General features: G+C 41.0%; 3 protein-coding genes across 9 annotated transcripts; 1 reads left to right on the top strand and 2 right to left on the bottom strand.

Annotated features, from left to right (window-relative positions):
• Positions 1-2,183: 2,183 nt before the first annotated feature.
• LOC117390215 (peroxidasin) lies at positions 2,184-29,903 on the bottom strand. 2 transcript variants are annotated; one of them, XM_033987890.2, is made up of 23 exons: positions 29,628-29,903; positions 20,852-20,923; positions 19,860-19,931; positions 17,971-18,042; positions 16,761-16,832; positions 16,389-16,460; positions 15,805-15,974; positions 14,032-14,149; positions 13,558-13,727; positions 13,206-13,478; positions 12,542-12,817; positions 11,154-11,266; positions 10,776-10,932; positions 9,754-9,862; positions 9,236-9,393; positions 7,888-8,894; positions 6,897-7,393; positions 6,691-6,825; positions 6,326-6,534; positions 5,293-5,389; positions 5,075-5,207; positions 4,855-4,968; positions 2,184-4,414 (listed from the first exon to the last, which is right to left on the bottom strand). In XM_033987890.2, the coding sequence occupies exons 1-23, from the start codon at positions 29,816-29,818 to the stop codon at positions 4,295-4,297; spliced, it is 4,407 nt and encodes a 1,468-aa protein (XP_033843781.1). In that variant the 5' UTR covers positions 29,819-29,903; the 3' UTR covers positions 2,184-4,294. The 2 variants fall into 2 exon arrangements, with proteins under 2 accessions (XP_033843781.1, XP_055087013.1); XM_055231038.1 differs by lacking the exon at positions 17,971-18,042.
• Positions 29,904-30,045: 142 nt separating this feature from the next.
• LOC129457354 (zinc finger CCCH domain-containing protein 13) lies at positions 30,046-31,137 on the top strand (the record flags this gene model as incomplete). Its single annotated transcript, XM_055231267.1, is given in 2 exon segments — positions 30,046-30,474; positions 31,090-31,137. Coding segments are annotated over 2 exon segments (477 nt in total), but the record flags the coding sequence as incomplete, so codon positions are not given.
• A 2,150-nt stretch (positions 31,138-33,287) lies between these two features.
• Positions 33,288-82,482, bottom strand: myt1lb (myelin transcription factor 1-like, b). 6 transcript variants are annotated; one of them, XM_033988390.2, is made up of 21 exons: positions 82,415-82,482; positions 77,299-77,344; positions 76,108-76,141; positions 55,538-55,965; positions 51,151-52,329; positions 49,263-49,397; positions 46,521-46,611; positions 45,307-45,414; positions 44,529-44,689; positions 44,167-44,444; positions 41,643-41,873; positions 40,227-40,348; positions 39,030-39,098; positions 38,687-38,749; positions 38,380-38,463; positions 37,468-37,689; positions 37,276-37,370; positions 36,708-36,814; positions 36,478-36,621; positions 35,913-35,969; positions 33,288-35,826 (listed from the first exon to the last, which is right to left on the bottom strand). In XM_033988390.2, the coding sequence occupies exons 2-21, from the start codon at positions 77,342-77,344 to the stop codon at positions 35,686-35,688; spliced, it is 3,795 nt and encodes a 1,264-aa protein (XP_033844281.1). In that variant the 5' UTR covers positions 82,415-82,482; the 3' UTR covers positions 33,288-35,685. The 6 variants fall into 6 exon arrangements, with proteins under 6 accessions (XP_033844281.1, XP_033844279.1, XP_055087141.1 ...); XM_033988388.2 differs by having other exon boundaries at positions 35,472-35,826; positions 36,711-36,814; positions 44,529-44,755; XM_055231166.1 differs by having other exon boundaries at positions 35,472-35,826; positions 36,574-36,621.
• Between the last annotated feature and the right edge of the window lie 25,025 nt (positions 82,483-107,507).

The following is a 107,507-nucleotide window of genomic DNA, read 5'->3' as shown; positions in this document are numbered from 1 at the left end:
GTTCCCCCTCGACTATTTCTGTTGTGAACATGTTTGAGCTGCTCCAGGTGCCACCCTGATTTTCCTATAAATATATAATGAACATTAAGGTATTTAGAAAACATTATCTTCTTTTTTCTAGTATTAACAGTTTATTTTGATAGCTCAGTCTTTTACCCAACAGCAACAACATAAACGCTATCACTGTTAAGAATTTATTTGGGTCTGTATGGCTATGACTACAGACACTGTATGTAGTTATGCACTAGCCCAATCTAGTCAGTTTATTGTGGATACAGTAAAGGTTAACAAATGGTCACATACAGCCACATGCGTCACCAATTCATGACAAAAAGGCTAAAGACTGTGCTGATTAATTTATTTTGCTGGGTCAGGTTGTAGAGTCCAATGAGGAATGCAGCCAAATGAGTTGGAGTCTAGCAGTCAGCCAGCTCAGCCACGCTATCATAGGCTAATTGTCAACATAGTCAGCTTATTTGTATGTGTAACTTATTTCATCTGGGCAAAGAAATGAACTATGGGAAAATAGTTTTGGTATTCCCAAATGGAAGAAAAATACCCTTAAGTTAGGACGAGGTCAAATGCAACTCGGATTTGGTGCTGAGTTAAAGCAGTAAATCTAATTAGTGTAACTGAAGCACTGTGAGTTTGAGACAACAAAAGCTGAGAACTGCACCAGGGAGCACAGCTGTGGAGTAGCTCAGGAGGGATGTCATCCATTAACAGCTGAGGGCCATGCATGTATGAGAACTTCTTATAGTGAGTGACAACACAGCAGAAGTGAGTAAGTGCCACACAGATTAAACTGACAAGGGTGTTACTTCAACTTTGCTTTAGAAACAACTGTTTGGGATTAGTAACCACTTTACAAGGCACGAGTCAAAAAATGCTATCTTTTTTTAATGTAATAAAATTATGTGACCTAAGCCTAGAAGACACAGCCAAACCTTGGAGTGGTCTGTTTATGTGAGTATAAGGATTAAGGAACCACATTATACAATGAGGTTTACCACTGTGGTTTCACACATGTATTACTAACCTCCTTGGGCTGCTTTATGTACCATAACTGAATTTAAGTATAGCTTGAGGAATAAAGTGTGCGTAAATCCACTGATATTAGTAATCTCATGAATCTCCCACTCAAAGGGGATGATACATCTCTGTGGTCCTTCAAGTCTTGGGACGCTAAACCCATATGTCCCAAAGGAAGCCACTTCTCAATCTTTCATCCAACCCACTTCTGAAATGAGAGGGATGTTCCATCAGTGAAGGGAAAGAATTCCCCACTTTGGCCAATAAAGGTACAACACATTGAGCCAATTGCCTCAATGAAATTTCAGTATGTGATGAGTGTGAGGAGGCCTGCCTCAGTGCCAAGTTGTGCAGCTGCAAACCCCTGCTCTATACTAAATGAAATCACTACTACTTGTCTAAACTTTATTTCAGAAGTTATTGTATTTTTTGTAGTTATTGCAATTTCCAAATGCTGCTTTTGAGCATTCAGTTTAATTGGGGTGTATGTGCTTTTTTTTCACCCTCCAAAAGTTGATGTTCCATTTAATATACAAACTAAAGTGACCTTGAGCTACTGCTATGGAAGAAGGAAACTTTGCAATTCAACAAATATAGGAAATATTTGTGTATGTCATTCTTGAGCCAAAGGGAAGTGTTATTTGTGTTCATGTCATATACCCTTACTGCTAGTCCCTTGTCAGTGTGATAATGTCTTTTCCTGGCTGGCCCAGAGAAGGGCGCACTTTTATCTATGCAACCAAACCACTGGAAACCTCATTTCCTGTTCCAGTTTTCTTTCCTGAGCCTCCGTCCCTTTTGTAGCTCAGCTGCCAAACCAGTCTACAGGGGGAGATATACCGGGGCTGAGAGGGAGAACAGGTCTAAGGCTGCAGACAAATAAATCCAGTAAGCATTGATGCTCTGTGGGTCATTTGTGCTAACGTTTGTTATTTACAAAATTAAGCTGCACATTGTGGAGTGCAGTTCCCAGGGCTCTATAGAAACCATGCCTAGATTAGTCTTGGACAACCACATAACAAATCTAACCATGCTGATTAGCTCTGATAAGGTAATGACAACTAATGGACAGAGAACATCTGTTAGCAATCAGATCAGTTGACCTTGTGTTATCCTAACCTTTTGACTAAACAGGGACAGCAGTAGAGGACTTTATAGTGAGCCATGGCTTATTTATTTTTTATTACTGTTGAGAGACTTTACAGTGCAATCCATTCTTTGGCAAACAAACAATACAAAAGATAGGTAATTTCATATCCTCGTTGACCGCTTGTTCTGGGACAGTGTGAGTAAAGCATGTTCAGTCTTGCAAGGCAGTGCATTCCATTAACACATACTACAGAGATAATCCAGAGGAGGGGTGGGTAAGGAAAATAAAAAAGCTAATTCAACAAAAATAGGTTTTGACAGCAAGTGACAAAGACATCTCACAGTGCTTTTGTAACCAGAACATGGAAAACTCAGTTCAAATGGATTTAACCTAGAGATGACATTCTCATACAGGCCTAAGCAAAACACTGTCATACTAGGACATGTGATGGACGATGTTTGAAGAGTACATTAGGAACATATATAATCTTGCTAGTTTTGCAGTCTGTTAAGAGTTAAGAGTGGAAAATTAACCAGAGACTTGTTGTGGGTATGTGAACTTGCACAGGACATGACCACATAATGAAAACAATGGAACAGAAGTGATGCAGCCATTTCACAACAATTTGAAGGTAATAAATGTGTGTTGTGTTACATGAGGTAAACCAGTGCATGAATGTATAAAATGTACATCAACAGAAGTGGCTGACAGGAGGTAGTGCTCCATTCAAAGTGTGTCTAGCCTTGTTTTAATTTGACAATCCCAATCATTGTTCCTCCCCCAACATCACCCTCGCTTCCCCTTTCATATGGCTTCCATTACAGCGGAATGAAGGTCAGAGGGCTGCGCTCCACACATGCCTGGATACATGACGTCACCTGGGTTTAAAAAGTATAACATGCAAAGAAATTATGTTGTGGGCTGAGCATTCCTAAACTATATCGACACTGCAGATGTCCCTGCAAGAGGAAAGTGACTAAACACACGTGTGAAAATATTTAAAAGCAATACACCATATGAAGGCGTAGGAAAGGAAAGCATGAAGTAGTCCTGCTAAACCGATACTGCAAGTCTTCACAGAATGGATGAGTCAATAAGAGAATGAAATGTTCCTGATACAGCCAGAAAATACTGCTGTGGTAAAGTTAGCAACAGCAAAGGCTAACCCTGACCCTATTGCAACATTCATGTTGTTTTATAGATACACGACACATGTGCTTTTTGAACTAAACGTTTGGCTTTAAGTGGTCACATCATTTTGTTCTACACCATTTTAATAAAATAATCTACAATGAGGATGACAGTGCAAGAACTGGTGTCCTTCAGACAGGGGGCGCCACATGGTCCACCTCAGTCAAACCAGGACAGACCAGCACACATAACAACTAAACTGACATGTGGTCTATGAAGTACAGAACAAGCATCAGTAGACTTTTTGCATTTTTGTAGGGCTTCACATTACTTCATACACAAATATTTTGTACAAAATGGGAGGCAACACATGTGGCAAATCACATGTTTTAAAGCACCTTTGATAAAAAGTTAAAGTAACTCTTTTCAGAAAATATCCTGAAGATAAAATAAACAGTCCTTTTCTCTTGCAAAAAGGCATATGCGGCATGTAAATATAATGTGGCTTGTACACAAAAATACTTAAGGTATGCATTATGAATAAAATGATTAGAAAATGGTAAAATAGCACCAGTTTTCTGCATCTCTGACCTGAGAAGATTTTGAGAGTCAACAAAATGGTGGCCTCGTCATCTTTTTCCCTTTCCTGTGAACGGCGACTGGCCTCTGCGTTGTGGGGAATGTTGAGCAAACACAGTGGCTGTTTGTTTCACTTCAGAAGCCTCAGGGGACTCGAAGAGAAGAGGTTTGTCTCTGGGGTTTACAATTTGCCCAGTCATCCATCCAGCCATCAGTTCAGAGATAAATCCTTTTAGCCATGGTTGGCTTGTTGCCAGCAGATCCAAACCAGGCTCCAGGCTGCTGGCCCTGGAGGGGGCCACAACAGACCCTCTCGAACCAAAGAGAGTAATGCATAATGAAAACAAGTGAGGCTATTGGGTCAATCAAGGCTGTGGCATTAGAGCACACCTTGGAGTCTGTATCTCACTGGACGTCTGCGATTGACTGTCAGTCACTAAACTGGACGAAGGTGTCCTCATTTCAAATGTGCCTGTTGTCTTCCTGTTGAAGGCACATGGGGCAACAGGCCCCTTTGAGCTTCACAGGATGTTTGCATTGAGCTGGTGGGCAGGACTGTACAGTGCAGGTCACTTGAGCATCCTGCAGGACACACAGCAGTACAGCAGAGTTAGATCAAAGTACATTTGAGGCCTACAGTGAACAAAAGAGCAAACTGTTGCTCTATTTCTGGTTAACAGAATCAAATGAGCAAATACTTCTCATGAGCACTAAGAAAAGCACACATTAATACAGCATTGCAACTAAAAGTGGAACAGAATGAATGTTGCACCAGATAATTTAGTGGCAACCAGTTTGTGTCAAGCTAGTGACAGTCTCTATATTGGTACCAGGGGCATGGTATTGCCAAGGGATGAAACGCAACCTCACAGGCCCAAATTGGAGCATTTAACTGTACAAGTAATAGTTACACTAAGAATTTGCGTAAGTTTTAAGTACCAAGCCATTCTTGTTGTGTACATAATAGTTGAAACATCTTGGGTATTAGACACATGTAGTTGATGGGCATATGCTTGACGTACTGTGCATTCACAGGTGGTGCAGGGATCCTGTTTCCACTGTTCTCCATCTGCTCGCTCTCGCCCCTCACTGTCAGTGCAGTCAGTCCTCCTCAGACGGGCTTCAAGTCGCTTTATCTGCAAAGATTCAACCAATGTTCTTTTTTATGGCTCACTAGATTGTTCATGTTTCTCATAGTTAAAAGGCATACAAGAGTAAAAAAAACAAGGTTGATGCCCACACCTGCTTTCGTAAACTTGTAATAGTCTTCTGCATTTCGGAGACAAAGTCTTGGAAATCAGTAACAGTAGGTTGAGTTGTTTTTTGTGCTTTCGCAGTAACATTTTCAGCACTCTCTAGTGATGACCCCACTGGGCTGGAGAGAAACATTAAATACATTAAACATACAACAATAAAACAGAATACAAAATGCTTGCCATTGTCATATGGCCATGTGGTACCTGTCAACAGGCTTGTCCTCATTGTAGCTATGCTCTGCTGATCTGCGTCCCCTAAAGTGGTACGAAAGGGCATTAAACTGGCCCTTGGTCCTGCAGTCTGAAAGTTAAATGTGGCACATACATTACATATTAATAAGAGAAAAATAATGAAGCATCACACAACTCAACACAGATCAGAAGGTTGACATTTATTGTAATACCAGACAGTGTATACATCTCTGTGCCCACATCAAAGTGAGTGACAGACACAACACAAACCTGCTCATGCTTGACTTCTCATCTGGGACATGTGCTAAAGGTTCCATATAAAAGAAGGCACATAATGCTGTAGATGTAGTTTACTGGCCTGGTGCATCTAAAATGACTTTTGTTTTGCACATTTTAAGCTGCTCAGCTGGGTTATGAAACAAAACTCTTTAGATCCAACTCTATGTCCATACAAGCTACTAACATGTTTGCTTTTTAGTGATGGCAGAGATAAATCTGAAAACGGCTGAGTCTTGACGTTCTTAACTGCCCACAATCTGCCCTGTCAGCAACAACCTCAGGTGAAACTTCCCGAGCTTAGTCACAAATGCCATCTCTAGTCTCTACAATTAGAATGAGCCACACTTGTAAAGAGACTCTTCATTATGTCATAAGAGTTTCAAAGTGCAGCACAGTGCTGTTTTGCTACAGTCACTCTCCACAAGAATGCAGCATGTCCTTTATGTTAAGCTTAGTGTTAAGTTTAGTGTTATAGCTGTAACTTGCCTTGAGTCATTTATAAATACACAACTATCTAATACTATTAATTACTGCAGACTTGCAGACACAAGACATTTTAAACATTTTAAATTTGTTTTTAATAGTGTTTTAATCTTGTACAGCACTTTGGGCAGCTTTGGTTGTTGAAAGGTGCTATAGAAATAAAGTTTGATTGATTGATTGATAAACAAAGGCAGCAGTGTGTTAGCAACCATGACCAAACTAATACAAAAAGTACTGTTTTGACTATTGTGATAATATATATATGAATTGTGTAAGACTTGACCTTCACAGCAGTCTTGCCACATTCGCAGGTCGATATGAGGAATGTCCTCACAGCTGCCGAAACCATGAGGGAGCTCAGCCACGCTGAAGACGTCCTGTTGGACGCGCGTGATGTTGTCTCCATTGTCACACAGCACTCGGGCCAGAGAGGCCTGTTTCAGCTGAGTCAGCTGTGCAGGGGTGAACACACCGGGGTTTTCATACCAGAACCTACACATAAGGCCATGCAAAAGGGGATCAAGGCAAATGGCTACATTTGTTTTTGTTAGGGATGTTTTTAACATTAGACAATATAAAGCTTTCACCATCAGTTGGCGAGAAAGGTAACTATTATTAATAGTTAGATGTGCTTTACCAATGTTTTACCTGTCACCATCTCGTACTCGTTTAAACTGCGTCACAAGCAGACACATGAGGGTCGGCCCCAGTCTGCTGCCTGGAACTAGGTCCTCTGCCATCAGCGCCGGGAACAAGTCGATATTAAGAGGGGTGCCATACAATCTGTAATATGTACACACACTTTTTAGCTTTTATACATTATATGGTGCATTAAATAGCTGTGTGAGTGTTACCTTTGCAGCTTTTCTCTCACAGTAGGATTCTTGATCTCATTTCTAAGATCTTCAAATGTCTGTGCTGATGACAGGTTACAGAATGTTCTGAAGTCATTGTAAGGAGATATGCCATGGTCTCTCCCTCTCTGGATGTTCATAGCAGCGAGATCCAAGGCCACCGCATGAGCCATGGAGAACAACTTCTCAGTCAGCTCTGTGTTCAGTAACTGTGTGGTGACCCTCATTTTACCAGCGACTCCAAAGAGGCCGCGCAGGAGGGGATCGATGCCCCCCTCGTTCACAATACGAAAGGGTGAAAAGAAGGCCCGGTGCAGAGAGAGGTGACCCTGTGGGATAGGCTGGAAGTCCTCATCTAGCCTGTACAGGATCGGGTTGATGAGCGTGTGCCCAAAGCGAAATGCGGCAGTAGCAAAAGCACTGAAGATGCCAGCGTTAATATTTGGGTTATAACCAGTGTACTGTCCCATCATCCTCATACCAGCTTCTCCAAATATCTGAAATAATAAGAAATCAATAATAAATCAATAATAAGAAGAAATGTATTGTTATTAAACTGGACATACTGCGCTAAATCAACTTCACTGAGCTTTTAACATGGGTATATCCTTGGTTTATATACATGGGTATATCATTAGTTTATATACATGGTTATATCATTATATCATTTTCTTAAATAATATTATTTGATTAAAAAAAAGTAGCAATCTGCTGCTGCTTGGTATGGTTAACATATCAGCTCATCTGCAGTTCTGAACAGAAAGTCAATAGACCTGTTTCTATAAAGCCATTTTAGGCCAATATTGTGGTTTACAATGAAAATGAAAAAATAATAATAACAAAATAAAATTATAGTCTTCTACTTACGCTATAGTTCAATACTAAATACTCCAATGTGTCTTCTTTAAATATGCATATTCAATTAAAGATATATGGAATATAATAGCACATTAGAGATATTTCATGGATATCACATAAACAGTAGAATTACCTTTGGCAGCCAGTGGTTATAGGTGATATGCTGCATTTGGGCCCCCACGATCTTCCTGGCCTCATGGTAAATGGTGTCCCCATCCCAGTGTGGGTTGAGTCTTAGCAGCTCTGTGGCAATTCGGTTGTGCTCCCTAAACCACACTGTGTGCATGGCAGTCAGGCCGAGCTGCTCATTGGCCCGATGGTCCCCAGCCAAGAAACACGGGATTGGGCTTTCATTTTCATCCCTCATACACTCAGTGGGAGGTCCAGTGGCAAAGGGCAGCAGAGGTTTCCCTGTTCTTTGGATAATCCCTTGGCGCAGCAACCCCCTGTGGCTGGCCAGATCGCGGACCTCCTCAGACTCATGGCGAGAGCTCCCGTAGACATTGGAGGCGTCGATGTAAGATGTGAGCTGATTGGTTTGCTCTCGGGGGTACACACTGTTCATGAGGAGCGAGGTCATGCCACTGCCACACACAGGGCTGGAGCGCACAAAGAACATGCAGCGGGCACCACTGCGGATCTGGCGCGGGTCATTGGGAGGAAATTGGATGGGGAAACATGGAGGGTCATTTGTGCAGACTTGTGCGCACAGCTGTCCATCCGAAAAGCGGGACTGGCTCAGAGATGCAACTGTGGCGTCCAAGTCATGGTCGAGGAATTGCCCCCACTGCATGAGCATGTGGGTGTAGCGGTCGTCAGGGGTAATCGTCTCTGTGCCAATCATAGTGGTAGAGACCAGCCTGGGCAGAGGTAACCTGTATCCATTGTGCGGGCGCTCCATGGCTCCTCTGGGTAAGTTGAAGCCATTGTCATAGACCGGTTTAAGGAGACGCTCAAAAGCAGTAAGAGAGGCACCCCACATGGGGTGCTGAAGGTTGTTGCAGGTCCCATCATGGCTGCGATACTTCTGATGAAAACAAATGTCAGAACAGTTGTTCAGACGGCGATGGGCTGTGCAGCCAGACAGGTTAGCGATCATATCCAGGAACCGAGGGGACACCAAGTCATTGTAGCGAAAGGCTGTAGAATAGAACAAAAACAACTATATAATAGTCTGTATATAAAATTATGTATTCATCCTAATGTCAGTATTATAGTCCTGATTCTAAATGGGAAAAATCTTCTCAAAGGCACACGTAAAACCTGTCCTAACTTGTTTTCTTTCACTTTGCTGTTAAATAGCAATGTGGACAAGATTGATGTGTGTAATAACTCAACAATGCACTGTTTATGTTACAGATATATTGCCAAGCCCACCCACCAGCAAATATGCATGACTGCATATGTTTATTGGATTTTTTCTTTTTTTTTCTCCCATTATCCAGAATAAATAGAGACATTTGTTTTGTACATTGCCTTACCTGTGCCATTGGTATCCACCATAAGGCCCTGGTTGACATGGTTCTGGATTAACAGCAGGGTTTGCTCAAAGATTTCTCCGGCTCGGGCCTGCTCCACAGTGTAGGGGTCACGAGGATACCGGAACAGAGCGAGGATCTCCCCTGGAGTGCGAGGTTGACTGCAGAGATGACACATGGAACAGTATGACTACACTACCAATAAAAACCTTGCACTCTCATAAATACCAATCATAATTAATAATTTTATTTATTTATTTTTATATTTGTGAGTCAAATAAAAATATTATGATGGTATAAAATATTACAAAAGCAGCCTAGCGGTACATGAAGAAAGGGGCTTGAGAATGACCATACTTTATTTCTGAAAGCTCTGACTCAGGCTGGGAATATGCAGGTCCAGCGCCAGGATAGATTTCAGGCAAAGTATTTGTGTTGTAACTCACATCACATGAGAGTGTATATCTTTGCAATCTAAAGTGGATTTTTTATTTTGATTGACTGAATCAAAAATTTCTTACCCATCAAAAAGGCGTCTTCTTGTGGACTCAATGGCACTGTCCACATTTCTTATGGCCTGCTGAATTGAAGTGCTAACAAATGTATCTCCCTCTCTGCTTACAGGGGGAACTGAAAGGAGAGAACATTAAAGTTAGCATACACTGTATACTATATTTACATGAAATTACAACTGTGCCATTTTGAGTTCCTTCCTCTAGTTGGAGCAAACATTCTGGCACGCTGACATGTAATAAAGCCATAGAAAATAGTGATCGTGTGACACGAGACAGAGGAGACTCCAACAACAACTGAGTCTGTTAATGTGGTTTATGGTTTAGCAGCAGAGCGCTGTTATCTCACCCAAGAATTCACAGCATGATCACCAACATTTTGAGAGGAAAGCTAAAAGAAATTTTAAGGAAATGAGGCAATGTGTGAGTAAAATCCCTGCATGAAATCTTGGATGATGTGAAAATAATACAGTCTTGTTCACACATTATCTTTTATTATTATTATTTGCAGTGGGTAAGGGGTGTTAAAATTGTATTCCAAGCAAGTTTTAATAATAGCACAATAAACTTAATAGCCATTTTATTGTGTATGGCACTTCTAAATAAAATAGCAAAGCAAAAACTTATGAGATGGATCTGTTGACCTACTTGTTTATACCAAGTAGAGATATGTAGGGCTGATTTAGATTATTTTCCCCAAATTATATGATGTGAAATGACTACAAGCTCATCCACAAACCCATTGTACCACAAAGTGGATATGAGAGCTATGTAGTCACGTTTTGTGCAGTGTCCTCTTCAAAACAAAGCATTATGCACATTCTTTAGGCACATCGCTGGTCCAAATAAAATATTGGCCTCTGCAAGAGATTTAAGGCCAATAACTGATATGCTAAACAGTGCAAATATCAGCTCAAGAAAAAATTATAAAAAAGGTAAAAACGGTATTCCTCCTACAAAGTATTTCCAAGCTTTAACTAACAATATTGCTTGCCGACATGTCCAGTAATGGTGTAGAAAGCCAAACTTACCTATGACAGTTAGCACCATGCTGGCCACCTGGTAGCCAATAGAGTTGCGAGCTATGCATTCATAGCGTCCAGCATCAGCGGTGCCCACATCTTTAACCTCGAGATAACCATCTAAGCTGATGTGAAACTTTCCACTTTCTGTCACTTGTACACCGTCCTGCAAAACAAGAGAATCACATCTATCAGAGTTAGTGGATTCAGAAAAGTTAAAGATGACTGCACATAAAATATAGATAACATTGTATGAAATATTGTGAAAAGATTTTTATTGTATTTGTTGGTAAAATTGTCATTTAAATATGTCACAAACTTGTTAATATAGTGAAAACAGTATAGCAGTAATATAAATAGGTCATTTGAATGGGGTTATTTTCCAACCTTGTTCCATGTGAGCACAGGTTGTGGCTGGCCTTGAGCGCTGCAGGGGATCTGGACATCCTGGCCAGACTCCACCGTCAGATCCCTTGGAGCATTTGTGAAAACAGGCGTTACTGAATGAGTTAAAACATACACACAAGTTAATGGTTATGCAAAAAGAGCAAGAAGCACTAAAATAATATACAAATACCTACTTCTAATCAAATACAATAAACATCTGTTTTTATGGAGATATTAATCTAATTAAGTCTAATTTCAGTTTGTACAGTGACCAAAACTGACACATCACTGCCTTGTACTGTCTACAGTGATGACACAACTCCACAGAGGAAAGGGGAGAGGCACACAGCTGCCTCCCACAAACCACCATCAAATTCCACTCAGCTTCCCATGCAGATGCCAGACGGCACACACCTGGCCTTGGGAAAATCCCACACATTTAGAATACAAACAGAATGTAGCTCATTATGAGGTCTGACTCAAAATCAAACCTGAGTTTTTGTAGCTAAAGTGCCTTTATCTATAAAACACAGTGCTGTAATAGCATGCCCCACTGTTCTGTGAATTCTACAACAAAACCCACAAGAATTTTGTGTACATGTCTAATTACTTCCATAATTAGCTGTGGCTTTAGCTCATTAAGAAGAGAAACCCCCTCTTTATGAAGAACAAACATATTACATTGTGTCAGTGGGCGGCTTCGACTTAGTGTGTACTTTAAATCATGTTAACAGTCATTACTATATGGAAAAACATGGTGTCATCTCAGGATTACAGGCTGCCATGCTTTCCTGTGCTGTGCCAAGCCTGTAATTTTAGGTACACGCAGGCACACAAGCACAACCACAATACAACCCCATGTGCCATGTGTCTTTACTTCTGTAAATGTCCAGATGCACAAACTACGCCTTCACACTCACAATAACACACAACTCTGTGTATGCGAGTCTAGATTACAAAGAGAGGCTTATAGAAATGACAAATTACTATAAATGGCGGGAACACCTCCACTCCCACCCTCTTAACTTTTACCACCTAACACCGCCTCCCTCCTCAAACAAAACATACACTGTTTGAAAATGGGTTGTAATAACCAGGCTAACACCCACATTATGCTGCATTATATGTTTAGAAGACCAATACTTCTTTTTCTAGGCCAAAATGTATCTCTACAAATCATCAGAAAACTACAAGCTAAAAAAGACATAGATTAATATGTGCATTAGAAGTCATACCATTTTAAAAATACAAAAAAGCGTGCTTGCTTGCAAGTTCCTATCTGAAATGACGCACAGTCTAAGCGCTGCAAATCTGTCCAGTAAAAACATGAAATGAAAGACTATCTCTCACATCTGTCATCTATTTATTTGGAGGATTGTGATTCTTACCTCTCTGTTGAATGCTGAGCTGCACTGCGGTGCGAACAGTTCCCACAGGGCTGACAGCCTGACACTCGTACTGGCCCTCGTCATGAGCGGCCACACGAGTGATGCGCAGAGTGCCTGTGGATAGCACCGTGTGGCGTCGGTCAATGGGTAAGGGACTGCCTCCTCTCGTCCAGGCAACAACAGGCTGAGGGTAACCTGTGGCTTCACAGGGAAAGTCCACTGTGTGGCCCTCCAACACAGACTGGTCCTGTGGTGTCACCGAGAACTGTGGGATGGCTAAGGAGGGGAAAATGGACTATAAGAACAGAGTATTTTATGATTGATGTAATCTGGAGAATCATTACTTTTTACCTATTCAATACTAGGGATAACAATTTGGTATGATACCAGTAATTGTAATCATTGTGATTATATATTTCACTGTTATTTTTCCATGATGTCAATAATCATGAATAATTGTAACATAGTAATGGTTCTTCTCACAATAATCATAAAAATAAAAACTTTATATTGTGACAAGCCTATATCTTCTTGTCACACATTCTACACATTCTACTCATTCCTGTCTCAGACAAAAGAAAGTAAAAGGGGATGCTGCAGTAGTATTTTAGTCATCCTAATTGTTAGCAGATAAACTATGGTTCAAAGCATTAAAAAGTTGTACCTTGAACAATGATGTAGGCAGTGGCGTGTATAGTGTCCACGTTATTAGAGGCGAAGCAGGTATACTGGCCCCCATCAGCCTGCACCACGTTCTGAATAAACAGGCCTCCAGATGGGGTGATGTTGATTCGGGTGTCACTGGGTATGGGTGTCCTGTCTCCCTTGGTCCAGGTGACACGAGGCTGAGGCTGTCCTGTGGCACTGCATTCAAGAGTGACGCTCTCTCCAACCAGCACCTCTGTGTTCTGAGGCTGGATCACAAAACTAGGTCGGGCTAAGAAAAAAGAAAGAGAGAATGTTGAGAATGTACATAATTTAATACATGTTTTCATCTGTTTTCTGCCAGCACTTACAAGGAGCTCCAAAATATCTCAGTGTGACTTGGGACGTCTTGACCTCCCCTGCCACATTTTTGGCCATGCACTGATAGACTCCCTGGTCAGTCTCTCTGGTGTCCTGGATCATGAGAGTCCCATCTTCAAGCAAATTCAGACGATGGTCCTCACGCATGTTTAGAGCATTACTGGAGAAAGAAAATTAATTATGAATGGCCTAGAGTGTAATCACTATCATTTATTTAATTTATTTATTTTTTACAATTGAGTACAATTTGAAAAAGTAATTAAAAAATTAAAAAGTAATTTGTATCATGGATCCTTATCTTTACACAAATAAATTAATTGTTCAATAAATATTATGTTATTTAGTTCTTGACTGTATTATTACAATATTAAAATTTCAAATCTTAGTAATAAATCTGTCAGTAATAAGAAAAAGCCTTGATACTTATTGGTTACCTCATATGGTGAAAATAAAAATAACCTCACTTGTTCCTGAGCCAGATGATTTGCGGTTTTGGGTTGCCTTCGGCCCGACAGGTGAAGTAGACGGTGTTCCCTGATGTAACATCAACATCCTGTGGCTCTGATGTGATCCTGGGTACCTCTGCAAGAAAAGGAAATCCCCCACTAAATTGTTTGGACCGCAAGTTTGGCATATTAAAGGTGCACTGTGTAATTTTTCTGAGAGAGGGTATGACCACCTGCTGTGTTACTGTCTGTTTGTGTTACTGCTTGTTTTTATATGTTGAGTACTGCAGAATTAATTTCCCCTACTGGGACAATAAAGAAGTTGAACCACGTGTCTCTATGGATATCTTTCTGTTTTGCCTAGAACATTCTACAGTATGGCATTAAACTTTATCCAACCATCTCCATGGAGACAAGCAGTCTCTGGAGACACCACCAGGCCAAGTTACAAGTCAACTTTCTGGACGGAGAACCCGCTCATATTAAGAATACATGTTTTTCCAAGTATTTCTGAGCAATAAAATCAGCTGTGAAGTAAATGCTACATAAATATGCTTAATGTCATACTGTGAAACATTACAGGCAAGGGATTAATATCTTTATGGAGACAGTTACGCTGTGTTCCTTCAAAACATATGGGAAGTTGAAATTGTTTTTTTTCTCCACAGAAAATACAAAAGATAAGAAGATAAGCAGGGAGATACTGGAGTGATTTTGATGAGTTAAAAAGAGGGGGGTGGTGGTGTTTAAACAGCTGTACAACCAGACACATATTGCTACTCACAGAAGAGCCACAAGAAAGAAAACACAAGGAGAAAAGGCTAAACAGTAGACACTTCCTTGGGCTACAGACAAATGAAGCAGTGGGGTTATAGTGAACAGGAATAGACAAGTTGGTCCATCAAATTATATGTTAAATGTTCTCCCCAATGCAGTATTTTCCGATCTTACAACACCATACATATAAAGCTTGTTGATACAGAACAAGTGCTTCTTAGTTTGGGTGTATCACTATCAAATAAATTACAATGAAAACACAAAATGAAGCCTTCAAAAACAGCAGCCTAAAATATAGCAGATGCAGTTTAAACAAAGAGGATACTCGATACATACAATGACATATAAATAAACTTCACACGACACCGACAAACAAACACTGACACCGTTTCAATGCATAACACAACTGACTGGGCCCCATTGTCACAATATCACTAATTCATGTCCTGTATTGAACTAATAGACAGGAAGCAGCAAAAACAGCTGGTGGTCTCAATTCAAAATATATTTTTACAGGATTGAGACACATCTGGTAATTTTGACATGCAACAAAGAGAGGATACAGCTTTGTTGTAGATGTGTGTAAATAGAAGAACTTTTTAGAACAGTATAAAGTTTACATTGATATAGCTCTCCATAGATCTGACAAGTAATTTAGCCTAAAGTTGTCAGCTGCTTGTCTCCATAAAGATAGAATACTTCAATGTTATACTGTGAAACATTTCAGGAAAAACAATAACAGTCCGATGAAGACAAGCAGGTGACTGACCTACCATCAGAAAAGTTACATAGTGCACCTTTAAATCAAGCTAACATTTGTATTTATCACTTGTTCATAACCAACTATTGATAAATTACTACTACTTTTATAAGTGTCCCTTTACTTTTATCTTATCTTTCCATAATTTGGCCTGTCTTTTCCTTTCCTATTTTTTTTAATCATTTATAAATAAGTAGAGCATCAAATTTAATTTCAGTGAGCAAAACAGAGTAAGAGTAAGCTTCTTTCCATACCACAGTTGAGCTCCTCTGCGGTGAGAGTAGCGACCGATCGGCCCTGCAGTCGACTGGGGTAGTCACAGGTGGCAGCAGCCTGTGCATTTCCTGATTCAGCGTATTGTTTGAGCAGATCGGCTAACCATAGCAGCTCACAGTCACAGTTTAAGGCATTGGAGTCCAGTCGTCTGATCGCCATGGAAACAACATAATGAAACAGAGTAGATTAAAAGCAGGCTTTTTGTGTGTCGTAATATTAACTATGTGGCCTTGTGTGACAGAAATAAATAAATACAAGTGTTGTGGGGTAAAGTTATATCTGCATTTGTTTGGGTGTAGTTGACCTTGAGCAACTAAATCCAAACATTGCAGTCTGCTGGACCATTTTCAAAGGGGTTTAGTGTGGGAATGTGCATGGGTCGCTAGTTGGATACTGATCAAACTGTCAGTTGTAATCATTATCTATGTGGCATATATTAATTTTAAAAGCATTTTAAAATGAGAGATATCACATGTGCATTCATTCATTGTGCTTGGAAGTCACGCACAGGACGGAGTGTCACAAAATCCAAAAAAGAAAAAGTTCAAAGATTTCAACTTACAGTCTCTTCATGGCTTGGAGATGAGAAAATGTCCCTGGAACCAGCTGGGTAATTCTGTTGTTGTGTAAAAATCTATTGACAGAGAATCTGTGTCACTGCAAATTCAGAACATGGTCACACTGATTACAATTGGAAAGCCATTGGTGAATACAAGTAAGCTCTATCAACACATCCCACAGATACAATGTAGGGAGATTTTCTCAAATTACCCAATATAATGTATTTTGGGGAACTCTTCTCATATCATCAAGTACACTATCATAACAAGGTCTAAGTTTGAATAGGTCTAAGGACAACAGACCACACCGTGTCATAGAAAAGGAAGTATTTTATCTTTATAAATGGGTGGTTACATGTGTAATATAGACTTACAGGCGCTCCAGCTTTGGCAGGTGAGCAAAGGATTCTGGCTCCAAAGATTCAATGTTGTTGAAATGCAGGTATCTGGAAAAGTATGAATCAAGAAGGTTAGATTGTCCAGGGTAGATATAAACATACAATTAAAGTAGTAGCAGCAGTAATAATAATAATAATAATAATAATAATAATAATAATAATAATAATAATAATAATAATAATAATAATAATAATAATATTGTTATTATCATTATTATGTTTTCAGACTTGGTCACTAACATCATATCTTAAATATACGCTGTTAAAAATTACTTCAAGCAGGTCTATAACAAAACAGGACAGCACAACAATAGGGACTAAAAAAAATACAAAACACTAAGAGGGAAAACAAGACATTACTCATAAAATCTCCAAATACAACAAAATAGCACAATACTGTATCTATGCAACCTTTACCATTTAAAACCTAAAAATCATTAGCTGCAGTCACATATCATAAAGTCCTCCTTGTTGACAAAGAACCAACTCATGCACAAATAGGCATAGACAATTCAACGTAACATAATGCAGAGCAGATGCAAGGCATGCGATCAGAAGTCAGACCTAATCCAACAGATGTCTATCTGGATTATATTAAATGTAAAGATGCTCAACAACAATACAGGCATATACATTGACTCGTAGCATGTCATGTATCTGTATATGTTGGAATGACTGTTAAATAATAGCAGCTGGGCATAAATGTTTATAACACTGGTTTGGTCGTAATGCATAACAACAGAAGTACAATCTTTAGCTCGTTGATGGTAGCCAACAAATACACAAATGCTTTATACTTTTATGTATGGGAGGTTTGCTGCAGTTCCCTGACCACAAGACATGCGACTCATGCAGACGGTCAAATGGCACAGCACAGCGTATACAAAGGGCACAGATGACATGCACGGTGACAGAGAAGGAGAGAGGGGTTCCCAGAGGGGGGCAGGAGAGCACCCAAATGAAATAATATTATGGGGCATGCATTAGCCTGCACAGCCACGTCAGTAATGCTTTTAACCATTACATCATAGCCCTCTGTGTTAACGATAAATGCCATTGTAAAATCAAAACCTTTAAGCTTGGCCAGGCGCCATGCATTGTTCATAGTCTCTGGAGCAGCAGATTAAAGGGCTAAGAAGCCAGAGGTGTGGAGACAAAAAGTGAAGGAAGAAAGTTGGTCACTTACAGTTGCTCAAGAGAGACAAGCCCCTTAAATGCCTGTCTGTCAATTGATTGGATTTCATTCTTGTACAGATAGCTGAAAGAAGAGATAATCAGTACCATTAGTACACACACTCACACCAGATAGCATACACTGAACCACTGCCTATGAGAGGAATAGTCTGAATGATCTGGAAATGAAATGTTAAATGTTACACAGCAGATGAAACCACAACCCCTTAGTATAAACAGTAGCCTATATAGTATTCAGAAGAAGAACGGAGTTTACACATCACACACACATTTTATAGGGCAATAGCAAAAGCAAACAAAAAAATGCAAGATTATCAATAATTCCTACATTCCCGTGTCTCAGAATCTTCCAGGTATCTGGAGTTTGTATCACTTGCACCATTACAGTGATAAGGAAAGATACAGATCACACACCACATGTTATGCACTTGTGGGAACGTGTGTCTTTCCTTTGTTGTCCTTCCAATTCATGTGTAAACAAAAATTAAATGCTCACTGCTCAACAAGAGAAATCACATCTAAGATCTGTGCACATTTTCTTGAGTGTCTGTGTACCATTATATTGGAGTAGAGGCTGCTCTTTCAAACATTTGTCAGTTAGCAACACTCTCAGCATATTATAATCTTAAACTAAACTACTTGACCATATTTTGTGATACATGTAAATACAGCTGAGTAATTGATAAGATATGCAGCAGTGGTGTAAGGCAAACAAAGCGTGTCCTCTGCTTGACTTGTTTATGGTGGCGGTCGTGGGAGAGGTGGGAGATGTGGTAAGAGTAGAAGACATGGGAGATGACAGAGAGTGGGCTGCTCTAGGTCCAGAGGAAGTGAGGAGGTGACACACACAGATACAATCTCGCCCCAGGCCACAGAGCACAGAATCAGCTAATCACAAAGTCCAAAGAATAGAGCTGAAAGACCACTCTGTAATTAAGCCCATGGATAACAGCTAGTGTAGTAGTAAGTCAGAAGAAACTGCTGAGTAAAGTAATTCAGAAATATAGTTGAAAACAATAGTCAAATCCATATTTTCTGCTGGTAAAGTTGCACAATTCATCTGGAAAGTACATTCAACAGCATCTGATCTGGAAGTGTTTCATTTGATGCATCTCACCACCTCCATATTGCTGCAACTAAACACAGTCTTGTCACTAAGAAAAAAGCTCCATACTTTAGTCGAATCTCATTTTGACCACAATGATAATAAATAGAAACACTCTTTTTGTAAATTTTCAACACAAGATAATAGTTTTTATCATCTTCTACTAGTTCTGATATAAAGATCACTCTAAAACATTTCATTTCCCTTCAGTATTAACAGCTTCTTAAATGAGTATCAAGTTTTAGTATCGATTAGTATATGGGTAATGGTAATTTTGACAACACTAATACAGTATCACAGTTTTCTATTTTGTTGTCAAGACAATACAATTTGAAACAAAGTCAAACTTGTACCTATGGCCTTTAATGTCTACAAATTGACAAAGTAAAGATCATGTGGCAAATTTTGTATGACCTCAGCTAAAATGAATGATGCTCAAGCCACATATGAAGCCTTTATGACTAACAACCCATTATCCCAAGAGAACCCTTTGAGCAATGCATGGCTCCAACCACTTGTACCAATGATGTCCCCTGTCAGCACAACCAGACACAGGTTCAAAGGAGCAGACTTTCTATAAACATCAATGACACATTTTGCTGAATCAGAACGTCTAGCAATGCATCATTTCATTTACAGCCAATGTCTTCTGCAGCTAAGACAACACACCAGCCACTTTATACTGTAACTATGAATACATATGTGTGTCCTGAGTCCTGGCACGCAGCCTTATTTAACTCAGACTAAAATCGAAATGTAAGAAGGGGATTACTCACAGATATTTGAGATTTTCCAGGTCTTCAAATGCTCCTCTTGGGATTCTTCGTATATGGTTGTTGTTAAGGAGGCTGAAGCAGAAATCATAGGTTATTTTGGGTTATAATGGTTGAATCAAGGATAGTCTGAGATAAGAGACAGAATGTACAGTGGATTGTTTGTATAACTATTCCTGACCTTAGGATGTGAAAATATGACATGAATCCGGACTTCCTAAGGAGAACTCAATTTTCCCCTGATAAAAAGTAGGCCAAGATATCACATGTAATAGTGAATCCAATTAGTTTGTTTGATAGACAAAGTTGCCCTGTTATGTTCTAAAATACTTACTACAAAAATGAACACACCAAATTGTTATTTTTTCTATATTTTGTGGCAATTTATTAGAAATGTGCTAAAATCGGGATGTGCCTGGGAATGTCTTGCAGGTCAAATTACACACAAAACGTAATGAACTGTCAAATTAAATAAACCTTACATACCCTATTTGTTTTTGTAGTCTTTTTTTTAAGTTTTAATTACAGATGATATACTCTATATTCTAATTTTGACAAAACAACAATTCAGAAGTGATTGGTAACAATTTCAGTATAATACAAAATTAAAAATTGTACTTTCAAATAACAAAAATTGGGGCAGGCATTTAACTAAAATTTTATTTACTTATGCAACGAGCAAATAATCAGTTGCAATTATGCTTGTTTGGCTTGACTTTTAATTCTAGATTTAATTGACTCAAAGGAACACATGTTAGTAACAGCACATCAACAAACACAGAAATAAATAATGCTGACGAAGGCTGGATGCATGAGAAGTATTAAATGCTTTATGGTTCTCTTATGATAGTCCAATAGTCCAACATAATGGTTGGAGAGGTCATTTACACAGATTCCTGATCAGCAGAAGCATTATCACAACAGCATTACTGATCAAATGTAATATTTGATAGCCGTAAGCCATTTCTATGAAGTAAGAAAAGTCATTTACTTACAGGGTGTTGAGGTTTTTGAGGCGTCTGAAGGAACCTGGTTGCAGATCTTTGATTTTGTTGAATCTTAAATCTCTGCAAAGAAAAAAAAAATGCTGAGTGAGCAAAAATTATACAAGGGAACTGTCAGCAGACATCATAGTACAATGCTAATGTCTGTATCAGTAAGAAATAAAACCAATACCAATCACTTCATTTGCACTGATGCCAGTAAAATCATATTTATGGCCTAGTCTGATGTGAACAAGCAGGTCCACTATCCAAGGCTTTCAGAGTGACGAAAAACTAAGACTATTGCCATGATAATTAATAATTCAAAACAAAATCTCTCAGATGGTCTTACTTATCTTCTTACTTATTTGATCAATTAGACCCCTCCACTTCATGCATATGTTAAGTGCCCCTTTCACCAAGAAGGACCTATTAACTATGAAACCTGAGGTGCTTTTGAAGCTTTTGATTCTCTCTCGACTGAGATTGTGAAAGTGCAGATATTTCCAAGAGAGCAGACCTGCACCCAGAGGACCCTACCCCACACACCTCCACCAGGATGCACCTCCACAGACATGTCCCTCGCCTTTTCATTAGTTTACTTTTTATGAGCAAATTAATTACATTTTTTTCCTCACTTCACAATTATATGTTATTAAAAGCTAATTTCAATTTTTGCACTTTTTAGCACTTCAAAGATAGTACATTTAATACTCAGTACATTTCTAAAACTGTCCTAATTTGAAAGTATCTTTGCATTGCCTCTTCTCTCTATTCTTCTTGCATAGGAAAGTTAGCAGTTTAAAACATGTTGTTACAAATATAAAACGTTTAATTGTTCCTTTGTAGCCTAAAATACAAATGCAAATGACATACCTATTTTGTCTGCCAATATGTTGCTGTAGGCCCTGTGTCTGGTTAAGATTAGGCACAAGTCTTTCATGGTTAATGTTAGGAAAAGGGGTTGGGCTTACCTTTAGTGTAAAACAATGTCAACTTTAGTAATGTTGCATTGAAAACAGCGGTCAGAAAACAATGGACTTTGGTGGTCTTTTGGCCTGGCTGCTGTTTGTTTACTTTTAAGGACCTATGGATGGAGGTAAGTCTCATGAAGGTCCTTTGCTATTTGATGCTGATGCTATTTATCATTCCTACTAAAGAAACTCTGAAAATTCAAGAAATTTTGCAACCCTAGTCATAGCCGGTAATTCATCAGAAAAGTCTTCACATATGGGTCCTATCAGAGTGAGTCAGTCATTTTATTATATGCACTCTTCCTTTGTATAGGCAGTAAATGTGAGATAGAAATCTACTGCATTATTCAGTCATAAAAAAGTGCCAGATGTGATTGTGTGAAGTGTTGACAACATAGTTTACAGCATAGTCCACGAAAGAGTTTTAGTTTAGTTTTGGTTAAGAGTTGCCTTTGTCGAACATCTGCCCTAAACCAGTTTAGTACAAATTTAAAGTGCATATGACAGATTTCATGCAACTTTGTTTTGTTTTCCTGGGATCCAGAATATACACTGCTCCAAAACTTAACAATGACGTGAGTCTGGTCACTGTTGAATCTCCTGTTGAAACTGTTAAATTCAGATGGATGTTATTCATAGGTGGATTAGCCAATCAGGAAAACAAATGTTCCGTCTGTATCAAAACAAATATGGCTGCTTACAAGGGAAAAAAAGCAAAAAAACACATCACAGAGGACTGAAAAACATAAAATCTTTCTGCAGAATCAATGAGCAATGCATTAAACTGTGTTAATCTGAGGTGAGAGAAAGAGAAATAGTTTTATTCAATGAGTTCCTTTGTTTTACGTGCGTCACTAAAAAACAAACTGATTGCACAATTGTGGCTTGAGGTGCAACAGAGAGAGTAGGGACCAGACTGTTATTCCTCTGTATGAAAAAATACAAAGATGATAGTACCTCTGCTGGGAGTGGATGATATTGGCAAAAATGAATATCTCAAGATTTTTTTGCATGTCCTGATGACAATAATCAGATCCAACTGAAATGTATTCAAATAAATACTGAATGTAATTATGTTATTTATGTTCTAATGAAATGTGTATTCTAATCTGGCATATACAGTGTTTTTTTCTTTTCTGTTTCTCCCTTGATTAGATTGGATTAATTTGATTTAATTCTGGGTCTGTCCTTGGTTTAATTCTAGTTAGTTTTAGTTTAGTCCTTAACAGATGGTTCCCCAAATGTCAAATATTTTCCGAGTTGCTTTCTCCTGTGTGATCATCATTTTGGGGGAGGGAGGGTCTCCAGGTGGAGGAGGAGGGCAGCCTTCTGACAACACTTCTCTGACACTGGGAGGTGGAGGGATGACAGCAGTGCCCAGACATGTTCTGATACTCGCCTGAAGCTCTGTCGAGAAGTCAGAGGGAGGCACTAAAGATATAGTACTGATTACACCAGACTAGAACACACTACATCATAAGGAGTGTAATCAACATGCAGTATTTATTGGATTATTGCAGAACCTGATTTCCAGATCAAAATCTCAGCCCACCCATGGGAACTAAAGACAACCAGCAATCTATACTCAAATTTCTGTGTGCTACAAGTCCAATGATTTGTCCTGGGTGAAGAAAATAAGCCATTGCCATTTGTACCAGTGAATACTATACTTTAACTATGCATACTTTAACAGCTATTGTCCCATCATACACATTCCTTCCATGTCCAACCTAATCTCATCGCCATTATAATAGTCCCCAAGGTGCTTCTTATCATTTGAAACAATAGCCTGAACCATAACAGAGTCTTTTGGTGCCAGAAATAAAGATGGTCTTTTATTGTTGCTTTGTGCTGCCTCAGGAAGCTTGAGGGATGGGGAGTGGAGTGACTCAGTCCACACGGAAAAGAATGGAGGAAGCTGTACTGTGCATGTTTAGTAAACAATACCTTTTCTGAGGGGAGATTAGGTTTGGATGAAGTCAGCAAATGTGAAGTTAAGGAGATTTTCCAGGACTTGTTAAAAGAGTCAATTAATGTGTTCTCAAGGCACAGAAAGAGGGAGTCATAAAACAGCCTGGAGCCCTGCACAGGCTGGCTGCTCATACTGCACAAAGAACAAGAAACACCACTGCTTTCTGTTAGAGAAGGACAACTCAAACGGTCAACAACTCAAATTTCTCATTTTACACTCCACTACACAGCAAGAAATATGAAGAAATTTAGAAAATAATTTATATTTGGGAGTCACATGACGTGCTTGGTAAGTATGGCTACTTAGAAGCAATCTGCTCCTCTCCCCGCATCCTATTTGACACCTAAATGCAACAAAGAACAGACATTTGGCATAATACAGCTTGCTGGTAACAAACTGAACACCACAAGAAGACCAAACCCAGCAAGTGTATGATCACGGGAAGTTTTTTGTGGGTTGCGGGGGGCTGTTAGTGAGTGGATGCCAATACAGGTTTATTTACGGCAACACTTAATAATAATTTGAGTCTAATGAGCTGGAATGTCAAGGGTCTTAACGTCAATTAAGAAAAGGAAAATTGTATCATTTATTAAATCTAAAAAATGTGACGTCGTCTTCAAGACACATATTTGCCCCTACAGGAATCTCAGAGGATCTGTTTTGGCTGGGTGGGTTTGTGGGTGTTGCAAAGTTAGTTAATAAAAACTTACAATTTAAATTCCTGAAACAGAGCAAAGACAAGGCAGGAAGAATGTTACTGCACAAATATTATTTGGCAAATGTCTATGCTCCAAATATTTACAATCTGCCTTTTTTGGGCAACTAGAAAAGAAACGTACTGATCTGGGGGATTACCCAGTCATATTGGAAGGTGATTTTAATGAGGTGATGGACTTGATGTTAGACCAAAGCACAAGTTTATGATGCACGTCAAAGGCAGACACAGCACTTAGAGCTATGTCTGAAGACTGCTCTTGTAGATGTTTGGTGGATACAAAATCCTTTGGAAGAAACTATACTTTTTACTCTTCCAACATGGATCTTTTTCAAGAATAGGTAAAAAAAAATATTCCCAAACTCTAATGCCAGCTGTTGCCACAAGCAGTGTTAGTAACATATTACTACTATCGTATCATACCCCAATTTATGTCTGCTTGATCACTTTTAATCACTAAAAGTCCTAGATGAAGATTGAACTCTAGCCTTTTGTTGGATGATACTTTCAGACACTTTCTTAGGTAACACATTAATTTATATATGGAGACTAACATTAATTCTGCCCCTTCAGCTGGGGTGAGAAGCACTGGAAACTTTTCTGAGGAGGTATATAATACAATATGCCTCGTTTAAAAATAATGAAAACTTTAACAGAGTTTCCAATCTCAAAAACCAAATTGTATTAAAAAATAAATAAAAAAGAATATGTCTTCATTTAATTTGGCCAATTTAACAAAACTGAAAAAAGAATACAACACAATAATGATGCAAAAAGCTGAATTCTTTTTCAAGCCAGAAAAAAATACTTTGAGGAAGGGCGTCAATGCGGGGTGACTAATACCCAGGTATATTAAACAAAGACGGGTTATGAGCACCATCTCTGCTATTAAGGAAGTAAGTGGTCAGTTCCTTTCAAAACCCAAGAAAATGAATGCTGCATTCAGTGACTTCTATGCGCATCTCTATAGCTCAGGGTCTCAGGCCTCCAAGGAAGACATTACCATTTTTTTGCCGAGTTTAAATCTTCCCAAGGTAACTCAGGACCAGTTTGAGGCCGAAGACTCACCCATTACTGTTGAAGTAATTGGTGTTATTAAAGAATAATTGGATCATATGCTCCTAAACAGTTACAATGAGTCATTCCGGAAACAAATTCTGCCACCGATTCACCAATTATTATTCTCATATTTATACAAAAAAGATAAAGATCCCTCTGACTGCCGAAATTTGTTTAACATCTTATGATAGTGAAGAAAAAAAAAATGTAAATCTAAAATTTTGGTGAATCATTTAGATGTTGAAACTACTTTGATCCACTTCTGTTCTTCAGCTGATAACATCTGAAGGCTGGTGGACATTATGTGGGCAGTTCAGGATAGTCAGACCCCTATAGCCGTGATTTCATTAGATGCCAAAAAGCCATTGGACAGGACTGAATGGCAGTATTTTTTCACAACTTTGGAATGCTTTGGCTTTAGCAGCTATTTCATTAATTGGTTACAGCTTATATATACACACCCAGAAGCTTCTGTTCTTACAAATGGTAGCCTATCATTTGAACTAGAAAGAGGCACTAGACAGGGGGACCCACTGCCCCCCCTTCTTTTCGCCATTGCCCTTGAACTGCTGGCAGTTGCTATTCGAACAGAAGCTAAATTTCCAGGTTTCTCAATAGGACACAGTTGTCACAAGCTAATGTTTTCTGATATTTTGGGATATACAGTTAATTGGACAAAATCGGAGGCCCTGCCACTTACTGCTCATTGCCCTAAAACAGTTTTCTCCTGGTCCCTTCAGTCCTATCTTTTGCCCATTGAGTTACTTCTCTCGGTCAACTCTAGAGAGATTATCTGATAGACTTTTGAATAGAGTAAATGATTATAGCAGCAAATGGGCACTTTACTGGTCATATATTCAGTCAATGACGTCTCCAGATCAAGGGAGTACCTCAGGTGCCTGAATTTACTTGTAATGCTGTAGTTATTTTACTTTTTATTGTACGGCATCCACGGATTGTTATAATAATGTTGCTTGTTTGTGATCTCAGTGTGACCTTATGTAGAACTGTTGTATTTAGTTTATTTGAAAATAAAAAGTTAAAATCATAAAAAAGGAAAGCAATTTATATTTTTTGTCTGTGTAATCCCTCAGTCGTCCAGGTCTGATCCATAGTATTATTATGGTGTGCTAATACAAAATACATTTTTATTTATCTACAAAGGTTGAAGCTGCAATGTATAGATAAAATTGTTTTAATTTTAGCTTTTTCACTGCATAACATAATTGCAAAAAAACAAAACAAAACAAAAAACGGCATGGTCATCACATGCAATTCTCTGATGTACTTTTTTCTATAGGAATGATTCAACTGTACTCAAAAATCTAAATCCAAACTAAATACATGATGGTAAATTGACTTAATGTAGGCAATAGCTGCGAGGAGCATTTTAAAAGGTTTCAGTGCATTCTTGTGTGAGCCAAGATGACGAGAGCTCCTGGCTCTGACCCAGTCCATCTGAGGCCCATGTGTGGACCCTCTGCTCCTCTGAAGTGGGGCAAGTCATTTGGACAGTCACATGTGGACGTGCCAAGGCCATGCTGCGTGAGTCATACACAGCTAAACATGGACAGATTATCATTACACACGAAGGACAGTTATTGTGTGAATGTTAGCTGCAGAAAACCCCTTCGAAGATTTAATGTTTCAGCTATGTCAGGATTCATTTTCACTAATTAACCAAAGTTTAAGAAAGCTGGTCAGCTGGATAACATCAGAGATTCTCATGTTTGGCATTTATTCTTTAGAAGTAAAATTAAATCAAAGACGTGGGTATAGTTGATATGTATAAGATGTTTATAAACATGTAAACATCACCCTCCAAGTCCAACCAAGACATATTTCACCTTAATGCACACACTACTCATGGGCTGAGAATAATGTAGTAATGTGAACTTTTTAATGTAAGCAAAACTTTGTATAAAAAATACAAAATTGTTTTTCAGCCAGGTACTTGCACCATCTAGCATGAAACATGATCCCAGTCAGTCCCATTCTCACAGCTGTCCTGAGTTGGAGGGCATAGGAGAGAGGCCGGCAGAGCTCCTCTCAACAACTATCTTGGGCCCAATCTCCCTGTGCAAATGAGCAAAGCTTCAGGGATTTTTGCCTTTACATTCCATAGAGCTGCAGAGACGGAGGCCTCCCACAGCCCGACTGCAGCAAATTCCAACAATGAGTTGCACTTTCTCTGCCACAGTTCATCCCCGAAGACAATGACCAACAACAGCCGAGATACTAAAATATTTTAGTGTGAAAATCATAGGGTTAAATTAATAGCCTGCACTACTGATACCACCCCCAACTGACACGTTTAACGGATTTCACACAAATATAAAAAAGACATTAGCCTATAGTGATATCAATTTAGGTCTGCCTTGGATTATCAATGATCAAGACAATCAAAATGACCTGCTTTCTGTTACTGTCTGTAATACCTGACACAATACCAGCGGTTGATAAAAGGTATCTTTGCTTTTTCACAAAAACATTTAATCATTGTCCCAGAAACCCAGAGAAGATAAGCAGCCTCCCTATTATTGTAGAGGAAAAGTAATTTACCATCATCCGTTATACAGACAGCCCTTAGAGAGAACAGCTGAGAAACAAATGTCAGACAGAAAGAACTAAAAAATCTGGGGAAGAAAGTCCATGCATCTTTATCCAACTATAAGAAGAAAAAACCCATGGCAACAAGCCCGTATATGTACCACATCCAAGTACAAGTATTCTCAACTGATGGAGCCAGTATGACACTTCATCTGCACATCTGATTCATATTAATTATAACTGGACATCAGCATAGTTAGGTAAGAGAGCCCGTATTTGTCCCACAATAGGGAAATTCCAGTTATTCAGTTATTAAACCTCTTGGCTAAGATCTGATACATTCCACATCATTTTAATATACTGTTTGGTTTACCCATACTAACAACTATAAAGGAGCTATTTGTAATAACTTTATGAAGCCTTTGAGTTTAGGGTGGCTTTGGGTAGCGTAATCACCTTTTACTACCACAGAAGAAGCTTGCAAGTCTAGTCTTGACAGCCCAAGCAATAGCCATAAGAACCCGTAGCTTCAAAGCGTAGGACGTGAAGGTTACTGCGCTGTGCTTAGGTCTAAACCAGAATGAAAGACTAAATACTTTTTTATTGAGTTGTATCTTGCTTTGGGGAAATGGGTCACGTTATAGCATACATTTTCTTACAGGGTGTGAGTGCTCCGAGGCTGATTTCTGCAGCAGTGGTCTAAGCTCAGATGCCCCCTTTGTGCTCCGGTTTACCCTTTCAATAGGTCTATTTATATGCTTTTACATTTTGGGGCCGATTAAAGACAAAGGGTGCCACACTCTGACCAGGAACATACAAAGTTTCAAGTGCTCCTGACATGTAGGGCCCATTCACAAGTGCCTGTCAAGTGAGAGGTATTTCCTTGCTTTTATCAAGAGTGGAAAGGCAAATATGGACTGGAGTTTAACCTCTGCATGGGCTTGTTGACAAAGAAAGCGACTTCACTGTTCACAATAGCATATAGCAGTAACTTAAGAGTGATCGAGTTCAATGTGAAGCAAATGATAACTACAGTAGCTCCTTACAATGTGTCTTCAAATTTTGGATTAATACATTTTATCCACATTTTAATTAGTTTTCTACAATTTGCATGATATAGTAGACTATTTGCTTTGCCTAAGACACTTCATGCTCAACTTACTGCTGACTTTACCCTCTCTGTTGCCCTAAAACTCTACCCATTAACCTCTACGGCCAACAGCTGAACTCACTGGCAGGTGTCTCTCCACTTTAAACCAGTTTACTTCCAAGGACCATTGTGTTAAGTCATACATAAACTATTTACTGCCATTGCCTTGACCTAACCTACGGACTGTGCGCAATCAAAGAGCCCAACAACTCTGATTTGAAGTATTTAAATGGAATAAAAATGTCTTGGAAGTTGGCACGACTCCAGCAGACTAACAAATGGAGCTCCAAACTTTCAGTGCATTCCTTGGTCGAAGTTCCTGGAGAGTTAGTTCCCGTTAGATGTAAGCGGTGCAGGGAGCTACTTACAGAATGGTGGTCTGCGGAGACACGGCTGGCACGGTTTCCAGGTTCAAATGCATACATCTCACGGTTGTCCGAAAACACAAGCAGCGACTGGGGCATGATCGAGCCAACTGCGGTCCGCCTGCGAGCAACAGCACTGCCACCGCGAGCAGACACCGAGGGGCGAAGGAGAAGTGGCCAGCCCGCAGCGCCATTGCTTAGCAGTGAGCTGGAGCCGAGCAACAGAGCGCCAGCTGCCACACACACACAGACAGAGTGAGCGCAAAGAGAGAGAAAGAGAGAGGCACGCACACACACACAGCCAGAGTGAGCGCAAAGAGAGAGAAAGAGAGAGGCACGCACACACACACAGCCAGAGTGAGCGCAAAGAGAGAGAAAGAGAGAGGCACGCACACACACACAGCCAGAGTGAGCGCAAAGAGAGAGAAAGAGAGAGGCACGCACACACACACAGCCAGAGTGAGCGCAAAGAGAGAGAAAGAGAGAGGCACGCACACACACACAGCCAGAGTGAGCGCAAAGAGAGAGAAAGAGAGAGGCACGCACACACACACAGCCAGAGTGAGCGCAAAGAGAGAGAAAGAGAGAGGCACGCACACACACACAGCCAGAGTGAGCGCAAAGAGAGAGAAAGAGAGAGGCACGCACACACACACAGCCAGAGTGAGCGCAAAGAGAGAGAAAGAGAGAGGCACACACACACACACAGACAGAGTGAGCGCAAAGAGAGAGAAAGAGAGAGGCACGCACACACACACACACACACACACACACACACACACAGCCAGAGTGAGCGCAAAGAGAGAGAAAGAGAGAGGCACGCACACACACACAGCCAGAGTGAGCGCAAAGAGAGAGAAAGAGAGAGGCACGCACACACACACAGACAGAGTGAGCGCAAAGAGAGAGAAAGAGAGAGGCACGCACACGCACACACATAGCCAGAGTGAGCGCAAAGAGAGAGAAAGAGAGAGGCACGCACACACACACACATAGCCAGAGTGAGCGCAAAGAGAGAGAAAGAGAGAGGCACACACACAGCCAGAGTGAACGCGAAGAGAGAGAAAGAGAGAGGCACGCACACACACACAGCCAGAGTGAACGCAAAGAGAGAGAAAGAGAGAGGCACACACACACACAGCCAGAGTGAGCGCAAAGAGAGAGAAAGAGAGAAGCACACACACACAGCCAGAGTGAGCGCAAAGAGAGAGAAAGAGAGAGGCACACACACACACACAGCCAGAGTGAGCGCAAAGAGAGAGAAAGAGAGAGGCACGCACACACACACAGCCAGAGTGAGCGCAAAGAGAGAGAAAGAGAGAGGCACGCACACACACACAGCCAGAGTGAGCGCAAAGAGAGAGAAAGAGAGAGGCACGCACACACACACACACAGCCAGAGTGAGCGCAAAGAGAGAGAAAGAGAGAGGCACGCACACACACACAGACAGAGTGAGCGCAAAGAGAGAGAAAGAGAGAGGCACGCACACACACACAGCCAGAGTGAGCGCAAAGAGAGAGAAAGAGAGAGGCACGCACACACACACACACACACAGCCAGAGTGAGCGCAAAGAGAGAGAAAGAGAGAGGCACGCACACACACAGCCAGAGTGAGCGCAAAGAGAGAGAAAGAGAGAGGCACACACACAGACAGAGTGAGCGCAAAGAGAGAGAAAGAGAGAGGCACGCACACACACAGCCAGAGTGAGCGCAAAGAGAGAGAAAGAGAGAGGCACGCACACACACACACACACACACACACAGCCAGAGTGAGCGCAAAGAGAGAGAAAGAGAGAGGCACACACACAGCCAGAGTGAGCGCAAAGAGAGAGAAAGAGAGAGGCGCACGCACACACACACAGCCAGAGTGAGCGCAAAGAGAGAGAAAGAGAGAGGCACGCACACACACACACACACACACAGCCAGAGTGAGCGCAAAGAGAGAGAAAGAGAGAGGCACACACACAGCCAGAGTGAGCGCAAAGAGAGAGAAAGAGAGAGGCACGCACACACACACAGCCAGAGTGAGCGCAAAGAGAGAGAAAGAGAGAGGCACGCACACACACACAGCCAGAGTGAGCGCAAAGAGAGAGAAAGAGAGAGGCACGCACACACACACAGCCAGAGTGAACGCAAAGAGAGAGAAAGAGAGAGGCACACACACACAGCCAGAGTGAGCGCAAAGAGAGAGAAAGAGAGAAGCACACACACACAGCCAGAGTGAGCGCAAAGAGAGAGAAAGAAAGAGAGAAAGAGAGAGGCACGCACACACACACACACAGCCAGAGTGAGCGCAAAGAGAGAGAAAGAGAGAGGCACGCACACACACACACACACACAGCCAGAGTGAGTGCAAAGAGAGAGAAAGAGAGAGGCACACACACAGCCAGAGTGAGTGCAAAGAGAGAGAAAGAGAGAGGCACACACACACACACAGCCAGAGTGAGCACAAAGAGAGAGAAAGAGAGAGGCACGCACACACACACAGCCAGAGTGAGCACAAAGAGAGAGAAAGAGAGAGGCACACACACACACAGCCAGAGTGAGCGCAAAGAGAGAGAAAGAGAGAGGCACGCGCACACACACACACACACAGCCAGAGTGAGTGCAAAGAGAGAGAAAGAGAGAGGCACGCACACACACACACACAGCCAGAGTGAGCGCAAAGAGAGAGAGAGAAATAGACAGAGAGAAAGAGACAGAGAAAGAGTGAGAGAGAGAGGGAAGAGACAGAGAGAGAAAGATAGAGGGGAAAAGAGAGAGGGAAGACAGAGAGAGAGAGAGAGAAGGAGAGAGAGAAAGAGAGCGAGCCAAACTCCTCCATTAACTCCCTGGCGCCGGGTTTGAACGTTCCTGCACGTAGATTCATTCACAAGGTTGGTGCGTAATACACAGTAGTACACAACTTTGCACAACTTTACACAACTTTACACACGACATGTATCAAATATTCAAATACAGGAATTTCGGGCGAGTCTACAGAATTCACTTTTAGGCCGCACTATCTATCTATTTTTCAGTAACTTTTTTCATAGTATGCCCTTTGACATGTAAGAAATGTTATTTGGATAAGAATATCATTCAATGTCGTGCACAAATTCACAAATCCAAATCTACTGCACAAGTGTATTGGGTTGAATGTGCTGCCATCTGCTGGGCAGACATGGTGACACGTCTGCTAACGTGAATCAAAATGCACTTTTAACGCTTGTTTTTTATTGTCAGTGGAAGTAATTGTCCTCATTGTCTTAGACTAATAAGTCTATGCGTTCAACCCAAATATGAAAGCTTTTATAATAGTGCAAATACTGGACAGTTAAAAAAATAAATAAAAAAAATCAATGTATATCAGAGCTTATTGCCTTCCTAAAGTGGCCCACAGGATTGCCTTGGCTGAAACACAAATAAACCTGGCTGCGTCCTTTATTCAGTAGCCCATTAGATAAAGACATCTCATTATACAGTGCATTAATGCAGTCTACTTTAATCGCATTCTATTGCCTATTTGTATTGACTGTAAATACACACTTGTAATGTACACATTTGGCAATAGCTACACTTCTAGATGAGCTTGTTAATCCGTGGCTAATAATTAACAGTTGACTGCCCCCTAGTGGTAATGAAGTATTTTTAAGAAAACGAGACAAGGAAGAACTATTGTACAGGTCTCTGGCAACACATTTTCCTTTATTTAGAGTAAGATGTGTCAACATCCAGCATGACAAAATTGTACAAAGTTCACAATTTATAAATGAAATATCACAGCAACTTGTGATCTCACACATTTATAGCAAAATTAAAATGTCAACAAATCCATGCTGTGTAGTACAAAAATAAATCAAACCTCAGTTCCACAGAGCACAATAGTTTATACAAAATCCTGTCCTTGTTATGGTCACTGAAATCAACCTCCAAATCAGTTGGCTCAAATAAAATATTAAACTCTGATGGATAAATTCACAATTATTTGAAAAGTCAGCATTCTAAATAAGTGACGACCTTTTGTATTCCCTATAGATAGTCACAGATAACTCTTTTAGGATTGTTATTTATGTACCAACATTAGATGAGCAGCCAGTTTGTGCTTTATAATCCCTTTTCCATTTCATTGACAATGAGAATTAATTCAAAAACTGGTACTAGCTATTACTCTACTGAAGCATTACTATACTGGCAGAAGCTGCAGACACAATGCAGTGGAAAAGGCATATGCAGTCAATGAATGGTGGGTATTTGAGTCCTGAAAGAGGACAGTAAAGTACAATAGATGAGATTGAGTCAGGTGAAAGACAAGCACCTTTTGCTTTAGCTCTCAAAAAGGCAAATTTTGGAGATGACGTCTAACAACTACGACAGGATGAAGGGGTGCATACAGTCAGGCATACAGGCATGATGCTGGATTGTATAACCCCTATAAGGACTCACTTCTCCTGCATCAGGGAAGAGAGCCCTAGTTTAATTCAGATTTTTAAAAAACCTTGAATTGATTGACTATTTAATCCTTTGTACAGTGATTAGATATAAAGTGCTGCTGGGGGATAACTTTATCTTCCTAAAACATAGCAAGAATGAATGTTTTTACACTCGATTATAGCCTACAGTATAGGTGCTATGGATATAAACATCCTACTCTCTGATTCAAAGTCCCTGTTTCTCTCAGTGGTACTAATTCCACACCTAAAGTGGCTCCAAGCAGTGGGTTGCTCCAATCGTGTGCCAAAGAGGTCACATGGAAAATTGCACACCGCCGTACATAAGGATAATATCTTCAAGGACAAGTGCAAATAGTCTACTGGCACATAAGTGGGGACAGTGACCCTGTAAGTCCCGCTGTCATACTTTATAAATACTCTTTACAAAACCCTCGGGTACTGCGGCAAGTTTCTGTAACAACATCAAAACATGGAAACGAAGGTGTCCCTGTGCAAAATCGTACAGAAAAAAGGGGAACTCATAGATTTTTGCTTTTAAACTCAGTGTCCAGGTTTGCTCCTCTCTTTTTTTAAAAAGACTTTTTGTATTAAAAGATTTGTATAAAAATCAATAATTTACATAGGTTATATTAAAAAGATTCACATAACCCCACTATGCTTATAAACATGAAATTGCATATACCCATCCATTTTTCTTTGTGGATTGCATCCCGTACCTACAATAAACAAATGATTCATTATTATAATATTGCTGAGACATGTCTTGATCCTCATGGGACTCGAAATAGAGCAGATTTCTCACTAAAGACTAAAACGTGTCTCTAAAGGTCATTGTCTTTACACATTTTTCAGTTTGAGATCAGAAAGAGCATGTGTTCATGCATGCACCATGTGACTCTCTCCGAGATACTGGGATTGCCACCATCGGGTTTCCGTGTAATGATGTTTACAATAGCACTGTTCACATACATTCATACAAACATCAGGTCAGTTTCCTCTTCAGAATCATCTACAGCACCTGTTAAAAAGCCCCCACCTAGCTACACTTCTTTTATCAAAACAAAACACAAACATTTCTCAAGCATTGTCGGAAAAGAAGATTGGCAAATCAGTTCTTGCTTTAAACAATCTACAAGCAAGAAGGAAAACACCTAAAAGTCAAAATCATCCATGAGGAGAAACTAAAATGCTTCCTCCTGCTTTAGTTTTTTTTATTCACTTTCAACTTTTTTGATCTAAAATGCTTGTTGTTAAGCAATAAAAAGAACTTGCGTTCCAATATCATTAGCTTCCTGTTCAGAAATATACACTAAAAATGTGCATACATGAGCAGCTATAAACATTACATGACACTATGTCAGCTCATATGAAAACGTACAAAATGTGAATGTCTTCAAAAACTATTTTGCAGTTGATTTTTTAATGTTCTTCCTTAAAGCAAGACCCAAAAGAAAAAAAAACAAACAATATTGAGGCGTTTTTAAGCATAATACCTCTTTTTTTTAAATAATAGTAAATATATAACACTGTAGAAGTTACCGCACCGAATGAAGGATCAAACTGCCTTGATGTCTGTGGATTTGAGAGCAGCTGCCCCCTGCAGGAGGATAAGTGTCTCTGCACACGGTTAGACTTGGATCCCTTGAACAGCTTGTTTGATATTTTCCAACAGGACTTTGTTTTCTGGAGTATGGTACTGATCTTGGTTTGCGTACATGTCTGTTAGTGTGGTCACATATGCATCAAAGTTCTGCTCTGTTAGTGCCTCCTGTTGGACACAAAAAAAAAAAAACACATATTAAGAAACCATGAATAGAGAAAACACAATTCTATGTATTTAAGCCATTGTTGTACCTGCTGCATCTGTAGACAGCTAGGCCTTAAAGGAGGCTCTTTGTGCGCCAGTGGTTTCTGTAAAACACATGGAAACACATGACATATTACTTATTCTTGAAAATAATGACAACAAAACACATTACATCCAACTATTTTAGTTTTACACACAAACACACACATGCACACATACTGGTTTGGTGAAAAGCATGATTTGAAGCACACATATACGAAACATTAAACATTTCAGTGAAGTCACAGTTAGGCTAGAATAGAAACAGAATAGAAAGTAAAATAAAATAAATAAGAATATCAATAGGCTACATTGGCATGGCATGTCATACCTCGCAAATTCGAAATCTAAAGACAATATGTAAAGACAAGTAAGATTAACTTAAATTGCAGCATTGTGCATTAAAATGTATTACTCTCTCCCTCACATTTTGGAAAGACAAGCAATGTGCCACATCTTGCACTAAGCATGCACAATAGCCTGTGGTCAGTTACAAAAGATGAATAAGCTGCTGTAATGCTACATTAGCTATGATTTGCAACTTGCCGGCTTGCTGTTCCTGGTGGCCCTTACCATATGAGGGAGCTGGACATTAGCTAAACTGTTAATCAGTGACTGGCTGAGGTTGGCCAGCTCATGCAGGAGAGATTCATTTTGCTGTTCAATCACCTTGTTTTCCTCCTCTATGCACTTCAGGTTTGACTCCATTGTAGTGATCTGAAAGATGCAGTAGTGAGCAGTACTGTAAAACACTGTGCAATTAAGCATCAATGCTCACGCAAGTCATGGCCAGAGATACTTACTACCTGTGTTCGGAGTTTAATCATATCTGTCTCCACTTGTGAATTTGATTCACTTAAATCTTTGATTTCTTCATCCAGCTGTTTAATCTCATCTTCATGCTCCAGCCCTACAGAATATGTAGACGGAACATTAAAGCAACAGGACAAAAATATGATATGTCATAATATCATCACAGTGTGAAAGATTATTTTAGCCAGTTAAGACCAAAACTGCTCACAGATGTGTGATATGTGCCATATCTTTTATGTACAGAAGAAGTCCTGCAGTCCAGGCTCCAGTGTGTGAGAAACAGATGGAGTATAAAGCCACAATCTCAGCCTGATTTTGATGTTTGATTACTGCCAAGTAAACCAGCTCTGTTCTTCCAGATTGGAGCCACTCTAGGACTATTTACAGCCCACCCTTGAATGGCAGTTTATTTCCAATTTAGGCCTTACCACACTGCGTCCTGATTGGTTTATTATCTGAAATTGGAACTGTGTTCACTAAATCATCCCACATCAGTGTTGCTGATTGACTACATTGTGTGGTTGAGTGGTGGTGCAGTGGTAGTGCAGTTGTAGTTACCGTTGCTGATGCGCTGTTGTTTTATGGTAAGCATTTCCACTCCAGAAAGCCTGGCTTTCCTCATGGCAGATGTAGCACGTGGACAACCTGACAAACTAGATCACACAATAATGTTTGGTTAATAGGAGTAATCTCAGTTTAGCATCACTTTTAGCACATCTTAAGAATACACCTTTGTTCAGTTGAACTAACCTACGATGCGTGAGGAAGCTGCCGCTGACATGCCCCGAGCCATCACAGCCTGGAGTGGGACACGACATACCCTCTGTCTTGCCAGATTTCCATGTGAACTGAATCCCATTTAAGTAACCATCTTTCTGCCGCTTGGCTGCTATGGGACACCCCGACGCACTCCTGTGGGATGCATACTTCCCTGTTACATGGCCCTGCCCATCACATCCAGGGACTGGACACCTGAGATCACAGAGAAATGTTTTTTTGTGTGTGTTAAATTCGGATTACATAAAACAAAATAAAGTCCAAATGACCAAAAACAAATGACACGATTTTTATAGCTAGGTCATACCTGAAGCTTCACAGTATTGTATACATTTAATTATACACATTGCCATAGATTTAATAGCACTTCTCATCAATACCAACACATCATACCATGAGAGAAACTTGTGCCAAGCTGCCCTCCAAATTCAAGCGAATGACAAGATCGAATGAAGCACGGCCAAAGTGTGCTGTTTGTGCTCTGCACCACTAGAGAAATCAATGAGGCTGCAGGGCTGAGGCAGAGGAGCCCTCTGTGGGATTTAGGTAGAGTCCAATCAATCTGTGTGTGCCTGTATCTCTGCCTCTCCTGTGCCCTACCTGAGCTCCGCTTCACCAGCAACTGCACACTCTGTGCTCAAACTGCTGCAGCCCTGTGCTCCCAAAGTTTCCCTGCTCCACAACATTTCGGTGAAAACTCACGGCACAATTGTCTTGTTGAAGCTGAATTATTCTTGAGCATCGTTACATGTAAAGAAGACAGGAAAATTGAAGCTTTTGCCACTGATATTTCGGCAATAGTCTGCATGGCATAAAATGTGAGCAGGTGACTCAGAGGTGTAGTCTGAAAGAGGAGGACAGGAAGGATGGTGTCCGTTACTGTACCTGATAGGCTCCTGGTCCTCCTTGTTCTCTTTGCTGTGGATGATCTTTATCCCACTTTTTCTGGCCCGTGGACACCCTGAGAGACTGCAGACAAATTGCACAGGTACAGAGCTGAAGCATGGGCACTGTATGTACTCCAAGAGAAGATCAGAGTAAACTTTTTAAATCTATGCCAGACAAATGTGCGCTGCCTTAGCTAATGAGGTAGCAAAAGTAAGTCTTGTTACAAAATACAAATGTATGTCTTAAGCATTGAATCTTTACTTTAAAATCTACCATGTACCAACCAATAATTATGCAGGATTACCTTCTGTGAGATGCGTAGTTGCCAGTGATATGTCCCGAACCATCGCACCCTGGTGTCGGGCACCTGGGGACGAGGAAACAGATTGGCCTCAGGGTCTACAGTGACAGACTTAGAATGGATTTTTACTCCTTTTTATTTAGTTGTGATTATTAGAATGGCATGAATATTCAGTATACCATGTGAAGGTTACAACAGGTTACAGTAGTAAATAGCAAGCAAATTAGCAAATAAAGCACTCTATCACTCCTCAATGAACAATGGCTTCAACATGAACCTCTCCCAGTAAAACTAGATGATTTATACATATGAACAACATAATAACATGACTTGTCCAAGGCCTTACTTGAGCTCTTGTGCGTTGTTGGCCAGCATACTTCGAATGCTTTTATCGGCTAAAGGACAACCTGAGAGACTGAAAGATACACCAGGTCATGTTAGTTTCACATTAATAGCAGGAAAATCTGCTGTAGGCTGATAATCCACACATGCTAGCACACAACATTCAAAAACAAATGAAAGTAACCATGATGCCAATGCAGGGAAGTGACTCAAGACTGTTACCCTCTGAGTATTTGTTCTGTTTTAAAACCTCTGCCCTGGCTATTAAAATGAAATGGCAGTGTTACCACATACAATGTAACATATTTCTTGAGGCCTAATTAAATCATAACAGGGGAAATCTTGTAAGTCCATGTCGGCTTTACCAGGAAATATGATTCAGTTGTAGCAGACACCTCACATTGCAACACTCAGCAATTCTACTTTAAGCCTTTATGTTGTGAATGGCAAACGCTTAGCTTGCAATGCACAGTGGGAAAGGCCTGCAGGACAGAATAACATCAGCTTCCACGGTTTTACACACAATCCACTGAGTAATACTCTGTTCTGTCAGTAAGAATATATATAAATTCAACAGTAATTAGCTTAGTAAATATGCATGTTTGTGTGATTTGATTCATATTTGGGTTTGGACTTGCAAATAGTCAAAGGGCAACCGAACAAAGAGAGAGACATTGTGCCTACAGAAGTCTGACAGCATAGTCGAGGTAAGCTGAAAACAATAAAGAGAAATAGACTTAGAATCCATCAGGAGAACAGGAAGTCACACCTTCGATGTGAGGCGAAATTGCTCGTCAAGTGACCACTTCCATCACACCCCGGTGTGGGACATCTGCCACCGGAAAAATAGACACATTCATTCAGCCCATAGGGAAGGACAAGAGAATGTGACAGGAAAGGGGTTCTTTAGATTTTGTTCTCATTGTTTCCAGTTTAGCTTCACTGTCTGTGTTTAATATCGAACTACATATAATAGTAGATCCATTCGGTAATAAATAAAAAAATCTATCTTGAAGGTCATGTGGACAAATGGGTTCTTTAATGAAATCATACAGCAAGCCACCACCAGCAGAAGGAGACGGTATGTTGTTTTTGGAGGAGAAATGGAAGATATGAACAGAGTGTAGATGAAGGGAGGGCAGGGCATGAGAAGAGCAGGTAGAAGTAGAAAGGCATTGGGGGATTAGGTGAATGAGCTTACGTTATCAGGTCCTTCTTGCTCTCCTTGCACTGGGCGTACTTGGGCTTGGGGCTGGGCATATTAACATCTGTAGTGAAGGAGCTATCGTCCAGAAGGTCATGGAAAGGGTCCAGGTCGTCAGGCTGAGGAGAGCACAGGGAGGAGGGGGTAAAGGGAAGGAGAGACAGAATACTTTCACTTCTATTGAAATAAATCAAATCACAGAAATTCCATCCAAACCCTTCCTCATTTACCAAATTGTATATCAGCTAATATTGTATACTTTATATAATGATGAATGTATTATTTTGTATAACACACTATTAAAATAGAGACATCTGTACTCATTGGCACTGTCTCTATACATCACTATAGTGTCCTTAATACAAAACTGGCAAACGACTGAGCATATTTGATGTGCAAGTTAGGGCAGAGTCACTAGATGGCACTGTGGTGTAGCATGATGGCATTGCTCTGTGAGTGGAGCGTGCTTTGTCTGCAGTGCATGGAGCCAGGGCACAAAGGCTGTTGATGCAAATCCTTTTTCCTTTCTTCATGCTTGCAGTGGATGTACAGTAATGCCCATGAAAAAACAGGTCCAGATACAGCCCAAATTACCCAGTGTTCAAGCTGTCTGTGTGTGATGCTGGGTCAGCCAGGAAGCTTCTCCAATTAGGCAGAGCGCGAGCAGAGCAGCAGACAGGAGCAGAGTGTGGCTGAGAGGCAGACAGGAGGCAGTGCGACACATGCATACATACAGAAAGTAGGCTACACATGGAAGTTGCTTATACAGGCATGTGTGCAGGCAGACTCCCAGAGAGACACGCTACAGACACTGGCATGAATATTCACATCCTCTCACACACATGCCAACAGAGGCACAAGTACTGTACATGCATGCGCCTGCACACCGACTGGCGCACCCAGCAGTGCTGCATTGATTTCCAGCAGTTCTTTGATGAGATGAGCTATTCCGATTCCCTCCCAAGGTGCTACTTTGCATAATTCATTTTGGAGGGGAGCAAAATGTAAAAACAGAAAGCCAGCATGCGGGAAGCATGATACAAACAGAGCAACTACCTCTGTGCATGGCAACGCTGACATCAATTAACATGCAGATTCATTAGGTTTTCCTCAATATCTCTAATATGACTTTATAATGGTTCCAAATTTGGGTGTGAGTTAGATGAGAATCTTAGAAACCTTGAAGACAATCAGACATCAATGCAAATATTTGACTTGGGCACATAGCGTTCGATCAGCTGCATAGAGGGAATCATTTGGACTCAGGCTTATGGAACCGTGAAGCATGCTAGCTATATGCTTAACTGTATGCTTTTGTATTTCTTAATTCATTTAAGACCACCTCTAGACAGTGGCAGTCAGATGAATGTGGTAACACTTGAGTCTGCCTAATAGTTCTTTATCTCCTTTTACCTCTTTATCGTCCTCGTCTATGTGTTTGATCTTGGTGTAGTCTACAGGCAGGTCCCAGCAGTCGGCAGGGTCCCCCATGCTGTAGCAGCGTGAGCCCAGCAGGGCAGCCTGCCGCTGGGGGGACATGGGCTCTAGAGGGGTGAGCACCGAGTCCCCATCAGCACCAGCGCACAGATGCTTGCTCATACTCAGGTCCAACGTACCGTTCTCATCAACATCTAGGCTGGGGCTCTGGAGTTTTGTGTGTGAGGTGTGTGTCATGTGGGAAAGATGAACATAAAGACGTAGGGATGGAGAGAAAGGGATAAAAGAGAGAGAGTTTCTGATTAAATAGCAGTCAAACATTCATTGTCTAAGATCAGAGCTGGGCAAAACAGGAGCTGATTACAATGTGCACACAGAAGCCGGACATAAAAAGTATTTGAGATTTCTGTTCTTTTACTGATCGCTCACTTTTGAACATTTTCCACATCTGCAAAGATAGATCAAGCACACCTGCAGTTCAAATATCTGAAACAATAGTCTATGTTGTTTTGTTGCTCCAGTCGCTTTGGGATGAAACATTACACTGTTGCGGCACAACATCAGTGTGTGACGCCCAAGAGGTGAACTGTAGAAGAGGTCAGCAGTGCTCAAGGACGAGTGCATCCCCCTGTGAACCCCTCCTTCTCTCTCTGTCTCTCTTCATCCCTCCATCCAGACTCCTCTGTGCAGGCAGGAGAGAGTCTGCATGACTTTGTGTTCTGCATGCGTGTGTGCATGAGCCTAATCTGAGTGGACATCAGAGGGGTGCATGGGCAGAGGGCGAGGGGTGGGGCTTTGCCTGCTGCAAAACCCAAAAATAGAGCCACAACTTCACTGGCACAAAATGAACCAAATCTAGCTCACACGGAACACACTCTGCCTTGGTCAGTGTCAACCATATCGGCATGCATATCCTTTAATCTAAATCGGACAAATGTGCACCAATACCTCTCTCATGGGGGATATTTTTGAGTCCTTAATTTGGATCCTTCCCATTTCTTTCTCTCTCACCTATGATCTCCATGCTTTCTTTCACAAGTCAAAAGTGTCCGTGCTAATAATACAGTGTTCCTAAGGAGGGAATCCCCCCTGTCTACACCCTGTCTACATGAACTCCAAAACACCACACTAACAAAAAGGCAAAACATGTAATTAAAAATTGAAGAGTATAGTGTAAATATTGTAGACTTGAAAAGCCTAGAACAGAGATGTGTTCTACCCACTCCTTGTCAGCCATTGCATTTTATGTCACAGTCTCATCAACATGGCCCACCCCATCATGTCACATACATAAGGGTCTTACTTGGAAGTTTGCCCCACCTCCATCATTAGTACCTGTTCTGACCTCTCTGTAACCTTTGACCTCTGCTGCTGAGAGGAGGCCTCTGTCCACTTCTTCCAGTTGCAAAAAATTAATCCATGTATTGTGTCCTGCTTTTGCCTCTTTCATTTTGTTACAGTAACATATTTTGGGTTACATTTGATTTTTTTACAATGTATCTACCTCATTAATCAATGTATTACAATGTAACACCATAATAACACTGTAAATGGACTGTAAGAGTATAGAGTCATATTTCAAAATGCCAATTGATGTATTTAGAGCAAGTCTTATAATTAATATGAAAACAGATGTGTTCAGAGAGTGGAACAGTGTGCTATGAGGTGAGGTGCTGAGATGAAAGAGAAAGAAGCAGAGAAGACATTGCTCAGAAGTCTCCCGACTCTCCATCCGGCCCTGAATGCATCGTGACTGTCTGGCCCTGGAGCATCGGGAGGACAGACAATGAAATGAGGTAGGACCAGAGGAAGTCCTGGTGCTTTAGGCATTTGTTATTCCATTCCACTTTGCTTCAGAAGTCTGTTGCTTCAGGGTTTTTCTCCTGCTCTATCATCCCTTTCTCTGCTCCTCACTCTTTTCTCGCCTTCTCCGATTCTGAATCCCCCTCTCCTGCACTGTGACATTTATACCTCCCACCAACCGGCTTTCTTTGCTCTTTTTCTTTGTTTTCAATTCTTTCACCATGGCTCTGATTCTCTGCCAGTGTCTGCTGTCAACATTAGCATTAAGCCAGCATTAGCGCTCTGCTGTGCACTCTCTTTCTGCCCCCCATTTCCCAGCTCAGCATCTGGCCACAGATAATACAGGAACACTGTTACCTTATCTCCTCTAAAATGACACACTGGGCTCACGCCGTGTCAAACGGCGCTTCGTCCTGTTCCTATCTGATTCCCAGATGAAAAATAAAAAACTGGCCTGCTGAGCCCTGAGTGTAAGACAGAACGTGTGTGAGTGGTGTTGAGCCACAAAGCTCACTATCTTTGTCACTTTTCACGGTCAGCATTAGTATAATGAAGGGAGCCACAGTGACCATCTCTGCTGGACTGTTTTGGACTGCAGCAGAGGTCCACAGACTGACAATAGTGCAGTGACTGCTGAGTTCTTTGAGAGTGACATCACATGAAGTATTATTACTAAGCTCAGAAAAGTAGGACATACTTGTGAGCACAGGTCTGGAGGCTTGCCCCCCATGCCGTGTGGCATCTCTCTGCAGCGTGTGGACAGGTTGAGGATAGCAGTGGCAGCCATGTGTGCAGCCTCCATATCGTGACTGTAGTCAAAGCTGCTCTTGCTGCAGGTACTGCTGGCACTGCTCCCCCCTCCCCCACCGGCACCCCCTGCAGGTCCTCCACAGCTGAGGCTGCTGCTGCTGCTGCTGGGGCCGTATGTGCTGGTGGTGCTACTCGCAGAGCTGGAGTTTTTGCAGTAACGTTTGGCTGTGAGATTTGGTATAACAGTTAAAATGGTAAACAATAAGCGCATTAATTTATTTATTTGATAAAGTTTCTGCTCGACCTTACCATCATATCCTTTGGGGGAGGTATCCCTATGTCCATGAACTTTGGGTGCGATGGCCCGTTTCCCATACACCTGGTGGCTGTTGCTCCCATCGAAGGCGCTGTAGTCAAAGCTGGTCTTGGAGTATTTCTCCAGCTCCTTGGCCAAATTGGAGCGTGGCGTGCTGGTGGAAACATTGTTCTTGTAACCATACTGTGGATAGTCCAGTTGTTTGACAAAGCACATAGGCCTGGAAAATAAATGACGAGGGGGTGGAAGTTGGACCGAGGCACTGAACATTGCCCAGGGGGAGATTAGGGAACTTGGATTATATCAAATAAAGGGGTAGATGGAAGGGAGGGTTATAATGGTGATATTCAAGATTACTGTGGGGTCAAGAAGGATGATGGTGCACATGGGTGAGAAAATATCTCATATATTCCCCCTTTTTACAGTCTTTCTTTTCATATGACTATATTTTTAAACAGGAGGCCCTTTTACTTTTTTGTTAAAAGTACACATGAAATGTACTTCTGTGTTTTTTTAATCAGTACAGCCTCATCACTATCAAAGATTGCTTTGTGATAAATAAGGCCAATTATTCTTAAATCTAATAAAAAAAAATTTGCCTCAGTAGTGTTCCCAGGGGACGAATAAGATAAAAAATGGAAGATTTTAGCTTCAATCATAATTGAAAAAGCAAAGGGGAAAAACAAATATGAGATATTATGGCTGAATGAAAACTGAAATACTCAAACGCATATGTATGTTTAAAACACAATTCACCTGTAAAGTATTTACCTTAGGACACGGTCAGAGGCCTGGTTTGACTTGGAGCCATCACAGCCCTGGTGCTTCTCCTGGGCTTTGGCCAGTTTTTCAGCTGCAGCAATGGGACATCCTGACAGACTGAAACAAGACAGATGTACTTCAGAATAAAGGTAGTGCTACAGCTCAAACTGAGGGTGAAAATGCTACAATCAATGGACTTTGTGCGAAACACTGGCTTTGTTACTGTCTGCCTATCTGCCACCCAGACCCATTGTCAGTTACATACTTGACACTCAAAGTATTTTCTATAAGTTTAGTTGAGCATTTTGTAGCATTTATTTCCCCCACAAACTTGCTGACAAGGCACACACATGTGCATACTACACCTACAACATGTTCAAGTTAAATTTAGTGCAACAAAACTTACTCCTGACAACTAACTGACCAAATGTGACAAAAGTTCATGTTGTTATCCTTAACCCCCATTATTCTCCATCCAGGCTGTCAGCTGCAGTGTGTCGGGCTGCAGTGGAAAAATGAACTTTGACAATGGCCTGAAGCCAGTGTACAGTGGCACTCATGAGCACCTGTCAGGAGACGTGCATGGCTGTGTGCATGTCTGTGTGCATGTCTATGCGCATGCTGGGGCAGGGCTGACACTGGTGTGAGTTAGCAGGGTGCCAGGTGCTATGAGGAAGGTTTATGGGGAAAGTGAAAGTTTATGGTTTGTGTCCATGTGCCTCTTTTGCACTGAGCCCAGCATGGGCCTGCTGGTCGTCCCAGGTCTGTACTCTCCTGTCAGCAGCTGAGTGGCAGAAAGGTGCTAATGGCTGCTGCTCTGGCTGACTCCCTGAGCATCTGCTGTGGGTGACACTCTTCTTTCACTGTCACCTCACCCGTCTGACAGCCTCGGCGAGAGCTCCCTGCTATTTCTGTGCCTCCTACCAAACCTGTGCCATTTTGGAGGGGGACTGATAAATGATTTATGCTGCTGAAGGTGTGAATTACTGCATTCTGAACAGCCCAACAGTTTAAAAAGTAAGCAGAAGTTAAACTATGTATGTATCTTTGTTGATTAGAAGATGCTACAGACTTCATCATTGCTTAAGGATTACACATAATAAACAAATAAAAAAATAATAAAATAAATGAAGCATAATGAAAAGGCTACCTTGTGACAGGAAAACCAAAATGAAACATGAGACATGGATGGTGCCTTTATAATTTGGCACACTCTGACTCACCTTCGATGGGAATTTCTGTTGCTATTGACATGGCCACGTCCCGTGCAGCCAGGCGTAGGACACTTAAGAACATTCTCATACATAGCCACAACTTGGTACAGACATGAGATAGGAGTGAAAGACAGGGAAGGTTAGAAGCTCCGTACAATCAACCAAAAGCTCTATTAGTGTGTGAGAGGCTTGGCATTATAAACATCATTAAGAAATGTGTCCATGTGAACCCAAATGACCTCTTCTTCATTTTAATGAACACTAGTTTGAAAGGGCAGTGGAGGTTTCCCACCATACTGCCTCCACTTATCCAGCTCTTTCAAATTAGTATTCATGGAATAGGGACAGCCATGAATAAAAAGATGTCATTTAAGTTTAACAGGACAAAGCTGGTGAGAGATAGAAATGGGAGGAAATTTTGGGCATGCAGAGAGCAGAGCTACCAACAGCTAGCAATCATGCAAAACACAAGCCTTGAAATCAACGGGAAATGCAGACAGATGGAATACAGCTCCGATAGAGTGTGCTTTGTTATCATCTGCACATTGTTAGGGAGGAGAGTGCAGTCTTCAATACCATTTACCATTAAAACAGTCCATAACTGTCTTAGATCCCCTTGGCAACCAGCCAATTAGATTAATGATCTATGGATGTCCAAGAGGAGCTGTCGGAGGAGTGGGTGGGGGCGCGGGAAGGGTCGTCTCGACACCAGCAGTGAGCAAGGCCAAACCCCATCGGCATGAGCTTCATCATTATCACCCCCTTAAACTTTAACCCCTCATCATCCTCCTTCCTTACATACTAATTGGTGCACGGTGCAGGTAATTGGACAAAGCCTGCCACCTCGACGTGCCACAAGCTAATACATTATGCATGTCCAAGTTTTGCCCTGTCCTCCGCAGAAGGAAAGACAGGACTGCAGCAAATTAAAGCCCACATTCATTCGGCACAGAAACAACTGTTGAAACAGGCAAGGAGCAGCTGGATTCCAAATGTCTGCCATGTTACAAAAGTAAACCAGATTTACCGCTCAATACAACTATTACCACAAGAGACGATTCAAATTATAACTATACACAAGAATGCACAACACAATAATGGTAATGCATTTAAAATAAATTAAATAAGAACACTGTAACTATCTAATTAATTAATTAAATAATTTGATATATTGTCCATGCCCCATATATTCATTAACAGAGAAAAGAGACTCTCACATAGCTGTAAAGGGCTTCCAAGCAGTTTATAGTTTTATGACTTGATGAGTATGAAAACACTGACAAAACGTATTGTAAATAAGCAGTTGGTTAGTATGTATAGGATATCACAGCAAAACATCTAGCATTTAATGTACGTTGCTAGTGGAAAACTTTTAAAAGTATACAGTATTCCTGCAAGTGTCATTTCTCTCCAGGACCTGACAGAAATTCATAACCTGGATCCAAATTCTCCAGTGACAGTCAGTTCAGTTATATGGTATATGGTCTTGATCTTATTCAAGGCCAAAATGCTGTCCATTTATCTGTGATGAGAATGTCAGAGGTGCGTGATATCTACATGATCAGTGTTTGGCTGAACAAGAGTCGTTGGTGACACCGCTGGTCTTTACAAGCCTGATTTTAATGGTAACTAATTTCTTTTCCGTTATTAAAACCTCTTTTATTTTGATTGCAGTCTGGGTCATGGCAGATCGTAACCTGATTTCCACACCGCAGTCAATGAAACGTGTAAAGGGGCTTTTATGGAGAAGTTTGCACAAGGTGAATGGGACTAAATAGCCGGGGTGAGATCTCGACAGGCAAAACTCACAATTCATTCAAGGCTAATGTTTATTGCCACTTCTCTTGATCCGTGGCTCTGAGAAATGATACTGCCTTTCAATTCAGGAGTCTAATTGAGCAAGAAATACAAATAAATGAATGGGGTCATTTCATGGCAGTTTGAAGCTAAATTAGTGTTGTAAGTGTCTGTCTGGGAGCTATATTTTTAAATGCCAAACATGTATGTAATAATGCATATAAGTAAAAAAAAAACATGATACAATAAAACAACAAAAACTAAAATAAAACAATACCAGCAGTATTTTATCCATTCACTTATATATAAATAATAGTATAAAGATGCACTATGGAACATTTCTGGTGTTGCAAAAACACCACCTGCTTGACTTGATGGAGATGTTATTCCTCTGTTCTGAAATGTTCCACACCATGGAATTAAACTTATTTATCCTTGTGACACAGCAGAAGGTGCCACCAGGACAAATTATAGGTCAGATCAGGGCACCCACAGTAGGAGGCATATATATTAAAGTATTTCTACAGAAACACTCCACTCCATGAAGACAAGCATGGGGCAGACACTCCACCAGAAGTTAGTGCATCCTTAAATAAGCATACTGATAAGAAAAATGCCACTGACAAATAATCAAACAGATTTGAAAGTTTTCAGCATTTCATTTATACATATACTTTGAATAAGCCACATAGAAAGTTATTTCTGCTTTTGCCAGTTGCATCACCACATCTGTTCACTACACACACAGGCAAAAAATCGGCAGGCAAAATAATGACCTCAAACTACAGGCCAAGAGCAAAGTGCAGCTCTGGCATGCTGCTGAAATACCACACACAAGTACAGGACAAGCCCAACACTGTGGCAATAACAGATGATAACAGGACGCATGCTGACTCCTGAACATCCCAAAGTGCAGGCCACAGGGTGGCTGTATTGTGTGGCTCAAATACTCACTTTCAGGAGGGACCCTGTCTTTGTGCGGACAGCCTGACAGACTCCGATGGTGGGGGTACAGGCCAGTCACATGACCCGTGCCATCACAGCCTGGCGTGGGACACCGACTCTCCTTTTTGTCTGCCCGGGATACATCTGAGGGCAAGAGCAATGATTAGTTTTGCGTCCATGGCTACGGCACAAAAGCTAATACTAACATCTAACCATGACAACCATATGCAACGACACTGCACTGAGAGTCAAACACTGCTCACAACTACCGGTACAATGTGTGTTAACAGTAAGAGAAAAGATAAAACTGATATACGATAGAATCCACTGTCTATGAAGCTTCAGAGCTGGAGGATGATAAGGTCAAAACCTAATTTCTGGACTGGCCTATACTACAGTACTAGGAACTTTACACTTACACGTATGGGAGAAAGGACTTTTGTTCTATCAAAGTTAAAAAATCTTAAACAAACCAGGAGACACAGTCCATTATAAACCCAACTCATGCAGGAAACTGGATTATCCTTCTCCATCCTCTTCATTCTTCACTAAAATGGCATATTTGCCTATGTTACTATCTGCCTGTCAGGTGAATGTATGTTCAATGAGAACATTACTGACCATAGTGGTTCTCTTCTGTCCACAATAAGATATTCAGCCCAATATGATATTAAAAAGACCGTTCTGCTTATAAATGCAACCTAACCTCTGTTATCAAGTCTTCTTTTGGAGAACATTATTGCATAAGGGTTTGTGCACTGGAAATGAATTTTAAATTCCTCCAACGATTGTGCATACACACATACAATACTACTGCAGTCTGCCTGCTGTGCTCCCATTGCTGAAAATAGGGGCAGCCAAGTGGAAGGAGTATTAGAAAGCAGAAGATATTGATTGTGGCTGGGGACGGTCTGCTCTTTGCATAGCAAATGGCCCCATTACCATACCATCTCTGGATAATTAATGTGCAGTCAGTGGGCCTGTCGTTCGTTATCGCTCATTGTGATACTGTTCAATTTTCAGCTCAGCTCTGTGCTGCTCTTATGAAGCTTCTCAGAAAGTGCTCCTCAAACACTGGGCTCTATAAATCACACTACTCTGGTCTCAACAAGTGATGCTACTATCTCACCTGAGCAAAGATGTTATCATGATGCCACAGCCTCACCTCTTCAGTATTACAACAATAGTCAGGCATAGGGACCTCTTGAAATTAACATTTTAGTGGCATTTCATGTACAGTGTATACCTGCAGAGAAATGTGTGACATTTAAGGCGTGAATAGGAATGATGTTATTTTGCTGCTCTCAACAGACTGACTGAAACCAATCTCTGATGTTATTGTAAGGAACACCAGAAGAATAATTAAGAGCCAATCAACAGGACCTCTATCTGACTACTGTAAATGCCAGTGCAATGTATCTCAAGACTACTACAAAGAAATAGTTGTCCCTATAGGCGCTCCCTTAAAGGGGCAGTATCTCCATGATGTTTGGACATACTCAACTGCATGCGTAGGTTAAAAATAGTCAGCTTTACCCAAAGCTGCATCACAGGGATGAGATTTGCGGTCCTAACAGGCCGTGCAGATTGCCATTACTTACGCCTGACAAGCCTACCCTCTGATGTTTCCATGCTGGCCTATTTTAACAACATAAGCTGCAGCCTCTCCCGCTGCTACCAAGATTCGAATTTCCAAATTGACTGAAAAAGCTTGTCCTGGGGTTATGGTGAGGTTCCCAGAATGTATGTGGGCTGTCTAGTCTCCAGGACAGAACAGATGGAAAATAGAGACAAACACTGGAATGTATACCTAATCTTAAAATGAGGTAAACATTTCTCCCTCCATAGTCCAATACAAGTGCGTCTGAGCGTGTCAGTTTTTAAAAGATTCACTCACCTTTATGGTAAAATGGCTTCTTTATGCCGTCAGGAAGCCGTGCTTTGCGCTCCACACCGTATCCGTGCCGCGGGCCGTGGTCTTCATGGCTGTACCTCACTCCTTCTCTTCTTGCAGCCTCAGCTGCCATTTTATCCCGCATTGCCTTGGCACGTTCCGACTCTAGTGCAATTGCCTTCTCCAAAAGAGACAGGTTCCCTTTAGTCATGTCAAAGACCTCCTCAGATCGGTCTGAGGTCACCGAGGCAGTGTCCTCATCAAAGTCTCGGTGGTTTGGGTGATAGCGCTCCTCCTGTGCACAACTGGCAAAAGTCTTTGAGCGCGGGCTCAGCTGCTCCTCCAGCTTCATAAGATTGTCCATGTCTGAATAGTTCCTATCAAGTGTCCGGTGCCTGTCTTCTGGGTTGTGGTGGTAGTTTGCGTATCCTTGGTGATGGGACTGTTGGTTAGCATCCTCACATGAGAAATGGTTTTGCTGGGATGACCCGTTTCGATCAGCAGTCTTTGTTTCGCTGAGTTTGCGAGCCAGGTCAAAGCACTGGTTCCTTAGGCACTCCAGACTGCTCAGACACACCTCCTCATCACTGTTGTCCAGTCCGTTACTGGTCTTTATCTGCCCAGTATGGGCATTCAGCCCATTTTGGGGACAGCCACTGTTGCCCTGGGTGTCTGCTGTACAGTCCTCATACTGTTCATCCATATTGTCAGACAGAACAGCCCCATGACCTTGCGCCAACAGTTTGAGAGAGTCTACCGTTTCACGGACCACATCGCTGTCCATGTCCAGACTCAGTTCTCCTCTCTGCGTCTCATCCATTTCCTCCTCATCTTCCTCATCCTCCTCATCCTCCTCTTCCTCCTCATCCTCTTCTTCTTCTTCCTCTTCTTCCTCCTCTTCTTCTTCATCATCATCTTCCTCATCCTCGTCATCCTCCTCCTCTTCTTCCTCAGCACTGTGTGATGAGTTGCTGTTCATTTCAGACTCTGTCATGGCTCGATTGGCAGCATCTTCTGCGATTTTGCCCAGGTTCAGTAAAGACTTGGCCACCAGCTCATCATAGTTCTCGTACTCATCGTTGTTGTTGTCATCCTTCTCCCCCACCTGGCCAGGCTTGGTATTGTCACTGCCACTTTCACCAGCGCCTTGACCTCCTTCACTGCTGCTCATCTGATCGTCCTCTGTTGGAAAGAACAAATGGCTTTATTTCATTTCCGTCATTCTATTTTACTGGCAAATCAGATTTCTGGGCTTGGTCCATTTAAATTGGATAAGGAACTCTTTGCTTCCCCTAATAATTTACTTTGAGAGTCTTAACAGCAGCTTGTGTTCTGAATTGTGAATCAGCTCAGGAAGTTATATATAGCAGAATGGTAAAGTTCCAGAGTGATGTGCTCTGGCAAATGTTACTTTACATAGAACACATCTTGGACAAGCTTTGTTGTAAGATTTTCCAAAATATTATATATAGTGATATATATGGTGTAAGGTATCATTTAGCACAAACTTCATCTTTTGTTTGTAAAGATTTGGTAAATTAGATTGCATTCCAACAATGTAAATTAATGTACTGAGTCTGTTTGAAATATTTCAGTGTTCCATCTGCACCAAGATCAACCCTAGCCTGTTGCTATTCATCTCAAGGTATAAAGTTCTTTTTTCATTCATTCATCTGTATCTTTAGAATTCCTTTTTTGCTGTCTAATTGATTCTGACAGGCTGCAAAAGGTTACTGAACCTCTTCTGTCAGTAATTTCAAGCACTCACTCCTGGAGTACCTCCAATACTCTGCTTTCACATTTCCGCCCCAAGCCGCCAAGAGCACATCGCTCACACTTGCATCACATTTGCTACTTAAATTCCTGCATAGAAAACAAATCCTCACAGGCCCAGACAGAAGAAATGACTATTACATCTATGAACATGAAGGTGAAACAATCCAACACATAATATTTCAGTTATTAAAAACAGGGTCATTTGGATTAATGTTAGTGATCAATAGCTGTATATCTGTATGAATCTAAAAACTATGGTATCCACACGATTTCAAACTTTTTACTCTGAACAATTTGAGAATATCAAACTGTGATTGTGCTGACTGCTTTGGACTAATCTTTCTTTTCAATTGCTTTATCTTTTAAGATAAATAGCAAAGTGGTACAAATAATAATATTGGTAATGTACTAATCATCAACAAAGAGTCTTATATCGTCCAATACTGAGCTCACCCTTTGTCACACATGCATGGGTTAAGAGTCCTAATCATCACGCACACACACTCACACACACTCACACACACTCAAATCTAATGAGAACAACACTATATCGGTGCTTAGGGAGAGAGCTTTGGAGCAGTGAGGGAACAGTCACGAATGACCAGGCACATATTTTGACAGGGGCAGGCTTCTTACAGCAGCACGTGGCACCCGGGGTTTAATTTTTGATGGTATGAAACATGGCACAGGGAAGCAATTTGAAGAGCAATCAAGGTACACAAAAGGGATGTGGAAGCGAAACAGATTAAGGGAGGGAACAGAGAGAGCGGCCTGCCCTGGATTGGCTTTGGATTAGCCACAGTTGTGCATGCCTTTGAGAAACACAGCAGCTCCAGGATGTCACCTCTATTACATTTACGAGATTGGAATCTGCCCAGTCCAGATTTGTTCCTGCTATCTTGGGTTGAAACGAAAGATGACAGTGATACTAGAAACTTTGGAAGGAATATAACTATACAGTCGAATAATTAAAGGTAAAATTACAATGCTGTGTCAAAATCTGTTTTTGAAATGTTTATAAAGGAGACTATGAACATATAAATAAACATTTTAATTTACAAAATAGGCTGTTATTTTTATCCAAATATACTCAGATGAGGTCAAAGTATTGTAAGCATCTGTATAAATCAGTGATATTTAAGTTTTATAGTATGAAAACAGCTTCAAATAGTTATACTAGCAAGGAAATGCATTACATCTGAAGGTTTGTACAGTAAATATAAATATATGGACTAAATTATTATCAATCAATATGATGAAAATAAGCAGGCAGGTGGGAGTAAACAAGCTGAATGTATTTCGACTCCTTTGCAAACAGGTCAACCTATTTTTTATTTATTTATTGACTTTCTGCATTTTTTGTAATGTAATGTTATTGTTAATTATTGTTTGCATTTCCCCATATTAAAAATCTAAATAAATCAATAAAAAGACACTAACAATTTCAGTGGTAAATGCATTTAAAATATATTGCATATATTACACTAGTACTTTACAACCCTTTCCACATAGCCATTAATACTGACTCATGCACATGTTATAAGACTTTGAAATCTAGTGGCATCAGTCCACTGTTTAAACTATAGGGCCAGGGCTGTGGGCTCTAATGAACCTGGGTCTGCCACTCTGTTTGCACATGTCTGCAGAAAAACAAGAGCCGAGGCTGCTGTGAAGCCACATCAACACTTTGGGTGGGTAGAGCTATGCGCCAAAGCGGGTTAACACACTCCTCTCTCCCAGCCTCACTCTTAATTGGACTTGAAGGCACTGTCAGGTCCAATCGTGATGCGGGGGTGCAGAGACAAATCTGCTGGAGAGAAACCTGCCAAATATGCTATTGGGCACATGAACCAGGAGGATGGGGGGGGCGAAGCGCATGTGGGGCAGACTCTTCTTAATTCACTCCTTAAACTAGAGTATCTTAAAGCTGCGAGAAGGCTTTAAGCAAGGAAACATATTTTAGCATAGAATTATTATAAGACTTGTATTGATTTGTATTTACTATGTCTCTAATTTCCTTAGAGATCATTGGATCATTATTGTAGTAAACCCAGTAGTTACAATACAGTAGGCCTTGCCAGTTTATCGAATTCAGGTGTTTCTAATTGCTTGTTGCTAATTGTCAATCTGCTTGGGACTTGGAGGAAGAAATTTGACAGGATTATGGGTTATATAGCAGTGATTTAAAGTATGTATATAATTTATGTTCACAAAATTCATACTGAAAGGCCAATTTTTTTGTCATATTGCACAACCTTTCTATACAGGAAACAAACAAAAAAGTAAATACAGTTTATATAGGTAAATTAGTACTGGCTGCATAGGTAATACGTTCATTCGTATCATTTAAATGTGCAAATATTGTGTGCTGGTATCTAGGGCTGCATCCATTGGTGGTGTCTTAATCGACCAAAATTTTTAAAAGCCAACAAATTACTTTATTTGGATTAAAATCATTTATGTGGACCACAGCAGAAAGGAGAATGCATGAGGGGAGTTTAATGCTTTTCACTTGCCGTAATTCTAACAGAGGTAACAGTCCTAGTGCTGTATTCATGTGCAATATATTTGTTTGAACTTTATTCTGACTTTATACCAAACAAAGCAGCCTCACCGCGCTCCTGACTATGCTCTCCTTCATCCTCGTCATCATAGTCCACTTCCTCCACAGCGTCCTCCTCCTCCTCCTCCACATGCTCCTCTTCGTCCTCCTGCTCCACCTCCTCCTCTTCCTCGGGCTCTCCTCGTTCCTCCTCCTCTTCATCAGGGTCTCCTCGCTCTTCCTCCTCCTCTTCTTCCTCAGGCTCCCCTCTTTCCTCTGCCTCATTATAGTCCATGTATCCCTCCTCCACCTCGCCCTCCTCTAGCGCACCCTCCTCCTCCTCTTCCCGCTCGTCCATCTCCTCCGTGCCATCTGTGTCGTAGCACTCCTCCATCGTGGAGTTGTCCATGTCATCTAGGTAGCTGCTCCTCTTGGGGGAGCTCTCCACACTTTGGTGGTCGAGACTCTTCCTCTTCTTGGCCACGGGGCAGCCGTACACACTGCAGAGGGCACATGGAAGGGCACGTTAGTCATTAAAATGATAGTCCCAGACACGATACAGCTTAGTTTGAATTATTTAAATTCCATAGTAACTTTTCTGAATAATAGAAACATAACTGTCATATATGAATATGTAAATACATACATGCACTTAATATTGTTTAATGTTTCATTATTAACAATGAAGTGACTTACATTTTCCTAGTAAATTTCATTTTCTGTAATCTTCTGTCTGGTACCCACTTTTATATATTAGTAGTTTTACAGATGTATAGTCATTTTTATGTAAAAATATTTTCTAGTAGGGCTGAGCAAAAATTTTTCACAACCTTTTTACTCATATTGATCGATCACAATGTCTGATTTTATTTTGTCTTATTAAAAACAAATTAAAATGGCTATACAAACAAGTCAAATTTCAAAGTATGATCTTTGCTCCAAACCACATGCGTATACTGACAGGATTGGCTGTACATGTCTATCTCCATTAAAAAGCCCCAAGCTGACTATTGACAATTAGAAAAGGCTGAATCCTGATCTCAATTAAAATTCAATTAATTAATTAATTGCACAACAAATAAGTTAAACATGCAACTAAGTTATGGATCCTCACCCATCATTTGGTAGTCAACTCACTAGTTAATTATCATCACAATGTTATTATAAAATGTGTGGAATATTGTTATAGAGGGTACAGCCTTTATCTGAGGAGCAAACAAAGCACTGCCCTGTTTGTTTTCATAATCATTTAAATTCAGGTACCATCCATTTGTTCTCCAGGCAGAGGAGCATCACGCTGCACGCTCCGCAGACACTTTGTAGCAGACTGATATGCCCTTGTTCTGACGTGAACCCAGCGCAGCAAAAACACAAACTGCTCGCTGGGAATTGACTGTACGGTGGAGACAACCTGTAGCCTGATTAATTGAATCTTGCAAAGACACCTCAGGATTTAATGTATTCTCTGGCTCCCCTCTGCAGCAGGGGGACCCATTCTAATCTGATAATCTGATAATCTGTGTATTCGCCCAGGTTATTGATCACAAGAGTTTTAATCCGTTGCATGCATAAACTTTAGACAGCATGTACCTGCCCCAAAGTGAGCAACTAACTTTGTTTTTCATTCATGTATTCGGCAAGTGTACGGCGCTCCTGAACAAAGGCAGAAACATGCTCAGAATGATGATGAATCCACTGGAGTGTTTTGGTCATCAAATAAAGCTGATGTCGAGGCTGGAGTGGAGCACAGCTAAACATGCTTTTGGGCATGTTCACTCAGCTGTGAAATATCCTTGGCTCCTATTTTTACAACCTCTGGATGTTTGCCGGGTCCTGCACTGCTTAAAGTAAGACCAGAAGTGCATGAATGGCACACAATGTGGCAAAAGAGTGAAGCCTCTTATTTAGTAGTCTGTAAGTACTACCTGTAGAGTGTCCAGCATTAGACCACTGCAGTGAGTTGAATATTCTATTCTATTAGATTATATTGTACTAAATTGTATTTCAAAATCCTATTCTGTCTCAATTTTGGTGTTTGAATTCCTCTGTTTTCTACTGACCAATACCCCATCCACCTCAACTTTCTTGGGTGTGTATTGAGCCCTGGATGTCCATCAGTCAGGGTGCGAGCAGCTGGCAGCCTCAATCTCACCCTGCCATAGATTCCTTAATGGTCTGACCCCCTGCACTCCCTCGCAACCAGGGGCCTCATTACATTAATCTAGGTCCACATGGAAACCCATTCGCTGCCTGACAGCAGCCCTCTCCCCAGCACACTGAGGGTCTATGGGACAGTCCGAGGGAGGGGTGCTCTGCAGCACTGTGATCAATAGTGCTTGTGACCAAACATCTCAAAAGCACATTAAAATGCCACTCATCCTGGCCCCGCGGTTCCAGGGCCCTCTCCAAATAAATCACGAGCTGGTCCCAGCAGGTTAGAGGCTGCCAAAGCAGCGGGCTAGCAGGAGGATAGGTGTGCAGAAAGGCACATGACTCAGGGCGAGTCTCACTCCAACTCTTTACTCAACATTAAAGCAGCCTCAGAGCCAGAGCAGAGTCACAATATTACTGTGACTATACCTGAATTGTTTAGTTTCTATAAATGCAAGCCTAATGAGCTAATGGATACCAAAAAACAAATGCATGTACTCTTGAAAGGGGTCAAGTACACATTTGCGGTGAGCTTCAAAAACACATATAACAAAATTCTGTGCTGGGCTTGATGATGCACTATGCTAAAATCTTCACCCCCCAATGGCTCTGCTGCTCCTGTTTATCGTATGTAAATAGCTTAATGACAATTGTGTTGTGTAACTCGTGGCAGCTCTCTCTTAGCTGTCAGGCTGTGGTGACACAGAGGCAGTGCTCTGAGCCCATGATGACTAAGCTCCAGGAAGGCTTCACAACCCTGCTGTCTTATGTCTTCTATCCCTGCACTGTGACCTTGGCCACAGTATTCGTCATCAGGAAAAGCCTCCCACTAACGGCTCGACAATTACCATTGCATAGTGGTAATTAGCTAGTAGTTAGGAAAAACCCCCAAAATTGGACACTCTAAATACATTGCATAGATAAAAGGGAAGTAAGCATTGTGCGCTATAGATTCCATTTACTATGTCCTCAGGCAAATTCAAAACATCTTCAAATCCCAGTGTGCATTGCTACTCACACTGTACACCAATCAAAGTGCAGAAGAGCTCCAGATCACAAAAAGACCACTTCATACTTTATGGAGTGGGCATCTTTGGTATTATAAGATGGAACAAATTATGTTACAGTCTCAACAAGTGCTCCTTTAATCCTGAAAACTGTCTGGAAATGCTACAGAGCACGCCATTTCTGGAGCGTTAATATGAGGCGGAAAGGCAGTGCTCCTTCGGCTAATTTTGGGCGACAGTTGAGCGACTGCTGGAATGCGACAACATGCCACAGTGCCTTTATTAGCAGTCATATTAGCTGCTGTTCGCAGCAGGGGCAGAAGCTTTAGCCAGTCATTAGCATCTTATGCTATTTGTCTCCCTGACATGAGGATGAGCTCTGCTCTGCTTTTTCATCACTTGTCTCTCTGTCCCTCTGTCAGCAGCTTCCTCACCTCACATTCTCGCCCACATAACCTCACCTGCCCCATTCTATACATCACTCATATCATGGTATATACTTCTTCAATCTGTCTCTCACACCAATTTCTTTATACATTTCTACCACTTACTCTTTCACCTTTTTCCCATTTTCTCCTCTCCATCCATCAGCCTCATCTGAGCATTGTCTGTGAGCAGATGAGAGATGGTGGAAATGCAGCACCTCTGGCTGTGTCCCTCTCCAGCTCAGGATCTATAGACACGTGTGCCAGAGCCGTCTCCATGGTGATACCCTCCAGAAATCCATGAGGGATACGCCAGACTCACAGCAGCCAGCCAGAGAGCCAAATGAAACACAGACAAGCAGGTAGGGCAGTGACAACACGCCTATAGACTGTACAACATGTATGTAAGTGCATGTTTGCATATCTTTGTTCACTAAAACCCCTTTGTCAGGAGATTAAACAGTGTAATGTATGGTGGAGGGCTTCAGACAGCAGTGTATGTATGTGTGAAGTGTAGCGCGGATCATTTCAGAGCTGTCAGCCCTCTCCCTCCAGCAGGGGAGAACAAAAGACAGTGTCTGGGCGCAGGAGGCTCAGCTCATGGCAGAGTCTGCAATTTGGGGCGTTTTCTGACGGCTGCAGCACCGGCTCACATATCAGCTCCTATGGCTTGCTCACGCACATGCATAGTGATAGTTTGTTTGTCCATAAATCATCAAATAAGATGACATAAGACCAAAGTCTGACTCTGAGGATCAAGATTATTTTTGTTATTCAACTGGAAACACTTTTCTAAATGATTTATACATTCATCGAGTACAACAAGATAAAATGTATTTTAATATAACCAAAATATTCAATTTATAGTGATCCATCTCTCAACAGTGTCTTTCTACGTGGGAGAAGCACGAAGGACCATGGGGCGGAGGGACAGAGCCGGTATCAGTACAGATGAGATGAGACAGGTCAGAGCTGCTCAGGTGTGGGGCTGTTTCCCAATCCAACTGCTGCAGCATCAACATGACACCCAATAACTACCAAAACGAAACAGCTACCATACCATGGCAAAGCCTATTTAAAGCTTCCTTAATTTGTCAAGTAATTAATCAGACCTGTACAGGATTTAGAATATAGCTAGGTCTAATAATTATAACTAAAACATTAAGTCATGAAATTGAGCATTTATTTTCAATGTGTTCACACCCGTGGCTTAAGTCATGGCTTATACAAACAGTAAAAGTTAGATAAAAGTTATGTTTTTCTAGATGGGTCTTTTATGACTTTAGATCAACCAAAATGAAAGTTTAAGTATTTTAGGATGGATTGTGGTTCAATATTAATATGCGTATTATCCCAACCTATTTGCATAATTTTGTAGGTAAGTTGTGAGCAGAAGAGCTTGTGGGCTGCAGGATTGGGGGGCTGTAATGCGGCTATCTGTCATCCTGCAGCTAAATTCACTCCTGGATTAGCCAGGTAAGGAGTCTCTCCCTCAGTGTAATGACTTCAATCAATCACAGCTACTCGCACATGCCCACAGATGCCAGCCAGTTAGCCGCTCGCCCAGCAGCCATCTTGAGAAGGGATTCCTTCCTGGAGCAGAAACATTTGTCTCACTGGGCACAGTAGTTGTTTATTCTGATAGGTTGAATGAATAAAGCCGATGTGAATGGAACGATTTAGACTTGGTATAAAACTCTATGCATATCTTTTTATTTAAACTTCAATAAATCTCTAGTCAGCATGATACTGGTTCATGGCTCTGCATATTAAAAGTATGTTATTCACAACAAAAATACATACATTTTCACAATATATCAAAATGATATTGAAGAACAGTTCGTATAGTAATAGTTCATATTTATTTTTTATTATTTCATGCTAAAATAATGCATAACACAGCTTTGATTTTTCTATGCCAAAGAACAATATACATGCGTTTGAGTATTTAAACTCCACAATGCCTCATGCAGTGGTGGAGAAGGAGGAGCAGGGCTTGACAACATTGATGTAATTTAGTTGGCAGCCGCTCTGAGGAGAGGCTGCCCGGGGGTGATGAGGTTCAGAGGTCAAAGGTCAGGATGTGCCAGGCTCAGAGGTGGCCCTGAGCAGCTGCCCCCCTCCCCCTCTGCCCATGTCCCCCTGGCACGCTCCACACTCAGTGCACATGATCTGTTATTCCCTTTGATGCCTTTCCTCGGGGAGGTGCTTAAAAAAGGAAGAATAAAGAGAAGAAAGAAAAAACACATAAACACCACCTGTTTATCTGACACTGGGTAATGTCACTGAGGTAATTCTGCTGGCTTGTCAAAATATGCACACAGGCAAATACCGGAGAATATTACAAAGAGAAAAAATAAACAAATAGCATCAAAGGAGAAGCGATGATGAAGAGTTGCGTGTTGGTGCCACTGTAAATTTTGCCACGCTGGCTTTGAAATGCTTCCACAGTACATTTTAAAAGCTAAAAATGCTGTTAAATTTTTAATACATGTTAGAATAGACCTACATATAGTGCACAGAGCAGTCTCGAGTCCATGCTAAAATGCTAACAAAGGCAACAGAGGCAGGCTCACCACATGTAGCACAATGACAGATCCAACCATCTCCATTCTCTCCAGCATCAGCCCACACTGCCTTTTCGCTGATATAAAGCTTCCCCATTAAATATGGAAATTTCCGTTTGGGTGACAGATACCGCACAGAGGGGGGCTGATGGCACACACTGTGTTTTTTTGGAAGGGGAAGTGGCAGATTTTGATTAATGCGACCTTATCTGCTCGTGCACATGGAAGCAGAGGGGTTGCTGAGCTTGGCGGGGGTGGATGCCTGCCTGTTCTCTTCTTCTTCTTCCAGAGCTGTTTCTGTCGTCTATTTGAAATGCTTTCACTCACTTTGTCTCTACTTCCTACCCTCGCATGGTTATTACACTCATAAATAGAATATGATCGAATTTTAGCTGTACGTGTTAACTTTGTGTAGTCCCCTCTTTGACGATTCTGTCCATATTTTTTTACTCCGAGTTCACATAGTGTCTCTTCATTTCTTTCCCCTTGCTCCACTTCCCAACACCACTAAGACACTTTGCTGTTTCTGTTAGCGCTGCTCATCTCGTCCTATCTTCCATTCCCATTCTGCCCTCTCCCGCCCAGCACCGAGCCCAGCCTCTCTCCCTGTCGCTCCATCACCACCTGGCCCAGTTCCAATGCTTTTAGTGAGAGCTATCTGTCAAGCTATGAATAATACAGGCCCAGGGCTGGCGTTAGCTTGCTAGCTAGCTATGTGGAATCCAAATGAGGTCTACAGCAGGAAGAGAGCACTTGACTTTTAGCTCGGTACTGCGCTCTCACAACCAAGACAGGCAATTACTCAGCCCACAGTCCCAGCTGCAGTTGTGGCAATCAGAAAAGCAAGGCCCTCGCATCCCTGTCTCAACACAGACACGCCCCTGTATGCATATAGGGGAGGCATACATCCCCAAGAGCAGACTGAATTGCATTCCACTTTGCTGTCATGTGCCATAAAGATCCTTTCTGCAAATATAAAATGAAAAAGAACACAAGGATCTACATGCTATTATCCGAGTGTCAGTAACTTGGAAATAGTTTTGATCATTATCATTAAAAACATTCTGTGGGTGGGTGAAAAAGAACACTAGACCGTGGAAGCACAGTAGACACACTGTAATCGGATGTTTAAAAAGCTAGTTGCAGTTCGCCAGCCCAAACCATATTGTGAACATGTTTTACACAGAAATAGGGGTTTGAAAGAGCCATTAGCTGTGACTGTATAAATCATACAGTCACCAAATTTAATTTTTATTTATTTATTTATTTGTGAAATAGACTACAGACAGGGAAAATGTAAAATGTAAGAACAGTTTATTGTACCCAAACTTGCGTTTGTTACATAGGGTGTTTAAGAATATAATTTTAGACCTGAAGACATGATTTTGCTGATTGTGCAATTTTGTGTACTTATAAGCTTAGAAATGTTTTATAACAGGAAAACCATCTCATATAATGTCTGTATATTTAAAGACACCCAAAAACAAATGAATAAGACCATAGTGCAAATGCAAAACAGCCCTGTCAATCTTAGTGTATATTTCTGCCGAGGGTCTGAAGTGTTAATGAATAGTGCAGTAAGTTCATCAGTCTTATCTGTTGATTAGCGCGGCACTCACGTCCACAGCCATGGCAGCCGACTGAGAGGACTATCACATGTATCAGCCGTATGACACATGTATGCTGGCGTAATTAGCTTTGCACCGAGGCGTTCTTAGGTGACAGTGTTAACCCATCCATCATTGCCTCTAATCATTTGTCGGTGGAGAGTGGGATGTAATTGCAGAGTGCTAGGCAACGACAGGCTTCACAGGTAAAAATAGTTGTGCAGCGTGCGCGAGGTGTGCTTGTGTATGGGGGGTGCACGTAGGTGGCAGAATGCGTGCGTGCCTCCGTGTGTTGTGGTAATGAGATCTAGTTAGTGATGCTCCAGAGTGTCTTATTAACAAATAATAACAGCACTCCTTTGTTTTTACCTCTCCTCCCATCTATTATTCACACCTCACAGATTTACTCATGATTCATTTATAGCAGCATCTTGTGTAACCTAGAAACTAAATGTCACCCAAAACATCACTGTCAGGTGGTGCTAGGGTCTGGAGACTACTGGTGTATAGGTGCCAAACTACACCTACTTAGTTCTACCTTAAAGTCCAGCTCTAATTAGCATATGGCATTTATACTTCATTACATTTTAGACAGTTATGTTGTGGTACGAACAGGAAGGGTAAAGCTTATTATTGGAGAAGTAGTTACTGTGTTGGTAATTAATGTCTTTTTCTGAAATTACGGCTTTCAGATGAGAGATGCCTTCAACAACAAAACTCTTGGTGTCCAGCAACTGGCAACATTATTCAAAACGTAATAAGTTAAATAAGTGAAGATGAGTCACTTATGGATCAATGATTCATGTTTGCGAGGAACAATACTGAAGATATTTCGGACTATCGTATGAAAAGGTAAAAAAAATAAATCAATCATGTATCAACAGATCTCCTGATAGTGCTGCGAAACCCAAATCAGCCATGTATTGCAGACACAGGCCATACCTCATTTAAAAGTCCAGAATGTCCAGAATCAAATCAGTGCTAATCAAGCTAATTGAGGCAGCCAGGGTCAAAGTTCAGTTGTTAAATCACGCTACCTTTGTGTTACACGTGCTCTAGAAGTGCTTGGACTGGTTTACTGTTGTAGAGCTACTGTAAAAGCAAAACAGTAGCATTAACCATTTATTATCATAATCACAACACTTAACATTTTTGGAAGAGTTTTGATGGCATGTTTACCAAGTTCAACCTAGTTCCACCTAGTTGTCTTGATATTGTTTAGAATATACTAACATGGTAGTATACAGATATCAGTAGATACTCAGAGCCCAAGTATCGGTATCAGAACTGAAAACACTGGCTCAAGGATTGGTTTAGTATTTGAGCGCAATTTGAGCCCACAGCTTCTTTACTGGACAAAACACAATTGTCAACTCCAGGCATACTTATGTCATTGGTTGTGTCAGGAAAGGCATCTGGCATTAAAATCTGCCAAATCACTATTTGAATAAGCTGCTTCATTGACTCAAGGAACAGCCAGGTTATAAAAAGCATGAGGTAAAAAATTGAAATACAGAGGTTACCCATGAAAAATGCCATTGTCTAATATATGGTTACAGCAATACAAACAACAGATGCCAAGGAAGATGGTGCCATTGTTGTGGAAATATGGACAAATGGACAAAAGAATGTACAAATGACTACTTTTATAGATATATTCTCCTGTTGTCAGCCCATGACACCCTGTGTACTTTAGCTGGATTCTCTTTCCAGTGAAATTGCCAGGTTAGAGAGGAGCACTCAGGGGGGAATGCACTGCTCTACATGTGAAGTAGTGGTGTGTGTCCACGGGCATTAGATGTGAATGTCCATGTGCCCTTTGCTTCTCTCCCAGCCTAGGTGAAGAGCCTGTTCTCAGGGATCAGCTCCTTTCGAGGGCCCTTAAGCCAGCCTGGCAGCACTTTAGCCAGATCGAGGTAAACTTACAGTGCACCATCTGTCTTAGCAGTAAACACTTAGTGGAGCATCAGACTGTAGCCACAAGTGGTTTGGCTCCAGCTGCCGGCAACACCACACTCTACAGGCATATCCATGTCATGACTGTGATAGTCAGCGCTCAATGCAGCATGCGCAGTAATGTAATAGTATCGCTGCTGGTACGTTAGAGGCAGCTAGATCAAAACTAAAGTTAACATTTGAGCTATTACTTAAATCTTGAGGTACAGTCACATGAGGTCACAAACCAAGGGACTCTCTGTATCATTTCTGAGCATGGATATATTGTAGCGAATGAGGAGTGACATCTGGCTTAGGTGGGCTTCAATAACAAGGATGCTAAAGTCAGAACACTGGCAAAAGCAAGGAGGAGATGATGTTGGGTTTGCTGCTTGCTTTTTGGCATTGCTACAATACATTTTTTGGAATAATTTTTTTAACCAAAATTCTAAAAGTTTAATTGTAGCCTGGATAAGCCAGGAAATACCTCAGCTAATGCTTGCTAGTGCTAATCGTCATCAGCCCATGGCAAATGTATTGGCTACAGCCTAATGCTATTAAATATCAAACACAAATGCTTTGTATTTCATGCATTTAGATACTGTCTTGTCACACCACTGCGACATCAGAGGTCGACAGTCTGTAGACGTCATGTTCTAGTATCAGATCAGCATGCTTACAACTCGGAGAAATAGTAACTAAAAATACTAACCCCTGTGTGAAAAGCATGAAAGCCAAGGAGAGGAGAGGTGGGCTGTGGTATAGTATAGGGAATTTTAAGTTTTCCTTTAGATTACAACTATTACATATCCCCCATATGTTTTATTCTAGGTGGCAATTATTTTATATTATCTTAAGACAATTGTGCTCAGAGCTCTCAAAGGCTCATGCATTGGCATTTAAATGCACACATTTCACCTCCATCACATGCCTCACATTTGTCATGCTGATTATGCTGTTGAGGTACTTGGGGAAAAATGTGCATGTAGTATTAGTTGTGAAAGTATTTTTTTCAAATAAGTCTGATGTATGAATGTGTCCACCACTGCCTTGTCTCCGTCAGTGCCGACCCCTGGCTGCTGTTGAACGGCACAAGCCCTGAGCCCCATTGTAGCACTCTGCTGGTTCCTTGCTGCTCTCATATCAGCCTGAGTGCTTTGAGAGTATGACATAGTGGAGACATGACTGTGTGTGCATGTATGTGTGTGTGTGAGGGTGTAAATAGCATCCAAACTGTAGAGATGGCATTTAAGTGTCTTCCCTTAGCACTCCAATAGCACTGCAGAACCATTTGTGCGTGTGCTTGTGAGCCTTGTGTTCCCGCACGCTCCTCCAGATGTATTTTCGAGCTCTTGGTCCAATAATCTGCTCGCTCCCACTCGGCTCACCCTCTCTACCTTTCCGCTCTGATCTGCTCCTCATTCATCATGCCTCTCTTCCTGTCCTCCTGCCAGAGGTCTTTGGTAAGGTGTAATTTAGCTCCCGCTGTTCTCTAATTTGTGCCTTAGTCAGGAGGGGCGTGGCCAGCCCCCTGACACCATGGTTACAATCTGTCAATCATTTCACACAGCCAGGAAATTGCGTTCAAAGTGAGAGTAATTATTAAGTCTGCCCTGTGTGGGTTGAATTGAACGCCCTCCCTGCGTGGCAAAAGGAGAAATATAGATGAGGGAGACAAGGGCGGGCACCTATGCAAGGCATTTATTGTTGTAAAGAACAAGAACGCTTCCCTCAGATCAACTCTGTCTCATCACATATCTCTGAGTTCTCGGATCATCCACGTCCAAACAGTAGATTTAGCTCCACAACATTAAAATTTTGCTTAACAACAGGCCATGCCCTCTTCAATGTCTAGCCTCATCGTAATGGTCAGTAAAAATGTCTTACTAATGTGGTAAAAGTGTGGTACTACTTTTTATGTTATTCCATTAAATTATTAAAGAAGACTCTCTCTCAGGGTGCTATGCCAGAGGCGCTGGCAACCATGGCTTAGTATCCCTTCCGATATCTCATGATGTTAAATATAGAGATGGTAGATGTATCCAACCATCTGCGAGGGTGTCTTGTTTAGCCCATTGTGACCAGATGTTCCAGGGTCGCTTTACTCATACATTACGTGCCTGATCTTATTGCAAAGGGCCTGTTGGTGTTCCTGCTTGCTGTATTACATCTACATTAGTACTTTGTCAAGATCTTCAACATTGTTCTAAGGAACCACAGTCAGGATTCTGGCATTCACGGTCCAGGCCTCCATACCATATTTCGGCATTGGAACTATATGGCACTCCAACCCTTTTAAAGAAGCGGTGCCTGTTTGTGACGATCTTACTGAGGTTAGAGATCATTCTTTGCTTAAACTATCATTGATTTAATCTCATCCAAAGTTCCTTAAGTTTTATGCTACACTAAAGACGACTTATTATGCTTTTGTCTGCTATATTTTTTATAATGTATGACAAGCATTGATTATTATTTTATATTTTGGCAATTTTAAATTGCAATATAGATCTAAAACGACTTACTTCCTGTTGAAAACTGCAGAGACGAACAACTTTGAGGGGGTAAATGAAAAGGGAAAACTATTTTAACGTGGTTAAAAGCTCCTAAAATTCAATTGTGCATAATGTTTTATATGTTCTTCTAATGATAAAAATACAGAAAGAGTAAATATTGTATTAAGCACATAAAACTATAATACTCACATGGTAAGATATAAAATATTCCCTCTTTACTGAACTTTATAATAGTAGTGGATTCAGCAATACATACAAATGGAGTCTGGAGCCCCAGAACACACTGGAGTAAGGACATCAATTTTCAAGCTGCCTTGTGCCAACATTTGCTTATAATATCCCTTGCCATTTTAAATTAACGTCAGCCACAGTTGCATGTTGACAGTCCCTCAGTCAATCACCTATATCAACAGTGACTAATGTGCAGCAGTCTGCCAACAAGGCCTTGTTACAAAGAACTGACCTGTTCACCTCTGTGTAACAGCAGCTACGTCAAATCAACAAAACTTCTCACTACCTCTACGAGAGAAACACTCCTACTACTGAAATGACTGTTGTGTGTCACATAATCAATAAATAGAATTCTTCATGTATGTTTTATATACGTAAAACAAGAACTGTATATAGCCATTACATGTTGAAAACAGCCTCGGGATGAAGGGGGGTTAATTATGTTTTGGAGAAGATTAAACCTATTCCATATGTCTGGAAATGTCCTTACGCATCTATATTGTATTATACCATAAGCGTATTCCCCTCAACATGCATACAAATGCCTCTAATCCATGACTGGAGACATGTAATTGGTGCTAGCGTAAAGCCTACACAATCATATGCAAAAACACAGCCCTATAGATAAGTGTAAGGTTAGATGAGCCCCCAGTGTGTGGATGTCTACAGAGTCCTATGGCATTCGTAGGCCTCTGAGGGTATTCAAACATTCAAAGGCTGCATGTGAAGCAGAGAGAGAGGTGGAGGAGGATATGGATGGTGCGCGGCGTCTGAGCGTCTAAAGGCGAGGGTGAAAAGAGGAAGGGGAAGCTAATTAACATATTAATGACCCCACCTTCCTACAGCTTCTGTCGGATAGTCCAAACACTTTGATAAGTATGCAAATGAGCGCCGCACCATCTGAAGAGGGAATTAACGCTGCCAGAGACAGCCCAGAGAGATGGGAGGGGTAGCAGCCAAAAGGAAGGAAGGTAGCAAGGAGGGAAGGAAGGTTGTAGGGAGTAGGAGGCAAGGCGATGATGACATAAGGAAACATTAGGAGGCAGAAAGCAAAGCTGATGAACTGATATCCTCGTGTTTGTTTTTAGTCCTCTTTCATTATCTATCCTCCACACTAGGTCTATTGTATTAGAAAAATGAATCTCACTTTTATTTGAGTTCTCTGCAGTTCCCACCCTCATGGCAAAGCCATAAGCCCAGTGGCGATGTGCAGAATGCCTGCAGAGGATGAGGCTGGTGGTATAAGAGCACAGGGCTGAGGTGGGCAGTGCAGAGGACTGACCTCGAGCAGACAAGGCCAAGTAATTATAAGCAGACAGATCTGTGTGCCTCCATCATGGAGCCAAAGGCAGTAATAAGGGAGAGCAGAGTGTTCCCATGTCTGAGACAAAGGGAATAGGAGTTAGGACGTAGGAGACTCCTCTCTGTGAGAACAGCCAGGGATTCACCCACAGTCATCACGTTCCACAATTATGTTGAATAATTAAAACGTTTCATTAACTTGATCATTTCCTGTTCAGCCATGTTTCAGCTTTGACACTGGCAATTACAGCTGGGCAGTGGTTGAGCGGCTCTCTGGTCGAGCAGAGGCGACAGCGGACAGCCTTATGTCTTCTGTTTGGGAGAGAGCAACTGACAGGGGAAAAATGAGGGGCTTTAGCACTTATCCACCTTACTTAACTGTTCTCAACACTCCAGCGCAAAGCACACAGCACTGACAATGCAGTCTGCGTGCTCAAGGTGAGTCTGTGCAAATCTGGATTTGGTTTCCTTGGATTCTTTAATGAATGCAAATCAGACAGTGAATAGTTTACCTCTACATGTCAGCCCCAGGCAATCAGACTTACAATCACACCTCCCAAATCTTTACTTATTGATAGTTTTTACACAGCTTGCAATTAAACAAATTCACCCCTACCCGCTGAACTGATTAAATTCTATAAAACCAATTACTATGCAGCTAACTAATATGCATAATACAACTCCATATTACATTTACATTATTCTGTTAATATTCCCGAGATTCTGCCACTGCTTTGTCTGTATTTCAAAAGGGCAATGCAAGTTGTTCGTACCACAGAACATGCTCAATTATGACATCTGCACATCGGATCTCTGATCCTTTATTGTAAATCTGGGGAAATCTTCCTGCAGCTCTATAATTAGTAAAAGCCTGTGCTGTCCTAGTTACGTAAGAAGACTCCTTTTGTCTTGTGAAATTGGATTACGGCAGGAGGAACGTTCATTTATAAAAACGAGGGTTAGAGTCATTTTTATTTCAGCGTAAAGCACAGTCTGGTGTGAGACTTTCTGCCCCACTGATCTTAGATTCACACACACATATAGACCCAAATAAGCATGATTACGAATGCAGACAGTAAATATGCAAATGACAAAGCAGAGATATGGAGGAGACTGTTTATGTGTAATCTGTGCAGAGAGAATCTCCATCTTCTGCTGCCATGAGAAAAAAACAGTGAGGGCTCTGTAGCTGAAGATGTCTTTATATTTCTTTCATAAAAGAGATTCAAGCATGTAATTAGAGTGGTGAATGAGAACAGAAGGCTTTACTGTGTGTTTTGGATTATGCACCGACTATGCACGTTAGGAATGAAGGGCCAGTGAAGAGATAATGAAAACCAGAGACTTGACCAAATTCTCATGCTAACCAAAAATGCTGTTCACTTGTAATCATAACAAAAATGTGAAGTGGACATATGTGTTATTTGTGATATTACTGGCCTTTAAACATGCTCTTAGGTACCACCTTTGCGTTGGCATTTCATGTTTTAGAACTTAAAGTAAGGCCTATCTATAGAAAACACATCATTTGCAGCAGCTGCGCTCCCTCTGCATGGATTTGGCATTAGAACATTAGCTACTGGCAGCAGTGGGAATGAATCATGGGAAAAAAAAAAACTTAGTCATTAAGCCGTGTGACTGGCATGCTAATATATACACAGTTGTAGTGAGCGCAATTTGAGAATGAGCCAATGAACTGGACTTTAAAACGACACGTTTCTACCTGTGATGTAACTATCTAGGAGAAAATATAAATTGTAATATGGTTAAAATTGTTTGTTTTACACAATATGCACTTAAAAGTAACTTTAATTTTCTGAAATTGGCAACAAGAAAATATTGTGGATTACTCAATCATATTATAAGGTCGCTAGATGAATTTCTTTATATAGATAAGATTTCATCAAGAAGCATCACAGAACAAACAATCTTGTTTTCATTATGGCAATAATAAATAGAAATAAAAGTAAGCAAAACTTGGTAAAATTATACTTACTACTTACTACTTTTACCACTCTTACTTTTCTACATTTATAAAAAAAAACAAAAAACTAAAAAGTACTGTATGTTCATGTACCCTGATTCCAGCATAACAGTGCTTATATGACCCGTGCAATCCAGTTCGCGCCATGCAAAGTCAAGCGTGTTTGTCCTGAAGACTATCAGCTCTCCGGGGAGGGAGGCCATCGAGCTGCATTATCGACATTATAGACGCCTCGGCCTGGAGATAGGCTTCCCATCGATCGCCTGATTAATTACTATCTGCAGGCGGCAGCAGTGAGAGAGGAGCTGAGGTGAGAGAGAGGGAACAAGAGAGCTAGAGAGAGAGAGAAAGAAGGAGGGAGCAGAGGATTGGAAATAAAGCATGAGGAGAGAGAGGAGGGAGAGGCAGCCTTACAATCTATGGGTATCAGCTAAAGGCCACAGCGTAATCCTCCAGCTGGAATAATATTTATTGATGTATAGGTAGACAGGAACCCTTATCTTAGCACCAACCAGCCCAGCACAAACAGCCAAGGACATGCTTTTCAAGAGTGAGAGCAACTTGCAAAGACAAGTGGAGGGCAGAGGGGCCATCAAGCAGGTCACTCTTTACATTCCCTAGCAGTATGTATGTATGCATGAAAATACTGTATTATACACTGCCTGGCCACCAAAAAAAAAGTCACCACAAAAAAAAAAAGGTCACACACTCTAAGATTTCGTTAGATCGCCTTTAGCTTTGATTAAGGCAGAGATTTTTTTGCATCCAGTGTTGCATTCATTTTCAACAAGATCTTGCATTGATGATGGTCGAGTCTGATCACTGCACAAAGCCTTTTCCAGCACATCCCAAAGATTCTCAATGGGATTAAGGTCTGGACTGTCTCATTCTTCCTGAACCACTTTTTCACAATTTGAGCCTGATGAATCCTGGCATTGTCATCTTGAAATATGTCCATGCCAACAAGGAAGAAAAAAAAAATCATTTTTTGGAAAAAACCTGGTCATTCAGTATATTCAGGTGTCAGCTGACCTCATTCTTTGAGCACAGACTGTTGCTGAACCTAGACCTGACCAACTGGAGGAGGCTCGTACCTATTTGCTTAGTTAAATCCAGGTGGTGACTTTTTTTTTTTGGCCAGGCACTGTAATAGGAAGGCCAAACTGCATGTTGGACAAAGAAGTGAAAGGACCAATGGCAGAACAATGGCAAAACACTTCAATCTCCTATGTAACTGCACTGGCAGATTGGGTAATACAAGAGGTGGGCCATACATTGTCTATAAAACAAATTGTTGTTTTGAAGATTCATGCAAAATTTAAATATTGAGTATATTGTCTTTAATAGGAAACTAGAACTAGAACTTCAAAAAACTCCAAAAAGATTAGCTAGAAGATGCAAGACTTAAAGGACCATCATCTGCTTGTTGCCATGGAAGCATTATTGCTTTGTCTGAAATATTTTGCAGTATAACATTAAACTTATATACAGTGGGGCAAAAAAATATTTAGTCAGTCACCAATTGTGCAACTTCTCCCACGTAAAAAGATGAGAGAGGCCTGTAATTTTCATCATAGGTTCACTTCAACTATGGGAAACAGAATGGAAAAAAATCCAGGAAATCACGTTGTAGGAGTTTTAATGAATTAGTTGGTAAATTCCTCAGTAAAATATGTATTTGGTCACCTACAAACAAGCAAGATTTCTGGCTCTCAAAGACCTGTAATTTCTTCTTTAAGAGGCTCCTCTGTCCTCCACTCGTTACCTGTATTAATGGCACCTGTTTGAACTCGTTATCAGTATAAAAAGACACATGTCCACAACCTCAAACAGTCAGCCTCCAAACTCCACTATGGCCAAAACTAAAGAGCTGTCAAAGGACGACAGAACAAAATTGTAGACCTGCACCAGGCTGGGAAGACTGAATCTGCAATAGGTAAGCAGCTTGGTGGGACAAAATCAACTGTGGGAGGAATTATTAGAAAAGGAAAGACATACAACACCACTGATCTGACTGACCACCCTCGATCTGGGGCTCCACGCAAGATCTCACCCCGTGGGGTCAAAATGATCACAAGAACAGTGAGCAAAAATCCCAGAACCACGTGGGGAATGACCTGCAGAGAGTGGGGACCAAAGTAACAAAGGTTACCATCAGTAACACACTACATCGCCAGGGATTCAAATCCTGCAGTGACAGATGTGGCCTCTTGCTTAAGTCAGTACATGTCCAGGCCTGTCTGAAGTTTGCTAGAGAACATCTGGATAATCCAGAAGAGGATTGGGAGAATGTTATATGGTCAGATGAAACCAGAATAGAGAAAGAATGGTGAGTTGCATCCAAAAACACCATACCTACTGTGAAGCATGGAGGTGGAAACATCATGCTTTGTGGCAGTTTTTCTGCAGAGAGACCAGGACGACTGATCAAGTGAAAACCTCCTTCCATCAGCAAGGGCACTGAAGATGAAATATGTCTGGGTCTTTCAGCATGAGAATGATCCCAAACACATCACGCAACAAAGGAGTGGTTTCGTGAGAAGCATTTCAAGGTCCTGGAGTGGCCTAGCCAGTCTCCACACTTCAACCCCATAGAAAATCTTTGGAGGGAGTTGAAAGTCCGTGTTGCCCAGCGACAGCCCCAAAACACTGCTCTAGAGGAGATCTGCATGGAGGAATGGGCCAAACTACCAGCAACAGTGTGTGAAAACCTTGTGGAGACTTGCAGAAAACATTTGACCTCTTATTGCCAACAAAGGGTATATAACAAAGTACTGAGATGAACTTTTGTTATTGACCAAACACTTATTTTACACCATTTGCAAATAAAAAATATGTAAAAATCAGACAATGTGATTTTCTGGATTTTTGTTTCTCATTTTGTCTCTCATAGTTGAAGTGTACCTATGATGATTTTACATGCCTCTTTGATCTTTTTAAGTGGGACAACTTGCACAATTGGTGGTTGACTAAATACTTTTTTGCCCCACTGTATGTTGCATTTGTTAAAATATAAGTGTTTTTATTGTACTGTATATTAAAACTATTGCAGTGTTGCCTCTCCACACATCTGAATTGTAATTTGGCCTGGTGGCATCACCTGCTTTTCTCCATGGAGATAAATGTTTAACACCATACTGTGGAACATTCTAGACAAAGAGATAACATGATGCACATTTACACACGTGGTTGGGATAATCTATCTTTTTTTTAATTTTGTTTAACAAACAGCCCATCCCTACAGGAAACACTGATGTCAGCAAGTACTGAAAAAAAACCCAAAAAAAACATGATCTATTATCTAGTCCAGGGGTCGCAACCTGCAGCTCCAGAGCCGCATGTGGCTCTTTCATCCTTATACTGTGGCTCCTTGTGGCTTGGGAAAATAAATGATAAGTATTTAACTGAAATGTATTTTATTTGTGTTAGTTCTTTTTTTTAAATTGTAGTAATAGCAGAGATCATTGTGATCTTGAAATATTTAAATAAAATTTATTATTTTTTGTCACTCAAAATAAGCGTCACACTCTCAGAAGCCGGTGTACCTGCCAAAACAAAACAAACACTGCTCATGCCTCATAGACGACAGTCCTGCATAAAGATGAAAGTGACTTCGTATAGCCCTGATTTGCAGACGCTGCGCACAGACGTTCACGAGCAGATGTCTGTAGCACTTTATGGATTTCATAAGCAACACACTATAGTTGTTTATACAAAGCTTAAAGGTTAAAAAAAACAAACAATATATACAGTGTTATCTTCATCTTAGATGTTAAAAAGTATTTGCGGCTCCCAGTCTTTTTTGTTTTTTCTCGTGGAAACCAGGTCCAAATGTCTGTTTCGGTGTTAAAGGTTGCCAACCCCTGATCTAGTCTGTACTTTAAAACCACATACCATAACCCCATAAGCTTTTATCCAGGCTTAGGACTTGTGCTAATTGAACAATATAAGTTTAATTTTAATTAAATAAATAAGAATGCACTAACAGCATACCCTAAATCTTTCTTTCACTAAATTGCATATTGATACATTTTACTAGAATTGTAAAAACATTCACAATTAAGATAAAAAATATCAAATCAATCTGAGCTCAACTTGTTCTCCGTTCCACCCACACAACTGCACCAGAAAAAGTTATAAGGCTGCAGGCAAGAAGAAGGAAGACTGGTACAGCATAACTAATGAACTGATAATTGGCCATCATGCTACATATCATCAAGCACACAAGACAAAAGCAGAATTATTTAGCTTGTCTGGTCAGGAAGAGAAACCACTGGCTTAAATGTTTAATCGCTTAGATCACATTATTTTAATGCTGTGTTGGGAAATTTAGTCAAGATTACATGATTTCAGACAGTGTTTAAAATTATGTCAATCGTGTTCTGAAATGCATGTGATTCTTGCACTAGTTCCGAAGTTCATATTTCACTCGTTGCTTTCAATTGTTAATAACTTTTCTTGTGGATAATACGCCACCTGCTGGTCAGCATAAAGATTCTATTGCTTGGCCTAGAATGATAAGTGTAATGCCATACTGTGCAACATTTTAGTCAATGCGAGGATATCTTGATGAGGACCAGCAGGTGGCAAAAAAATGTAACCATAGTTAACAATGAGTACGTCTTATTAACAGCAATATGTACAGGTAACAACAGTATGAATAGAGAAATGTTTGAACAAAATTGGCTGGTCTGAGTGGTTGTTGGTGTGAGAGGGCTTTCAAACAGTGTTGGAAACAGCAGACATGTGGCTGGTTATAGTGACAGCTGATTCAGGTAATATTTGACTGTCTCCGTCTCGGGTCTAAGAAAATAACAGGACAATTTGGAGAGAAGTGTGTGTCTGTCTGCGGAGTGTGTCCCTATTGTGCAGCTGTGTGCGCTTGTGTGTTTGTGTGTGCACTTTTTCAATCCCACTGACCTGAAAAGCTCCGTTAATGCAGGATCCACAGGCACTGAGCAGGAGAGAAGGAGAGAAAGAGAGAGAGACACGTATTATGCAACAGGACTGGCTGCAGCCTGGTACAGTATATTTCTGCGGATAAGACAGAACACCTTTTACAATGGGGTGCCACATGATTCACTGCAATGTAAATTACCAGCAACGCAGGGGTCATTTCATCAAATATAATGACAGTAAATGCACAATTTCAAATGATAAGGCAGTGGTTGCAAAACCCAGGTGCAGCATGCTGAAATAGGGCGCAAAAATAATCATTTGAGTGTTAAAAAACAAACTTTTGATCATGAGCTAAATCAGATGCAGTATCGAAGCCTTTCTTTTATCCAGGTTGGGAACTGGCACTTGAGTATACTGGCTTGTCAAAACCATCAACAAAAAAACGCAAATTACTAAATCAAATCTGGAAAAAAATTATATTTAAAAGAAATTAAGAACAAATAACAAAACTGGCCAGTATTAAACACAATCTAATACAGTTGAAACATGGGTCTGAACAGACGGTGAAAAAAGGAGTGTTTTTGTATTTGCACAATGTACATATAGTATAAAATAATTACATTACAAACAGTGAGCCTGCAGGGCCATTTTAAGTATGTTAACATTAGGAATAATAAGAGAGAAAAACAAAAGAGTAATTAGCAAATTGGCTGTTAAGTTATTTTGTTATGCAGTTGTAGGTGCCATTGCAGTATTTAAAAGTATGTTGTTTTGAACTGAATGGTCCTTTTCATCACTCTGAAACCTATGGATATAGACGTCTATAACACACTGCAATCTGTATATTTTTTTCAAATATCGTCCAACCATTTCTGACATTGAGTTTTATAAATTGGATGATACCATTATGTGGTAGTGAAAATACTTTATTTCTGAATGTGTGTCATAAGTCTGAGAGCTATAGTTCAATGCACTGTGGCTGCTGTTGGTTTTCTCTCTCATTGTAGCCCAGATTTCATTTAGTGTGAGCTCTGTGATTGTGTGAGAGAAGCCAAGTGAAGTGTGACTGTGGATTTGTGCAGCCGTGTGTGCTCAGTCTTCTATATACGTGTAATAGTAGGGTATGTGTGTGTATAAGTGTGTATAAGTGTGCAGGGGGAGTGAAGGTCACCCTGGCTGTGAGCTGTGTGCTGGCTGCATTCGTGTGGATACCTTTTGAGCGTGTGCGATGGCGCTTATCGTCTGCATCCACCTCCATCTGCAGAGAAGCCACAAACAAGCTGTTAAACACCCAGCTCACAGCGTGCCCAAATGAGCTTTCATTTAGATGCATGTTCTCTCAGGTTCACGGGACTCCTGGCCTTTGTCAAACAATGCAATTTACACCTGATGTTCGCAACACTTAAATCTTCTCAGATGAGCGTAACTGACAGTCTGAGTGGCAGCATCTGAGTATATGATTAAAGCAGTGTAAAAATGACTTTCTCTTTGTTCTAAATAAAGATGATGCCACAAATAATCATGTAATGAGTCTTTTAAGATGAAAGGAGTGTTTTTCGGTATCAAAGGTTGCCATTTACTGAGATTTGATATCGCTGTAAAGTCTTATTGTTTCATACTTTAACACTCCTATTTGTCTGAGCTTAATGTATAGACATAATTTACTTGTCTGGTGAATCCAGTCTGGTCACCACTCCCTTCCCAAACTCAGACAGAGCTGCGAAATCAGGTTCATTTATTTCAGTGACGTATAGGAAACAGACTCATTGGTCAAACTCATTAGTATTGAATTGGTCTATTTAAGCTGAGCTCGACATTTTATGAATTCTATATGAAATTATTTTGTTAATAGATTTGTGTTTTTATTTTTTAGCATTAATCTGTTTATAAATGTGCTCTAGAAATAAACTTGACCCTGACCTTGACCTATCATTAAGAACAAAAACAAACTTCCCTAACCTCAGATTAACATTTTTTTTCTTTCTTCTTTTTTATTTTACCACATGCAAACCCTACATTTCTCTGTTTAGCAAATTTCTCAGTCCATCGTCCCAATCTGAACTGTAAATAAGAGGACGGCCCAGACTACATGTTTTTGTAAAGTATATAAAAAGTGTGTAGTCTTGGCTGATCAGGCAAGTAATTTAATTCAGAACTAAAAGATCACCAGCCCAGGCAGATTTCTATAAAGCATTTTTCACCCTTAATTTATAGTGAATCAATCTGTAGAAAAGAAATTTAATAATTTTTATCATTAAAGTATACATTTCTTTGCTGTTAATGTGCTTAATTTACTCAAGAAGTGGGAGTCAGTGTGAACAATGCTGCAGCTAAAACAAAGAATTTTGTGCCAAATGTAAAAACTTTTGAAATTCATAAAAATACATGAATGTACTCCCACACTGTAGTTTGATTGACACATGCTTTCTGGGCATGCATTTCAAACACACACACCACCACACAACATTGCAGATAAAGAAATTAAAATAGAAAATCTATCTATCAAAACCATACAATATTTAATTGAAAGGAATGTAATTATCAAGAGTATGTTATTTCTGTCAGATGTTTCTGCATACAAACACCTACACAATCTTCTAATCCCGATCAGTCTCTCCCTTCCATGCTAATAAGATTTATATGTTATCCTCGCCTTCCATCATTTTATTTTTCTCCCGTTGAAACATTTATGGGCCTTCATAAAGAAACACACCATTAGGACTGAGGGCCTCTACAGTACAGTAAGTGTGGCGTTAATAAATCATGTTTAATAAAAAGAGACAACCAAACAGGCCCGTGCCGCGTCAGAGTCCAGTGGACATGAATATTTAGGGACATCCACAAATAACACAGTGACATTCAACGCATTCAAAGCCTTTAACAATTTATGACACACAAGTACAGGCGAAAACTCCTTTAGATACACCACAAATCAGGGGGCTACATTAATCTGGTTATTTTCTTCCAAATTTGAAAAAAATTAAATATATGCAAAAGGTAATAGAAATTGTTTAAATGTTATTTATTTCTTTTGATTCTGCGAACTATAATGCCTTATACTTGTATTGCACATTATAGGTTGTCAAAGAGCTAAACTACAGTCATTTGTATGTTATTTCTGTAGCCACAGCTGCCCTGGGACCTGACCAACACTCACATACACACCACATTCATACTTGGCAAGGTGGGCAAGTGTCCTGCTCACAGACACAACAATAGTATGCATTGGTTGGAATAAGAAATGAACCACCGACCTTCAGACTGGTGGATGAGCACTCTAAACACTAAGTCGCTGTCGCCTCAATAAATCCTTACAATAATATATGTTACTTTACCGGTCTCATTGTGTTACATACACCCCACTACATTTAAACATGATGCCCTTAATATAACCTGTCAGCAAAGAGGTGGAAGCATCTTCTCCAGAATGTTGTTGTCAAATTTAGTTGAAATGCTGTTCCGCTGTACTGAGTCATAGCATTTGCTTTTAATTATGGACAAACAGAATCCTCTACAATCACTTCTTCTTACTATCAAAGTAGAAACACACTGGACTTATTCAAAAAACAAAACAAATAAACTAACTCTGATACAAACTTGACCAAAACATCATAACATAACTCTTGTAACACATCTGCACTAATGACGTCAATAACCAGAACTACAGCCTCCTCCCCAGCAGCAGCAGCAGCTTCTCTCTGCTCTCACAGATCCTCGTCAGTGTCAGGTCAGGGAAACAGTGTGCCACACCATATGTTGGAGAGCTCTTCATATTGGCGGTGTTTTTTCCTATCATCCTAATGCACCTCCTGGGAAAATGTCAGCGCTATAATGAAGGTGAGCCTGCTTACAGCGGATTAGGAGGAAGCCCACTCCTCCTCTGTCTGTGTCAATTAGAGCTCAGATCAATGGCGACATGGGCCCAGGTGAATAACACATGCACACGTTCACATAGGCTGTATATGTAAAGCACCTGACTCATTCTATAGTACTGAAATGGTCATTCACAACTGCACTGATGAATCTATGACATATGTGTACAGGAAAACAGTTCTAATAAACAGTTAAGTGGAAACAAAAAGGATAACAAAAGCGATGGTGTTTTTTGGCCGTCATGATTTAATGGTCCTTAATTTAAAGAGGGGCTATTAGGCCTTCTACATACGGTAAGATTCTATCCAATGCTCAGCCCACAAGCTGCTTGTCATTCTTCCACATGACATGACAATTAATAAAAAACAGTATGCCGTTTCATTAGCAGGATGTACATGGGTGAGTCACTTAGTGTGGAGAAGGGAGGGGAGACTCAGAGCATCAAAAATGAAAGTGAAACATATAAAACAATACATTAATATGTTGTTTTCAGCAAATATAGCATTTTCAAAACAATAAAAGGTAACATGGTGATCTAAATATGTTATGTGTCGGCAGTTAATAGAAGTGAAATACCACCTCTTTAATGCAGCTGTCAGCTCAAACACATAGACTCTTTCCCATCCACATCTCCCATTGGTTAGTCTTAGTTAGGTGTGAATACCGTAAGTAAGTTTCTGTAAGTGAGTGAGTTGGATTTAACCAGTGCAGGATGATCTTTAAGAAAAACATGACATTTACATTTATATTTGCATGCATTTTGAAAAGATCTGATCTGGCTCCAAAAAAAAAGTGGTATTAATTTGTTTATATCGCTCACCCCTTCTGTGAATACACATGCTATTTTGATATTAACTAGTTCTTCAAAAAAATTTGTGTGTTGTTGAGGGGAACAAACACTATCCCTCATGTAAAAAAAAAGGGTCTTTCGCTCCCTCTCTCTCTTTCCATCCTCCCACCATCCAAAGGCATCCCTGTGAGAAACTGGCCATTGTCCAACGTTTTCCACCTAAGGCCCAATGTTACTGGAATTGCCTGGGAAAGACAGATGGACAACAGCACTTTTTACTTTGCAGTCCTCACACTCAACTCAAATAAAAGTTCAAAATGATATGTTGTGAGCGGGTAAATTGGCACATGTTTCATTTTTAATAAAACCAAAAGCAGGTAGTAAGCTATGTTATTATGGGAAAAATATTGACATGACAAGAAAATAGGTAAACCAACAAGTGTTATTATTAGTTTGTTTTTACTTCAAAACAGGACATGCCTTTAGACACTGACAAATAACAAGCTAAGGCTCCACAAGGCTTTTGGCGGTTTGATGGTGAAAAATGCGTATATTATTCCGAATGAGGGATGATAAGAAAAGCTGTGATTATTGTAATGTGCACAAGGCCTCTGTATACGCTATGTGTTTATCACTGTAATACTGTTGATGGGGGAAGGGGCTGCTCAGACATCTGTCACCACGACTCCTGTTGTTATCACTTTCCTTTGTTTTCACCTTGAAGTTTTTTTTTTTCTTATTTTGGAGAATGCATTTTAAGCATATGGCTCGTAGCCCCGCCCTCTCTCCCACTCTCACATCACAATGATATTCTGTACAGCTGAGCAGCAGGGAGCCTCCGTGAGCGGCGCTGGCTGGCATTATCAAATTTCCCTGCAAACAGGTATTTACACCATACATCATCTCATGACAGTAAACATGTGTGCCAAAACCGATGCTAAGTGTGTCGGAATTAGTGTGAAGGGCGGCCGAGATAGCGTCTGAGTGGGCACAGGGAGGAGAAGAGAGAGAAAGGGGTGAAAGAGAGCAAGAGGAAAATCTGGTGAGGGATTCATAACTAGTATTGAAAATGGCTTTAGTAGATGACAGCAAGCCCGTGCAAGGTCCGCTCAGGCGTGAAAAGCTGTGATGTGAATTCAATATGACGATTTATCAGCCCGTCCAGTAATGCCACGCTGCTGCTACACTCAAGAGTTAAATTTAAGCAGAGCTCTGATTGCAACCAAAGTGACAGCTACATAATTATATCCAACATATTAATTCAAACATGATAGATGTATTATTTTTTGGAGCTGTATGTAAAATGTTTCAGCATTGGGGAATAAATTAGCAGTAAGCATTCCCACAGTACTGTTAGAGCAGTCAGAAAAGCTAACTGTGTAAAAACCAGCCCAGTCATTTTATTTCTCAGTATATTCTTTCATAAGCAGAAAAATCTGCAAATGAAAATGTGTAAAATACAGTATAGTAAATGAATGCAGAATAGATGTTGGCCAAAATGAAGTAAAGTGCTGCATTTAGGAATATTGTAGTTCAAATAAAGTCATATAGCATTGACATTGTGACATCCTTTTCGCCTTCACTACAACTACAGTTCAGTCATTTTTTTCAGTGCTTTTGTATGAAATAATGTGTTTATGCCAAGTTGAAAAGATGTAACTGTACCTGATGTGATTTGGGTTGAGACAGTTCTTTGGTCCAGACCTCTGCTCCCACAGTGGCGATCAGCTGCAGAAGAGAGGCTCACCACGCTTCCTCCAAACTCATTTTCTACACAGAAGGAGAGAAGACACAGAGCATGCATCATTAAAATCATTTCCCCAACAATCACATCCACATACAGCCCCGACAGGATCAGAAATCTGCTCTGCTCCTTTAACTCAGCCTCATGAATAGTCATATAGCATCAGCTATGCGGCACACGCCAAGCCCGCACTGATTTCCAACATAACGACGGGTGCGTGTCGTGTGCGATAGGCTTGGCAACATGGGGTAATTAGCTAGATCTATCATCTTCTGCAGGAAGTGGGGACAAATATAGCTAATGATCCATGCTGCCTCCATGATTTCTCTCCTCCAGTCTCCATCCTTCGCTAAGCCAGAGGAGGAGAGGGAAGGGAGGGAGGGGGCAGGAACACAAGAGCTAACAACGTCCCGCACCAAAACAGTCCAATAATGTGACTGGTAATATAACAATGGAGTGAGAATGAGAGCGTTACACCCTTGCTGTGTCAGAACTTCGGCTGCTGCTAATTGAGAGAATGTATGGAGAAGCACAGATGAGGTGTTGATGGTGCAGAGGGACCATCACACAGACTGAGGGCCCCCACAGGGAGCCTAGCAGACGCCCATAACACATCTACACGCACATAGACACACTAGCACATTCACAGGCCAGCTCAAAGCAGCTTAAATCAAAACAATAGTTGGTCCCTGAGGACTGACACCATCGGCGCACAGGCAGTGCTCAAAGCCTGGTGCGTTATGTAAAAACACTACTGCGGTTATGTGTAAGCGGACTTTACTTTGAACCAGCAGGAGGGCTTTCTCTGCTCTTCAAGACAGAACCTTTATTGTCCACTTACTTTGTATTATGAATAATAGGCATGATCGAGACGGAAACAGAGTGCACGTGTTGTAGGTGATTGTTTATGCAATGGAAAAGGATATTTACATGAAACCTCAAAGGCAGACCGTGGACTGCTCAAATATTTGTTTTGGAGAAATTCCAGAAGTTTGATTCTTTGTGGTGCAATTGTACTAATACTACACAACTAATGCACACAACTGAATCACAATCACAACTCAATCGCTGGCGTTTTTCACATCGCAAAGACCACAATTATTTAGGTGGAGCATGTCCTGCAGCAACAAAATATTCATTTTTTTCTATGGGAAAAAAAGCTTACCTTGCAGACCTCTACAAACATGTTATGAAATGTATCAGACACTTGCATTCGATTCATATTTAATTACGTGTGTTTTTGATATGTGCCCTGTGAACTGAACGCTGATAATAAATTGTAAATCTAATAATCACTATCATAGAAAAATGCATGATACAGAAATTTGTTAAGTCTGTAGTAATTGTGTATCATTACATACTATACTACTAAATGATGATTATTATGTTATATTTTTGTCAAATTTCTTTTTAATATAAATTTTGCATTTAACAATAATGTAATAGTGAAAAGCAATGAATTGTGCAGCCTAATAAGTAATATAAATAATGCCTAGTCTAAAGTTCCCTATGGACACACATACAGAGCTCTAGCAGGCCTGGTCATTATAATCAGGGTGTAAGTGATGGCTCTGTCCTCTGATCAAGGTCTTTATGTGATGGCTGATGACAAATCACAGCTCCCTGACTCTTCACCAGGACACAGCCCACATTCTCCCGGACGGCCAGCCAGTCTCCCAAGTCTGTGTGTGCAACGGAGGGACCTGAGTAAAGCGCTCTGCCAACTATTGTGACAAAAGGTGGGTTTGCACATTAGAGCAGTACAATGGGACAACTGTGCTTCAGCTAAAAGTCTGTCCAATGGTGTAAAGACAGCACCATGGACAGCGGCTGTGACCATGGAAAACCTGGCATGAGAGAAATATCCATACAAGAAAAAAATCTTAGCATACAAAGATCTTTTAATAACAAACCTGTGTGTTTGTTAGAATGCTACAACTCCTTTTATGAATCACAAGTTAATACAACAAAAAGATACATAGAAAATCATACTGTATTTTTCTCATACTTTGTGCATATTTATTTTGTTTAGTTGCAACTGTATCTAAAGAGAAATCCTGTACTAGGGCTGATTGATTTGGGAAAGAATTTCCTGATATGCAACTGTAATTAGATTTGCCATTTATGTTTTAACAATTTGCCATTTATGTTTTAACAATATGTTTTAACAATTTGCCATTTATGTTTTAACAATAGTATTCTGTTCGAAGTTCACATTTTAAGAGCATCCAGAAGAATTGACAAAAACACTGAAATATTAATTGACAAACTAATACAAGAGTCACATTTCAGAACATATTTGTACAGATCTAAACTACAGGGATAGGGATTTTTGTGCAGAATAAGTCTGGAGATTTTTTGTGTAAGAAATTATGGTACTTCAAAAATTGCCGCCTTTGCGATTTGCTATTTGCATCCATTTGAATTGTGTTTTTGATATGATTGGGATTAACTTTGCGGCCTTATTCTGTAGCATAATAATCACTTATAAAGACCCAACTGTAAATGGATTAAAACTGCTCTAATGGTGCGTTTCATATTTCATGACCTCCCAAACCCCCTGTCTGCCTGTAGAGAAAATGTACTTTGTGAAAACATGCTAAATCCATACATCCACTACTGTCTGAGGCGTTGCATAGTAACCAGATGTGTGGAGACCAGGTTGCCTGGGCACACATCCACAGACGCTCCAAGCCCTTATACAATCATACACAATATCTATGTACATGCACTGCATCTATTCTTATCTCTCCTTTTGATACAAGACACATATGTCCAATGAGCAGATTTCCCTCAGCCAGCAGCCTACAAGTGTGTGTGTCTATTCCCTGTTGAATACAAAGGGGCAATGGCTGGCCTTTCTTATGCTCTCTATCTATCAAAGCCAAGGTACAGACTGTAAATAGCCTGGGCAGGCTGCTGCTGCTGCTGTGCAATATACAACTTTGATGAAACGGGTATTGTATGGTTATGTGCAGTGCAATATGGACGAGGCCTGTGAAGTCTGACAGGCGTTTTAACACAAGCTCGTCATATAGAAACACATGTGGCACATGGGGACACGAGGCCAGTGCAAATAAGCACATTTTACATGAGACACACATGTCTTATTCATACAAGTCTTCACACAGCAGCCTCCTCTGGGCACTCACAGGGCTGGGGCTGCCTGACCTACATTCTGCAGATATGTACAGCAGAGGAGATGAAATCTCTGTGCTGCCGCCACTCGTTCCTACATATCCTGTTGTCTTCAGAGCCTTTCACTGCCTCCTGGACACACACAGGGCAACTGGACTAGCATTTCTCTGAATATTCTCATACTGTCTATGTGTATCAATTTTTACACTACACTGTTTACTGAGTCTTATTTTGCAATGTCAACGATAGTATTTACTGTTACATCAAAAGGATATTATTAAATATATAACTGAGCTGCAAAGGTTGTTATAAAATGCTATGGTCTGATATGCTCTTAGATTCATGCCGCTCCAATTCATGGATACAGAAGCAGCTACTTTGTTTTAGACCCATTTAGACTTTAATTGAGTAAGGGTAAGCCTTATCCACTTAACACAACTATTTCAGCACATGGGGGACAGAGAACTTTGGTCAAGCTGACCATGTTACTATTCTATATTTTAACAGTACCAGTAAATGGATAATGAAACAAAAACAAAACATTTTGATCATTTAGAACAGTGACTAAACAACCTGGTCACTGTCCACAAAGCTTCAAAGAATTTAGTATTTTTCTTTTCTCTTCCTATGCAAAACCTTAGTGGACAGAGTTTTTGAGTACAAACTAATTGGAAAATAATTAGGTATTTCTCTGTGTAACATTTTTCTGTGATCAAAAGCAGACTTCACTAGTGAGTTTTGAAGATTAAAAAAGAACAAACTCCAAAGACCAAAACAATGTGCTGAAAATATGGCACTGTAGATATGGCATTTGGCTAAAAGCTAAACCTCCTTTAAAACCACAGTCATCATTCAGGGAGTTGCCTCGTCTATAAAAGGAGAGAGTGGGAGAAATAACATGGCGCGAACTACTGCCGCAATTACCCACAGTGGGGTAATCACAAGCACAATGCACTCTGGGTAGGCTGGCTGGGAGAGAGGGAGGAATACTCAGGTGAGGAGAAGCCAGACAAGCAATCAGCCCAGCAGGAAGACGGTGAGCGAGCGCCGAGCAAAGGGCCATTCCTTTAATTTCCAAGGGAGAGCCGGGGCCTTAATTACTTGATGAGTCTCTTTGTCTCTCCTTTTCTTCTGCGGTATGTGTGTAACGTGTATATGTGGTCCATTATCAGACTGGGAAGAGTCCAATCAGCACAGATAGCAGGAGCAGAGAGCAACATTGTGGTGAAGGAGGGAGGGATGGAGGGATAGGAGGGAGGGCAGAGTATGGGAGAGGAGGCAGAGGTGATTTACGGTGGTAGAAGCCTTAACACCATCTCTCCAGCCCGCCAGCTATAGAGCACCAAGGTCGGGGAGGCGAGACGGGCAACCACCTAAAAGAAATGCAGACACAAACAGGGCTGCACCACTCGCACACCAAGAGCAATGACAAAATCTGGAGCAACTTTTAAACTTGATAGATACTTCAAGGTTAAATCAGGCCAGCTAGAACTAGTCGGAAGATCAATGTTAAGTGTTATACAAAGCAACCGTCCATTAAGATTTTGTTAAAGAAGACATATTATGCTTTTGCCTGTGATAATCTATAACATAGATCAATATTTGAACCCTACATCACTCAGAATGCCATGACAACAAAGGGCCGCACTGCCGGACCATGTTGCCAGCTTCCCTCTTTAAAGCGGAGGAGTAGAAATCTGTGTGGGGCGGGGACATGACATAGGTGCAGACTAGAGGTGGGCAAAATATCAAAATAATGCGAATGTTCTTTTGAATGATATGTACAATTTCGATATCGCTTGTAATAAAAAAAAAATGCTGCAAAAATGTGTATGGTAAACTTTCAAACAGGCTATAAACGGATATTCATGCATTTTTGTGGGTAACTGTATAGTACTTTCATTTAAATAAGTCTCCTTTAAAGTAGGGGCATTATAGATATGTAGCTATCTCCATCCACAATAGAATTCTTAACCTGCTTATGAGTGAAACAAATATCTACACAAGTTTCTATTTACGCACATTTGACAATTTTTCTAGTAATTTCAGCCATTTGCAAAGGGAATTGATACCCGGCTTGTGGCCATTTGCTAGCTTAAGCTCAACTCTTTTTTTTTTTTTTCCCAGAGAATGTGCATGTTCAGCTCTAAAGATAACATGGAAGTCTTTTAACACATCAGATGGTGGTTTGAACCTTTCACCAGCAGAACACAATGACGAGCGTTCATCTAGCCTGTATAGTGTTATTAGCAAATAATCAAATATTGGTATGTGGTTTCTTTTTAAATCCAGAACAGTCCTAATAATGAAATATGGACCAGATATGGTGTATACCATGCTGTATATTAGACCTTTTTTTTTCCAATTTCAATTTAACTTGAATGAATCAGAAGACGAAAAAATATATAGTAACATTTTCACATCTATAAATAGCGCTGCCATTTCCCAAGAAATCTCCATGAAGAACAAAGCTATTACCATTGTATTATTGGTTGGATGATTGGATCCCTATGTCTGAAAAGGTCTGTACATGATATAGGAGCAATATTTGTGTGTGCGCTTCGGTACAGTGTGTGTCTGATTGCAGCCAGGTCTCAAAGCACTGATGAGCTCTATTGTTCTCTGTTCCCCTACCCACACCATACACCCCCCCTCCCCCACCTCACCCTCCCGCCCGGGTACCTCTGTCGCCCAGAATACCAAATGATGCAGTCTGTAGATAGATCGGGCTGTCTGTCATGTGACCCTATATGTCCTGAGGCTTTACCCTGGGATGACAGCAGGCACGATCCACACACATGCATACACACACACATACCCCCGGCTTGGCGTGGCGCTTCTGCACTGACAAATTCACATTCATTGGGGAGGCATGTGCGCACACTTGGGCAAGCTAATGGGCATGCACACACAGCATCACTGCAGGGGAGGGAACCAGAAGAAGAGAGAGACAGAGATAGAGAGAGAGAGAGAGAGAGAGAGAGAGCGAGCGAGAGAGAGAGAGAGAGAGAGATAACACCACTGTACACACGCATGCTGTCGCTCGATTTTCCCTCCTCGGTCATACGCACAGTCCTGCAGGCGAAATGAAAAACACTGAATATCCCCCAATTTCATCCATCTGCGCCGCACACACACACATACACACACACACACACACACACACACACACTACACACGCACACATGCTTGCAGACACACATGGTGTCCTGTGGGAAGGCACCCCACCCCTGCTTTCTCACACAAACACATTCGTCACTGACAGGGCTGTACACAGGCACTGGGTATCCTGTGGCACCAAAAATAGACGCCTAATAGAATGTGATAGAAATGGTCTCCCCCTTCCCTTCGCTCAAACGGGACGTACGACATCACCGTCGTGGCAAAGACATGGGACAACACAAGACTGAATTTGTTTCCATTTGAATGAATCATACTGTAATTCAAAATAGCTCCCCTGAAAAGGCAGAAAGCATTCCCGAGAGGTACGAGCTGCCAAAACAGTCCACTACTGGCCGGCTGTCGCCAAATGTTCAAAAGAAGCTCAGTTCTCCTGCACAATTCTACAATCACCAACAGCACAAGCACTGGATCATTTGACTAATAAGTGGTGTGCTGTTCTGTAAACTCATAGACTAAAAACACAGATGTCAAACAAACCAGCAAAAGATGTCCCCACAATATGAATAAATTGAGATTTGATTTTTTTAAACCACAGTTTCCAAAATACAAAATTGGCAATTTAAATCATTGCAATTTTCTTTGACCACTAAAATTTTCCAACAAACTATGAAACTACTTACAAATATTTTTGTACAACACAGAAACTACCGCAGAGACACTCCAATCAGCACAGCCATGGACACACACAAACAAAAAAAAAACAACTTTAGAATATCTGGGCAAAACCTTTTCGTAAAAACAAAAGAGAAGAAAAACCTCTTCAAGTCAGAAAGTATGTAAACATATTTTTACATGTTCTGCTTTAAGATAATGTAGAGTAACAATGGCTCAATTATCAGCGTCAATCCCTGAACTATATTTACACAATCTCTGCCATTGTTTTGGATCTTTAAACTACTTTTTAACAACTTAGCTCTGGTATTACATAACGTGTACTGTAACTACACTAATGTGTAGTATATGTATGAAAAACAAGCACTGTTGTCAGCAAAATGCACAAGACAATGCACTGCAAATACACAGCTAGTTTCACCAATGTCTATGAATGTTTACAACACCTTGATACAATTCCATTTTGATTTTCGGTTAAATAGCTGCACTATTTTTGAGTTAAATAGCTGCACTAAATATAATATGCATGACTATAGTATGTGTATTTAATTTCATTCAGCATTTATTTCACACACATCAAGCTGATTTTGTGAACCTGATGTTTCTAGTTGCTGGAGTGTTTATTTTTTGTCTTAGCTTTGCCAGTGCATTCTTCATTCTCACCCTTACTTCTCTTAACACCTGTTGTAAAATATGTATCTGTGCATTTCTGGATCCTTGTCAGAAAACTTGTTATGTTGATATCACACTGTGCATTGCAGCTACATCAGGGTGACAGCTTGAGAAAAGGTGGGATGTTTTTATGCAAATTGCTGCAAGAATGAAGATCGGTCTCATCGGAGAGGAATAATCGAGACAACGTGGGTTTGCGCTGTATATCGTTGGATAGGTGCTCTGTTAGCAGCTTTAGCATGTGTGCTATAAGAGCACGGGTGCCACTTCATGCATCCATATGCGAGAAAGGGCTCAGGTGGATTGCGAGCTCGGCAGATGGACATTTGGAGCAGATTTACACCCTGCAGCAAAAACACACACAAACAACACACACACACACAGTCACACTCCCACATACGGCCGTAACTTTAGCCTTGCGTAACTCGAACTGCGAATCAACCATAAAAACATCTTCAGCACCTCGAGTCACATATCGATGCACAGATCCAATATTTCAACTGTCCAAACATGGCGTAAGTCAAAACGGCCATAATCTTCTAGGATTTCGGCTCTGTCCTGAAAATACCTCAAGACGTTTTATTCAGCTGGGCACACACTTTTCTCTCGCCTCTGGGCATCAGCATCAGTGTGCACATGTTTGAGCGGGTTCAGAAATGACATGTTATTAATGCAAAACCATCACAATACACTATACTATACATAGTTTTTGTTATAAAGGTGGAATTTTCATATAATTATTTGTGTACCTTTCATTCAGTGCTTTAATGATACCTGGTTTACAAGACCCATACCTGGGCTTTTGTTTTTGTTTTGTTTTTATGCTATATTAATCATTATCTAGAACACATCATTTATTTGTGTAGTGCAATCCAATGAACTTCATACAAGGCAGTCTTAGGATGCAACAAGCATAAAACATTTTAACAAAAGAACCATTTTAAAGGACAAATGATGCATTATTTACTCTGTTAGTGAACTTTGGAATTTAATTTTATGTTTAGAAAATACACATTATTTTGCATTAGTTGCACTCCTACTTGGGTTGGTGTCAGCACGCTATCTACTGGCAGCAGTGGAAAAAAAAACACAGACAAAAACAAAAACTAGCCATTTCAACATCACGGCCAGTACGCTAATATAAGCATGCAGTTGTAATGAGTGTTATTTGACAGCAGAAGTGCTCTAAACGAGTCAGGTGATGATTTACGGACTTAAAAATAGCACAGGAGACCTCCGGATTTTTACCTGTGATGTAACAATCAGGGAAAATGGAAACAGAGTACCCAACCACAACGCAGACAACTTCAAATCGCTAATCAGTGTCACAAATCAAACAAAGAAAGGATCAAAAATTATTATGAACAAGCTCTTTTGTTAACTTTGTACTACTGGCATTTGTCTATAAATACACATCTACAAACAACGCATTAAAGCCGTGCATGTGTGCCACTGTTTGTTGTAGCTATGTTCTCCCATCCGGTCCAGAGAGTGGGCAAGTGGGGGAGCACAGATAAGGCTTTGGGTGGTGGGTGTGGAGGGTGGTGGTGTGTTGACGGAGGCTGTGTGGAGCGGCTCTGTCCCCCCGGAGCCTCTTCTGCCAGCCCAGTGCCACAGATCAACAGTCAGCCAGCCAGCCGTGCACTGACCCCATCCTGTTCCCTCTCTCTCTCCCTCTATTTCCGCTCTCCTCTGCCTCTCTTTCCCCGGGAGCTAGAGGCATTTGTTGTCCCCATGTCTCCTTCCTGAGCCAAAATCTTGTCCTGCTCCTAACAGTGCATGTCTGTCTGGCAGCCTCTCTGACTGCCTGTCTCGCGTCCAGCCGATCGCTCGCTCTAGTTTCCCTCCCTCTATTTTTCTCCCCTCTATGTTTCCTCTTTCCGTGAGTGTGTCTGCTGTTGTGTCTGTTTGTCTGTCTGTGTGCATGGTATTGCGTGTCCATCTGCCTGTCTGCCTGCCAGCCCCTGGTTTTGGCCAGTGCCTCAGTGCCAGGCGGTCAGTCGCTTTGCCAATCTGCCACCGTCTCTGCTGTCTCTCCGTCATCTGTTTGTGTCTGTATTTGTTTGCCTGTGCGCCTATCTGATGTTTACCTGTCTGTCTTTCCATCTGTCTTTTATCTATCTCTTTATCTAAGTCTATACTGTAGCATCAGTCTGACGATTCATTATCTCAGTTTCTTTCATATTCAAGAACTTCTACCCTCTTTTTCTTAAATAGTTTAATCTATAAATAACTCAACATCTTTGCATGGGGCTTTATGGTGCTGTCCATGGTCCTGAAACCGTCCTTTCATTGTTTCTTGTGGCTAAAGTCTTTATTTGAATAAACTCTTTCACCTTGCTCAGGATTGAGCACACTTAACAGGACCATTGTCTAATATTCCTGCAGCTCTGTGAGAATGTTGCACAGTTTCAGAGGCTCCTCTCTTGGCAGACAATGTCTTTCATTCACTGTCTTTCTAAACAAGACGCCCAAAGCTCCTGTCTTCAGACGCTTAGTCATCAGGCCAACTTCCTGCTAATACTCTTCCTGTCTCATTCACAGCTAGCTCTTTGAGGCTATAGCAGCTGAACTGAACAGGGCTCTCTCCTCTGCCACCCCCCTCCTTCTTTCTCTCTCTCTCTCACTCTCTCTCTCCCCCATGTCCACTCCTATTCTTGTCTCACCAGGAGAGCAGGAGAGCGTTTGACTGGCTCTTCTCAACCAAAGGCTGCACTGCGTGCTTGCTCGGCAGTCAAGGACAACTCCAATAGAGGTAGAACAAAGGAAAGACGGAGAGGGAGAGGCCGATGGAGAGAAACAAGTGTGCTGTGGTGCAAGGATCTTTGAAATTATACATATTGTCAGATAATAATGGCAAGTAATTCCTTTTCCAATAGCAATGGCTTTTGCTCCCCACCACGTTCCAAGGGATGGGAGTGAGAAAGAACGTTTCAATCTGGCTTCTTTGCATATCACACTGTGGATGCCATATCCATTACATTAGACTTTGTATCTACATTAACTTCAATGCAAAGTTTTGCACACATTTGTTTTTAGCATTGGAGTTTTCATAATCCTTTTTATTTCAGCAAACACACTGTAATATTAATAATATAATATACATTTTCAACCAGTGCAGGGATCCTAGCTATTAACAATAGATATCTTCTATAGAGTCCACCGTCACAATGTATTTTTTTCATAAACATTCTCAGTGACATCCCATAAAGGCAGTCTGAACAATAAAAGTGTCTCTAGCTCTTCCCTCTCATATGTGCTTGTGTTTACAGTTCCTCCCACATAGACGCAGCGCTCACAACGAGCACAGTTAAATGTCTGTGCAGTTCCGTAGCTAATCCCTGTTGTGGATTGGCCCACTTTGAGGTTCCCAGCTTTTGGAAGGGAATACTAAACTGGGGATGAGGTGGAGGGGGGTGTTTATGCTCAGAGATGTTATCTGTGTCACTCTTTGTTTCTTCCCCCGTGTCTCTCCTCTGTACAAACATCTTTCTTATCCCTTCTTCCTCTTGCTCCATTTCTCCTCCTCTCCTCTCTCTCTATCCTTTGCCCAGATGCAGAGAAGACAGCTGTGTTGTGTAAAAGTGTGCCCAGTCAAAAACTACTGTGCCTGGCATCTGCTGCTGGCAAAATAATAACCAACCCCCACTACGGGCACAATCTCTCTTCTATTCTCTTAGTATCTCTGTGAAACAAGATGAAAGACAACTGCTGTCCTTCCTGTGAGGATAGAGTTAACCAGCTCCCCGGCTCTTCTTCCAGCAAGCTCACTAATAACCACCAATTATTGGACTGTACATCAGTGTACAAGAAAAGGATGGGGAGAAATAAAGAGCGTGTCTGTGTTAGGGGCTTGTTAGCTCAAAGGTACACCACTAGCGTACTAGCTAACTTTTTGCCCAACTAGAGTAGTCAGTATTAGGTCTCTTAAAGGGCCAATAGAGAATTGTAATGACCAGGTTATCAAATCTAGTAGTTTTAAATCTGCCATCATCATGCATAACTTTCAACAAAGACAGGGACATAATAGGCAGGTGGTTAGAAGCGGCTAATCAGACAGTGTTGTGTTCAGTGCTTTAAGGTGGAGCCCTCCAGAGAGCAGAGCCTTCGGGACAGGGAAAGGATCATCTGTCGGTGCCCAGAAGATGCACACCCAAACACAGGGCTGTGGGAGGTGCGGGACAGCACGAGGAGCCAGGCCTGTAATTAGTGCCCGAAGTTTGACGCCCACACTCCTCTTATGAGACACATCCACTCCTCCACTGCCTTCACAAACCAGGCACTTGGGCTAGCATACACATATTTATTGAGAGCATTCACACATGTCAAATCTCATGTGTGCTGGTAAAACAACCTGAAAACACCCTGCAGACCTGTAATGAGGCAAACAAAGAAGAGCGGGTGTACATTGTATGCTACAGGGCACTGGTGAGTCTAGACAATACGTGTATCATTAGTATTAAAAAAATTATACCTCTTTATAATGAACTACTAGCTGTGATCTGTACTGTAGAAGTCACAAGCATATGTTACTGCACTGATAGTCATTTTATCAGGTTAGATTTTATCACAGCTATAAAAGCAATAAAGAAGACATTTGGCAGGATGCTTTTCGGGTCCAGAAACTATTGTGCTCTGCTAATTTTCACTGTGTGTGTTTTCATTTGAATACAATGTTTACTCGGCCAAAATAAAAATATGCCAATATTTTGACTGTCGACCAGAATAGAAACAGGCTAAAACACCCCCAAAATCTCCCCTTAGCACAGTGTGGAGAAAAAAAGCTATCTGCACAGCAAAGCCTCTCCCCTGCTTCATGAGAGCAGAACACACTGGTGCCTGGCTTTTGACCACGGCAATTTTAATCAGTCTTTTTCACACTTCATTGGGAATTCATGGCCGCCTTCTCCCTTCAAACATTGTTTGGGAGAGTTATCAGCGGCAGGCAGCATATCCGGTAATTATACATGCAAGGTAACGCTGGGAGCTGGGCTGAATATTTCAGCCAAATGCATGTGCTGCTGAGAGGCACTGGAGGGTACAGCTGCTGCACTATTCTGCCTCTATGGCTGCTATAACGCCAGAATACTGTCTCACTGTTCAACACCAAAATACTGACTGCAGCGTAAAACTTAACAATCCTAATAAGATCTAGTCACCAACATAGTAAAACTTTACATTGTAGTCACTAACATACATGAGTCCCTGAAGTGATGCAGATACTAACTGTGTTAAGCATAGCAGTGGAACACTGACTAATACTAATACTAACACTACAATAAAATGAAAGTGTTGCAAAGGCGTGGTGCAACACTAGCAGAGACTCACTTGCAAAAATATACATGGTTCAGCGTGTTTGTTTACTGTGAGTAAGGGCCAGCTGTTAATAGGGCCTGAACACACATGTATACACTTTACAGGCACCAGCCCGACACAGGGCTCTGGGGAGCACAGCGGTGGAGGCATAACAGTGACTCATCCAATGGCTCACACGCACACACACATGCAGAGGCAGTGTCAGGGCGGCCTGCTGTCAGATAGCATCAGAGCACAGCCTATGGAGCTGCGCTGACAGGTGTGGCCCCCAGTCAGACACATACATACACACACACACAGCCCTGTCCAGCAGTCCTGCTCTCACTGGGAAGCTCCTGTGATAGTGCACCCAGTGGAGCCTGTGTGCTGGACAAAGACACAGATAAACTGGGAGGTGGTTTATGTCCATGTGTGCTGCTCTACAGATCATATGTGAATACAGTAGCAGTTTGTCACATCCACTGACACTGTACAATGAGCCCCTGTATGTGGCCGTATACTAGCACTGCAGCTGCTGTGAGTACGGCGCACTGAGGCATACAGCTCCACCTTCACAGATCAATACAGTAATACACAGCCTCACTAATTCACTCTATTGTGTGAAGGAGCTTTATCACACTGCCGCTACTGTCTAAGGTCTATGGGCTTCACTCTGGCATACAGGAGAAACGGCACAGCATACAAAATCTACATATCCACACAGGATTCAATCTTATGCCTTAATCATAATGAATTAGTAAATGAAGTATTGTGAATAGACATTGAAAATTGCATATTTCTAGAAGCGCATCGCAATGGCAAACAATGATTTTTGCTTTATGGTATTTAACAATCCATATGCTCCAACTTTATTTTCTTTGTGTTATGCTATGAACCTGGGCTACACATATGGGCAGTACATTCAGATGTAGATAGACCAGGATTTAAAAAAAATAGAAAAACAACTGCTTCCCTCATCCAGACAGTCCAGCCTCTAAGCTGTCAGTCCAGAAGACGCAAAACCTACCAAAAGCAGATCAAATTTTTTTAAATTTTTTTTTTATCATTCCCTTCATTTGGTTTGTAGTAGCATTCTACACACCAGATAAGCTCTCATGAATGAACATATACAGCACCGAATCCTCAACTCCTTTATTAGCTCTGTAGGGGTATATCAACATTTCAATATAGTGACATGGTAGTAGGTCTGTCATGATTATTACTTTATAGACTTATTGTTCAATATAAGAAAGCTGGAAAAAAATTGGTGGTCAGTATTTAACGTGTGTATGTTTTCTTTGCACTACTGGGAGATTTTTGGTTATTTTTTGGCAATATGATAAGATTTAAGCCGGAAAAGGTTGAATCAGTAACTTCTAAGACTCATTTCAGATGCAAACTAACGACTTAAGTGTTTCATTTTGCTGTTTAGTTATTGCAGCTTGTGTTTAGGTTTTGTTTCAGTGGCATAAATTTGTTTCAGTATTATCGTTTACTATCTACATTTACTTCAGGGATATATCATACTGCAGAATGTGTTATCGTGACAGGCCTATGTTGCAGACTATAAATGTTAAGAAAAAATTCACAGGAAAACATTGTACATTATACATTATACATTGTTTCTGATTTGGAGAAAAGAAATAATCACTTCAATGTTATGAATTGTTATTTAAATATTATTATTACATTAAAATATCCACAATTTTAACAACGTAGCATTATTTTAAATGTATTTGTTTCAATATTATTGGTATTGAAATCTATATCACATTTCACACCAAATCGTGAGGAACCCTAAGATTCCCAATTCTAATTCATTTTATCATTTTATTTCAACAACATGCTCTCAAATGCATTATTGTCGTTTCTTTAGTAAAAGCCATTACATTTTTCACGATTTTGCCTTTTCTTCAGTGCAGCAGGCAGACTGACAGGCAGCAAAGCTTAAATATTCAGGTCCAAATATCATATTGTTATTAAGCTCATGAGCTGGAGTAAGGGTTGTTTTGCCCCTGTTATGCAAGATGGAAATGAGTTGCTGTAGCCAAGCTTATTTTGGAACAGCTCACATCGGAAAACGCTGGGCCGACCAGGAAAATTAGGTCACTTACACGAACAGGGGCCTGCCTTCTTTCAGGAGACCAAAGAACTAAAACATGTAGTGTTATTTATTCAGAGCAGGGGCTACGCAGATTGGAGTAGAATGAACAAGATGCACAGCTTAACAGAAGCAAAGTCAAAGGAGTGTTTTAACAGTCACCCCGGAATGACCTGAATACATTGTGAACGGCTAAAAGTGAAAATACGCCTTTTAGTGCATCCCAATTTTTTAAACACAAAACACTAGACTCTTAACAATACATCAACTATAATGCTTGAGAAAATGTGATACAATTGGTGACAAGACAATAATAAATATGGCTCATCCCCTAAGGAGCAGGAACTAAGACGAGTTCATGTTTATTCTTTCATTTATGAATCTACTAAAAAAACACAGAAGAGCAAAATGACAATATAGGATTGAGTTGGGATATGATTAACAACTGGTTTAGAAGCAGTGAAACCATTGGCCGATAAGTTCTGTCGATATTTTGGGACAGTTTTGATTATTTTCCTCAAACTATGTAATTTAAATTTACTACAAACTCACCCACAGCCATTTTTTAGGCAGCAGGTCGACCAAAACAAAATATTGGTCTGTGCTGGAGATTTAAGGCTGTTATCTCTAAATATGATACATGGGTCACAATATGATAATATCACAATGGAATAATGGCTATACATGTGATAATCGATATATAACAGAGAATATTCTATATGTCACTGTTTTAAAGAAGCAAATACATATTCACAACTGTAATTGCTGCATTTGTTAAACCACTACAGGCACACTCCATTTATGAAATCTGTGAAGTACATCTAGTTTAATCTTAAGGCAACTGAATTATGTTAATAATACATTAATTGTGATCAAATTTTGTAACTCAAGGTTGAAAATGATCAAATAAAATATGTTCCCAATATACGCAAGTTCTATGTAAAATGGCAAAAAAAAAGAAAAACTTGTCTGAAGTGCATAGATGAGTAAAAGCAACAGAGGGACAATGGCGAGCTGAGAAGGACAGAGCAGGCAGGTGAGCGTCAAAGGCTGAGATAACAGATACAGAGGAAGGACAAACGTGAGCACGGTGTGTGAAGCCGGTGTGTGAAGCCTGTGTGTGGAACCTGGTGCGTGGAACCTGGTGTGTGAAGCCTGGAGAGGAGCTGGAGGGACGACCCAGTGCGCTGCGTCAGCTCTTTCAGGGCAGAGTTTGAGGAGGGCTCCAGGTGGCACCAGGAGATGCCCCACTTTGAGGAGCACCGTCTCACACAAAACAGAATTTGCCTGTCTACTCAGAAACAACAATAGGCCAGCAACATCAAACCACAGAGAGTCTTTAATCCAGCAGTTAATAATTGTTTTTATTTGTATCATCCTCTTTCAAATGCCATTTCTCCTAGGTTTCTATAAAAGTTTGCAGCTCAAACTATAATTAAACAATTTTACTCTATAGTAATTCATGGAAGAGAGAATGTTGCTTACAAAACAAGTGAAAAAAGTGAGTGAAAAATAAGTCAAGTTTGGATTGTTGTCTTACACAGCCCTTTCTGCGATTGAGTTTGATTTCTGGAGCTTGTCATAGCAGAGCATATAAGCACTAAGTGGTCAAAACTGAATCCAAATCATTGTTCCCAAACAAAGGCTGTGTGTTCACAAAACAGAGCTATTGATTTGCATGGTGCTTTGCTGAGAATCTGTGTGCGACTGCGTGTCAATATTTATGCATTTGTGTATGTGTTTATGTTGAAACTGTTGCCAGCGCGTTCACCATTGTGTACATATATGCCAGGCTGCAACGTTAGCGTGGCATGCTGGCGCTTTCGATAAGCGCTCGGTCCTAAAGAGGGCTGTGCTGCTGTCATGTGATGACACCTCTCATTTGCTGCTGTCCTGTGAAGCCGAGCTGAAGGCAGAGGTCAGGCCACCCTCAGACACACAGGCGCACAGACACACACACACCAACCACACACATACAGAGGCATAGACAAACCACACACAAACAGCGGAAAACACACACAAACTATGCACATACAGAGGCACAAACACACTCAAACCACACACATACAGAGGTATAGACACATGTACACAATACACGCACCAACCACACAAACAGAGGCACAGACACACATGCACAATACATGCACCAACTACACACATGCAAAGGCACAGACACGCACATACATAGGAACACACACCAGGCACATACAGAGAGACACGCGCACAAACCAAGCACATACAGAGGCACAGACACGGATACAAACCACGCAAATACAGAGACACAGACATACACAGACGCAAACCACAGAGGAACAGACACACGTGTACAAACCACACACATACAGAGGCCCAGAGATACACACGTAAACCACACAGATACAGATGCACATACACACAAATGACACGTATACAGAGGCACTGAAACATGCACACTAAAACTATTACTACATACTAAAACTGGTGCCGATACTGAGGGGAAAAAAAAAATCACATAAACAGATGAAAATTTGCCCTTCCCTAACCGGTTTGAGAATGATTTTCGATGAGCTCCTATCAGAACTAGTATAAAGATCACATGGTAAGATAAAGTACTATCATTTTGTGCTGAATGTTTGGATTATCATTGTGATATCAAAATTGGTATTGAGTATCACACCTATTCGTTAGTATCAAAATTAAATATGAAATTTTAGACAAACACATGCACACACCGCACACATACAGAGAGCATGAAGACAGACCATCACATTACGTCCGAGCGCTTAAATCAACATGATAATTTCCATATAATCATCGCATTTAAAACACAAAAATGTAGCGTATGTGTGCATATTTCAGAAGTTGAAAGCTCATCTAGGAGTAGCTTTTTTGAAATACTAGAATTTGGGCAGTATCTAGTGTTTTATTTTTCATCCAGTTTTATTAATTTTAAATCACAAATCAGATGTCACATCCAAACAGCTGCTCAGCACTTGAGTAATATTCCCTAAAGTAACATAATTTTAAAGTAACGATACTCTTACTTGCTACTTATTTCAAAGTGCAAAATGTGTTGTAATAGCTGGATGCATGGAAGAAAATGTGTAATATGCCCATGGCTCCACTAATAGCTGTCTCCTCTCTCTCTCTCTCGAGCTGAACTGGCTCGCTCCTGCTCCTGAAGGCCATCCATTCGTCTCGACCAGTGTCACATGCCGTCATCAATTACCCATTAGACAGCGTAATATTCGCCCAATATTGCCGGCGTGTGACTGGGAGATTTTAGAGTGATCAAAACTGACAAATCTGATTTACAGAGCTAGCATAAATAAGGAGATTGTGCCCTCCCTGATTGCCCTGTTGAATAATGAATGCCTGTTTGGTAATCATTTTCCAATATCACACTACCTTCCCTGAACCGAGCTACAGAGCGACTCTGGCATTTTTTTCTTTTTACATCTCATCATTACTTTCTCATTTCTCCAAACGCTGAATCCTAACATGATCTAATCTGGTCCCAACTAAAATTAACTACAAACGCTTTAGGTGTTAACACTACAGTACAGACAGACCCTCAGTAGAATATTTTTCAGACTAGCAAATAATCACATCTCTTTGCGCTACGTTACATGTTTATCAAGAATGATGCCGAAATAAAATTGATTTATCGAACGTGCCTTAATACCAGTAAAAGTTTAGCCAAGGGACATCATGATAGACACTAATAAATAGTAAATAAAAAATAAAGGTGTGAATGTTGTGTTGAAACTATACAACATTTCATCAAGAGCATAGTTTTTAATTTTACTACAAAAACTTAAAAATGAAAATACGTATCCTGTAAACTTCCAGTAAGGGTATAAAGTAATATTTCTGCACTTTTGTGGGTAATTTTTCATTTCACATTTGTCTGATACTTAAACCTCATATGATACATACATTGTTAGTCCAAAAATATCGAGATTTTCATCATTATCACCAGCAACCACCAAGAAACACTGTCATACAAAATGTTTAACACAGCTCCAAAATAAAAGTGGCTCACCATTGTATCATCTCTTGCATACATAACCTTAAGATCATAGTAAATGCAGTATTTAGTTTAATTGTAATGGCATGACAACAACACAACAATCTCAAGGTCAGTGCTTTGATGATATCACAGCCGCCTCTCAACAGCCGCTGCTGCTCTTTAGAATATTCTTCAAGGCACAGTTGAGCCTCTAATGGGAAAAGGCCAAACCGGGTTATGAAAATCCTTATTTACAGCGAGCTGCGTGGCTGTGTGAAGTAGGTCACAACAGCTCCTGAAATGGAGTGAACCTCCCTCACACCGTTTAATACTGCTTTTGAATGTGCACCGCCGCACAATGGGACCTGAGGGAAAGACACAAACACTGTTTCTGCTGCTCTTTAGTAGTTTCTACAGTCTGCAGTCTGCACAGCACAAATCGGCAGCACTGGCAATAAATAGTGAAGATATCAATGCAGGCCAGATACGTAGCTATTAATACTATTTGGAAGTTCCCATTATTATTATGTAGTTTTATCGCTCTATTGAATGTCCAGCCATCAAAAGATCTGCTCAGTTAAACACATCGCAGCAAATGAGCTTAATGCCTTGTAGGTCAGAGTGGCTAATATACAGCGATAGTGCTGCTAACGGAGACGATTCATTTTGATGATGATAACGGTGGTGGACATTGCGGCTGGTACAGTGAGTGAGACAGGACTGGGTGGGTGTGGGCTATGGAGGTGTGCCCTGTCCCCTGAGGTGATGGATGCTGGTGGGAGGCTGTTATGCCACAAGGTGAAAGTGTCCATTAATCAGGCCCACTTCCTGCACGGCCGTGGCTTTCCCATTACCAGTGCACTCCAAGCAGCCTGATTGGTTTTTAATTGGCCTGCCCACCAGGAGATAGATCATGTTTTCCCTTGAGAAAAGCCAATGAGGTGTGTATGTGTCCATGGTGGGGCACCTGTCCATTCTCGCCTTATCACTTGAAGAATACCAGACTAGGCATGTACTCCACATTTCTGCAGCTATTAGCAGCGCAATTCCCAAAAACGTACTTCCATCTATGAACATTTTTCAAATGCAGCGACTATTACTAAACAACAAGCACTATCTCTGTAAGAGTTCAAACCTTTGTACTAAACAGAGCATAGGTCAAAAGTCAATCTGTCCAGAGTAGACTGGAGCACGCAGGTGTGACAGACACAGGAGCAGCTACATCACAGTGAGTACACGTCAGTATTGACACTTTGTCCGCTCAAATAGATCAATCCCTTCACAGCCTGAGCTTAACCACGTCATTGAGACTGATTGGAAGAAGCCATTGATTCGCTATGGTGTGTTTTGGCCAAGAGGAGACAACCACAAGAGCAAACAAAAACAGATCAAAAATAGTTGAATATTTGTACAACTGTGGAAGGAAGAGGAGCAGACAGATACCAGTCAGCACCTATGTGGGCTAAGAGCTATCTGTAGTTAAGGAGCAGTTAAAGCAAACCGTTTTAACCGAGCAAACTGTAACTTTAGTTTTTCCTTACTAAGTGTTCCACTGCTGTTCTCTGCTTCTAAGTAAGACCATTTAAAATAATGGATTTTCAACAACACATATTTTAGAAGATATATTAATTTGCAGTTCTTCCCATTAATAGAGGAGACTACTATCATCATAAACATATAAAAATAACTATATTTGATAACTTTTTGTTGATCAGGAGAGGCAATAACATTATATCTTTTCTGTTTAAACTGTATTAAATAAAAAATAAATAAAAAATATGGATCACTTGTGCCATCATAATCTCAGTATAAACTTGTTGTCATCTGTAAAATGCACTTGAACATTAAATGGAGCCACACGTTTTTCCTGCTGTATATATGGACAGAAGTTGGTGACCACTGCAGCACACTGAGGTATATACTAAATGCCGAGTCATGCTATGGCGATGTATGGCACTGGCACACTGAGCATGGCGTGTGGAAGAGTAATTCGGTGCTCCACTCAACATGGAGGCTAATATTAGCGCCTGGTCGCCCCCCACCGCCCCTCTGAGCCGCATGTAGAGGATCCCCAGGAGGCTTTCCTCTGCTCATTCATTAGGCTGCTAAGAATAAGGGACATACAGTATTTCCCCAGTGAGTCTGGAGAGGAGACAGCCCCCTACCTTCAACCGCTGCCTCAGTCTGTGGTCATGTCTCACCAGGACCTCACATACAGCAGTGCTAATGGATTCCTCAATGTTTTCTAGATCACACAAGTATAAGTCATCATTAAAGGCTAGTTTGCTTGAAGATCTCAGAAAACGGGTGAATGATATAGAAAAAAAAAAACACAATTTGTTTTCCTTATAAAAAGATCACAATTTTCAATTTCATAATCGAATATATCAAAATATCAAAAAATGACTTTCAATATAAATTTCCCGAACATAAACAATGCAGGCACTGAACTAAAAAAATTGCCTTCTCCGCTCCTGACCACATCATTTTACTGACTGTGGACCTCTCAATTAAAAAAAAACAAAACAACCTGAGCACTGATGATTAGAAATGACTGAATCTTGATTAAAATATGTTTAATATCATAGTTCTAGTTGGTAATATTAGCAAAAATGAATATATTTTGTATTATTTTTACCATCCCACTGGCAATATTCCTGTGATAATATGGCAATCCATCAGCAATGTGCAAAAATGTTGAGGTTCAAGTATTACACAAAACGTGACTGGTGGTGCACAAATCTGACTCTACACCCTTATTAGAAAGATTGTACAATTTGTTTTATTTTTTATCAGCCCTTTCCTTAGATGAGTTTAAATTTAGACTATGCACTAAATATATTTTCTATAAATTAGCATATTTCCCAAACAACCATTGCAGCATTATATATCTTTCCATATCATCTCCTTCCTTTATCTCAGACTATACTGTATAGGTGCGCTACACTGAAATGCAGAGTGCTTTTGAGATGACCTTACAGTCTATATTCATCATCACTATCAACAACCAATTTCCTCTCCCCCTCCAGCTCTGACTAGACTGTTGTGATTATTAGGGGCTTGGGTCTCCTCCTTCAGCGTAGACAGTGAAGGAGAGAAAGAGAGAGAGGGAAAATGAGGAAAAGAGATGATAGGATGGAGGGAGGAGGGGGGTTCCCGCGATGTTGGTCCCAGTAAGACCCGGTAGCGTGCTTTCCCACTATAATTTAATCACATTCAGCTGTCTGCCTGTCCGCCCGGCTCGCTCAGCAAACTACATCAGGCACCGTGGCTCCGCACACACCAGCCTCCCCTTAACAAGCAAGACATTTCGCCGTCTGCAGCTAAAGGAGCATCCCTGAGAACATGGTTTCTCCTCACGCCAACCTACTGCTACTGACCATGCTACAATAATTCTTTAGCATAGACATGCGCTGATTAGTCTGCTGTTTGTTATAGCTTATAAATATAAACTACGCATCACTCCTATAATAAAAAATACCTTCATTTCTAAAGTAAGCTTACGCAAATCGCATGTTAAAGTTAGCAAACATTCTGTCATACTTTGGACATAAAACTGGATAGATACTACAAACAATGATTTTGTTTGTGCGCTTTGTTGAACCAGTCTACCATGTAGCAACTTTTTGGCTTTACAATCCAAGCCAGGGAAGCATGACAGCAGTAGCAAAGTAAATACAAAGACCATGTGAAGAGTGACTACAGTACGCTACATGAAAAATCCACTGCTTTATAGAGGCAGCTTACAGAGTCCATGAAATGTTATCTGATCTGATTCATTAAATCCAGTTGTGGTAAGAATATGTATAGTTCACACAGAGACACACAGACAAGACAACCTGCACAACCAAGTTAAAATAAGTACTTATCTGGGCGGCTGATTAGTGAATGAAATGAAATCAATAATGTCACTTTAAGAATGAGCGATCACAGATCATAAGAAACTATAACCACTTCTGTTGTTTCAAAAAGTCAAACACAACTTTAAAGCTAAACACCCAACAGCAGCACAAAAGTGACAACGGCAAAGCGTAGTATTATAACTATAGGTCCACTATTTTCTAATTACAAATAAAAGCTAACATCACAAGCAAGAAGATCGGTCCGTCTGTGCAGTATAGCATATGGACAAGTTACCTACCAACTGCAGCCGTCTCTGAAACTTTCCCTCGTGCTCCTTAGTTAGCCTCTCCTTTTTAACACGATTCTTCTCACACTCTTCTGTTCAGTTACTGTTCTCACGGCAAAGTTCTGCTCGGCTCCTGCATGCAAATCATTTTTACGACTTGGGAGTCTGAGAATGGGGAAGAAGGCAGAGCGACGGGAGCAGAGATGACAGAGGGGTGGAGGAGTGGAGATAATGGTTGGGAGGCAGGCGACCAATAGGCCTGGAGCCTAATGGAAAAAGGGAATCAGGACACACCAATGAGGCGCAGCCTGAAGAGAGAGAGAGAGCAGAGAGAGAGTGGAGGAGACGCGCGGCTGGAGCAGGGATGGCGAGAGCAGCACCGGGACGGCGAGCGGACGACACAGAGCCACACAGACACAACCAGAGCAGAGCGATGGATGAGAGAGAAGCAGCACTGCAGAGGAGCACAACACAGAGACAAGAGAGAAAGAAGACTTACCAGGGTAGTGCTAGTGCCATCCTCCACAGCGCCTGGCAGATCCACACTCACTAATACATGCACCCACCCCAGCAATAGAGGCGCACGCCGCGCTGCCGCTGAGACCAACCAATAGCAAAAACAACAAAGGAGAGGACTGCCAAAGCCGACTGGTATACCCTAAAGCTACTGTGAGCTGTGAGTGGATGTGAGTGGATGTGTAAGTCGGGAGGAGGGAGGCAGAGTGGAGGAGTGTGTGTTGTGCTCCAGCACAGGGAGAGGATTCCTTTCCCAGTGCTATAAGCTGCTTTCCCCTCTCTTTCTCCTATCTGTGCATCTGGCTCTCTCTGTACACTGTGCATGTATGTCCTCCAACACTCAATATGTTCTCTCTCCCTCCCCAGCCCTGCGCTGCCTGCTAATGTGCCCTCCCTTCCCCTTCTCCCTCTTATACATTTATTCAGGACTGCAGACTGTCTGCTCCCACAGTCAGTTCTTCCCACGGGCCCTGCTCGAGATGGAGGTGGGGGTAAGCTGTGAGGTACATGTGCAGTGTATATATTTTAAATGGGAGCCACACCGCTCCTTTTTGTGGTTGGGTGCACATTATTTGGCCTGGGATCATGCACCGTGCCCAGAGAGCTACAGGATGCAAACTTAAAGGAAGCGTGTGGCTGATGGCAGCCTTGCTGTTAATTAACGCCTTTCCCCGTCCCAGGCTTCGAGGCTGGCTGAGCAGCAGAATTAAAGGCACACAAGATGAATGAGTATTGAAACAGGCCAGTTCTGGCCATGTGTTCAGTGATGAGCACTGCTAATGCACTGCGCCCAGGCAGAAGACAATATTTACAATATAGTCATGCCCTGCCCATAAAGATGGCAGCATTCAGCATGTGCGCTCATGTGTGAATGAGAATGGGAATAACAACACAGTGATTTCCATATTCAGTCAGATATGAAAACACTGAGAATGCTAATTTGATCTTTAAGACATTGTCATAATTAGATTATAAATTAGTTTTATTTCTTACCCAACATGAGGTGTTGCTTCATTCATTCCCCAACAACAGCAGGAAGCATATCTGACAGAGGATCACTGACCCTAAAAGAACAAAAGACATTTCAAGGCAAATATACTGTGTTCTAAAGGCAGTAAAATAAATCAAATATACATATTAATAATCATTTAAAAAAATAAATAAATAAATAAATAAAAATAAATCAAAGACTTACTCGTTGTTTGAGCTCTGTAGTTATATATGCACATTGTGTTGATCTTCCCTATAGCAGTAAACAAATCAAATGCCACAGCACAGTTTTGCAGAACCAACAATACTGCTCTCTCCTGCAATGCTGCCAGGCAGAGAAAGAAGGCATGATAAGTACTCCAGTGCATTGGGATTCAGATGCCCACA

This window comes from Periophthalmus magnuspinnatus, chromosome 22 (genome assembly GCF_009829125.3).
Source record: "Periophthalmus magnuspinnatus isolate fPerMag1 chromosome 22, fPerMag1.2.pri, whole genome shotgun sequence".
NCBI lineage: Eukaryota > Metazoa > Chordata > Actinopteri > Gobiiformes > Gobiidae > Periophthalmus > Periophthalmus magnuspinnatus.
Note: the sequence above shows the minus strand (reverse complement) of the source record. Positions and strands in the feature narration are given on the sequence as shown.

Bases quoted from the DNA above. Each gene is read 5' to 3' on its own strand.
- LOC117390215 (XM_033987890.2), bottom strand. From the start codon at position 29,818: ATGGCGCTGCGGGCTGGCCACTTCTCCTTCGCCCCTCGGTGTCTGCTC. The intron at 16,833-17,970 runs GTAAGTGACCAA...ATACTTTTCCAG, and splicing joins CTTGTCTCTCTTGAGCAACT to ATACCTGCATTTCAACAACA. The intron at 10,933-11,153 runs GTTGGAAAATAA...CTTGTTTTGCAG, and splicing joins CTGTGCTCACATGGAACAAG to GACGGTGTACAAGTGACAGA.
- myt1lb (XM_033988388.2), bottom strand. From the start codon at position 77,344: ATGGAGGTGGATGCAGACGATAAGCGCCATCGCACACGCTCAAAAG. The intron at 49,398-51,150 runs GTGAGTGAATCT...TCTTGCCCTCAG, and splicing joins GAAGCCATTTTACCATAAAG to ATGTATCCCGGGCAGACAAA. The intron at 36,622-36,710 runs GTAGTAAGTATC...TGCATCTTTCAG, and splicing joins TGATTAAACTCCGAACACAG to ATCACTACAATGGAGTCAAA.